Source organism: Sinohyriopsis cumingii, chromosome 5 (genome assembly GCF_028554795.1).
Source record: "Sinohyriopsis cumingii isolate HCF-2022 chromosome 5, ASM2855479v2, whole genome shotgun sequence".
NCBI lineage: Eukaryota > Metazoa > Mollusca > Bivalvia > Unionida > Unionidae > Sinohyriopsis > Sinohyriopsis cumingii.
In genome coordinates this window covers 23,634,803-23,778,981 of record NC_142965.1, presented here as the reverse complement: position 1 = coordinate 23,778,981, position 144,179 = coordinate 23,634,803, and the positions used below count along the sequence as shown (strand labels likewise).

The window sequence follows — 144,179 nt, the reverse complement described above, 5'->3', positions numbered from 1 at the left end:
CACTTGCTGAGCGGTTATTTGGATATCAATATGCAAAGGAATTTATTCAGGATACGAGATCTCGCGAATGGGTTGCAAGATTACCAAGCGTGATAACTGCATTAAATAACGAGATCACTCGAACGACCAACATGAAACCCATTAATGCAATTACAAAAAAAATATACCAATACAACGACGTGATTTAACACAGCCAGTGCTAGGTAATATCATTGTCAGGTATTTATACGAGCCTGGTGAACTCGAAGGTGGTAAAGCGAGAGCAACTGATCCTATTTGGAGTGTTACCACACACAGAATATCCACCGTGACAAGATCCTCAGGTAGACCCGCAATCTACAGATTAGATTCGGCTGCTCTTCAACGTGGATTTGTGCGTGAACAATTACAAGTAATTCCCGAGGATACACAATTACCACCGCGATCACTTAACTAGCACCGCGACGCCGATTACACTTGAGACAGGTCAGCATCACGTTTTCTCGTGTATGACCGCGAGTATTATCTTTTCTGTCTACGTTAAATTGTCTTAAATCATTATTCGAGTACCTCCACAGCATTATACAATTACAACTTGCGCAATGATTATTCTGCTGATGTTTTAACTCAGTAATAAATTCAACATTAAGATCAAAATCGCGTTTATTTTTTTTATCAGATTGCTTGTATCCTGTTAATTTTTTTCTTATTATATCACCGTCGACGATGATGCTGGTTTTATTAACGATTTCAGAAATTATAATTCTACGTAACTGAGACATTTTTCTAACCCTTGATACCGCTGAATAAACTAAATTTGACCACTCGATACGATCGTCTACTATCCAAACTTGTGTATCAGAAATAGTTAATCCCTGAGACGAGTGGATCGTCATAGCGTATCCCAACATGGAGATTTGTCAGCGCGTAATGCATCTTCGACAACACTGATATCAACAGCGACAATATCATTTAATATGAGATTTTGTTTCTCAGTCTGCCCTGCAATATCAACATTAATATTCTGTTTTCGTGTATCTGATGGTCTATAACATAACGGTACGGGCAATTCTGAGTATTTTTCTTTAAGCAGCTGAAATAAATGTTGTTGTAAAGCGTCTCTGATTATTTTCCTTCTTGCTACTAATAAATCTTTGGGTCTCCATAAATTCAAAAAATCATTCATTGAGGTCTCTGAGATATTCCGCGTATTATTTCACACTGAATTTTGTTTGATTGTAATCTGATTAATTTTTTAAATTCCTTTAAATTTTCATCAAGATCTCTATGATCATCATCTATTTCTTAGTAATAATCAACGAAATTTTTTAACCAATCATGTGAAGATGGTCCAACAAAAGGCGGCGGGTGACCATGATCGCCACACATTATTATAGCGGTATTTTTGTCAACAACCAATCAAGAAACATTTTTAATGTATCCAATGACACCGTACATATCTCGTCCCAAATAATTATTTTAGGTATATATTTTTCTCCCATTCGTTCAGGAGTCTATGTATCCCCGCGCCACCGAAACAAACTATGATACGTGCACGATTGTACTTGCCGTTCTTTCATCTCTCGTGCAAGTCTATGTGTGGGTGTCAGCACGATCATATCTGAATTTCTAAAAACATTAATTGCTCGAGTCGTCTTGCCGCATCCACCAGGTCCATTAAGATATACTTTCTTATATCTAGTTATTGGATCACTCACTGACGGCGCTTTCGACATTTCTGATATTTTATTACATTTACGATCAAAAACTCTCATCGGAACATCTGCTGATTCTGTATAATTGTGTAAGATTTCCTTTTTTATTCTCCACGAACTCCATCGTTCATCATTACTTGTAAATTTCATAACAGACTCCAAATATTTACTCGAAATATAAAACGAATCTGTTGCGACTCTGACTGCGGTCTCAGGAAATCTATTAATCATCGATAATAAATTTATTGAAACATAAGCCAACATAGAAGATCTTAGATGAGTATACTGTGGGGAGACATCATTTATGTAACTAACGATCGTACCCAATTTTGTTCCGTCGGATAAATAAACACTTTCTCGATTTACAAATATATCTCTCGCTCTTGTATCAGCAATTATAAAATCGTACTAGGCATCATCTACAATTAATCGTGCGTGATGTCTTTTATGATCATATGCACCACCCTGAGTAAATTTGCCTATAATTCTTCTACCGAGATCTTTTGCGGTTTTTTCGTTATTTTTAAGTTTAATCTCGAGAATTTTAGGAGCTTCTTTGATAATATCATCTTCGGAAACATCAGGACATTTTTCCTTAAATTCCTTAATAACTTCATCGAGACTGATAGAATCTGGCATGGGCAACCAAACTTCGGTCTGCGCGTAATATGATATAATTGCCTCACTGACAACCAACGATGTCAGTACCGCACAATCTAGCATATATCGTAATAAAACTATAGGCACCCAACGTTTTTCACAAAAATGTCTGCCAAACCAAACATAACAAATCTTGTGAAGATTTTCGTTAAACTCGAATGATTCAACACAAGCGAATCCAGTCAGATCAAAATCAGGTGATGGTCCATTAATTGCCACTCGCGTCATCTCGTTTGTAGGGTGACCGAATCTTTTAAAGTACACAGAACAATCTCCGTATCCTAGAAAACTTCCCGGATAACATGCAACCATATCAACTGAAATAACATCAATGTAATTATATTTGGTATTCCATAATCCACCGTGTCCGTATTCTACACAACTTGCGCGTACGTCCTCGAGTAAATCAAATCGTGTTGGTTTCCATAATTTTTTTTCTCTAGCAAAATGAGCCGCAACAGATGGAACGGTAAAACAATTAGTTAGTAATTTGTCAGTATTTTCCGTGAAAAACTTCTCCGCGAGATTTTTCATCTCGTCGTGGAGAGATTCTGTTCGATATATTTCACCGTTCGGTTTAACAAACTGATCAAATTCACCTTCCTCATCACTTTTAAATAACCATACCGATACAGGATCGTTTTTACTTATTTCGTTAATAAAATCAAGCATGCCTCTTCCAGGATTATCTGAGGGGTAAAATTTAACAGTTCGATCACGTGGAAATATTGTTACTGCGCTAGTCCATGCATGCGCGTTATGATCAATAATATTTATTGGAGCTCCTTTCGATTTATATTTTGATTCATATAATATTTCTCCGGTTATCGTTACTGTTATTGGAAATTTTAATATTTTTCCTAGTTCAGCAACATCTTTTATTGCAGCACAGGTATCCTTAACTGAATCAGCCCACGAGTTTATTTTTTCACGTCTTAAATCAGTGAATCCGTTTCCACGCATCGCGTTGTTCTATTACTCCTTCGGCTACACAATTTAACCTTGAAAATTTCATTGGTGCCAGTTTATCAACGCTGGTTTTTTTATTTATCTCATAGATTCCATAAATAACTGCTGTTACAGGGTACGCTCACTCATAATACGGTTTATCAATACCAGTCAACAGACCCGGTTTGGAATTTTTACTTAATATGACAGTTTTATTATTACCAAGGACAGGATCATATTTATCACGGATAATCCAACTACCTGTTTCTGTTAGTACAATAAATTTTACTCTGAAGAAATATTTTTGATCACCCTCGTACTCAGTGATGTAGTTAATAATAGTTGCCGCTCGTTTGTCATTCATTGTAGCGTCCTTGACAGCATTGCGAATAATCTTGAACGTTGACCATACATGAGATGCACCATCTGTATAAAATTCTTTCTTGGCGTCATCAATTTTCGAGATCAAACTTTTATTTTTCGGATCAACCAGATCTCGTACTGGTAAGTCAGGAGATAATCTGTCGAGATTAAATTTATATTTAGAAGGACTAGTTTGGGATAATCTTTTAAACTCGTTCATATAATTAAAACAAGAATTTAAATAAAAATATTATATATACAATGTTTCAATGCAAATGGTTGATGATCGGCTCAGTAAATCGCTGCAACAAATCCTGCAGAGGTGAATTATGTTGGATGCACTTACAAAGTATACGGCGCGGAAGTCTAGGACCAATACCGTGTCTGCGATGTGGTATTGGAGTGCGAGGGAAAACAGGGTTATGTGCAAAAAGCGGTGCAAAATGGTTCAGAGAACTTAAGAGATATTATGACCAAAAAAAATAACAGTGAAAACGCCATAAAATCCGTGGAGGATTATATATCAAGATTTCAGACAAACAATGATTTAAACAAATAATATTATTATATAATGGAGCAAAATAAATTTGTCCTACATCCTGTCATAACAAACTATGAATCAGATCGTAATGGTGTCATTAGACACTGTAGGTTGAAGAGACCAGTTGGTAATGTTAGTAATTCTGGTTATCTAAGGTTCAACGCTGGAAGAAATAAAATGTATCATTGTCATCGTTTCATCTACGAATGTTTCTTCGGAGTGATCAAAGATGGTCTAGTGATCGATCATATTGACGGGGATCCTCAGAACAACTCCTTATCTAATTTACAAGCTATCTCACAGAGTGAGAATAATACACGTGGTAATACTGGAAGATGTAAAACAATCGGAAAGAGGGCGGTAAAGTCTACAAACATAGAAACCGGTGAAGAAATTACATTTCAGTCAATGTATTCAGCTGCGAAATACTTTAATATTAATCCACGTTCGGTACAAAAAGTTGCAGAAAATATATAAAAAACTGCTTTTTCCAGTAAATATAAACAGAGAATCACCTTTCAGTATTGTTAACTATCATCACTAGCAAGTATTATATTTATTAATTTATGTCACAGTATTTCCCCCATATAATACTTATTTTTTGACCCATACGAATGGGAGATTACTTCTGTATTCGTAGATTTCTGATTTTTTATGGTCGTAATTAGTCAGTTTTAACCATTTATGTCGTAATTAATTACTCGTAGAAGTATATTTATGGTTTCTTAAATCTTTAAACGTATTTCCCATCACACAACATAGCGGAGTTATTTCTAGATCTGTTACGAGAAATCAAGGTAATTTACAATCTGTTTGGAACCGCTGTTATTGATCCGCAAGGTAGTTGTATATAGGCAGAACACGCTGCATTTACAATCTGCTTAGAAACCGTTGTTATGGTACAAATCGATCTGTAGTTTTGTATTTGCAGTCTGTTACGAAAAACACGCTGTTATAATACAGATATATTCAGAAACCGCTGTTATAATACAGATATATTCAGAAACCGTTGTTTTAATGTAGAAACAGTTATTTAAATGTAGAAATCATTGTTTTAGCACAGAAACCGTTGTTTTAGTGCAAATATATGTACCGTAACTATATATTAATTTCCGAAACATATGTTTGTAAGAAGGTTCGATAGCTCAATCGGTAACGTATTGGACTGTGACGCTCGCGGTCCAGGATCGAATCCCCATGGCTGACAACTGTCGGTGGTGCGCATAATTGCGATTTTATAATAATTGGGGGGCACCGCTAACCCCCCCCGGCTCAGCAGAACCCTCCCAACCACATATCACTGGTGGTTGATTCATGTTTTTGTATCACCCACCGGCTGATTATGGGGGGGGGGGTGTTCTGCTGAGTGTGTATGTTTGTATCGTCCTTCATTCATTGTATGTTTGTACTGTCCTTCATTCATTGTATGTTTGTGCCGTCCTTCAATCATTGCATATATAATCTGAGCTCGCTAAAACACTCGATTAGGGACTTGTCATTCATAATATATGTTGTGCCGTCCTATGTTCTATGTATCCTCTAAACTTAGTAGAATGCGGTGGCAAGCTACAAGTTTAATGGGGTTGTGAATACGTGTTGTGTTCCATGTTGTGTATCCTCTAAACTTAGTAGAATGCGGTGGCAGGCTATAAATTTAATGGGGATTGTCCTCACCAAACATACCCTGTTGGGCCTCTGGACCGTTGTTTAACGGGTTAGGGGCTCTCATAGGGGGTAGTGTTTCATGTATCCTCTAAACTTAGTAGAATGTGGTGGCAAGCTACAAGTTTAATGGGGTTGTAAATATTTAAATACTATATGTTGTGCCGTCCTTGAAACATCCCGCCGAACTCGCTAAACACTCGATAGGGGTTCTATAGGGATAAAAAAAACATTTTAGAGATTTATATATTATATAATGAACCATGAAAATATCAAAGACATTATTTCTGCTATTAAAAAATTAGAAGAAAACGGAATTAATATATCTGATGAACTAAATCCTGAAAAAATAATATCTGATTTTGAAACGTTAGAAGAACTTAAAAATGAAAATAAGTATGTTCTATCATCTCAATATAAGTTCATAAAGCGGATTCAGGCAGCTATGTTCCAGTTGCTAGCTATGGTGAACGATGATCAAGTAAATGAATTGATTCCTCTTTCTGTTGCAGTAGAAAAGGTCAGATCGGGATTACAACGAGTACGAAAGGAAAAAAACAACCAGTACCCGCATAAGATACTTAAGAAAAATTATGTCAGCAGGTAACGACCAAAGCAACCCTGTCTGAAATATTTTATTTCTGAAATATAAAATCTGATTGATTGGCATAATTTCGACCACATATGGGTAAAGTGTCATAAATATATAATATTATTAAGAAAATGACACTTCACCTATCACCCATTGTCATGGGTGTTATATTTAATATCACATCAATAATTAATAAGTTGATTGATTTATACAAATAATAAAATATTTCAGAATAATAATAAAATATTTTTTTTGAAGTATTTTATGGAAAACTGATTAATTTACATAATTTTAAGTATCAACCACCTCATCAAAATTAGCAAACTGATTGATTTATACAAATTTAAGTACTAATCACCCCATCAAAATTAGCAAACTGATTGATTTATACAAATTTAAGTACTAATCACCCCATCAAAATTAGCAAACTGATTGATTTGTATAATTTAAGTACTAATCACCCCATCAGAATTAATAAATTAATTAATTTACATAAATAATAAAATGTTTCAGAATAATAATAAAATATTTCAGAATAACAATAAAATATTTTTTTGTAGTATTTTTTGGAAAACTGATTAATTTGCATAATTTTTAGTACAAATTACCCCATCAGAATTAATGAACTGATTGATTTGTATAATTTTCAGTATCAATTACCCCATCAGAATTACAAATCTGAATGATTTGCATAATTTTCAGTACCAACTACCCCATCAGATTGATTTGCATAAATAATAAAATATTTTCAGAATGATAATAAAATATTTCTGAATAATAATAAAATATTTCAGAATAATAATAAAATATTTTTTTGTAGTATTTTTGGGAAAACTGATTGATTTGTATAATTTTCAGTACCAATATTACCCCATCAGAATTAATAAACTGATTGATTTGTATGCTTTTGAGTAGCAATTACCCCATCAGAATTAATAAAATGATTGATTTGTATGCTTTTGAGTAGCAATTACCCCATCAGAATTAATAAATTAATTGATTTGTATAATTTTAAGTACCAATAACCCCATCAGAATTAATAAATTAATTGATTTACATAAATAATAAAAATATTTCAGAATAATAATAAAATATTTTTGGTAGTATTTTTTTGAAAACTGATTGATTTGTATACTTTTGAGTAGCAATCACCCCATCAGAATTACAAATCTGATTGATTTGTATACTTTTGAGTAGCAATCACCCCATCAGAATTACAAATCTGATTGATTTGTATAATTTTAAATACCAACCACCCCATCAGATTGATTTGTATAAAAAAATAAAATATTTCAGAATAATAATAAAATATTTTTTGGTAGTATTTTTTGAAAAAACTGATTAATTTACATAATTTTAAGCATCAATTACCCTATCAGAAATAGCAAACTGATTGATTTGTATAATTTTCAGTACCAATTACCCCATCAGAATGAACAAATTGATTGATTTGCATAATTTTGAGTACCAATCACCCCATCAAAATTACAAATCTGATTGATTTATATAATTTTAAGTACCAACCACCCCATCAGATTGATTCATAAAAAATAAAATATTTCAGAATAATAATAAATTGTTTCAGATTATACAAAACTGATTAATTTGTGTAATTTACCCCGTCAGTGATTAATTAACCCTTACATTTATTTATTTATTCTGAAATATTATTTTTTTAAGTTGATCGAGTTTAATACAGGAGTGTGCATAATTTAGAATCTGATCTCTGTTACAAATGATCGCGATAATATGTTCTCGACGGAGCTCATCTAACTGTTCTTGTGTTAATAAGAAATCCTCGTTTCCGTATTCATCAATAACTAAATTAACGTTAAATTGCTCTGTGTTTGGAGGTTGTGAAAAAGCTGTTCTGATGGCGTTTTCAAGTACTTCTTTGTCATGTATAAAAACCTTCACGTGCTGGTACATTATATAATATTTGCCTGATTAATTAAGATTTCACATACAGATTTATTACAAACTCTTCCCCACGTAGGTCAATTAAGCGATTAAGGTGGTCTGTGAGCTTAAAATTTATTCGTGTTAACACATTATTGGGACACCGCAAATACACAGGATTAATTGGTTCTTGCACGATTAAACTTCCAGGGGATACCTGTGGTGTGAATGTATATAAAATATATTCCTGCTGAGCCTGATTTGATCTTCCGAGATCTATTTGATAGCTACCATCAATTACGTCACAAACCAGATTGACCACGATCGTGCTGGTTATATCAACGATTCCCGGAGATACGTGTCTGCCGCCGCCGTGTGGACCATTATTATATCTGAGAACAGTTGGAGGTGGTTCTAGTTTTTTCCACGCATCGAGTATTTTAGGAAAACACTCATTAATGATGTCAATGACAGATTTTCTCCGAGCGTCCGGGTTATAATCGGGAAATTTGAACGTCGGTATATCAGATTCCTTGATTTTATATTTATCAATTAAAAACTTTTTTGAAGCAGGAGATGATTTTAAAATTAGATCTATAATTTTGTTGTGACTGCGTTCCATAGCTTCTGCGATATAATTCAAAATTTCTATTTGTTTGATAATTTTCCCTCATGTCTCGTGGGATGTTATATCGAAAAGATACTCAGTGAGGCGTTCACGTAGTTTATTTAGTTGATCTTTATGATCAAGATTGGAAGTGTCGATAGTTTTTTTAATTTCTTCTTCATTAATATGATCATGGAGTTTACCTCCTGGTAAAGATATGGTACCACCATAACCAATTAAATCATCCAAACTAATAACCCAAGTTTGAAATCCACGCCACCACCACCAAATATCTGTCGTTGTAACTTCGTGACGAGAGCTATTTGTTGACGTAAAATCAGCTCGTTTTGGTTCAGGTAGTCCTTCATGCACTGGGGGAACATGCGGCCAACCTAGTACTGATCTTATCGTGGATTGATAAATATCAACGACGTAATCAGGAGAATGTATCTCAACCGCAGAAGATAGCGTCGGTTCATGAACGTTAATTGATATTTTCGCTTCTTTTCCGGTTATTGATTTTATTCTACGTTGAAATTCCTCATTAATTTGTTCAATCTCATAACTACCAGTGGGTATTCCAACATCTATCCAGTCAGGAGTACCATCTGGTTTGTTCTTGTTAGCAAATACAAGCAAATTATTTGCTGGTGTACCATTAAATGATTTTGATCTGATATTTGGCCAGCTGTAATATACCCGTAATTGAGCTAGTGCTATTTCCTTTACTGGAATTGTAGTAGGAAAGTTAATACTAAATTCAGGATTAGTTGAACTTACCGAGATTATCGTTCTCTTTGGTGGAGTTGTATTAGTCACGATCTGCTGGAGTAATTCTGTCATTATTAGCACTTGTATCTTTAATACCGATACCTTCGTCATATATTTTAGTCATCATTGAAAACTCGAAATCAGATATAATTCCATCACTGAGACTTGCTGATAACAACGAGGACAATTTCGAGCATGCTACCGTCGTTGTGTGTTATTTTATTATGTAATCGGATAATTTTTCATTCATGCAGGTGCATATTTTTTGTGATGATATTAAGCACACCTGCAATAGTTGTTGCTGCTGAAATACAAATAGTTACGGCTACTGGTGCCATCATTGTCACCGCTGATAATATAACACCTGTTCCAGCAACAACAGCGGATACTGAGTAAACAATCACATCAACGATAACTAATCATCTTCGATGTTTCTTTACTTTTACTGTATACTGTTCGACCCGATCTTTTAATGCTGCCTGCCATTCACGCGCTTGATTATACCTGTATTGAGAAGCATCGCTGATTGAGGTACTCATTATATTTTTATGCAGTAACCAATTGAGGTGTTTCAGCTACAAATTCCAAACACCACCAGTAAGATGTTGCGGTTAATTTCTTATCAGCTGCTTCCAGAATAAAAATTTCTTCGATTCCGCTATTTAATATAACAGATACAACCCCGGAAAACTTATCAGTTGAATGACGCCATGGATACGTTGTAAATATTTCAAATTTTGCAGCATTAAACACAGACAGCCTGTACATGCCAGTGACTGTTGCGGTATATTTGATAGTTTTATTTTGCTGCGACCATGTTGCGAATCCCGATGATACAGTGTATACGATGTTTGTAATATGCCCAGGAGTTATTCCGGCTGGAATTTTAATCAAATTGGTTTTATTAACGATCTCAGGAATCCCCGCTACGATGTTTTGCTGTGTTTGTTTGATCGTGTCGATGTTCGTCTTGATATCAACGAGTTTTATGTCAATGGCGTGCGGAGTGCCGAAGAATTTATCTATGGATTCATCGGTTTTTTGAAAATTTCTTCGAAATCTTCCAAAAGCGCCCACGTGAATGTCATACTCGGCCCGCAACGTGGATAATTTACCGTCTACGGTGTTGTAGTTGACGTCGACGTATTTTTTTGTTGCTGCGTCTTCGTCGGATGTTGGATCTCTTAAAACTACTATCTTATTTCCGTTCATGCTAAGTTCACCTGTCATTGTGTCGCCAGTATTTTTCACGCGATTAGCAACACTTTTGCAATTTCATCTCTGATGGTTTTAAGCGACATACTTGAATCCCTGATTTTGCCGCTGTCAGTAAACACAGGGATATTATCCGTGACCTCACCAAGTACTCGTCGAACTATATCATTCCATCTGATGTTGCTCGTTTTTAGTTTTCCGTATCGATCCTGAAAAATAACAACCTCATCTGGATCAACTCCAGCCAGGTTCATAATATCAGCAAGTTCATCCTTAGTCGCGTACTTTGACAGATCAGCGTCGCCGGACTTCTTCTCAACGCGTGAAGAAGATCTTCCGTAAATATCAACCATTATATTTTAAGATCTGTTTAAAACGAATCGGTTGCTTGTATAATCATGCACGACTTTATGTGGCGGTTTGGATGATTTTGATATAGCGTTAAGTACATTAATTACTTCACGGCCGCATATTGGCGGATCTGTCATTGTTTGTGTGGGTAGCGTTGAATACCAAACTTGCGCGTGAAGTGGCGCAACATACTTGATAAATTCATCAGGTGGAGCTAACCCGTATGAATCAAAATAAACGATTCCACGTGGATCAACCGCGTATGATACCCAATGAGTACCAGGTCCTGAAGTCGAGTCTAGATTAATAATACCTGTTTCGAGTTTGTTCGATTGTTTCGGTAATTGATGTCGCATAAAAACACCTCTAAAGTTTTTTATTTTTAATTTGTTAGCAGCATCAAGTAAATCAAAATTTGATGCTGGAACATCTAACGTGGAAGCCTCAGACCTCTTCCCAAACGAGATCCCGGTAATCTTAGACCGCGTCCCTTTTTTTGTATCCATTTCCAGTTGCTTTCTTTAAAGCCATTCCAGTAGCTGTTCCAATAGCACCTAATGCGGCTGCTTTTGCTACGGCTGGAGCAGCAGCAGAAAATTAACCCTGGAATAGCCGCAAGAAGTGGAAATATACCACCTATTTTAACCATGTCCTTGATGGCACTCGGAGAAAGATGAAATTGAACTCCGGTTTTTGATTCTAGAGCTTTATTGAAATGTTTAATCTGATTATTTGTCAACGATAATTTGTTTGGACCACCACCAATCTGATCTCGTTTTAGTGATATTTTAGTTCCACATTTGCTGGCGGTTTTTGATTGAAGCTTTTTGACCTGACCAGGAGTCAGAGTAACATTAACATGACTATACGACATTTTTATATAAATATATTTTTTCTAAATAACATGATTAAAGGTTTTCCACTGGTGCATCAACGACTCTCATTCGACCACTACCACCTTCAAGTAACATCGCTTTATCACTAAGTATAACCGCGACTGCTCTGTAGAAGACACCACCACCTGGCGGGTCATTAACACGAGCTCGAAAGTGTATATCAACGACAGATTGTTTGGACAAATCAAGATGTTCCAGTGAAAAATAATAAATCGGATATAGATTTGTAAAATCTAACTGTGATATTTGCAAACCGGTATCCACATTTTGATCACGTCCCATGAATGACATTAAACGATGATATGCACGCACTACGTGATTTTGATCAATATTTAACATTATATCTTCAGCTGGTTCTTGATGTCCATTTATCCGCAAGGAAACCTCATTAACTCCAAGTTTATCAAATAACATATGTGAACGTTCTTGACTATTCGTCCGGTTATTATTTTGCAGCGCAATAAAAATATGTCGCGGCGCAGAAACACCTTGTTGTGCTGCTATATGCCATGTAAATAAACCATTAACATTACTTTGAGTAGCATCTGTGGTTACTGTTAACCATGATAGCAATGATTTACCGCCTTGATCCATAAAAGATATTAATTTTTGTTCTTCAGTAATAGATGGAGTCACTACTGGCATCCACAATGAAAGCTTTGATATATTTACTTTACCATCAGCAACACCATCACCTCGCCAGATTGCATCATTATCATCACCTTTTCTTATGAGCACAACTGTATGTTTAGCTCCAAAGATGACCTTTCTAACATTTCTGCAAAATCCAAAGATGTGAGATAATGGAATTGCACACGAAAAATTTCTATCATCTCCTGACAACACCGCTTGACGTGTTGCAAACCCTAAGTTGTAAGTCGCGCTATCACCTCGTACAATATCAAAAGCAGCACCTGGTCTGGCTTCGTGTTCAAAATCAACTGGTTGTGGATCAACTGCAGTATCTCGTTCTACCCGTATTTTAGCATACCTGATATGATCAGCGTTGTCAGTAATATCCTTGGCAAACATCATTCTTGGGCCGGCTGATCTTGTGTAATCATCAGAATATCTCGCTAGACCAAGTATTGCTGTAGCAACATCAACATCCTTCTGAATTGATTCAATATTTTTTCCATCAATCATGTATGTGGCGCTATCAAACAACGCCATAATTCCGTTGTTGACAAAACCAACACGCAAATTGGCACCATATGGCGTATTAGCTACAACATTCGTTACAAGTCTACCTTCTACTTCAATAAACGCCTCAGCGGGTAAGAAATATCTACTTGTATCATGAACCTGTAATTCGATTCTCCCCCGCTGATTTAGTTGTCTTGCGTCATAGGAATAAAATTGATAATCACGTATCGATTCATACTTAAGGCCAGGTGCCTCCATATCAAATGCTACGTCGGATTCGCGCTTGAACATTTTTATTATAATTACCATTTTTCCAAATGGTGATCTAAATCATCATCGACGAAGACCGCTTCCTGCTATTAAATTTGATGTTATATTTCTTTCTGCTTCTTCAGATAATTCCGCTAGTTTTTGATTTGCAGCCTGATTTATTATTTTACTTACGTCAGCGGGCATAATTTCAGTACTTGCCAGTTTCACTGGTGGTTGTCGTTTTCGTCGCATTAATCGTGCTAGTCTATCTTTGATCGCCGAGAACGCCTTACCAGCAACATTGACAATTGCTCCAGGAGCTTTATCACGAACAATATCAATAGCTTTCATCGATAATTGTTTTGCAACAGGTGCTACTTTTGGAGCTATCCTTGTGAATAATCCCTGTACAACATCACCAAGTCCATCTCCGTAAGTAGCTCTGTAGATTGGTAATCGTGAGTTTACCGCTCTGACCTGCACGGGTTTACGATGATTATTATGTATGATCATCTTATTTTATTTGCTATTTATCTAACAATTAGTCACTATAATCATCAACAAGTTCATCGATAAGTTCTCGGTAAACGCTGATATCCATGATACCACCTTGAAATAATCGCCGACAAATATCAGCTGCTTCATTAATTATTTCTGGTGAATTACTTCCAGCTCGTTTTCCCCCTATGAGAACTTCTAACCGTGACACATCATTAATGATATTATCAGGACAAACAAAATTATTTCCCAGACCACTGCCAGTAGCTCCTTCTTCTGTTGTCTCTGTGTCTTTCTTAGATAAGGATCTTCTTACTCTTTTAAGATACTTCTCTTTAAGTTTCGGCGAAGAAGACTGTTGTTGTTTTATTTGTTGCAGAGGTGGAGAAGACTGTTGTTGTTCTATCAGTTGTAAAGGTGGAGGAAGTTGATACTGGGAGAGTTGTTGTTGCTCTATTTGTTTTACTTGCTCTCTATAAAGTCTTTTTACTTCTTCATCAAGATTTCTATATTCTAAATCATCATCTCAAGCTTGTCTTTTGTTTGTATATACTCGAAATATCCATTTAATAAGATTATCATCATTTACTTTTTCATGACGGGGTTTTAAAATATCAGATTTTTTAAATATACTAATTAATATTTTTTCAGGTAATTCTTCTCTTTTAGTATTTCTAATATCTTCGACAAACCCTTCCTTAAATCTTGCAATTAATTCTACGTTTTCTTTTATTGGTCTGGGTTTAGGTGCAAGTTCTTTTTTTACGTCGGTGACTTCAGTACGAAGTTTTCCAATACTTTCAAGTATTTCCTCACCAACAGGTGGAGGTTGAGCCGCAGCTATATCAATTGGAAGATCTCGTAATATCTTCTTTGTCTGTTTAGTTCTTCTTGCTATTTTTTCAGTTTGTTCTGCTGTTTGTTTTGATACCGGAAGAAGATCTTCTTTGATGAGAGTTGTAACTTTTTCAGTAGCTGCAGTGACGGGTTTAAACAGTTTTTTAGTATCTTCTTCTTACTCAACTTGTGCTTCTTGCTGCGCTTGTAGATTTTTTCTGAATGAATCTCGCACGGGAAGAAATTTTTTAATTGCTTCTAGTCTCTCTCGTTCTATTCTTGCAGTATGAGATTCTGGATGTACCATTATTTTGATATAACAATTTTTTAATTAATAGCAGCAAAGAGGGCACGACCTCAATAAAGTGTCCACGTGGTAAAATAAACCATTCTATGAATAATAAAAAAGACAGCGACGGTAAAGTAACACCAATTTGAGAAATCTTTGGAAGATTTATTTTTGCTTCAATTTGTGTCGATGTTTTTGGTTTAATTCGTGTCGACGCTTTTTTTTTCTTTGTTCGTAGGAAGGGTTATTTTTAGTTTTTCGACGCGTTTTCGATCTTGGTCTGTTCGCCCTCTGTGCTGCTGATGTAGAAGAAATTGATGAAGGCATATACTTGCAAATCAAAGCCAAATTTGGAACTCTTCATAGAAGTGCCTTCAAAGAAAACATGAAATCAACGCTTAATGTCAAAGGTCTCAAAGATACTAGGCAAGCTCTCTTTGATCTAGCAAAAAGGAAGAAATATGATTGTCCTGATGGTCGATTAGTAGAAATATTACCTCGAACAAACAGTACTCTTGTGGAGGATAAGTTACCGGAGTATATTTATATTATATTCCATCTCACTGGAGCAGAGAATAATTACAGTGACATGAAAGCATGCATATCTAAATAGGAACTGAACTATAATTATGAAACAAGATCATTCCAGCGTATGAACACTGTTATTTTATATAACAAAGTCCGAAAGCTTCGGTCAATGATTACGCATTACAAAGAACAGGTGAAAATGCCGATATAATGAGCACAACATCTGCGCAGCTAGCGACAATGAATGATAAGTTTGAAGAAAAAATGTCCAGATTGGAAAATCAGCTAGGTGATATTGCCACACAGAAAGAAAATGAGATTAGAAAATTAAAGTTAGATTTAATGGAAAACACGAAGATATTTGAAGAAGCGAACACTCAGAACAACTCAAATTAAAAGAGGAAAAACTAATGAATGATACTAGAGGAAAACGATAAAAGGAGTCACTTCTCATGTACATGAACATCTAGATGTGATCATGAAAATGATCAGCTGTATTGACGGAAAATTAGACACAATTTGTACAAGACATATACCTTTATACAATCAGTCTAACAAAGGAAGTGAAAGAAACGTCGACTTGCAAGTGAAAAAGAATTCATGAAAATCATGAACTATCATCATACAAGCAGAGTAGATATGGTACCTCTACATCTGTTGACCAAGAAAATGTATTATATTGACAGAAAGAGATACACAAAGAGCCTGCTAAGAGCCCTTGCAGCAAATTCGTCTGGAAATGGTCCCGCTACGTTTACATTGAAGGATTTTCCGCTACTTTCACGCAATGACCGGATTAACATAACGGGAAATATGAGTCATTATCAGCAAACAGAAGTAACATTTAAAACTGCAAAAGATAGTAAATCAACTGAAAATCACCAAAAGAAGTTAAAATATGTAAAAGAACTAACATAAAAATAAATGAAAACAACATAAATAAAGAACAAAAATGGCACATCAAATCACAAAAAGATTAAAGAATGCTTCCGAATGACGAGGAGAGACAAAAAATAGATACATGGTAGAGGCATACTGAGACTACCATTACGAGACCCAGTCAAGTGGATATAGAATCAGATGTGTTTCAACCAGTCATAAGAAACAAAATAAGACGCATTATGCTGTCAAACGTCAAATCGAGAAAGAATACATATGTTCTAATGACAGCTATTACAATCCTTTGCAAGGAGGAACATGTGATAGTAACATTCGTCCGCCTCATAAAGAAACGACCCCAATGGGATGGATCAAATACATATATATTTAGATTAAAGGTGCTGGACAAAGATTTTTAACTGATGATGAACAATGAATCATTTTGGAGTTCTGAATAAAATGTAGGGAATGGATATCAAACAGAAAATGGAGAGAAGGCTACCCACCTGATGAAACGCATGATAAATATAGCATGTTTTCCTACTGAACGTAGTCATATGACTGGTAAGTGCTTTCTAATTGTAAATATGATCATCATTTCAACATGGAATGTACGTGGTATACTGTCTAGCACGCAGAAACTAATTGAGCTATTACCAGAAAAGATATATTTGTTATCACTGAACATTGGCTTTGTACAGAGAATCTAACGTATTTAGATAAATTACACGACGATTTCAAAGTAGTAGCGCTTCCTACTGAAGAGATACCACAATGCTTTAGAGGTAGTGGCGGGGTTGCCGTATTTTATAGATCATCAATATGCAAAGTAAGCACCCTACAAACTGATTTGCCAAATATTATGGCAGTGAAAATCTTAATGGGAGAGTTGGAACCTATAATTTTGATTGCAACTTACTTTCCGTTGACAGCTAGAACTGATGATGTATATGACATATTTTGTGAAAATGTTTTTGATGTGTATGATAGATATTCTGCTGAAAATATATGCATAATTATAGGCGACATGAATGCAGATTTTGTGTGTAAAAATCCATCCAGAAGAGACATTTCTCTCAGAAAAGAATAGAACAGAGAAACATAGTTGCTACGTCGGTGATTAAACCTCATGAACATTACATCACGTATAGATCAAAATACGTCACGAACGTCCACACTTGATTATATACTAATGCATGAAATAATCAGAGGTGGTGTAAAAAGAAACAAAGTAAACGACAAAATTATTTCTCAGTATCGAATCTGACCTGTTACAGCTGCACTTGCAAAAAAAGATATGTTGAAAGAAAATATGAAGACACGTGTAATTCCAAGAATTAAATGGAATATGGCGAACCTATTAGAAATGAGCAAGTATGGATCTGACGTTAGTGCATTCATGAATTTCACCTATGAGTGTAAAAAGGTCAAAGATATAGAGAAGTATAAAGAATTGATAGCTAAGAGTGTAATAACTGCATCAGACATATATTCCAAAACCCGAATTCAGATCGCACTTGAAACCATATTGGTAAGAAAAGTGGCCTTGAAAAATTACATCAGGATATGAGAACAGCGTGCGAAGAATAGATAAAAGCAGGAAAAGCTAGAAGCACAGAGAGCAACATCAAAAGCAAATACAAGGACGCAAAAATAGAGTTCAGAAAGAAACATAGGCTAGAGAAAAAGGTATATAAAGAATGCATATTTGAAGAGATAGGAAAGAGTGCCTAAATGAGAATAAACGAATTATGTGCAATCATACGGGAAAATAGGAAAGATAAATCAAATAATGGTCATATTGTATTTCGAGGAGTAGAATCAAATAATTTCGATGAATGTGTCAATCTTTGGAAACTATATTTTTCTGAATTAAGTGGTACAACAGATGAGGAACATAATGATTGTGTCCAGATGAAGAATATGTAAGAAGAAAGCAAACTAGAGACTGATAACATAAAATGTAATAATATTACAAAGGAAGAAGTGTTGCAGCATATCAAGTCTCTAAAAACAAAAAAAATCACCAGGCATTGATTGCGTATCGAATGAGCACTTAAAGTATGGTGGAAAATATTTAATCAGACATTTAACTGCCCTTTTTAATTACATGATCCAGTATAAGTATTTACCTAATGTATATAGATGTGGGATGATTATACCGATATACAAACAAAATAGTAAAGATTAAAAGGATCCGGTGCATTATCGTGGTCTAACATTGATATTTTGTCTGGGAAAGTTGTTTGAAAAAATAATGATGACCAGTATTCAAAAGTATGTAGACGAAATAAGCTTTCCACATCCTTATCAATTTGGATTTCGTAAGGAGGCTGGAACTATCTCTGCAGCATTTACTCTTCAAGAATGTTTCATATACTATACTAGTCATAATTCAAAGGTATATGCTGTTTTTCTGGATAATGAAAAGGCATTCGATATACTGTGGCATTATGGACTACTAATTTTTTTTTAAACGTTAGGAATTAATGCAAAAATATGGAGAATTATCGCCCATTCCTTCACACAGTCAAGTGCCCGTGAATTTGTAAAGGATGCATTCGAACAAATTTCAGTTACGGAAAAGCGTGTAATGTCCGCTTTTCTTTTTCCCGTGTTCATAAATGACCTATTGAATGAACTAGTAATGACTAGTTGCGGGATAACAATGAATCAGTTGAACAAAATACAACAATATTTCGTCCTGAGGGTACAAGGTTTCCCTTAAAGATCGCCTATTGGATCTACGACAGCTTGCTTTTTTGGTGATTTCAGTAAAAGCTCGCATAGATAAGCAAAAACTCGTATTCCTTGATCGCATGTGTAGAACATAGGCAAACTTAACTGCTGAAAGGTTTTTCTCTGGGCTGTTGGAAATTTGATCTTTGACCACCAACATAGCTACAATTCTTTTATATATGATATAAATACCGTACTCAAAATGCATGACTTAGACGACAATCTCACCGACTTTGTGTTCACTGGAATAACATGGAAAAACTTAATTGGGACAAGACTACAAGTATCTAAGGAGAGAAGACATGAAATGAGTATCAGAAATCCATCAGAAGGATTCGGTAGATTTGTAAAAATTAATCCAGGACTAAAATTGCAACATCTATTGAAAGTCGCTTACACTGACTCAAGTAGAGAAATGGACTAATGGGCATAAATTCGCATCAGAGGAATGCAAGCAAGACATGGACTGTGTCCCCTATGTGGCAAAATTAGTCATGGCCGTATTTTGCACATTACAATGTATTGTCCCTTAACCTCAGACGAAAGAAAACACTTGATGGAAAGTCTACTTTCGTATATACCTCCAGTGATTTACCGTGATGTATGTGATCAAATCAGATCGATGATGATATACTGATCAAATCAGATCGATGATTATATACTGATGTCTATTTCGTATATGCCTCCAGTGATTTACCGTGATTTCTGTGATCAGATCGATGAAGATAAACTGATTATACTACTTGGTGGTTTAAATGACATCTCAGAACGATTAGAATTTGAGACATGGATTAATGTGATCAGACTATCTTCCAAGTATTTCATTAAGATCAAGGATATTATATATTCATTTCAATAGAGAACTCACACAGAATATAAGGAAAGAAATACTTTTCCAGAATGCAAAGCGATTAGGATACTAACTATTTTTGTTGTGTAGTTTTCCTTTCAAATGTTAAAACATTTTAAAAAATATATTTATTATATTTTATTTTTAAATTTTTCTCTCTGTAGTTATATTTGTAAAAGCAGAAACATGTTGTAATCTATCTAGTTTAGTAATGATATTAATTTATTTATTAGTTTGCTATTAGAAGTAATTCAGAGGACTTCATAAGATACGAATCCACTATTTTTTTTATTCTATGTATTACATTGCATTTCTTTAGTTTGTCTTAAAATCTTCAGAAAATAGAGGAATAAAATAATATAAATCAATCAATCAATCTTTGCATTTGCATTTCCTCTCCTGTTCATCTTTCTGAATTTGAGTTCTTTCTAAAACTGAAGGTTTGTTAATTTAACTCCATCCGGGGTTTAAACTGTATTTTCAAATATTTCCTATCAAAACCAAAGATAGACTAATCCAACCCAAAGCACTATCTCAAACCCAAAGCATTATCTCAAACCCAAAGCACTATCTCAAACCCAAAGCACTATCATTCAAAATTTCATTTGCCATAATATACTTAATGAAAATATTCTTAATATTTTGCTTTGGCAAAGATGTTTTCGGTTCAGAAAGATCATACTATCTAGCAAGCTTAAGCAACGCGTCCTTTCATAGACCCTAACCCTCCCTGTGTTGGACATGCTTGCTGGTTTTACTTAAGATTTCTCAGATGTGTAACATTAAGATATTTACAAAGGACAATGGACATTCCAAAACAAGGTCAATTAAATATATTGTTGTGGTTGTTGTGATCTGGATTTGTAACGTAGCTTTAACAATGGGTTCAGTCACATCGGTTATAGTGATGTCTTGCACTGGGGCAGCATGCCGCAGACATGTAACATGATGTCCCACCCAGTCACATTATCCTGACACCAGGCCGACCAGTCCTAACACTAACCTCTTAATGCTGAACGTCAAGCGAGGCATCTGTTAGTATCATTTGTATAAGTCTTTTGATATGACTCGGCTGGGGATCAAACCCACGACCTCCCTCATCCGAGGCGGATGCTCTAACCACTTAGCCACCAGAGCGTTATCAATGTTGAAGACAATTATTAATATATCTGAAATGTGTTAACGAAATTCAGATCCTACACAAACTTCTATTCCTGTTACGACTCGATGGTCTTACACTATGTAGCAGACAGAGATGAAACCAACAATTTCACTAAACTGCAAGAAAAGATTTATTTATCTAAGTTACAAAGTAAATATTTAAGATGATTTTACAGTGTTGTAAACTAAATTCCCAATAGTATCAGATGTTCTATCACAAGTCCAAACGTTTAGAATGTCCCGAATGAATTTCCAATAATCATGAGTGTCTTAAAGTATCACAATGACGTATACCAAAATGTCTTTGAATGAGTCCTCAATAATTGCAATGTAGTATTTTAGTAGAAAAACGTATTTGAACACGTTGTAATTTCAATGAAAATTTAAATAAATAATTGCTCTCAAATTATTTCTGAACACAGTTATAAGCGAGATCACAGACTGGTCATAAAACAGGAAACAATAATTGTTGACCAAAGTCTCCATATAGACATATGTCATTTTGATGTGCGATGCAATATTTTCTACGGAAAACCTAGCTTAACCCGTAAACAAATCAGGCCTTGAACTCACACTTCTTATAATTATGACAGAAATCAGGCGAGCATTAAATCTACAACCCTCGATCAAGCACAAAGATTAAGCACACACTATACATAGCACTGGAAAGAATGCATAGGCTAATTAATCAAAGACAATTACTAAAAAATGGCATCTAACCGAGTGATTTCAAACTGTACTAGGGTAATGAAAAGCATGTGAGCTATCTCAAATCCATTTGAGTTTGTATTTATTAATTTTTTAATTTTATTTATTTGTTTTAAATGTTATGAAGGGTCTCGTGTCTTTTAAGTCAAAAATGCGATTTTGCGACGTTTTCTAGTAATAAATCGTTTAAACATTTAAGACTTATTAAAAGTAAAACACAGTGATCAGTGGCAGTGTTATAATGTCATAAAATGGCTTTATCCTGCATACCTTGTGTGTGACATGACTTTTCTATATCGTGTAACGTCTTGTCAGGATTCTTTCCTTTTGTTTGTTTGTTTGTTTGTTTGTTTATTTTGTTTTCATTTAATCGCAATGCATATGCATAACATCACGATTATAATTTTTCATAAGGCTTCACAGATGAGCGCTCACCGACTTGACGATCTTATTCATAAACACTGTAATGAAGGAATAATGATAGGTACCGTACTAACTTTCTTGTAAACACGCTTACCTGCGTCGAGCATAAACCCAGGTCTGCCGTCCCATACTGAGCTTACAGATTACAATCTGCTCCTTTCATTTGAAATATGACATTGAAAAAAGCGTTGACTTCTATTCGACAATGAACCGTGCGACGGCAGAGCTTGCTCCACTCTGTTCGCATTTGGACAGGCGTTAGTGTCTGATCAGTAATGTATACATTTTATACATTTGCATCGTTTTTGTAAAGACAGGCCTAACAGTACTTTCCCTGTTTTGTGCGTTGGACGTCAGTTCATTATTACTACTCGTCGGACAGGTAACAACTCCCTTAAACGAGCACTGGTAGGTATAAATGTTTTGTTGGTTTTAACGGCACTTGTAAAAGATTATTCGATACTGGTATGCAGGAAACGGGAGCTATGTGCCTTTCCTAAGGACACAAAGAGGCTGTCGATTTTGATTGTCCTGGGCTGGTACGGTAAGTCAAATACATATTCCAGATAACTATGGTATTTTTACTTTGAAACATGATATGCATATTTTGAGATATTGCACTTTGCACGTCAGTTATTGGAATAAATTGTATTGATGGTTGCAGGTGTTTTTACGCATGAAATATTACTATACATAAATGCTTACCTACCTGCAGGGTAGCTGCAGTTGGGTTTCGTGCGTTTCTTAATCTGTCAATGAATTAAATTTCACGACCCTGAGTGGTAATTGTCAGTGATTTTACGAGTATGCCTTCTATATTTTTGGTATAATAAATTCGATGCTTATTTCTTCTTTTGAACATCCGTCCTTAAATAATAAACAAATCTAGCGTACATTTCATTAGATTTTGAGCAAATCACTATTTGACACCAATCAAATACAATTCTCCTCCTTTCCAAATTGTATATGGATGTATGTTGCGTCAAATGTAGCGGATATCCACTACTATCAGAGATAGGATTGAGGTTTTTGTGTAGTTACAAACCAAATCCGTTATTTTCATCCCGGTTTTTGCAGTCAAGGCCATATGAAAGAAATGATATTTCAGCCAAACATCATTGTCCAATACGCCAGGACTGTTAAGTGACCTGGTCAAACGCAAGGCGTGGGATGGGGTGGTGGTTATGAAGGGGTTTAACATGACTAACGCTTAGCCTTTTTATATTTAAATTTTCTTTCTTTTTCCATTTTTTGGGGGGTGGAGGGAGTGAAGGTTAAAACAAATTAACTGACCGTTCGTACTGTAACTGCTACACTGTATTTGTTAAATGTTTTTTGATGTAATATTTGATTAGAACTTGAATGAATGATGGATATATTGATCGGTGGACGTGTTTCCGAAGCATGTTTTTGTTTCTTCTTCAACGAATCAACACCCAATCGCCTGTTCTCCCTGCTTGTACATCACATATTTGAATCCACATGATTCATACATTCTTCATAAATAATTGCATATACATTTTCAAATAGATATATTAGTTTACAATGCAATAAAATGCAAGAGATTATCTTCAATATTGGTTATAATTTTAACCTAGGTCAGCACGGACGACATCTCTGTTTAAGTAGGTCAAAGCAGTCAGTCCATTAAAACGGCCACAAATCCGTCCCTGCTGGTTTACAACGATGTCAGATCTAGGTTTGATAACTGAAAGGCATCCTTCACTCCCTGCTTACGTTCGAGTATTCACCTTCTGGACACGATACTTTTGAGATCTGTCATTCGATGGATGAAATTAATGCGCCAGTGGGTTTTATGAGAATGTGACATTAAGGCAAATTTGGGCCGGTAACGAGGTTAAGGGAAATTAACGTTTTTGATGGTATGCAGGTCCATTTAACATTAGGGCTTTATGAGGTGCTACGGGAAATTAACAGTAACTCTGTATGGGGTCCTACGGGAATTAGACATGTATGTGACGGTATTATGATCTATGGGAAATTAGCATTATTGCAACTCGGGGATGGTATGGCCAATTATACTGACAGCGTGGTTAATGGTCAAAGCGTATACGGTTTTTGTAGTGGATAAAAATATAAAGAAGAATGGGTAAGCGAAAGTCTAATCCGGGAAATTGAAATGTGAAATACCTCATTTCTTTCAGTAGCTAATGTGTGAGACTTCTGGGTGAGTACTTAATTTAAAATATGAGAATTTAACATTGATGCTATACTTATTCTTGTGGTTACTATGTTTTCATTCGTAGCATTTATTATTAAAAATGTCCACAGGCTTAACATAAATGGTCTATATGTCTTCTATACAAACATCGTAGCGATTTGACGAAAATAATTAAAGCTTCGTTAAAAAATATAAATTACAATTAATTCCCAAATAGTCCCAAAAGTTCTATTACAAATTCAAATATATGAAGTTCCAACTGAATTTCAGTGGTATTCCAAAAATATCTCAATATTGAATGTGTTGATGTGCCTATAATCTCGAATGTCCTAATATGCAAGTGACCTCGATTGTGGTGATGTGCTAGCAATCTTTTTCTGTATCAAAATAATATAATCGCAAAATGTTCTTGTGTGAATGCTCTGTGATTTCTAAATAATGTACCAGTGCAAGAATATCTTTGTTGAGCATTTTGTATTTACATTGAATAATAAATTAAAAACATAATTCAACCCAAATCAAATACTGAACACAACAATAAGAATGATTCTGCTAAAGATGTTAAAGTAAGAATTTGTGATTTATCATGTAAACAAGATTATATAAAAAGCAAAGACAGAAAAATAGAACCAGGATGAGTGTTATTTCTAGAACCGTTTAAGTTCCCAACAAGATAATGTCTATTACTAAAATTATAATAAAGAGGATGGCAGACATCAAATAGGCCAGGGATATTTATGGTTGAATTTCAATGTCACTCAGATTAATTATACATGTTTACATTAATAACGATCTGAATGTTTTTATTCCACGATCGCTTAAAGTCTTCCATAATGAACTCCGAGAAACGACATTTTATGTCTCGTTAAGGAAAACAAGTTGGGTATACATGAAATAAATATTCCTGAAATTCATTGACGATCTGTGGGTCTTCTATATCGCAACCACATACTGAAATAATTTCAAATTTCCTTGTTATGCCGTTCCTAGCATACTGTATCACTTGTTTTCAGTTTTACATAAGTGATGGAACCAGCACAAAACTTTGGTAGAGTATCGATGATTAACATAGAAAAGGGATTGAGGTGGTACGGTGGTTAGTTTGTTCTCGGTCATGGACTTCTTTTGATAAACTGCCACACGACTTGTCAGTGGTAAAAGCTTTTATCAAGGATCGATACCTCCATGATCCAGAAATAAGTGTCGAAATCTCCACAACACTGCCATAAAGTCTACATCGGATCGACAATATATCAAGATTTCATCTTAAAAGTCAAAAGAGTCTGATTAGTGGAGTTATTACTAAGCGCCGAAAGTTCTTATTGTACTAGGAAAATCCGTCGGGATCGTAGTAGGAAGCTTCAGGTACATGCGGAAGCATAAGGTGTTGAATATCGTTGGGATCCAAAATGTCTGGAAAATACTTTTAGCCATTTTCTGTTATTGCAAACGTTGAGGCATTCATTTTAAAGGCAATACCACTTAGGTCATGAAATATTGAAACTACGTTGTGCACATTCATTTTAATGATTTTAGTTTCTTTCATGGTCACTGTTGCAAATTAGGTGCGTTTGAATAATATTTAAAAGAAACTGTCCCTCCTACTCTGAGAAATCGTGAGCCAAGACTGTAGTGTATCGATCACAGTTACCGTAACTCTGAATTTCATATTCGCACCAAGCATCGTCGGTGGGATCTAAAATCTAAAATCCATTCTAATGATGTTTCCGCGTCCTCCTGGAACCTTGTTACAGTCTTGACAGTGAAAAATATAGCCTCTTGTACATATTTACCATAAGTACAATGAGTAAAATAAAATTAGGCCTGTCAATTCCAGTCTCTTGTGAGTTGAAAAACATACAATTCAAATGATTTTATTTTTATTCGATCACTCAATACTTCATCAAATAGATAATCACTTTAAACATTTAAACAGGCCCGGCCCTAGGATGTGCCCAAGGCAGCAACCGATGAGCGCGGGGCCCCAAGCAAAAAAATTGCACTGCGAGTTAGCGTGGGGCCCAAGGCGGTTGCCTCGTTTGCCTTGCCCTAGGGCCGGGCCTGTATTTAAATAACTTCTCACATACCGATGGACACATGTTTGTCCAATGAACAAGGTAAACCATCATTAATGGGCAAACAACTCTTGCATTTGGTCAGTAGGTTAATGTCAGGTAGTTGATAAGGCACACATATGATTTTTTATTTTTAGTTTTTACATCAAGTGAAGGGTTTCAGTTGTCATCATTTTTTAGACTTATTAAGCACAAAATACAAAATTCATCAGTCAAATAGACTCATCAAAGTGTCCTAAAATACTTTCATTTTACATCCTAGCGTGTGACCGGACTTTTCTACATCGTGTAACACCAGTTCAATTTTATTTAATTTTGTTTTGTTTGTTTTTATTTAAGGCCTAACCTCTAATTCCTTTGCATGTACACAACCGCATAATTGTAATTTTAAGGATCAAGTAAAGGTCAGCCTGAGTTTGATTACTTATAATATTCATGGATGGCTGTGGGATACAATGTAATGTTGAGTTCGATAATTCTGTTGATATAAGTATAACTTACCGATTCATCATCCGTGTTAGAACGAATTTTATTTAAAGGAAGACTCAGTAACGTGTTAATGACCTTAAATGTATTACGAGCTGAGGATATGGTTTAATGTCATTTAAATCCCGGGCCTTATTATTAATAGTGTAAACTGCATACGTGTAAGATTTTGCAGATGAGTGATTACCGAATTGACGATATTCAGTCTTTCATATTCATATGTACCATAATGACCGAATAATGTCAGGAGCTGTATTAGCTCTTTATAATGCATACTCACCTGTAAAATCCATTGACCCACGTCTGCCGTCACGTAATGCTTTTACAAAATACCATATGCTACTTTAGCCTGAAATATTAAGCGCAACAAAAATAGTAAACTTTCATTCGGCAGCTCATCCGGACACGCGTTATTGGCGAGGTGTTATTAGCTGATAGTTACTGTCTATAGAAATGGATAATTACTGAGAATACGTTTATGTATTGTGTGCAGGAACATTCGTTCATCGTTAGTGCTGGCAGGACACGTAACATTTCTTTTACACGAACGGGGACGAGCATTGGTACGTATAATTGTTTAACTGGTTTTAAGGACACTTTTAACATATTAGTCCTATTGGGGCTGTCCATCCTTTTCGCGTGAGGGACCACATTGCAATTTGTTTCTTACTCATGAGGCCGGTTGTAAACTTGGCCTACGTTTTCCACTGCCAGTTGGCACAAATTGTGAAAAGATGGTGGGCCGGATTCTGGTCCGCAAATCGGATGTTGGACAAGCCTGAACTATATCATGATCAGGAAATGGGAGCTAAGTGCCTTTCTCAAAGACATATAGAGTCAGCCAATCATTGCTGTGATAGGCTGGTATGGTAAATATAAATAGTATATTTCTCATATACAAGATTACTAAAAAAATTTATCTGGACATATGATATGCATAATTTGAGATAATATATGTTACATGTCAGTACCGGGGAACTTTTTGAATTGATCGTAGCACGTTTGTTCCACATCAAATATAAACATGCAAAAACACTAACCGACCTAGAGGGTAGGTGAACTTGTATTTCATGTGTTTCTTAAACTTTCAATGTGTTTCAATTTCGAGACCCTGATTGGTTTTTATCAGCGATGTTACGATTATTTTTTCTATATTTGCCATACAATAAATTCGATCTTCATCTCTTCTTTTATTTTTCGCCCTTAAATAATACATGTGTCTAGAGTTAATTTCTATAAAACTGGAGCAAAGCACTGTTAGAAATGAACTGATACAAGATCTCCGTCTTTTAAAGTTTAAGATAAATACATCTTGCGTCATGTATAGTGGATATCTGCTTTGTTAAAGATACGAAACATGCTTGCAAAAGAAATCCGTTTATTTCATTCCGTCTTTTCAAACAAGGCATCTATATCAAAGAAATTATTTGTCAGTGGGTCATAGTTATCTTTAATACACAATAATGTGGACGACTTTCGATTCTCTTGGCAAACAAATCCATTATTTTAATCCCGGTTTGCAAACAAGGCTATATCAGAGAAATGACGTTGTACTGAAACATAGCTATATCGTACGGACAGTACAGTCAAGAGACATGGTCAAACACCGTGAACACTCTAGGGTAAGGGCGGACAGAAAAAAGGAGTGAATATCAGGAACAAAACGAGTAATTAGATTTCTGGTAGGGGGCACATTGTAACGTGAAGTCTCAACGCTGAGCTGTGACTTTTATGGGGGAAAATTAGTAATTAAACAGGTTGGGGGGGTAGGGGATGGTAAAACAATTTACTGGCTCTTGGCGTTACAGATCTGTAACTGCAACGCTCTGTTTTCAAATATTTTTCATGTAATTTAGTACGACAACATTTATGAATGATGGATGGAATTATGGGTGGACGGGTTTCAGAAAGTATGTTTTCGTTTGTTTTTTCAACGATTCAAACAACACTATGCCTGTTCTCCCAGGTTGCCCATTATATATTTTAATCCACTTATATCGTACGTTCTTTTTAAATAGTTGCCGAGACACTTTTAAATATTTAAGTAACATTATTTTTAAGGATAAGTTTGGCATATAACCAGCTACGAGTGTCAAATAAGGACATGTTTGACAGATCTCCGGATACGAGTTTTGAATTTATAAGGATATCTTTGAGAGATGGCCATCCATGAGTGCCGAATTTATAAGAATATGTTAATCCAAAGGAAAACATTCTGTCAAAGGCGATATTTTAAACATGTGTTGTGTTGGTGGTGAAGGGATGTGGTACGGGGTTGGGGTTGGGGTCAGTGGCGATGAACAAATTGATGGAAAGGGATAGGCCGGATAACAGTAACCCTTCTTTAGAGAAATAATCCAGTGTTTGGAATGAACAAGAAGCCTGCTTGGATTCCTGATTTACCCTCTGTTATTGTATTTGCTCTTTACACCGCGTTCATGTCTGTAATGATGCTAAGTGAAATATTTAGCATTTGACGTTGTCATATACAAACAAGCAACACATATTTTTCTTTACTAAAGTTGACTTACAATTGGAGCAGATTGCGATTGTAGACGAAAGAGATTGACTTACATTATAATTGCTGTGGCGACCTTGGAGACTGTCATCATAGGGTCCTTTCAATAAACTTCATGCCAGTGATAGCTATAGCTTGGTGCCGACACATTTCAATTTTAAAATTGTATAATGACAGTTTTGTGTGTACAAGTTAGTTAAGTCCAGGTAACTACGGGTACATTTAACCACATGCTTTTGTTGTCAGAAGCACACCAAGGAAGTACTAATCTCTGTAAAGTGCTTTCATTTGTTTGCACAATCACTTCACGCTCAGATCGTGGAAGAAAAACTTGCCGATACAATTGCTTTTCTATATCAACGCAACGTGTGTCAGACTTGGACCTTACATTAATCTCTCAGTGGATCTAATACGAAAACAGGGTCATATCAGACTTATATGGGTTATATATAAAGGTTATATATAAGGGTTATATATATGGGTTATATATAAGGGTTATATATATGGGTTATATATATGGGTTATATATAAGGGTTATATATATATATGGGTTATATATATGGGTTATATAAGTTTTAGATTATATGAATCTTTAACACTTTATATGTCGTCCATATTGATAACACTAAATATGCTATAATGCCACACGTGTGTGTGATTTGGATTTTTAACGTAGATTTAACAATTTTTCAGTCATATCGCTAGGTCTGCAGTGTAGCAGTTAATAGTGATGTCTAGCACTGAGGCATTATGCCGCAGACATGTGACATCATGGACCACCCAGTCACATTATCTTGATACTAGGCAGACCAGTCCTAACACTAACCTTTTAATGGTGAGCGCCTAGCAATGCAGATGCTAGGACCATTTTTATTAGTCCTTGTTACGACTTGGCCAGGGTTCGAACCAGCGACCTCCCTCATCAAAGGCAGACGCTTTACTTTAATGACATATACATATGTGGATAAGAAATCTTTGGGATATTTTAGCCTGTCCGCCGTAGTGGCGGTGCTTCTGTTTGAACTTTTGCGTGCATGAATTTGTGTGAGTGTGTGAACAAAAAAAAAAAACCCTTAAAAAATGAGTGAATGATGATACGATTAAGAGACACACTTAGTAGAAGAAATGGTTAAATTCTAGTGCTTGTTTGCCAACAGCTGATCTAATGCCATCAGGAGGTTTATTACTAATAATATACGTAGTAAGGGCGATATTGGTTGTACCATTTTAGTGCACTAAAACCCATTCCCAGATGCGAGTTGTTTCTCCAAAGACAGTATCTTGCCACTGTAGTTTAATACATTTCAGTATCCAAAGACTTTTAGAGAGTGATTGCCAGGAAGGGTCTGACCATGCGTCTAGAATGCTAAACACAATGCTAAAATGCTGAAAAAACCCCACAACGTTAGTGGTTTCCACCAGTTTTAGATACGGAAAATGACTCTTAATCAATGTCATGGAAAAACCAATCGTTTTGGTTTCCGTTATTTTTAGATTACGTAACTAAACCAAGACTACTGCTCTGCCATTCAAAAGAAAATTATCAAGACAAACACGAGACGATTTTTTTTCTTCAATTTCTTGAAACGAGATGGCATTTCAAATAACTTAAAACTTTAAATCATCTTCTTGATTTATAAGTTTTATTTAAATTTTTTAATTCTAAGATACTGATGTAGGTCCATATGATAAAGTTGAGAGTAGTTGGGCTGACTCGAGAAATTATTATTCGTGACGAAAGGCTCATTGATAACGTCAGAATTTCTTTTCTGTTGGATATTTGTATCTCCGCATATGCGTTCCGTGATACGAAAACTATTTGCAAAAGACAAATTTTATAAAGAAGTAACTGTTAGCCAATTTGGGATGGATGACATTCATAGAATTTCATTGTTAGCATATAGGTGATGGATGTCATTTATAAAAATAGTGTCAGCCAATTTGGGATGGACGGCATTCATGAAGATTCAGTGGCAAGCAATAAGAGATGGATGGCATTTATATAAATTTAGTGTCGGTCAAAGCGGAGTTGATGGCATTTATAGAAATAGGGGCAGTCAAGATAGAGTGGATGCCATTACATAAATTCAGTGTCAGTCAAGGTGGGGTGGATGGCATTTATAGAAATAGGGGCAGTCAAGATAGAGTGGATGCCATTACATAAATTCAGTGTCAGTCAAGGTGGGGTAGATGGCATTTATAGAAATAGGGTGTCAGCCAAGTTAGTGTGGATGGCATTTATATAATTACAGTGTAAGTCAATGAGAGATGGGTGAGATTTATAGAAATTCAGTGTAAGTTAATGTGGGATGGATGGCATTTATAGAAATTCAGTGTAAGTTAATGTGGGATGGATGACATTTATAGAAATTTAGTGTAAGTCAATGTGAGATGGATGACATTTATAGAAATTCAGTGTAAGTCAATGTGGGATGGATGACATTTATGGAAATTCAGCGTACGTCAATGTGAGATGGATGACATTTATATAAACTCAGTTTAAGTTAATGTGGGATGGATGACATTTATAGAAATTCAGTGTACGTCAATGTGAGATGGATGACATTTATAGAAATTCAGTGTAAGTTAATTTGAAATGGATTACATTTATAGAAATTTAGTGTAAGTCACTGTGAGATGGATAACATTTATAGAAGTTCAGTGTACGTCAATGTGGGATGGATGACATTTATAGAATTTCAGTGCAAGTCAGTGTGAGATGGATGACATTTATAGAAATTCAGTGTAAGTTAATTTTAGATGGATGACATTTATAGAAATTCAGTGTAAGTTAATTTTAGATGGATGACATTTATAGAAATTCAGTGTACGTCAATGTTGGATGGATGACCTTTATAAAATTTCAGTGTAAATCAGTGTGAGATGGATAACATTTATAGAAATTCAGTGTAAGTTAATTTTAGATGGATGACATTTATAGAAATTAGTATAAGTCAAAGTGGGATGGATGACATTTTTATAAACTGAGTGTAAGTCAATGTGAGATGGATGACAGTTATAGACTTTCAATGTAAGTCAGTGTAGGACGGATGACGTTTATAGAAATTCAGTGTAAGTCGATGTGGGATGGATTACATTTATAGAAATTTAGCATACATAAACTCAAAAGTTATTTAAATCTGACGAGTCTTCATTGATGGAAATGCTATCAAAATATATTTATTGTATACTCCATCTGAGTACACCTGTTTACTGTTTACCGAAGTAACTACTTGCAGTGTTGCATTACACTGGACAACAAATTTTTACAAAAGTCATGTTACTGAAATAAAATTAGTCAATTCTTATCAATTTTTATGTGCTGAACACGAATATGACAGTCAAATTGCAAAATTGCTCTAGTTTTTTTGTAATCTGCAAGAAATTAATGTTTACATAACGAAATGCATTCCAATAGTAAAAGGTCAACTGTAATAGCCTACCTATAAAAAATCAAGTCATTGACTACATCTTAGATTTCTTCGCCTGTCTCTTGTACAGCTGTTCGGGAGCATCTCTGAGGAGTGTCCAGCAGTAGTCAGCCAGCATTGTAGTGGACCATTTTCCCTGGTATCTTTGTTCCATTGTTGCGATATCTTGATGAAAACGTTCGCCGTGTTCATCACTAACAATACCACAGTTGCTAGGAAAGAAATCCAAATGGGAATGAAGGAAGTGAATCTTTAGAGACATATTGCAGCCAAGTTTCTTATACTTCATCAACATGTCTTCTACTAGTTCCTTATAGTTTTCTGCCCTAACATTTCCGAGGAAGTTTGTAGAAACTAGGCGAAAAGCATTCCATGCTTGTTTCGCGTCACCTTCCAGCAAGTTGTTGAACCGGTCATCTTTGAAAAGCTCTCGAATCTGAGGACCCACAAAAACTCCCTCTTTAATCTTTGCTTCGCTGAGTCGAGGGAATTTTTCATGCAGGTATCGGAATGCTGGCAAAGTCCGGTCAATGGCTTTCACGAAGTTCTTCATCAAACCTAGTTTGATGTGAAGGGGTGGTAGCAAGATTTTCTGAGCCTCAACCAGAGCTGGGTGTTGGATATTCTTCTCTCCAATGGCTACATTCTGCCTGTGAGTCCATTCCTTCCTCATGTAGTGCATTTCCCTTGCTCGGCTATCCCACTCGCATAAGAAACACATGTATTTTGTATATCCTTGCTGCAGTCCCATTAAAAGGGCAACTACCTTCAAATCACCACAGAGGTGCCAGCTGTACTTGTTATACTCAATGGAATTCAGTAGCTGCCTTAAGTTATCGTATGTCTCTTTCATGTGGACAGCATACGCTACTGGAATAGATGGAAGAATGTTTCCATTGTGCAAAAGCACAGCCTTGAGACTCAGTTTCGAAGAGTCCACAAATAGTCTCCATTCTTGTGGGTCATGAGTGATTTTTAAAGCATTCATGAGGCCCTCAATATCGGAACAGAATATCAGATTACTTTCCTTTCTGAAGAAAGGCTCCAATTGCTGGTGGCGCTTTCGATATGCAGTAATTGTGACATCTTCTTCTAGAAGATTCCATTGTTGGAGTCTTGATCCTAGCAATTCTGCCTTGTTCTTTGATAAGTCCAAATCACGAATCAGGTCATTTAGTTCTTCCTGTGTTATTCTGTGTGGGGTTGATGATGCACCACAGTGAAAATCTGGATCACTGCATGCTGATGGACCAGGAGAAGAACAGGTCGACTCACCTTTGTCTCCGTCAGATGAATCAAGAGAATATTCTGCTGGAGGTTCTGGAATAGGAAGTCCCTCACCATGTGGAACTGGTCTCAATGCAGACGGAATGTTTGGGTAGACTATTCTCGACTTCTTTCGCTTCGTTATTCCGCCGGAAAGAGGAGGAACCAAGCAGAAGTAACAGTCATTTAGGTGGTTGCTTGGCTCTCTCCACACCATTGGGACTGCAAACGGCATTGATGACCTTTTGCAATTCAACCACTGTGAAAGCTGTGTTGTACATGTAGCACAGCATATATGCGGAGCCCAAGGCTTGTCTTGGTCACCAACCTTGCATCCGAAGTAAAGATGATATGCCTTCTTCACTTGAGAATTGATACTTTTCTTCTGGTTGGCAAATGTCACTTCCCCACAAATATAGCAAAAATTGTCCGCGGTATTAACACACTTTCGAGGCATTACTGTTCTTTATTGTACGTAAATGGATAAAATAATAAGTTTTATGTAACAGTAGCTTGAACTGTCTCGCACAACGTCTAAAATATTTTAAATGCTGAACCTATCTGATTGGGCTTTATATAGTACACTGCTTACGTCAGCTTCAGCAGCCGCCTGGCATTAGTATAATAGGCCTACACATGTATAGTACACTGCTGACGTCAACTTACTTCAGCAGCCGCATGGCATTAGTATTGCATTGCATCAGAAAATGATGCAATCAACTGTGGATGATGTGAGCATGATGGTATTATGCAATGTTACATCATTATTCCGGATGTTGCTGCAGTCCTACTGGAGAAATTTACACAGTGAAACATAGAAAATGAGGTATATGAATATCTTCAAAACGAGAGCCAATACAAATTTTTCACGGTTATATTCGTGTTCGGCACACCAAAATACTACAGATTAGGGCCTTTTCAAGTCAGTAATGATTTCACTGTTGACCAGTGTTATTGTTACTGACGATATACACCTTTATCAGTTTGTTTATTCCTGTGATTGCTGACACTATTCACGTGACAGTCATGATGGATAATGTCTAAGGCATATTAGACTTGGATGTATTGGGGCACGGCCCTTACAAACCGGAAAAGCATGGAGGCATGTAAATAAAATGAGCAATTTGTCATCAACAAAATATGCAGCCCTGTGCGTCATTTACAGCGATAATCGTTCCGAATGCATTGTTATGTGGCTCTTTTATGTACTTCACAAAAGACGTCTGGGTAAGGAATTTTTTTTGTTTTATTGTTCACTTTCGAGACAATATTGCAGCTGGAACTTTACTGGGGCATGATCATCACACAACAGTCTATAACGTCAAGAAAGGTTTTGAAGCTGTAGCAACTGCGATTTCTGGTATTAGGTAACTAAATTTATTATTTATCAAGTTGTATATTATAACAAGTGTCTGCACTCTAATATATTTGGGAAAGAGTTTGAAAGTGTAAAGCCAGCTGACGATTCTTGACTGCGTTGTTGTACTGTTTGATTGATAACTTGATTTTCATATCTGTGATAAGTTGCAAAACAACTCGTGATATTTCAATCCTTTGTTGAAATGCATTGGAAGTGAGAACTTTTGTAACGTATTGCACGAATCATTAGTCTATTATAAACAGAGAGAGAGAGAGAGAGAGAGAGAGAGAGAGAGAGAGAGAGAGAGAAGTGCTTTGGTGGGGCCAAATGGTCAATAGTCAAGGTTAGGGTGGCTGAATAAAGGAACATGATTTGTACCTAAAACTATTTCTAGACATCGCCTGCTGTTTGTGGACGTGTTACAAATAGGGTATAGAAGAGGTTTCTTGATTTGGGGATCATAAGGTTTAAAGTCAAGGTCACTGTGTCTCAAAGAAAAGTGGGTTGGCGTTATAACCTTAATTTAAAAGTTCATAGACCGAATTTGTGCATGGTTTGCACTTAGAGTATTAAAGCAACCTATATATTCTGGGGTCTTTATTAGAGGTCACTGTAAGTTTAAAAGAGAATGATAATGTATGCGCTACAGTGTTAGTTCAAAGCCGCATACTTTGACCTTGACCAAAGGAACACGCTACGAGAGTAATTGGTTAGAACTCTCTGGAGTCATCAATGCCCTGTAAGTTACTACAAGGTGTGGCGGGTGTAAAATGTGCCGTTCTTTTTATGTACTTTTATCATGTCTATAAAAAAAATGTGAAGGAATATCATTGTCTTTAATTCCGACGTTTTCCGGGGGAAGATGACCATTGATTGGTATCTACTGTTGTGCGGCACTGTCACATTCTTCGTCTCCATTGAATCCGTTGTCATAGATATTTCTAGCAGACGACTCATATATTTTGCTTAAACGAACATCTAGAACTAACTAGGGTTAAGCCGTGGTCAAATCTTGGTAAAATAACATGGCTTTGAAGACTGAACACATACCACTTTCTTTGTCGTACATGTATGAATATTATTTCCAGGAGGAGATGGGTACGGTCCTTGACTGTGTCTCATTTTCAGTTATACGTAAATACCACAGCCTCCCTCCACACAACCCCTTCCAGGAAACAAAATTAGCCTGGCCTAACACGAGTCCTCACAGACAGTGAGTCTACAGCAAGATAGGCTGTTTAGAGAGAGAGTATTTTACAAAACAGACAAAATTGCGAAGGCTTGTAACTGTTATGGATCCAGCGGAAGCAAAATTATCTTCAACCAATGTATTCATCAACATTTACAGAAGAACATGGCAACTGCGCAGTTTGATTTATCAATACTAACATGGTTTAATGTGCATTTTTAATACAGCTATATATCTTTTTAAACAGTTGGGTTTTAATTTCTAACAATGCAAGGTACCTAAGTTTGCGATTTGCGCATACCTTCTGAAATCTTTTTATAGTTAAGAGGGTATGCGATTTCTAGTCATTTTTGGTAATTCGTCTTCATTTTGTTTCAGATGGTACACTTCTTGTGCTGAATGTGAAGTCCCGAAATGAAATTGTCTGTAGCAAGAATAATCAAACGCCTAGTAGGCGTCGGCGTCATCATCTGTGCTATCTTCATGATAGTGCAGATTTTAACATTCGCCAATAATCAGGAATTCAGACCAACTTTAGAGCTGGATTCAGTGATATGGAAACCAGAAGGAAAAAGGATCTATGCGCATGCACTGATTGATAAGGAAACAGCGCTTTCCGGTTATGAGAACTATAACCCGGATGATCCCAGGCTTATCAAGTTTGTTAAGAGCTTTATATTACCACCCTCAAGCGAGCCGTACAATTTAAAGAGAAATAACAGTATAGATTTCTCTAGAGGTCAAAGTTTTATGATCGATGCTATATTTAGCAAAAAGGTTAGTATTCTTTTCATTTTCATGCATTCAATATATTTTTATATTTTATAACAAAGACTACCATCAATTTGTCTCTCTTTCTCTCTCTCTTACTTATATATATATATATATATATATATATATATATATATATATATATATATATATATATATATATATATAATAGGTTTTTTTATTTTGTACTGTTACACTTTGTAATTTTCCTTTTATATTCCTATTAGGTGAGGGATTTAAAGTGCGTAACTCCGTCAAATCAAAATCACTATAACAATTCAATGGGATGTATTGTTTGATTTTGTCTTCTCTCATGAAATCCCAGTCTGTGACACAATTCGGGACGTCTCGGCTTCAGGACAATGTTTTCTTTTCTCTATGACCACTGCGGGGCCTGGGATGAACTGATCCGATGTGCTCTTCTATGTCGCTAGAGGTGACTGAAGGAGGCAACCATTTTTCTGTGTGATGGGTCGCGTGATGACCTTGCCTTAGAGAAGTCACGAACTTTTTAAATGTGCAGTTTATATAGACAAGTTTCGAATTTGTTTGAAGGATTGCACCAAAGCCGTTTTGGTAATTTTCTAACATGTTTTCATTTTGTCTTGTTCATGGTACAGGTTAACCTTTGGTCAGATTTGGCAAGATTAATGCCTTTATCATTTTTTTCGATAACTAGTTTTTACTCGGCACTATGTAGCCACGATTGTGTACATACATACATGAATGCATGCATGCATCATGCACACACACACACACACACACACACACACACACACACACACACACTCACACACACACACACACACACACACACACACACACACACAACTAAGAAGCGAAAGTATGAAAAATCAACAGGCCTTAAATATAACCCTTTAGCTTTTGCTTCGACTCAGATACATCCAATCCATCTTCGTGTGCTCTCGCTAATTCGTGCTTGTTTCCTGTTTATAACAACGTTAATAATAATAATAATTATTATTATAATAATAATAATAATAATAATAATAATAATAATAATAAAAATGAGAGGAGAAGGAGGATGCTGATGATAATTTCGCAAAAAAACCTCGGCACTTCTGTTTTACTATTTGTAAGGAAATGACTTAAAATATAAATTCGGTAGCTTTGGTGTCATGCAGTTCCAGACGTCAATCTTTAAGTAGTAATTTGAGACCAACAGTGATACAAAATCATAAACATTACATTGTCCTCGACAAGTTCGCACTGTGGTCTAAGGAATATTATTCGCAATCTCTTTGGATTCTTAATAAAAACTTCAGACGACATTATTTATAACCATACAAGTAACACAAGACAACCTCATAGGTTTCCTTTTCTGACTTAAATTCATTATTGCATTTTATAAATTTCATTATTTCCAGAAAGGTGGTTATTTTATAGAAATAGGTGCCGGGGATGGCGAGAAGGAATCTATTTCCCTTTTTTTTGAAAAGGAAAGAGATTGGAGAGGTCTTCTGGTGGAACCTAACACGGAGCATTACGAGAATCTCGTTTCCAAACACAGGAAGTCTCAAACACTCAATGCGTGTGTTAAGGTAATATATCGATGTATTGCTTGAAACAATGTTCAAAATGTCTAGAACGGACAGCATCAAAATACAGGATATCAAACAAAGAACAAAAGTCTTCATCGGAAAGTTTGTGAAAGGGAATTGGAAATCTGCCGAAGGGATGAAGCATACATTTATATTATTCGGAACGTTCTCAAAAGACCCAGAGATGTACGATACTTTCAGAAAAAAATGTATGGACACGAAACTGATCATAAATGTTTCGAAACTTTGGTTGAGAATATCAAGGCAAAAATCAATAAAAAGGCAATCACTCAGTCAGAGTGAAACTTTGAAAATTTTCAAAGTATTTCAAGAATTACTGAAACGGAAACAAAATTTTATGATGCAAGCTCTGCTGTTATACATTTGAGAGGATTGGACCTAATTAAAATGTAAAACATACAATTTCGTTGTTGTTGTTGCTTAAACAAATAAATTCATCTAGAAATTTCAATCCCAGCTCTCTCGACAATTTCGATATTTCACAGCGCCGTATGCAAGAGTATTACAAGTAAATGATATTCCTTTGGTCTAATGAGATGCTCAGATATATCGGGGGAGAAAAATAATATCGTCACAGTGGCGACATCTGTTATCGCCACTGTGGTGATATAATTTGGAACTACCTTCTTTTTCCAATTTGGAAGAATATATGCCCTTACGTACGTTATTTATACCTGTGTTTCCATATTTATGCCTATTTCATTTTACTTATTAATTATTCTCTCTCTCTCTCTCTCTCTCTCTCTCTCTCTCTCTCTCTCTCTCTTTTTTATGATGAACGTATCTTAAAATATGTCAAGATTATTGACCCTGTAGTAAATATTTCTACATAAATAATGCCAAAGTTGCTATTTGATTTTCTGTATTTTCATCTAGTATCGTATGCCGGTAACACAATGACAAGCGGTTCATGCATTGTAGAAAAAACTCTTCATCACATGTAGTAATATAATTGTTTAAGTAGCGATTTTTAACTGTCATCGCAGTCGCGTCTGTAAACGATATTGAAACCAGTCGTTCATTAGTGTCGATTGCAAATAGAAATTAAGTCGACATCGAAATTTGGGTACAGCGTCTGTTACTGAAATCGGCTGCAATCTTGACAACACGCAAATATTTACGCTTCAGTTCAGAGACAAACATAGAATCCAAAATCTTTCCAAGTGAGAACAGAATCATTGCAAATAATCTGTTTAATGATGCTACGCTCTGAAGTATGTTGGACCGTTATGTATGGTTTATACATTACCCCCACCCCAGCAATGTTCACTGCATCAATCCATGCAAGAAATGTATTAACAAAGATAACAGTCTCTTTTCTTCGTATGAATACAGTCATCGACTTGACAAAATACACAAACTGAAGCATTGTAAAATATAAATTTGTATAAAGTCGCTGTCCGAAAATAATTTTAAAATTTCGGAACTACTTTTCGTCTATGTAGTAACCTTTAATCGCATTGACACAGAATGGAGAAACTAACCGATGCAAATCGATGGTTTTTGCCTTTGAAAGCTTTACATTTACAATAAGAAAACTAATTTATTGAGTAGATATATATTTCACTCTCGAAGCGGAGACATTGTATTGTTAGACATATTCCAGGCTTTGTCAATGTCGCACGTATGGGTTAGACATATTCCAGGCTTTGCCAATGTCGCAGGCATTGCGTTAGACATATTCCAGGCGTTGTCAATGTCACACGTATGGGTTAGACGTATTCCAGGCTTTGCCAATGTCGCACGTATGGGTTAGACATATTCCAGGCTTTGCCAATGTCGCACGCATTGCGTCAGACATATTCCAGGCTTTGCCAATATCGCACGCATTGCGTTAGACATATTCCAGGCTTTACCTGTGTCGCATGAATTGGGTTAGAGATATTCCAGGCTTCGCCCATGCCACACGCATTGGTTAGACATATTCCAGGCTTTGCCAATGTCGCAGAGCGACAAGGCTTGTCCCACAGTGATCACGCAGTTATACTTTGACAAAGTGTTGCCATGTTTTTTTTATTATTTTCCTGTCTATAATATTGTGTTTTGTACAGATTGTTCCGTTTCACTAGGTTTAGAACATAAAGTAGTTTTTATACCAAATGAAAAAGGTAGGCACGAATGACCGAGTGTCACGTGACTCTCGACTTTACAGACCACTAATCTCACCTCTGTTCGCATGTGCTCGGACCTCGGCTCGGCCAACGTCGATATGTTGAGAAAGCTTGCCAGTAGCTTCCGGTGGTTCTTTCCGGCGTTTTCGAGTGTTCTTCCTCCACCAAATATAGTGACCACCATGTAAGACCTATGGTGATAAATGGCGTTTTACCCACAAAATCAAACCAAATCAACAAGATGCCTTCAAGAGTTTCGCCACCATCTATTAAATAATAGGTCTTGTTGTTTGCATTTGCATGGTTTATTTACCGTAGAGCGATTGCAAAATCGTGTACCATTGTAGACGTTTTAGAGGTTCCTTTCTCGTCTTTAAAAGTTCAGATTTGAATTGTTAAACATTCTTGCGAACGTTTTCCAAGTTACCTAACAGATGCCGCTCTAAAGAGATACTTCGTTATTTTTTTTCTTTAATATTCACCATGTAATTGGAATGAAACTCGGAACGTTCTATGAATATAACTTTGAAAAGGAACAAAATGCCTTTATGGCTGATACAGAAGGTTATACTGGGTAGTTGACAATAATTTGAAACAAAACTGCTTAAATAAAACTAGCGGACACAGAGCTATATATCAAATGTGAGGAAGTAAAATACATGCGAGTTTAAAAAATTAAAAATTACTACTGCAAGTTTTTGAAAAGGAATACGCTAAAAAGCGAAGGAAATGGTGCAACCCAAACAGAGAGTACGACAGAGTGACAAAAGAAAGAGATGAAAACGGCAATTTGAGACAAAGATATCGAAGTGACCACACTTTTCCTGTTTATTGCACAACAAATAAAAATAAATTATAAACGGATAAAATAAAAAATTAAAATCAGATAAAAGTTAAAAATGTCATTGGTTCACGTATTTGAATTTTAATGTACGTATTTTATCTTTACAAAGGCGTCGATTCAGATATGGCTCTTTTTTTGTATGTTATTCTTATGATCTATGAAAGCCAAGGAAAGCAGATCAAGCAACGATAAAATGCCTTCAAAGAAAGGTTATGAAGAGCAGAACGGAAACTCGCAATAGTTCAAGTCAGCTAACTTTATCACTTTAGAAATTTTGAACAATACTATTTAATCATTTTCCTAGTTTCTACGGATTTTTTAAAATAAGGTTGGTATTATTGTGGATTTAACACCATTTTGATTACACAATAGGCCATACATGGTGGCCAGGATAACTTGTGGAAGAAGATCCCAGGAAATTACCGGAAAGAGCCACCAACCTACGGAAAGCTACTGTCAAATATTCTCGCATACCCATTTTTGCCAGCCTAAGACTCGAACCTACATCGGCAGAGATGATAAAGCAGTGAGCTGTAAAGGCGAGCGCTTTAGATCACTTGATTGCCCGGCTTCGCAACTTTTGAAACAGCAACAGGCAGTGTCAATTCCTGTTACGATTTCACTAAATTACTGAATTTTTATTGTATAGATTGGTTAATATATTTGCCTTCATCGATTTAAAACATGCTTCCCTTCACTTTTCCAGACCAACAGCACTAACTCCAAAAAGACATTTCTTCAGTTCAATCCAGAGAGGAAAGGTTTTTTTGTTCCATGTTTTTCCATCGAGTCGATTCTATTGGCAACAGGGAAAGATTATATCGACCTTCTGACTTTTGATATAGAAGGTCAGGAGATGTCTGTTCTACAAAAACTGCCTCATCGCAAGATATACATCCGGGTTATCAACACAGAGCTTCACGGGATATCACAAATTCCGAGAGAACTGTTATCCATGATGGCTGAGAATGGGTATAAAGCCGAACATCAATTTGTAAACCACGTGTTGCAGAAAACGGACCTTATTTTTGTCAGACAGGAAGTGTTCAAGTCGTAGAATTCTATTCCGTTTAGCATCTGACACAGTGTTAGTATTATAATTTCAACAGGAACTACGTTAAAGTTTTTCTCTGGTTTGCGATAAAAGAGGGTTAATCGTGGTCGGGAACAATAATTTGTCAGGAGTTACAGGACTTGTGCCAGACAGAGATGTGTTCATATTCCAATTGTCTCTGATTATATGTAGACATTCCAGTGTAGGTAATAACCTGTCAGTGTAGGTAATAACCTGTCAGTGTAGGTAATAACCTGGAGTATTACTAAAAAAGAATTGCTATTGGTCATGTAATGTCCGAATTAATGACGTAATGAGCATCCCATTATCTTCTGACACGTAATAAATGGTCAACCTCAAAATTAACACGGTCCTCGCTAAGAAATTCGTCTTCCAAAAGGAGGTCAATTTTTTAAGCTATCTTCAGCGAGGGTGACGAGACAACGAACTATGATGTCAATAATATCAGACATTTTATAAAAGTTAGCGAGCTTCGTAAATGCATATGGTTCCTAATAAACCCCTAGTTTTCCACAAGCTCCTAGTTAAACTGATGGTGGGAACATAACTTTATCAGATGGATATACATTTTTCAAAGGACTTCCAGCAATCTAGTTCTCGTTGCTTCTTTAGTTATGTCTCCATTGCAAATTAGCTCTTTATTCTACAACCTCCTCATGAGCCATATCGGGTCAACAGATGGAAGAAAAGGCGCTCGAATTGTTAGTTCTATGCTTAAAATGTCCATGCATTTAACATTGTCTATAAATTCTGCCCCATCAAGGAATCCCTGGTTTTGGACCATCAGCATAACTAGGAACACCTCTTTTTGGACCATCATTATTAACTAGGAACCCCTCGTTTTGGACAAATCTTTGTCATTCAACTACGTGCAGTAATGTCCGTATTAGTATATCTGTAATGTTGCCTTGGGTTGCAATGTGGCAAATCGCTGTGCAATGAAATCTTTTGAGAAAAGTAATGAAACATTTCAAACGTTCCATGAGTCTCATGTGACAAGTTTCTTATCAGTCAAAGAGAGAGAGAGAGAGAGAGAGAGAGAGAGAGAGAATTCACAATATAAAAATGCTCATTTATTTACATTGAAGGCTTCCATCTCAAAATGTTCTTTTGCTGAAGGTAGCGGTTGGTTCAATGATGGGCCTGTGGGCAAGCAATTTGTATGTGTAATGTTTACATCATTTCAGAATATGTGTAATCCTTGGTTCTACCTCTAGTTAGCATAAAATAAAAATTCCATTTTTTTGTCATTGACCAAAATTTGACAACCAGTTCAGTAAGAAAAGTCTTGACTTATAGTCATGACACAAGTTCTTCTTTTGATGTGCAATGTATGTATGTATGTATGTATGTATGTATGTATGTATGTATGTATGTGTGTGTGTATGTATGTATGTATGTATGTATGTATGTATGTGAGTATCTATCAGAGAAGAAAAAAATCTAGAATTTGACAAATCTAATTCTAAAATTGAAAGACTAGTCCATTGTCGACATTTCAAAACATTTCTATACGCTTGGTTTTATTTCGCATTAAATTCGACCCAATGTGTCGAAATCTTCGTTTTTCAGCGTTTTGGAATTCTGTATGATGTTACATTTTTCGGCTTCTGAAATTAAATAAAAACAAAACAACAAAAATTTGTTATCTTCAATATTAAATGCGACACTAAACATCTGCTTTAGGAGCGCGTTCATAGAAGAACAATCAATTTATTCACAGTTACATTATTCCCCTCCCTCCTTCTCCCCCCCCCCCCTCTCTCTCTCTCTCTCTCTCTCTCTCTCTCTCTCTCAGTACACACATAGGAAAGATGGGAAAGATACAACAATTTAGCAAAGGATCCCGTGTCATCAAGAACAGTCATCACAGCCCACATAAAAAGTTTGCAATTTGCAAAAAAATACTACAGTTATCTCTGCAAGAAGATTGTTCCCTGGCCCTACTGTGTCCGTCAACTGGTCTTACTGTGTCGGTCCACAGAGGATTGTTCCCTGACCCTACTGTGTCCGTCCACAGAGAATCGTTCCCTAGTCCAGCTGTGTCAACTGACCGTACTGTGTCCGTCCACAGAGAATTGTTCCCTGGCCCTTCTGTGTCCGTCAACTGTTGCACATCAAACAGCCGTCCGTCACAGAGTGTGGCAGCCTATCCTGTGTCCCCAGAGATGCACAAAACCTTGTGGGATGGGAGTTACACATGTCCGCACAATCATTTACTCCAAACAAGTGAACCATCATAAAATTATGAATAAGGTGTTCTTAATAGTTAAATATATTATTTGGTTTTATGTTAACATCACACGTTTGTTAAAATTACCATATTTGCATGCGCAGTCATCATATATTATGCATGTATCTCATATTAGGTACGTATTTAAGATTTGTCGATTTCAGACTGAGATTCATTGATAGGCATGTCTCAGGAGCTTTAAATCCTGTATAGACATCCATGTCTCGCATGTTTAAATATATGTATAAAATTATGTCTCACGAGTTTTTATACATGCAGATACATTCATATGTCTCACGAGCTTTAATATATTTAGAAACTCTTATATGTCTCACGAGTTTTGATGCATACAGAAACTAACACGTCTCACGAGTTTTAACACACTTTCACAACTGTCATTATGTCTCACGAGTTTTAACACACGTAGAAACTGTCATGAAGTCTCACGAGTTTTAACACACGTAGAAAAAACTCATTATGTCTCAGGACTTTTAACACACGTAGAAAAAACTCATTATGTCTCACACCTTTTAACACACGTAGAAACAAATCATATATTAAGGATTTACTTTTACCGGTCTCAATATGCACACTGATGGTTTATTAATAAAAACAATATATTTTATTCCCAGTCTATGCAATACTAAATACGTGGTTGTTTCCTTACCTTTTTGTCTTTGACTGGTATATCTTCCAGCATGGATTTCATAGCGTTTACAATGTGCTTCTCTTCACTGGTCATCTTTTGCAGTCATGCAAATATTAAAGGATATTTTAGTAATAAATATGAGTAGCAATGTAACTAATATGTATTATTTTAAACGGTTTTTATTTTGTCTTTGAGTCTTAAATTCAAATAAAGTACATATAAAGTTCTAACATACCTTATTACTCGGGAAAGAAATATTTTCCCGAACTGAATAAAAAACAATGAAATAAAAATACTAATACTAATAATAATGTAATAGAGGAATAATAATAATAATAATAATAATAATAATAATAATAATAATAACAATAATAATAATAATAAATAATAATAATAATAATAATAAAATACAAAAGAGGACTATATTATTATTATTATTATTATTATTATTAATAATATTATTATTATTATTATTATTGGATAATTAGATTTACTCACACGGCTTTGTTATATCTGATCTGCTATTCATTCCATATGGTAGTTAGGGCGTACATTGACGCTATACATGATCATTCGTGATTTATTTTACGAAAGAGTCGTTTTGAATGCCGTCCGGAGCCATAAACGAGAGACATATTCTGAAATGTTATTGGTTTTCTACGGCGCCTTATGATATCCTCTAATAATGTTGTAAGAGTGTTTTGACATGAAGAATATGTAGTCCTAAAATATTTTCGTAAGAGTCTTTTAACATACGAGGCGGTCTGTGTTCTAAGTTTAACATACGAGGCGGTCTGTGTTCTAAGTTTAACATACGAGGCGGTCTGTGTTCTAAGTTCAGGTCTGGGTGCTTCTACTGCCACGAAGTCTGATGTTTTTTTTTATACCTCCGCCAAATAAAAGGAAACTTATCTAAACAAAATCAAAGATGTTAGGCTCTTCTTTTATTATGTAACGACCAACAATAAGAACGGGCCAGTCGCCTCGTACAATATTGAGACTAGCAGTAGCGCGATGGCACTATATAGGTCGACTGGGTAAATATTGAGGACAAGTAGTGGCACGATGATACTGTATAGGTCGACTGAAAAAATATTGGTGACTAATGGTAGCGCGATGTACTATATAAGTCGACTAAGAAAATATTGCGGACAAGCAGTGGCACGATGGTAGTTATAGGTCGACTGAAAAAAACATATTAGGGACTAGTAGTGGCGCGGTGTGCCATACAGGTGGAATGAGATAAATCAGCAATATATTTATGTAAATATTATCGTATACACAAAATGGTAAAATCTACCTTCAGGGAACGAAGGTAACAGAAAAGAAGACAGAAATTAAGAATTATAACAGATGTAGAACTTTATGCACCTTACGGATCTTTTCCTCTTTAATGCGATGATAAATTCCCTATAATTGTATTGAATTAATTCTAACAGTTTGTTACTAATGTTATGTAATTTTGATTTAATTTATATCTGATTTAATTGTTTGTACGTTTGAAAATCTATTTATTTTTTAATTTTATTATATGTCAAAATAATTTAGTTCTGTTTACTAGGAACTCGGTACTTTTCCTGAAAATAGTTTGACCTTGACTGTTCATTTTGTAAACACATTAGGCTGACCTGGTTCCCGACTGTAATTCAAAGTTAGTAACAGTCACGTGAACAAGTTTTCTTTTTACATTTATTTTTATTGCGGGAATAATATGAGTGAGATCGAGGCTGTATTGAATACGTAACACTAGGTTTTTAAATAGTTTTATTGAAGTAAACAACGTTTTACAATTTTATTCTTAAGAGTAAAATGATTGGTTTTCGTCAGGGTCATGTTTTGAGTACGTGATGTAAACATTATCATGTGACCCTCTCATACGGGCACTCATTCTACGCCTAAAAAAATACTGTATAACTTTTGATTTAGAGAAATAATCTCAGTCGGGCTTCTAAACACTGGGACGTAAAGGTGTTTCTTTTGTTGTGTCATTTGTGGAATTACATTTTAATGTCTATTGAATTATTTGGATTCAAAAGGATTCCTTTTTACTTCCTGGAAATGTTTTGAGTGCTCATAACAAAATTCTTGAACAAAGACATTTCTTAAAAATGTTATTCGGATTTCCAAAACCGGAGTGATATTTCTTGTGTTTCTACAAGGAACTGTAGACAACCACACTATACAGAATACAGCATATGTCATCACCTTGCAAGCCCATCAAAATATTTTGGTCAGAAATCATGAGATTTTAATTTTAGTATCAGGCTTTAACCGGAGATTTGGTAGTTCTCCTGTACATAATGTTTCCAAGATGGAAATGCAGATGAATCAATTATAACTATTTGTTGTTTTGATGGTTAGTAATTAAAGAATGGTCTATTGTGTTTAAATGAAAACCAATATCGCCCCCAAACACATGCTTGGGATGCTGATTGGTTGATGAAAATACGTCAGTCCAATCAAATCTGTTATTACAAACCCACACTTTGTTTTGATTTCCTGCTTTCAGTTAGGGATCATAAACTCATAACCAGTCTAATGTGTAATACACGCCCTAACAATTCACAATTTGGGAACCTAAAGACCGAAGATATTTTATTCAGATCCGATGAACGTGAGACGGTGCTAAAACGCCAGAGAATCCTACTTTTATCCAGAGATTTGATAGGCGTGACATTGCAATACAATAGACGGCTAGAATGTAAACCTGTCACCTGTAGCGATGGATGCGCTGGGCTCAGTTCAGGCAGAGACACGGCGTGAATGGCAACTGTTCTGATGTTAAGTACAAGGTCCTGCATTTGCATCAGCAGAATCTCTAGACACACGTTCGTGAGAAATCATGTGTGCATTTGGGGCTGGGGTGCACAAACATGTTTTGCTCGGATCATGTTTAGATTCGAGGGGAAAACAAATGAATCATATTTATATATGTTTATTTATTATAGTTATCCCAACACTATGAATATTTTGAGCTATCTGAAATGTCTTTGGTTTCCTTGTTTGTTTGTTTCTCATGTTGGGGAGGTTGAGGCATTTGTTTTTCTTCTATTAATTGTTAATGTCTGTGTTAGGCATGCTGATGTGGCATCGTGCGTGTACATTACAACGGTCTTTGTGTATTAAATACTTGCTAACCTTTTACTAGATTCGTCTTTGTATTACATACTCGTAAATAACAAAGCAAACAGTATGCAGGAGGATGAATAAAGCATGGAAAAATATTTAATATAATTTGCAAGGAAGACGAATGGAAGCATCAGGTTACGTCTACATCATGTAGAGTACATTATTGCAATCATGAGAGGCTCAATCAGCAGATCGTAGTATTTTAAATGCTAAAATATCGACATCATTTTATAGAAACTCACCAATTCCCGACGGTTTCGAATTTCCTTTAATCTCGTTGTAAGGTGGTCTAGGCATTCACAGGCTCGTAAAGACCGACAAAGGTACGACGTTTCGGGCGAAACACTTCCTGTAGAAATGAGTGGTTATTAAGAGTGATCGCAGACCCTTTTTTGGGGTGAGAAGAGAAAATAAAATAGAAGTATCCCACTCTTCATTGTTCGAAAGCCCTTACAGTAACAATTGTCTACAACAATTATAAAATAGCTTAAGAGTTGTAACAAAACAGAAACGTAATGACATATCAAACAGGTGCACATGTATAGGTGATGCGTGTATGAATTTCAAAAGATATACGTCGATGTAATTTACGTCTTAATACACCCTTTATATAGCTTGGTGGCTATTGACACGTATATGTGATGTACGTTTAATTGCAACCCCTACCTGGCTTTGTGGCTATCGGTACGTAGGGGTGACGAATGTCTTGGTACACACTATATACCAGTGCTGTCCAACCTTTTTGACGCCATGGGCCACTGAAAAATGTTTTTCTTGAAGCCGAGGGCTGCAGCAGAAAACTGAAAAGCAGCGACTATATAACTGCTCGAGCTCTGGCGGGCCATTTAAAATCAGCCCGCGGACCGCGGGTGGGACAACACTGCTGTATACCTTAGTTGCTATTGGCACGTAGATGTGACTATGTTTTACATTTATATGGTTAGATGGCTATTGACACTTGGAAATGACGTATTTATTATTACACCCTATTGAAATGGTAGAAACTATATATACACGACTATTACAACTCAGAAGTGATGTACGTCTGAAGACACACGTTATGTATCATCAGTTCCATTCGCAATTGTATTTCAGGTGAGGCCACTAAACTACTTGTGCGTTCCTTAGTACTTTCAAGACTTGAATATTGTAATTCACTTCTATCTGGTTCGTCTCAATATCTACTACAGAAACGTCAAAAAGTTCAAACACACGGCTGCTTGGTTCATTCTCAGAGTATGAAACCAGAACACATTCCCCTTTCTATATAACCTCCACTGGGTAATGTATACTTGGAACTTAAGACTTGATACATGTCTGACGATCCCCTTTATATAATTATCCGACTGTTGACACTTAGGTGTGATATATGTCAGAAAACACCCTTTACAAAGCCACATGACTGTAGGCACTTAGACCTGACGTATGTCTTAAGAACGCCCTTTGTGTAGCCACATAACTGTAGGCACTTAGACCTGACGTATGTCTGAATACATGCTTTGCGTAGCCACATGACTGTAGGCACTTAGACCTGAGGTATGCCTCAAGACAACCTTTGCGTAGCTACATGACTGTAGGCACTTAGACCTGACCTATGTCTGAAGACACCCTTTACGTAGCCACATGACTGTAGGCACTTAGACCTGACCTATGTCTGAAGACGCCCTTTGTGTAGCCACATGACTGTAGGCACTTAGACCTGACCTATGTCTGAAGACACCCTTTGCGTAGCCACATGACTGTAGGCACTTAGGTCTGACGTATGTCTGAAGACACCCTTTGCGTAGCCATATGACTGTAGGCACTTAGACCTGACGTATGTCTGAAGACACCCTTTACGTAGCCACATGACTGTAGGCACTTAGACCTGACGTATGTCTCAAGACACCCTTTACGTAGCCACATGACTACTGTCATTTTCTAGACTATGACTTGGAACCTCTGAAACATAAAAATATAAATAGTTCTAAACGTATTGAAATTTTCATCATTTCCTATTTCCTACACAGTTTGAAATTATAATCCGTGTGCTTCATTTTTAAAGATGCGCGTGTATCTTTCTAAAAGAATACTTTACAACATAAAATTAATCAATTATTGTACCCTGTAAAATTAAAGGCATGTTGGGAACCATCGTGGTCTTTAAGCCATCATTAAAATCCATAATCTAATTTAAATTAATTTCGCTTCGTGTACCACACAACTACTGGGCTCGTAAATGTGTGTACCATAAGACACTTTAGATACAAAGTCATATAACAACAAGTTTTTCACATTCATTCGTTTTACTGAAAGATATTTTTGTATCAACTAACTTAAGGAAACAAGTTTGTCTACAAAATGCTCGTCTTCTATACTAAATTTACAAAGATGACAAATATATTGCTACAACGAGATCTTGTGTCCTCTATTCTAAATTTACATGGCTGATAAATCTCTTGCTACAACGAGATTTTATATCTTCTCTACTAAATTTACATGGCTGACAAATCTCTTGCTACAACGAGATCTTGTGTCTTCTATACTAAATTTATATGGCTGACAAATCTCTTGCTACAATGAGATCTTGTGTCTTCTATACTAAATTTATATGGCTGACAAATCTCTTGCTACAACGAGATCTTGTGTCTTCTATACTAAATTTATATGGCTGACAAATCTCTTGCTACAACGAGATCTTATGTCTTCTATACTAAATTTTCATGGCTGACAAATTTCTTGCTACAACAAGATCTTGTGTCCTCTATACTAAATTTACATGGCTGACAAATTTCTTGCTACAACGAGATCTTGTGTCCTCTATGCTAAATTTACATGGCTGACAAATCTCTTGCTAAAACGAGATCTTGTGTCCTCTATACTAAATTTACATGGCTGACAAATCTCATGCTACAACGAGATCTTGTGCTTTTATACTACATTTACATGGCTGACAAATCTCTTGCTACAACGATATTTTATGCCTTCTAAGGTAATAAGGGCTAGTCAAGAAAACTGAAAAATTCTGGTCAAAGAATTTAATTAGCCAAAATAATTTGTTGCTTCTATTGATTGTGAATTTTAAATTTTCTGCAAGTTGGAAGTCTGTTATAGTTTCAAGATGCTTTACTGTCATCCAACATTGTTTGCTAGAATTCTACATATGAATACTTCAGTTTTTGATCAATATTTATATTAGTTTATGTATTCGCATTGTACATTGGTTTTCAATCATGTTGCCAAAGTCAATTTAACACAGACATATTAAAGGAATATACTTTATTTTAATGTTGTTGTTGTTGTTGTTGTTGTGGGGTTTAAAGCCATTTTTCAGCACACGAAAGGCTATATATGGCGGCCAGTATTAATGGTGGAGGAAGAACCCGAGAAAACCCCGGAAAGAACCACCGACCCACGAGAAGCTACTGGCAAGCTTTTCTCACATACCCACATTGACTGAATCTTAGACTCGAACCGCCGCAGACAGAGGTGACATGGCAGTGATCCGTAACGAACAGCGCTTTAGACCACTCGGCCACTCGGGGCCCCTTTAAATGCTGTCCAAGCCACCATATTCTGTTTAGAATGTATTACATGATGCCAAACGTTGACACTCGATGTTTGATTAGAGTACATACAGATAAACGATGCATGTTAATATAGGTTGTAAATGTGCAGGTTCCTATCCTTCCATATCCGTAATTTTTGCTAGGACTAACTTCATTATACTTGCAGTTTCCTATGTAGCATATCCTTGATTGTTTCATGAGAGGCACTTACCTTTATATTCATATGACTCTTTGGTATTTTGAGAAAAGCGTCGAACATTTGGCCTTGGGAAATTCTTCTGTACACGTTGCCTTTGGCTTTTGGGTCTCATTTTCAGTTCAGAAGGAGTTGCTGAAAGATTTGCGGCTACGCCTACGATGGACTTGCGGTCTCGAGGGATACATTCGCATCGAGACTTACGAGAAGCACGTGCAGCAAGTTCAGTTACTGATGGACGTCGAGCAGTTGGTCTTGGATGTCTGGAAGGCTCCCGAATTCTCAAAGGTGATAGCAAATCTGATAAAGGCGAGGGCGCCCCAGATAAACTCCTTTTGCGGACCTTTGTGGATATAATACGTTTTCGGAATGATGATGTAGATGGGCCTCTCGTCCTGGCGAAGGCGATATTCTTTTTCTCGTACGCATTTTTCTGAAATCCATGTCAAAATACAGAGTGAATGAACGGTTTTCTAATCCAAATTTATTAATCGACGTTTCATTCATTTTCTCATCAAATATATATCCTAAACATTACATTGTGAAACACGTCATATCATTTGCATGTCATGAATATGCATATCCTTCCTGTATACAGTTTTTGTGATCGCGTCAGCCATAGTTTTATGTCGAATGGTACATGCGTGACTGCTATTATTCTTTTGGAAAATGTATACATTTTATCTCTGTGTGGTACTCTTCAAAGGTCTCCGGTAAGTTCTTCACCTATGTAGACTATTATGTGACAACCTTCGTAAGATAGCTTTTACCCAATTTCCTCAAAATATAATTTATCGCAAATATTGAAGAAAGAGCGTATTCTTAGCGAATTTACTACCAAATGGAGTATCCACGGAAACGGTCTGGAAAAAATAAAATAAAAGACCGATCTTTGAATGTGATACTTCAATAATGAAAACATCATTGCACGTAATTCTTGACTGCTTAAAAAGGAATTTTAAATATTCATTGTATTTTACTGTGTATAATTAATTCTGAACAATATTAAATACCCGTATGTGGTTCTGGTTGTCATTTACGTAATACCCCCTACTTCTCCGTTATTAACATTGGTATGTATGTATGTATGTATATATATATATATATATATATATATATATATATATATATATATATATATATGTATGTTTATATCTCTAAACTAATTGCAAATTTTAAACAGAAAATTGCAAGCATCAGGAAAAGAATAAATATATATATATATATGAATTATATTTGTCTGTTTGTATCTCTAAACTAATTGCAAATTTTAAACAGAAAATTGCAAGCATAAGGAAAAGAATAAATTGGATTTGTGCTGAATGAGTTAAATGTTTACTATTATAACGGTCTGTTTGTTGCTTGCCACTGCCATAAAATAATTATTTTGGAAGTTATTTCTTTTCCTTCAGAAGCCTCACGGAGATGCATCTGCTGGAAAACCAAACAAATAATTCACATTTGGATAGCACAAGCAAACATCAAACATCATATGTACAATGAACAGGAGGAAAACACAAAATGTACATTGAAAATGAAGAAATCGATGACTAAAATCTATTTCTCAAGTTAGTCTTATGAACGGAATCATGCCCTGCTGTTCGTACACTCAAGTACTACAGACTATTAGTAAAAGTCAGATTTTAGTATAGTTCAACTGTACAATCTGACCTATCTCATTATTATTATTAGTAGTAGTAGTAATAGTAGTATTAGTAGTAGTAGTAGTAGTAGTAGTAGTAGTAGTATTACTGATGTTGATCATGTTGTTGTTGTTGTTGTTGTTAATTAGCTAGGACAGAACAGAGTGGTACTTGGAATAGTCTTGTGATTCATTACAAGGCTGGGTGGAAGGACGACCACAATATATTTAAGAGAATAACACTGACAGTTGAGTCTGAATAAGGATAAATTAATTATAAATAATGCAGTGTGCTGACAAAACAATATCATGTATTCTGCATCAGTAGAAACGGGACATTAGTGATCGCAACGGTCTATATGTGTTTAGGAAAATCAAACAAAAAACATACCTTTGCCTTTGGGACCGTCTTGTCCTCGTATGAATCACCTCCTCCTAACTTTGACGTAAACACGTTCTTTGGCATGGATTCTTGTCTGGAACACAAACTAAACATGGATTAACTCTGAACACAGTTAACTCAAATATTAAAATCACTTCTCATTAATGGGAATACAAACATGTACAGGGAAAATGTACAGGGAAACTGGTAAATCATATAGAGCTTGCAGAGGCGGCGTTAGGAATACGTGGGCCTAGGGCCGACCATGACCGAGCGGGGCCAGAGTATCGGTATCTCGATTGGTATGCTACTGCAAACATTGATCATGTCTAGACTAGATCAACTGTCGCGATTTGCGTGCATTACGTGCGGCCTGTATCAGCGTTTCCAATGTACCGGAGAATATAGCTTGACAAACTCAAAAGGACGACCTTAGGCCTGAAGCGCAGGGCCCCCTCAAGAGCGAGGCTGGGGTGGTCGCCCCACTTGCCACCCCAAAACGCCGTTCATGAGAGCTGGCACAAATTGTATACTTCGGATGCAACTTTCCTACATCCATTTAAATTTATGCAACCAGCAATGTTCTTTTGCCGTCGTAATAATTGATTCTGAAAGAAAAGCATGAATCTCCTATAGAGAATAATTTTCCTCATCTTGGGATGTATATATGTCAATAGCAAAAAGCGAGCTGATGCATAATTTGGAAGACAATGGAGGGAAAGTTCAAAATAATAACTAAATGTATCGAGATTTGTTTATGCAATCCAAACCGAATGTTTGCGGGGAAGAAGTTATTTTTTCCATGTTAGGCAGTTATCATTTACAGACGGTATAATTTTATATGTAGTTTGTAATTGGAAATTTTTGCAAATGCTGTTATGAGCATGTGTTTTAGCTTATGAAAGCATTTTAAGGCGGGTTGTATCATAAATTAAACAGTAGTTAAACTCTCTGGTTTGAAAATAAAATGAAAAGTTCATCACATTTGCTTGATCTTTCCATGTTAAAAAAATATTTGTACTTGTTACATAGATAAATGATCAAGACGGTTCAAGACGTGATTATTCAATACTTTGGTTCAAGACGTGATTATTCAATACTTTGGTTCAAGACGTGATTATTCAATACTTTGGTTCAAGACGTGATTATTCAATACTTTGGTTCAAGACGTGATTATTCAATACTTTGGTTCAAGAGGTGATTATTCAATACTTTGGTTCAAGACGTGATTATTCAATACTTTGGTTCAAGACGTGATTATTCAAAACTTTGGTTCAAGACGTGATTATTCAATACTTTGGTTCAAGACGTGATTATTCAATACTTTGGTTCAAGACGTGATTATTCAATACTTTGGTTCAAGACGTGATTATTCAATAATTTGGTTCAAGACGTGATTATTCAATACTTTGGTTCAAGACGTGATTATTCAATACTTTGGTTCAAGAGGTGATTATTCAATACTTTGGTTCAAGACGTGATTATTCAATACTTTGGTTCAAGACGTGATTATTCAATACTTTGGTTCAAGACGTGATTATTCAATACTTTGGTTTAAGACGTGATTAATCAATACTTTGGTTCAAGAGGTGATTATTTAATGTTTTGTGTGGAGTTTCACTCGTCATTAACGTTGTATAAAAGGACACCGTACACATAGTTTAACTTGTTTTCGGTTGCATGGCCGATAGTTTAATAGTTCTGTTCTAAAACGAAATCGACCAATGCAACGTGATTGAAGCCAAACGAAATGATACTTAGTCTGAATGACGAGGGACTCGTTCATTGTTTATGTTAAAAATTAAGCTTATGCAATCAAACAAACATATCGTAAGAATCAAAGACATTATTTTATTTAAGTGGAAAATTGGATGTTTGAGTGATGAAGTCACTTGCGTTAGTCTAAGTGATTATGGGCTAGGATCCGATGATTGTACGTGCAAGAATCAGTTGGATTCAATTGTTGCCCACCAGATGTCGTATGTTTTGTTCTATGATTTTCTCTATCTCACAGATCGCCGTATAATCAGAACACGGTCAGGCTTTTCCGCCAATGGTTATAACAACACCCGGGGAATACCACAGTAGCCACTATGGCACATGCATGTACTTTGTTTATCTAATGACGTTATGTGTCTATAACATAACACCGTAGAGTTCATTATTGGGACTCGAATGAGATGACGTATGCTTGGCCAAATTGTTCCCAATTTTTTTTTTCATTTTCAAGCATAAACTTGCAAGAGAAAGTAATAAATTTGAGCAAAATATTACTACAAGAGGTATTATGTTTTTGTCGTTATTTGTTTTTGGTTGTTTTTGCCTTGCGTTCTTTAGTGTATGACTGACTTCTCCATCATTTTCCGGCGAGTTCTCCTTTTCATGTTGTATCATTTTCTTTAAGTATTACTGAGATGGATTATTGTTCAAAAAGTTATGAGGTGTTCCGATTGATCGCTATACACTCATGGACCACCTTATGGCAACATATGGACGTTCGAGAATGCCTAGAACAGTTGAGAGAACTCATTCGATTGTCGTGATTTCATCACACTTGTTTTTTTTTGAAGAAAAAGAAACCAAATAAAACGTTCGCAATTCTTATGTCAAAGTATCTACTATGAAAACGGAGAAATTTGTCTACCCTTGATCGAGGTCCTTGAGGTCTTCCAGTTTAAGTTCTTCGTCCTGTTTATGATCTAAAAGTACAAAAATAAACAAAGCTTAAAAGCAGACACATGAGCTTGGTCAAGTCTGGATACACAAGACGCTTTTGTGCTAAGACAGCTGGAGAAAAGCGCATTGGTACAATTGTAGGATTGGAGCCGGCATCCTTTCAGGAGTACGGTAAGCTAACCACTGGACCAAACGGCTTCATTAGATATAAGAAAATGTATACTTTTCTTTGTTCTTTTCGAAATCATTGCACTTATTAGATAAATGATGCAAACACTATTATGCATCGCAATCCTTAAGTCCTTTTTTCACCCTGACCATATCTCAATCCTTGAGTCAACTAAGTAATTTTTCTGACCATACCTCAGTCCTCAAGATATATAAATAACTTTTCTCCCTGACAACACTGTAATCCTTTTGTCGTTTAATTACCCTTTTCCCCCTGACTCTATTTCAGTCATAAATCAGTTAATTACCTTTCCCCCCGACTCTATCTTAGTCCTAAAACATTTAATTACCTTTTTCTCCTGACTCTGTCTCAGTACTAAGTCATTTAACTACCCATTTCCCCTATCTCTATCTCAGTCCCAAGTCATTTAAGTACATTTTCCCCTGACTGTATCTCAGTCCTAAATCACTTAATTGCCCTTTTCTTATGACTCTATCTCAGTCCTAAGTCATTTAATAACATTTTCCCCTGACTCTATCTCAGTCATAAGTGATTTAAGTAGATTTTCCCCTCACTATCTCAGTCCAAGTCATTTAATCACCGTTTTCTCCTGTCTATCTCAGTCCTAACTCATTTAATTATGTTTTCCTCCTGGCTCTATGTTAGTCCGAAGTCATTTACTTACCGTTTTCCACTCTCTTAGTCCTAAGTCATTTAATTACCTTTTTCCCTGACTTTATCTCATTCCTAAATCATTTAATTACCTTTTCTCCTGCCTCTATCTCAGTCCCAAGTCATTTAAGCAGATTTTCCCCTGATTCTATCCCAGTCCTAAATCATTTAATTAACCTTTTCTCCTGAATCTATCTCAGTCCGAAGTCATTTAATTACCATTTTCTGCTAACTCTACATTAGTCCCAAGTCATTTAATTACCATTTTCCCCTGACTCTATCTCAGTCCTAAGTCATTTAAGTGATTTTCCCCTGACTCTTATCTTACTCCCAAGTCATTTAATTACCATTTCCCCTGACCATATCCTAGTCCCAAGTCATTTAATTACCTTTCTCCTTGCCTCTATCTCCGTCCTAAGTCATTTAAGTAGATTTTCCCCTGACTATCTCAGTCCCTGGTCATTTTCCCCTGACTCCATCTCAGCCTTAAGTCATTTAATTACATTTTCCTCCTGGCTCTATCTTAGTCGTAAGTCATTTAATTACCCTTTTCCGTTTACTATCTCAGTCCCAAGTCATTTAATTACCCTTTACGTTGACTCTATCTCAGTCCTAAGTCATTTAATTACCACTTCCCCTGACTATCTCCGTTCTAAGTCATTTAATTACCATTTTCTCATGACTATCTCAGCCGTAACTCAGTGCATAACCTTTCTTCCCCGACTCAGTCTTAGTCCCAAGTCATTTAATTACCGTTTTTCCCTGACTATCTCAGTACCCCGTCATTTAATTACCTTATTCCCTGACTCTGTCTCAGTCCTCAGTCATTTAAGTAGATATTTTCTTGACTCGATCTCAGTACCAAGTCATTAAATTACCCTTTTCCCTGACTCTATCTTAGTCCTAAGTCATTTACTAACCCCTTTTCCTCCGACTACTTCAGTCCAAAGTCATTTACTTACCGTTTTCACATGACTCTATCTCAGTCCCTAGTCATTTAATTACCATTTCCCCTGACTCAGTCTCAGTCCTAATTCATTTAAGTAGATTTTTCTCTGACTTGATCTCAGTACCAAGTCATTTAATTACCCTTTTGTCTGACTCTATCTTAGTCCTAAGTCATTTAATTACCCCTTTTCCGCTGACTATATCAGTCCCAAGTCATTTGATTACAGTTTTCCCCTGACTCTATCTTAGTCCTTAGTCATTTAATTACATTTTCCCCTGGTTCTATCTTAGTCCTAAGTCATTTAATTACCCTTTTACGCTATTTCAGTCCCAAGTCATTTAAATACCGTTTTCCCCCACTATGTCTCAATCACCAGTCATTTAATTACCTTTTCAATGACTCTGTCTCCGTCTTAAGTCATTTAAGTAGATTTTTCCCTGACTCTGTCTCAGTCCCAAGTCATTTAATTACCCTTTTCCCCTGACTCTCAGTCCTAAGACATTTAATTACCCTTTTCCCCTGGCTATCTCAGTCCTAAGTCATTTAATTACCTTTCCCCCGATTCTATCTCAGTCCTTATACATTCAATTATGCTTTTCCACTGACTCTATCTCATTCCTAAGTCATTTAAGTACATTTTCCCCTGACTCCATCTCAGTCTTAAGTCATTTAATTACCCTTTTCTGCTGACTCAATCTCAGTCCCAAGTCATTTAATTATATTGTACCCTGACTATATCTCAATCCTAAGTCATTTAAGTATATTTTCGCCTGGTTTTATCTCACTCCTGAGTCATTTAATTACCCTTTTCCGCTGACTCTATCTCAGTCCAAGTCATTTAAGTACAATTTCCCCTGACTGTATCTCAGTCCTATGTCATTTAATTACCCTTTTCCGCTGACTCTATTTCAGTCCTAAGTCATTTAAGTACATTTTCGCCTGGTTTTATCTCAGTCCTAAGTCATTTAATTACCCTTTTCCGCTGACTCTATTTGAGTCCCAAGTCATTTAAGTACATTTTTCCCTGACTGTATCTCAGTCCTATGTAATTTAGTTATTCTTTCCCCCTGACTATTTCTCAGTCCTATGTCATTTAATTACCCTTTTCCCCTGACTCTATCTCAGCCCTAAGTCATTTAAGTACATTTTGCCCATACAATATATCAAACCTTATGTTTTTATGGACGATTTTCCATTACCATATCTCAATTCTTATAACATTTAGGTACTGTTTCCGGCGACCATACCTTTTCTCTCTGACGATAGCTTGGTCCTTAAGTCATTTAATTAGCTTTTCCAATGACCATATCTTAATCCATAAGTCATTTATGTACCGTATTCCCTGACCATATCCTGAAAAATCCTGGCAGTTCTCATTATGGAAAATATAGTCTGTAGAGATAGTGCATACTTTTGTCTCCTATGATATGTCTCTTTAATTGCAAGCAGCTGCTCATTCATCTTGAGACAAAACCAACAAGTTTCGTCTGTTCTCGAGAAAGTTGGATTGTAGAACCGACATAATCCACGGATGGCATCAAATACACGTATATATAACTAAATAAACATTAGCTTCTGATGAAGACTAAGAAATGGTCAGGTTTAATCATTACGCATCGTGCCTTAAAGAGATCAGTCCGTATTCGTATTTGAAAGTAATATACACGTAATGGCATCTTGCTGTACTTTACACGACTAGTTATAGTCAAAATAATCATTCTAGTCTTTTTATTAACCAATAAATACGGATTGGGTGTAGGATTGAATATCATGTCCATTTATTTATGTTTCTCTTTTGGCTTACGAAATTTTGTGAAAGCAAATATTTAAGAAACTTATGTTTCTCCGAGAATACGGTTCCTCAGTCACATTAACGTTAGGGGATATAGGCCTACTACCTTCCGAATCCAGCCCTTCTAAAGGACGAACATCGTGTTTTTACCGTCTAATTTCATAGAGACAAAAGGTTATAACACTCGCCCAGTACCTACTGCTATATATATTTGATTTGCATTATTTATCAGTTAGGTTTCTAAATATTTTTATTTCATTCTATGCTATTGTAATGTAGCATTCATGTTAGAATTAACCTTTTCCAAAATCAAGTTTATTTCCTGCATGACCTGAATTATTGTTTTTTTAAAAATAAAATCCTGCAAACTACTAATAAATAGCTAAAATATTCTCTGTGTGTTTGAATTTAATATCAGGAACATAATTAATAGAAGTAAATAGGTTTATTTGAGTCTGGGTCTAGGTTATTGGAATTCCTCTACAATTTACCTGGTGTATCTGACATTGTCCAGGTTATATATCATAGCTGTAGTAACAGACTGTCTAATAATAACTAACATTTTATTTTGTAAACATTAAGAACTTTCTAGAAGGCTATCTCATTAAAAAAAATATACCTGGACAAAAACATTTACTGGGATTTATGTGAATTCAAACCTGGAATTATATTACTGTGTTTCAACAAAAGACTGTTGGTACAACATAACAATATAGTCCATCACAGGCACATCAACAACTTCAGCGTTGGATTTAATTCGGATTTCTACTAGAGTTTTTACAGAACTCTGAATTAGTAGGACTTGTGTCTGTAATTCTAAGGCTATTTTTGGATTTAAATCACAATTACCGTCAGTTTTTTTCTTCTCCATTTTCAAATTGTGTTCTAATACTATTTTTGGATTGAAATCGCAATACCGTAAGTTCTTTTTTTCCATTTTCACATTGTATTCTAAGGAAATAAATAATTTGTATTCTAGAGAAATAAATAATTTGTATTCTAGGGTAATTTGTATTCTAGGGAAATACATAATTTTCTATTTCTTATTTTGAGATCATTAACTCGTAACAACTGATATGCGTAAAAAAAGATACATTTATTTTACATTCAGCAAAAAGAAACTTTAAAATCATATTTCTCAAAATCAGACTATTGTTCTGAAGATCTTTCAGTGGGGTAGGACAGAAGACATTTACTAAATTACCCGACTGCAATGCAGTTCAATATTCCTTATGCATTGTACGTGCATATTTTATCAACTTATTTGTTTTGTTTAATGTAAGGTTCTTCTTTTAAGTTATCTATTATGTAATAAAAAGCTTGAATAGCGACATCAAATGTTATCACGGTCTGTATCGTAAGCCCGATGAAGGCAAGAATACAGTCTACTGCTATGCACCATAGCTGCATTATTCTGCCTCGCCTCTGGAAGGGATTTATACATATTTGATCCAGTTCACTTACCTGACTGGACTGGTTGCGGACCATTCGGGAAAACGTGATGAATAATTTCAATGAAGATATCCAGTATGTGAATCAGACTGGTTTTGTTTCCCGCCACGAGATTTTCCCCGGTAATATGCGAGATAGGTTCATGAAGACAGTCTTCCAAAGTATTTATAATTCTCTGTAGTGTTCCAGCCTTTTCTCTTTCTGTGCTGAATTTCGACTGATCAGCTGAAACAATGAGATGAAGTTATTTTTTTCTCTCATTGATTATATTGTATTTTTCTTTTGCAACACCATTTTTAAAAAAGAAAATAATGTGATGAAAAACAGTACAATCAATTAAGATATTACAATATACATATATAGACGAATAATTAAAAATTTCGACAATGTTATATTTCCAGTTCTACCAGAGATACATCTTAAAGGCGTTATGAACAAATTCCAGCCAAAGTACCTGCTGTTAAAAAGTGACAATCAGTAGGTTATTTCCACAGTACTGTTATTCCTGTTACGTTTGACGTCAACATTAAAACTTAATATCTTTCCAAAAAAGGACAAACAAAATGGATGAATGCGAGTTATTCTTTGGCAGGCAGCAAGCTGACGGCGTACTCTTTTGCAAGTGAGACAAAGTCTGCTATCATAAATGCTTCTACCATGACTCATATCATATAGGAAGATACAAAGATAGAATCATTAAGTTTCGAAATACATATATATGTCTATTTTAAGGATAAAATCTATTTCGTTGTTTTGCAAAAAATTCAAAGTAAAATATGCACATACAGAATAGCTAAGAAAGCACTGTGACTTCTTGCCTATATTTTATTTAAGAACTTTCAGTAAAGTTAAGAAAAATATATTTATAAACAAAATCTCACCAAAACCTACAAATTATCCAGTGCGTTACAAGACACGAGTATTTCTACACCTCATAGCGAGACAGGAGGGAAAACCGAGTGGCTCAGAAATATTCGTGCTCAGTGGTTTGCAGTTTTGAAATTATCAAAAACAAAACCGGCCTGCGACCGCGGTTTATCTCTATACATGGCGTTTCAATGCAATTGTCTTCCAAATAAAAAGTCTTCCATGTGTTGATGTGCATATAAACAACAATCAAATGAACATTCCGTGCCCATTTTCGGTGTGTGTAAGGGTGGGTTGTTGTCTATTATTCGTTGTTGTCCATTTTTTGTGGTTGTCCATCCTTTGTGGTTGTCCATCCTTCGTTGTTGTCCATCTTCGTGGTTGACTATCCTTCGTTGCCGGTTTCCTGTAGGTTATTATGTTTCATTTAACTCCACGCAGGTTAATCATAACGCACAGGCAAACAATGCAAAGTTCACAACGCAAAGACAACTAAAACAGTATCGGGCAAACAATGCAAAGCTCACAACGCAAAGACAACTAAAACAGTATCAGGCAAACAATGCAAAGATGACAACGCAAAGACAACTAAAACAGTATCAAACAAACAATGCAAAGCTCACAACGCACAGACAACTAAAACAGTATCAGGCAAACAATGCAAAGGTCACAACGAAAAGACAGCTAACACAGTATCAGAAATATGAGCACTGTAATGATACAAACGTTTTCCCTAGAACTTTAGGAACGGCATGATGACCCCTTGAAATAATTAGCCAACAAGTTACAAGTTACTTCACCTAGATCTGAAAGCAAGCGATCACACGACGTTATTTGAGAAGTTTTAATGTTACCATTGTGTAATATATTCAAAACTTTGAAATGCTCTTTTAAATAAAGGCTTCTTGGTTTCGCTTGTTTCTGTTAATTAATTTAAGAATATAGAGTCGTAACAGTAAGGAATATATTTGTATGTATATATAGTGGGAGCTTCGTTCACCGTTGTATTTGCACTGAGCAGCAGGGAAGTTTAACAGACCAGTCCGTCCAGCCAAAATAAACCTTCCTACGCGAACTTTCTCCGTAGAAGCCTCAGAATTAAAAAATAAAGCCTTCTACGGAAGCTAATTTTCATGCATTTCAGACCGGATGCATCGGTTGGTCGCGCCGTGTGTGTTAGTAAATATAGCGTTCGAGACAGGAAAAATAAAATTCAGGGAATAATTTTTGTTTTTTGTTGCATGGTGGGGCTGCTTTTTCATGAATAAATTTGATCGAGACCAATTCGATACCGACTTCGTGGATCGTGAAGATTTATCGTAATAAAACCATGCGGCGTTGCCTGAGCGCGGCTGAACAAATTTTTAAACTTATTTATATCCATGTCGCCGTTACACCAGGTCTGATGGATATTTCTCAGCGTGTGCGTGTCTACGCCATTGAACACAGATAAAATATTGCAATTGTCTCTAATCACCTTTGGAATCTGCGTATATCTCTGTGTCACGTAAATAACATCGGTGTTTTTGTGTCTGCCACGCGAGAATATCCTAGCCGGGTTGGTCTGCTTGTCCAGCATAACGTCATCGAATACAACAAGATTATTAACATCGCCGTCCAAATTCTCCACGGATGGAGCTTCATTGATGTCTGTGATAAATTCGATTGTGCCTTCGTCGGTGTTGTCACTGAATTCTTTTAACACTTGATAACAACGTTGATCGTCAACGGATGGTGCAACCAAATACAATTTGTCCCATTTTAGCCATCGCATGATCAAATTTAGTAACAATTGCGTCTTACCAGATCCAGATGGGCCAATGATTATCATTCTAATCGAATTCGGTAATGCCGCATGATGTTTTATCTGCTCGCGTCGCTTCGTGGCTGAAAAATCAATTACATTCATGTTAATAAAATACATGGATCTATATTGTGTTAAGTGCCGCACGCACACGGCTACGATAAATCCAACCGAAATCGTTACACGCAATAACAGAAACGCAATTGCAGGAGGATGCGAAGTTTGCAAGACACGCAAGTTTAGATTTGTAAAAAAAAAACTAGAACCGGAGGAGACATTGCCGCCTCCTTGACAAATCTACCTGGGCTGCCCTGGGCGAAATATCCCGGAGAGAAGCATCTACCTGGATATAATTATTGTGGACCCGGAACGAGGCTCGATATCAGACTCGACGATAATAACCAACCATTTCAGGGTGAAGATCCGGTAAACGCAATCGATAGAGCTTGTTACTACCACGACCTCGCATATCGCAGCGGAGATTTACAACAAAGACATCTCGCTGATATCAAGCTAATTCACGCACTAGACGCGATTCCCGATAAAAGTTTCAAAGAGAAATTGGCATCCTGGTTGATAAAAGGCGCGATGAAAGGTAAATTAGTATTCGGTGCTGGTAAATAATATGGAACAAATATATTATTCTCCACGAGGATTCTGGCGAGGAAAATCAGCGATTGCCAAACTCGCTAAAGCCGCTAAAGTAAAACAATCCGCCGCTGAATCGTGGCTATCAAAACAGGCAATTTGGCAAATATATCTTCCTCCGCCTAAAAAAATACCGTACGCGAGTTTCACCGTCAGCGTCCCCAATGAGGTCCATCAAGCGGATCTGATGTTTCTTCCTCACGATACCGTCGACGGAGTCACATATAAATACGTTTTGACCATCGTTGATATCGCTAGCAGGTATAAAGAAGCAGAGCCATTATCGAATAAAACAGCAACGGAGATCGCTAAGGCGTTTAGCGAAATTTATTCCCGATCCCCGTTAACATGGCCGAATCTTCTCCAGGTTGATCCAGGTCGAGAATTTCTTGGCGCGGTTACTTCATTGATGAAAAAAAATAATGTGAAAATCCGTCGCGGTATTGTAGGTGTTCATCACAATCAAGCTATCGTCGAAAGATTCAACAAAACGCTCGCAGAACGATTATTCGGATACCAATACGCGCGTGAATTTATTCAGGATAATCGGTCTCACGATTGGGTATCAAGATTGCCTCATGTGATTAACGCGTTAAATAACGAGACAACTCGAACAATAGCAATGAAACCCGCAATTGCAATTACAAAATCGAATATACCCCTGAAGCGAGATTCCACAATTCAGCCTGTACTAGGTAGCGTCACAGTCAGATATTTATATAAGTTATATAAGGAAGGCGAGGCTGAAGGAGGCAGAAAAAGAGCAACCGACCCAACCTGGAGCGTTACAACACATAAAATATCTGCCGTAACAAGATCGTCAGGAAGACCAGCGATTTATATCCTAGATTCGTTAGCGCCACAACGCGGATTTACCAAAGAAGAATTACAAATATTACCAGAAGATACTCAACTACCGCCAGCGTCACTGATGTGATTTACTCGAATTCGTCCTAGTTGAGATAATTTTCTTACTCTCGATACGGCCAAATATACCAAATTTGACCAAGAAATTCTGTCATCGACGATCCAAACTTGGCCATCTACGGTCAATCCCTGCGACGAGTGTATCGTTGTTGCGTAGCCTAATTTCCACGGTGATTTTTCTGCATTTATCGCGTCATTAACAAGATTAATATCAACGAAGATAATATCATTCAGAACCAAAATCTTTTCCTCTCCACATGGTAAAACAATATTAATATTTTGTCGTCGAGTATCAGTGGGCCTGTAGCATAACGGTACCTGCAACGTGGGAAATTTCTCGCAATGCAGCTTGAATAACATTTCCTGAATAATATCACGAACAATTTTCCTACTAGCGACGATCAAATGATCGGGACGCCACAAATTTAGAAAATCGCTCATCGGAGTCTCGTCGATTATTTTCCTCATGACGTCACATTGAATCTTATTCGGCTGTAATCGAATCAATTTTTTGAATTCTGTCAGTAAAGTATCCGTCGATCTATAATCAGCGTCAATTTCCTCGTAATAATCAACGAAGTTTCTGAGCCACTCGTGAGGTGATTCGCCATCAATAGGATTAGGTTGGCCATGATCTCCGCACATTATCACAGCGATATTTTTCCCTTCCAGCCAAGCTAATATCGATTTTAATATATCTAAATTCACCGTGCAAATTTCATCAAATATAATGATCTTGCTGACATATTTATCGCCCATACGCACCGAATCCCATGATCCACCGCTGTACTTGAAATAACTGTGATACGTGCAAGAATTAACGCCACGCTGCTTTATTTCTCGCGCTAAACTATGCGTCGGAGTCAACACAATCATATCGGAGTTCGCAAATAAGTTTATTACTCGCGTTGTTTTACCACTACCGCCAGGCCCATTTAGGTAAACGAATTTGCTGCGTGAAATTGGATCGAACGCAGATGCGGCCGCCGAAGATTCTCCAAATCTACCTTGATGGAATTCATCGTGATCTTCAACATCGGCGTCCTCGCAATAATCTAGAATATCCTCGTTTTTTATCCTCCAAGTTCCCCACAAACTTCCATCGGTGATTAAATTTTCTAGCCTGTATTGATATTTTTTATCGATATAAAACGAATCCGTCGCGACCCTTACTGCGATATCAGAAAATTTATTTATCATCGACAGTAAATTTATGCTAACATAAGCGAGCATCGATGATCGTAGATGTGTATATTGCGCTGATTCTCCATCAAGGTAGCTAATCACGGTACCTAACTTTGCTCCATCAATGATAATATTTTCTCTGTTACAAAATATTCCTCGCGATACCGTATCGGCGATTATAAAATCCATCTCCGCATCGTTGATAAACAACCTAGCGTGTCGATGTTTGTGGTCAACAGATCCGCCCTGAGTAAATTTACCAATTATTTTTCTTCCGATATCTTTCGCGTTATCACAGTCCGTCGGTAGCCACACATTGGTCTGTTTTCTGTAGGATATAATCGCCTCACTCACCGTCAACGACACTAACATCGACGAATCTAGCATATATCTCAATAACACTGTAGGGACCCAACGGCGCTGAGATAAATGTCTTCCGAACCAAATATAACAAATTTTATGTAAATTTTCAGTAAATTCAAACGACGTGACGCAAGCGAATCCGGTCATGACAAAATCAGGCAACGGTCCGTTAATTGCTACTCTTGTCATTTCACTGGTAGGATGACCAAATTTAGCAAAATAACCTGCACAATCGCCATATCCAAGGAAACTTCCAGGATAACACGCGCTCATGTCAACGGAAATCATATCTTCGAAATCGTACCTGGTATTCCATAATCCTCTATGGCCGTATTCGATACAGCTACGTTGAATATCAGCGAGATATTCGTTTCTTGTAGGCTTCCATGAGTTTTTCTCTCTAGCGGCGTGAGCGGCCACAGACGGAATTGTGAAGCAATTCGTTAATAATTGATCGGGATTCGACGAATATTTCACCGCGAGTTTTTTCATCGACTCGTGCAATATTTCGTCTCTGTAAATATCACCGCATGGCAGAATAAACTGATCGTATCTTTCTTCACTCGAGAATAACCATATCGATATTGGATCAGATGCGCTTAATTTTTTGATAAATCTGAACATGGAATCGGAATTATTATTCTCAACATCTACAGGATAAAATTTGACAATACGATCTCGTGGAAATATCATCACCGACTGCGACCACGCATGGGAATTGTGATCGACAATCTCGATTGGTGCTCCTCGGGATCTATACGGCGACGAGTATAATATTTCTCCCGATAACGTTTTCACGGTAATTGGAAATTTAAGTTTTTTACTCAACGCAGCTACATCGTCCACAGATGCACCATCAGCAACGGTCCTTGCCCACGCGTTAATTTTATCCAGCCTCAATTGGGTCAAACCAGATCCACGTCGGGCGTTTTTCATATGTTCGATAACGCGTTCAGCCACGCAATTTATCATCGGCGATTCTTTCATCGCAGGTAGATTTTTCACATCCGGGTTGTTATTTAGCCGATAAATTCCATAAACAACTGCACTAGATGGATATGCCCTAGCATAATAAGGGCCATCGATTCCCAGTAACAATCCGGGTTTAGAATTTTTATCAAAAACAACGTTTTTCTTACCACCACGCACTGGATCTCGTTTATCGCGAATAATCCAAGTATCGTCAGGCATTTGTGCGATAAATTTTATTCCAAAGATAAATCGCTCTTCTTTGTGTTCGATTTTTATATGTTCGATTATTTTCTTAGCTCGCTCCAGGTTCATCGTGGCATCGATCGAATTTGTTTTCCATGTCGACCAAGTGTGAATCGCTCCATCATCGAAGAACTCTTTCTTGGCCCGATCAACTTCAGGTATAATATATTCTGCCTCATCAAGATCAAATGCGTCCATGATTATATTTTAGACATATGTTTAAATTATAATGCATTGCAAATGGATACTAATCGGTTCAACAAATAATTGTGACAAATCCTGCAGAGGCGATTATTGCGGCGCTCACATACATGCGATTCGGCGTGGTAGCAAAGGACCACAGCGATGTTTAGTTTGTCAAGTTGGCACGCGAGGGAAAACTCGGTTGTGTTTGGCTTGTGGAGGAAAGAATTATCGAGAATTGCGTCGGTATTACGAAAAAAAATCCTCGTCCGTGATAACATGCGAAGAAGATTATATTAATCGATTCAAAGCAAATAACGATTTAGACATATAGATTATCATATATGAGCCTGAAATCAGAGATTCCTGAATCAACAATGACACACGAGTTTAAATCTCACCCAACGATCACTGGATACGAGGCGTCGTCCGATGGTATCGTTAGGAATATTAAGACGAAGAATCGGGTCGGTAGGGTTTGTAATTCAGGTTATCTTGTTTTTACCATCAACAAAAACAAAAAACGAAGATGCGCAAGTTATTTTTGTCATAAGTTTGTATTCGAATGTTTCAACGGACCAATAAAAGTCGGTCTTGTTATCGACCACATCGACGGAGATAAGCTTAACAACAAGATATTCAATCTTCGCGCGGTAACTCCGAGTGAAAATTCCAAATTTGGTAATACCGGTGGCGTACGGCGACCATCTAAGGCGGTTAAATCAGTAAATCGAGAAACAAGCGAGGAAATTGTATTCACGTCGATGAGTGCCGCTGCAAGATATTTTAGTATTAATCCAGCATCGGTGCAACGTGCGACAGAAAAAATAATCAACGCGACGTTTTCCTACAAATTCGGCGAATGGTTCGAATTTTACTATATTCCGATAATATCCGATTAAAAATCTCAGGATTTTCTAAAATTAAATTGAAGATTACAAATATAAATATAAATGAACGAGGAGAATATAAATAACATCATCGAAGCCATCGAGGATTTAAAAAATAAAAATGTAAATTTATCTTCTGATTTGGACGCAGGTAAAATCCGGTCCGAATTTGAGACAATCGTCCAAGGAAAACTCGAATACAGGTACACGCTACCATCTGAATATAAGTTTATAAAGAAAATCCAGATTGCCATGTACCAATCGCTTGCGTCTGTCAGCGATGATCAAATCGAGGATTTCGTTAAATTATCGACGCTGGTAGAAAAAGTAAGGTCGAGTTTATCAGACGAGTACGAGTCGAGAAAAATTACAAGTTCGCGCGTCAGGCAGCTAAAAAAGCTGGTCGATGAGAGTAAAATTAAAATCGAAGATTCCTGATTCTTGCCACAAAAAAAACAAAATTTTAAGAATCTTCGATTCTAATTTTTATTATTTTTTTAATTTATTTTACTGAAATTGTGCAATTTTCTTATTTCTGACTACCATTTACCCCATCAAATTTACTAAATTATATAATTTACTCAATTTGACGGGTATTTACCCCAGCAGATTCACGAAATTATATAAATTACACAATTTGTTGGGTATTTATCCCATCAAAAACATAAAATTACACAAATTTCTTAATTTCCCTGATTTTTATTATTTTTTTTTATTATTTACTAAATTAATTTATTTACTGAAATTGTACAATTTTCTTAATTTTGACGGGTATTTACCCCATCAAAAACATAAAATTATATAAATTACTCAATTTGACGGGTATTTACCCCAACAGATTTACGAAATTATATAAATTACTCAATTTGACGGGTATTTACCCCATCAAAATTGAGTAATTTACTAATTTTGAAAAATTTCCTGGTTTTTATTTATTGTTTTGGTTATTTTTCTCTGGCGGGCAGATTTAAGAATCTTCGATTCTACGATCTCACCAGCAAGTTGATACTCAGTGTTTCCCCGCGTATATCAAGCAAATTTCCATTCTGGTCCGTCAGTTTGAAATTTATCTTCGACAATAATCGATTGTGACATCGCAGGTAAAACGGATTTACTGGCTCTTTTATTATCAAAAAACCCGGAGAGGCGCTAGGTGAAAACGAATATAAGATAAATCCCTGCTGTGCCTGCTCTGACACAGACGAATCCACGTTGTAGCTACCTTCAACGACGTCCGCGTGAAGATAAATCGCGATAACCTCCGTTATATTGACGATACCCGGCGAGATATGCCGTCCCCCTTCCGTTTGATCATTATTGTGTTTGAGAATTGATTCTGATTGTATTTTTTTAGTCCACGCGGCATGTAATTTCGGATATAACTCATCGATGGTATCAGTGACGGATTTTCTCATTTTATCAACATCATAATCGGGAAATTTGAAATTTGGTAGCGTTTCCTCGGTTAATCCAAATACTCTCATGAATTTTTGTTTTTCTCCTGAATTTCTGATCAACGTGAAGCTGCTAATAGGAAGAACATAATCGGCAATTGATATATCATCGGTTATCGCCCGAATGAACATACCATGATAATATTCAACATCATTCGCGAGTTGATTTAAAATCTTCACGCGTTCGATAATTTCGCTACATGAACCTGATTTATTTAAGATGCATTCATGAAAGGATTCTCGTAGTAAATTTAATTGTAATTTATGTTCTTGATTAAATTCGTCGATGGTTTTTCTTACCAAGATACCATCTATGGGAAATATTATCCCGCTAATGTTGGTAGCGTCGAAGACTTCGACATTTGGAGGAATTTTGGGAAGAGGCAACCACGAGAGAATTCTTTCGTCCCTAAAAGTAAAAGCGAACATCAACAAGTTAAATTTGTGGCTATTCATGAGATTGATGGCATTGTGGATCAGAGGCTTGTGTTTGATATTTCCGTACCATCCTTCGTCGGTGATAAAATCTGATTTTTTTGGCTCCGGTAGCTCTGGAGGAGCTTCCTCGTGCCAACCTGGAATAAAAACATCTGGTTTTTCTGGTTTTTCCAGAGGTGGGATTTCAGGCCAACCTAGCACTGTCCTAATCGATGATTGGTAAATATGGACGATATATGGCGATTTTACCTCGATTATCGATGACAGCGTTGGTTCGTGTGCTAATATTTTTATTCCTGGATTAGCATCGCCGGTTATATTTGATATCCTACTGGTAAATTCCTTATCTAGTTGCTCAATTTCGTAACTGCCTGTTGGTATGCCAACGACGATCCAATCGGAGTTCCATCAGGTTTGTTTTTATTGGCAAAAACAAGCGAATTGTTTGACAATAATTTACCGAATGGTTTTGATCTAACATTGGGCCAGCTATTATAGACGCGTAACTGTGACAGCGCAATTTCCTTGACGCTAATTGGTATTGGAAAATCGATACTAAATTCTGGCCTGGTTGAGCTTGCCGATATCAGCGTTGTTATCGGTGGTGTCGTGTTTGTCACGATTTGAGTTAGTTCCGACATTATTGATATTCATTTGTTCAATCTCAGAATAGATATTTACCATCACGGAAAATTCGAGATCGGATATAACTCCGTCGTTGAGACTTTCAGAAAGCAGCGATGATAATTTCGAATACGCTTCGTTGACCTGGGATAGTTTACTCGTGTATAGAGACAATTTTTCGTTTGTGCATGAGGATATTTTTTTTGCGATAATATTGAGAACACCGGCGATTGTCGTTGTCGATGAGATTATTATCGTTACTACGATTGGCGCGATTGTTGCTACCGCGGATAAGATTATTCCCGCACCGGCGACTACTGCACTTACCGCGTACACGGCAACATCGATAGTAACTAATCTACGCTGGTATTTCTTTATTTTTACCTGATACTCGTCGAGGAGCTTTTTTAGTGAATCTTGCCATGAACGCGCCTGATTGTATCGGTAGTCCGATGCAGTCATTTTATTAGTTAGCTTATCTAACCAATTGGATTTAATCCGGATAAATATTCGAAAATTACTTGACAATCGACCAACATCATTGTTCTAATTAGTGGTTCTAGCTTAAAGGTTTTCGTTGTATTTTTAAATATTGTCATAACAAAAAAACCCAGGATCATATTCATGAAAATCATAACTATCTATTATCACACTGAATTTTATCCCGGAGATAATATATACTCGATATACGCCAGTAATTGGCGAGGTAAAGCTAAATGTGTTATTCTCAGGTGTCCATCTAATATCTTGCATTTTTACCACAAATGGTACATGGCAGGGAAGATTTTCTGTTTCTACCTCCGCTGGTATCGAAATACGCGCTAATCTTCCAAGATTCATTGACGATATTTTTGTGTTAATATCGCTAATTTTTGTAGTTGTGTCGAGAAGTTTCGCGTTAAAATCTCGAATTTCTCCGTCGTACACCAATGTATCTACTTTTTGACGCGCCAATTCACGTACCACGTTAATTTCCTCGTTGATTTTGATAATATCATCGTTGATTTTTTTTGTTTTCTCGCTGAGATCGTCGTGTAATGTTTTATCGCTTTTCTGACTCATTACGGTTTTTATCTCGGTAATATCGACGAGAACGTTAGTGATGTCGCTGTTGATTTTTCCTACCTTTTCGCTAAGATCATCGTGCGATGCTTGATCGACTTTTTTCTTTGCTAATTCGTGTGCTGCGGAGAAATTATCGCCGGATGTTTTTATATCTTCCTCGATTTTTTTACTAAATTTAGTTAAGGTATCGTCGAGTTTTTTAAGATCGTTATTTAGCCTGTTAAGTCTTTTTGTCACTCTGTCCTGAAGATCGTCGTATAATGTTTTATCGGCCTTCAGAAGCAACGTTGCTGATAACTCGTTGTCCTTTTTTTCCACATCCGCGATATTAGCCTTCAGGGGTAACTTCGCTATAATATCGGCGATATCAGCGATGGATTTTGATACCGAATCTGACAGGCTAGTAAATTGATTAATGCGATCGTTATATTCGTCTCGCTTGATTATATCAGTTATTTTGACGTTGCTTGTTTGTAATCTCCCTTCGCGGCTCTGAAAAATAGCAACTTCGCCAGGATCTACTTCTGACAGCGACAGAAGATTATTAATATCATCTCTGGTGGCGAATTTTGATGTATCAACGTCGTCTACCTCCTTCTTCCTGTAGAGGAATCTTCCGTAAATATCAACCATGATATTTATCTACGGCGTATTTAAATACGATCCTATGATACGGGTCGGATGATTTTGAAATTGCGTCGAGGACATCAATTGATTCTGGGCCGCATATAGGTGGATCCATTAACGTCTGCGTCGGAAGTGTCGAATACCAAATCGGAATATTTAACTTTGACACGTAATTGACGAATTCTTTTGGTGGAGCTAGTCCATACGAGTCAAAATAAACAACTTCACGAGGATTAATCGCGTAGGCGACCCAGTGTGTGCCAGGGCCGGTATTTGAATCGAGATTTATTATTCCTGTCTCGGTAGAATTTGGTTTTTCTGGTAGTTGATCCCGCATAATTACGTCTCTGAAAAATTTTTTTTTTTTTCTTTGCTTCGTTGAATAAATCTAAATTTGAATAGGCCGTGCTAATCTTAGGCCGGATCCGTATGGGGGGCGTCTTAGATAAAGGCCGCTTCCCTTTTTTTTACCATATCGCCCTCCCATTACTTTGTGTACTAGTTTGTCGCCTACAGCTCCGGCCGCACCTAATCCTATCGCTTTTGCAATTGCCGGAAGAGCCCCGGATAATAATCCAGGAATAGCGGCTAGGAAAGGGAAAATTCCGCCCGTTTTGACCATGTCTCTGATGGCACCTATACTAAGATTCACATGAACGCCGGAATTCGCTGATTTGGCTTTGGTGAAACGTTCACGTTGATTTTTAGTTAGCGACAGTTTGTTAGGACCGCCCTGAATTTGATCGTTTTTCAGGGTTAATTTCACACCGCATCGCTTTGCTGTTGCTGTTTGGAGTTTTTTCATCTGACCCGGGGTCAGAGTTACGCTGACGTGTTCGTATGGCATATTAATAATCATTCAATCTAAATTTAGAAATCTTCGATTTTAAAGTTACATTTTCTCAACAGGAGCGTCGATGATTCTCATTCTGCCACTAATTCCTTTCAAGATCATTGTTCTATCGCTGAGAATAACCGCGATCGCTTTGTGATTACGTCCACCTGTGTTAATTCTGGCTTTGAAATGGATATCAACGACAGATTGCTTTACCAGATCGAGATGCTCCAGGGAAAAGTAATAGATAGGATAAAGTTTATTAAAATCTAGCTGCGATATTTGCAATCCGGTATCGATATTTTGATCACGACCCATGAAACTTAGCAAGCGATGATACGCGCGGGCCGTAGAATAATTTTCAAAATCAATCGATATTTCCTAGGATGGTTCTTGTTGGCCATTTACTCTCAGAGACACATTTGTTGCTCCAATGTGATCAAATATCATGTGACTGTATAATTGATTATATCTTTCGGTACTCAAAAAAGCGATAAAGATATGCCTAGGCGCAGAGGTACCCTGCTGCGATGCAATACGCCAGGTAAAATCGCCATTAATATTGATAGTTGTGGAATCTGTTGTTGTTGTCAGCCAAGACATAACAGATTTACCGCCTTGGTTCATGAATGATAATAATTTTTCTTCCTCGATTATTGATGGAGTTATCGCTGGCATCCACAAAGTAAATTTAAGTAATTTTACTATGCCGTTATTTTGCGCGACGTCATTGGGACCTATCACGCCAGTAGCGTAATCGACAGCACCTTCTCGCCAGATAGCATCGTTGCTATTTTCCTTTCTGACAAACGTAACGGTGTGTTTTGCTCCGTAGATAATTTTCCTGAAATGCCTACAAAATCCGAAGATATGGGATAACGGAATAGCACAAGAGAATCTTCTGCTACCTCCTACTAGCGCGAGTTTTCGCGTGGCAAATCCGAGATTATAATCAGGATAAGATTTAATGATCATATCTTCGATACCTGCAACGGGAGCGGCAGGAGCGGCGCGATCGTTGGGTTGTCTGACAAGGAACGGCCTACTTTCGGGACGATCAGAATTATCCTTGGCGAACATCATGCTAGGGCCAGCTGATCTGGTAAAATCATCCGAGTATCTAGCTAGGCCTATTATAGTTGTTGCTAAGTCAACATCATTAGTAATTGACTCAATCTCTCTTCCGTCGATCATGTAAGTGGCGTTTTTGAATAATGCCATAATGCCGTTGTTAACAAATCCGACCCTAAAATCTGCTGCATAATCGGTATTATCTGTTTTAACAACTTCCCCGATAACTTCGATATATGCCTCAGATGGAAGAAAATATCTTGTTGTATCGTGAACTTGAATTTCCAAGCGATTATGTGTATTTGGTTCAACTGCAACGTACGAGAAATACTGAAAATCACGCACGGATGTGTCTCTACCTACAGGCTCGTCCATGTCGAACACTTCGTTTGACACTTGTGCGAACATTTATTATTAAGAATTATCGTCTAAAACGAAGACCACTACCCGAAATAAAACTTGTATTTGCAACTTCCTGTACTAGATCATTTATTTTTTTATTTGCTGCGTCGTTTATAACTTTACTGACATCAGCGGGCATTTCGCTGGTGCTAGGTAATTTGATAGGCTGCTTTTTTTTGCGCATTAAATTCGATATTTTATCTTTGAGAACATCGAAGCCTTTACTGGCCAAATTACCAACGCCAGAAATAACAGTCTCGCCGATCTTTCCTATTGCTTTTGATGCGATTTGCTTAGCTACAGGTCCGATTTTAGGGACTATCCTTGTAACAAAACTTTTAACGATATCACCTAATCCGTTGCCGTGAATATATTTGTACACGGGCAATCGAGAGTTAACTATACGGACCTGTCTAGGTCTGCGTTGATGTTTGTGAACAATCATGTTATTTCAATTGTGTTGTTTTAATCGATGAGTTCGTCAACGAGCTCTTTGTAAATGTGAGAATCAATGACGCCACCGCGAAATAATCGCCGACAAATATCTGAGGCCTCGTTGATTATTTCATGAGAATTATTTCCGGCTCGTTTCCTCCGATTAATATTTCGAGGCGAGATACGTCGTTGACGACGCTGTCAGGGCAAATGGTATATCCGCTTCCTATTTTAGTATCTTGTGGTGGTGGCGTACCTGGGCTAGGATCTCCCCCTGGTGTCGCGGTTTTTCCAGGATATTGTGGTGATGACAATGATGATCTTTTTCCAAGTATTTCTTGATATTCATCGAGCTCCTTTTTAAAATTTGAATATCCGATATCGAATAAATTCATCTGCTTTCTTAAGCTACCAAAATAAATTAACTGCGGCCATGTTCCTGGTCCAAACGAATCAATATACTCTTTTTTCAAGTAGTATCTTTTATTCTCCGAACTATAATTCGCAGCGGCATCTAATCGTTCAGCATCATCTTTGAGCCCATCGATATGGTCTTCTCTCAAATAAATATCAGCAGGTTTACTATAATCAACTTTTCCTCTTAAATGAGATGCAATTTCCTCATCAGTTAATACTCGATCTTCCTTGTCCGCAGGTTTTTTGTAGTCGCTTGGTTGAACTATTGGTTCCTGAGGTTGACTTCTTACTTTTGGTCTGGCCCCTAATTCCTGTGGTTGAATATCTTCTTCTTGTGGTTGAATATCTTCTTCTTGTGGTTGAACTTTTTCTTTTGGTTCTGTTTTCCTTCTTCGTGAAGTTTTAGGCTTTTCTTCTTTCTCCTGTCGTCTTTTTTCTCTCGTTTGTTGAATTTCTTCTTTCTTTTGTCGCCTTTCTTCTTCCGCTTGTTGCTTATTATAATTTCTTCTTTCCTTCGCGGCCACCAAAAATCTCCTAAAACGAGGATCGTCTTCTCTTGTCTGTGGTTTTTCCGAATAGGCTCTATATAACATTTTATACCAATCATCGCGGGTTCTCATTTTGCCTAGCCCTTCTTCTTATAGATATCTTTCTTTTTCATTAAAATAATCTTCCGCCTTCCTACCAAAATCATCTATTTTATAAATCGAGAGCGGCTGTGATATCATATCCCAGCCCTCCTCGGTAAAATTTCTGGATGTATTCTCGAAAAGAGGCATCTTTCCTGGTCCAGGTTTTCCTACTCCAGGTTTTCTTCCTCCAGGTTTTCCTTTACTTATTTTAAAACCAATTGCAGGGGTTCCTCCTCCTGGTTGTTGCCCGTGTTGTTGTGCTAGTATTGCTAGTCGTTCCGGTAATACTCATGAGTGTTCCTCGATACCTTTCAACATGGGAACAATTCCGCGTTTCCTGATATCCGGACCTTTTTCGTCACCGTATGCGATTCGCTCGGTTGTTTCGGTAACTGGCTTTAACCATTTTGACGATATCTCGGTAATTCCATATTGCGTATCTTCGTAATCACGAACATTTTTCTTGAATAATTTTTTTTACTGGAATAAGTTTCTTTAGTGCCGCTAATTGTTCTCGCGCTAATCTAGCAGAATGAGGCTCTCCAACTGTACTAGTTTTCGAACTCATATTATTTTCAAGTATATCATTTTAATGTGACGTAAAATGGACCAAAGCAGCCCCACCATGCAACAAAAAACAAAAATTATTCCCTGAATTTTATTTTTCCTGTCTCGAACGCTATATTTACTAACACACACGGCGCGACCAACCGATGCATCCGGTCTGAAATGCATGAAAATTAGCTTCCGTAGAAGGCTTTATTTTTGAATTCTGAGGCTTCTACGGAGAAAGTTCGCGTAGGAAGGTTTATTTTGGCTGGACGCACTGGTCTGTTAAACTTCCCTGCTGCTTGCACTGTAATAAATGCTTTGCAATGATGCCATGAATTATAACGATCGAACAATACATATATATCCAACATTTCCCACAAACTAATTAAGGTTTTAGTTAAGGTTGTGTTCAACAAAAGTATTTCGTTCCACCTTTAAAATCCTTCTGTGGATTTGTTTACTGTTGTGTTCAGATATAATTCGAGTCCTGTGTTATCTTGAGGTAAGCATGGAAATAGACCACGTATCCTGAATTAATGCCTCGAAAGAGAATATCTTTTAGCTAAACCCATAGTTCATTATTACTGACAATAATGTGTGAGTGATTTGCATTTTTAATGTAGCTTTATAAACATTTCAGTCATGTCGCTACGACGTCTCCAGTGTGCGATTTATAGTGATGTCTAGCACTGGGGCATCGTGCCGCAGACATGTAGCATTATTTCCCACCTGGTCACATGATCCTGACACCAGGCCGAACAGTTCTAACACTAGCCTCTTAATGCTGAGCAACATGCAAGGCAGATGTTAGTACCATTTTTCTTGTCTTTGGTATGACTCGGTCGGGGTTTGACCCAGCGAACTTTTGCATTTAAAGCAGACGCTCTAACCACATAGGTAACCGGAGAAGTAATTATGGACAATAATGTGAAAAGACAAAATGTGAAAAGACAAAATCTATCAGACTTTGAGTGTAAATATTACCACCCCCAGCATTATTGTCGTTATGTGATAAGAGCCGATAAATGAATGATCAACCCTTTAGTGGCCCCCTTTTCCCCAAGTGTTGTCGTTGCTAATGCTTACCGATAATATTGCCTTTGGGCTGTCACCGTTGCTACTGCCTGCTTGAACACCTACCTAGGCAGAGATCAAAGATATAGAAGGCACACATAGGTACACAAAACAAGATAACATTTGTTTGATTGTCCCTAACCTTTTCCTGAGGCATGAGTGGGGGGAAAAATCTTACATACTAGGCAGATCTTGCCCGATGATTCTCTCGAACGTCGCCAAAATAAGATGGAGTATCAAATCAATATCCAGCCGTGTCACGTGTGCACGTCTCCATATAAATGGCGCCAGTGTGTTAGTCCTCGCCAGGATGTCTGAAATACAGAAGTTTATGGAATGAAGATTGATTACCTTTCTTAACGTACGTGACAGTATTCTATGTTGATTCTAAGATAGTCGAAGACAAGATATAGCCGTTAAAACTATAGTCGATTTATCATCCTGGTTTAATGTCTTCACAAAAGTTTGGATGGTTCGGTTTTATATTTTTAGATGAATGTGGTAAAATAAATGCTTACTCAGAATTCACGCGGTCATATTTTTTTGAAAGCCAGACCAAGTCAATTTGCCATATCTCTCTTCTTGTTGTTGTTGTTGTTGTTCTAGGGTTTAACGCCATTTTTCAGCACAAGATAGGCTATACATGGCGGCCAGTATAACTGGTGGAGGAAGAGCCCTGGAAAACCCAGGGAAGAACCACCGACCCACGGGAAGCTACTGGCAGGCTTTCCCACTTACCCACGCTAGCCGAGCCTTGGACTCGAACCCACGCAGACAGAGGTGAGATGGCAGTGATCCGTAACGATGAGCGCTTTAGACCATTCGGCCACTCGGGGCCCCGCCATATCTCTGGGTTTGTTTCCAAGCCCGGAAAAATATTAGCAGATTCAACCTGTTTGGCTGAGCAGGTGGGTTGTAGAGTGGAGTAATGTATGGAGGATGTATTACGGATATTTACTTGTACTGACTTACTAATGAATATATTTTATTGAGGTGCGAAAATGATTAGTTTTGCACATATTAGAAGAAATATGTTCGCTATTCTCTCTTGACAATTTTTTTTCTTTAATTTACGCTCAGACATGTGGGATAGCTAAAGTGTAGAACTGTGAGAGGAGTTCAGAGGCGTTGCACACATGCATGTGGACGGACACACTGCATCACATTATTCTCCATTATCTGGAAGCGAGGGAATACAAATCAGCATTCAGTACCGAAATATTGAAAATATTGTCCTTCACTGCACAGTTATTGTCCTCATTGCACACCTATTGTCCCCACTGCACGCTTATTATCCTCATTGCACACTTATTATCCTCATTGCACACTTATTGTCCTCATTGCACTTATTATCCTCATTGCACACTTATTGTCCTCATTACACACTTATTGTCCTCATTGCACGCTTATTATCCTCATTACACACTTATTGTCCTCATTGCACACTTATTATCCTCACTGCACACTTATTATCCTCACTGCACACTTATTATCCACACTGCACACCTATTATCCTCACTGCACACTTATTATCCTCATTGCACGCTTATTATCCTCACTGCACACCTATTGTCCTCACTGCAGACTTATTGTCCTCATTGCACACTTATTGTCCTCATTGCACGCTTATTATCCTCATTGCACACCTATTATCCTCAATGCACACTTATTGTCCTCATTGCACACTTATTATCCTCATTGCACACTTATTGTCCTCATTACACACTTATTGTCCTCATTACACACTTATTATCCTCAATGCACACTTATTGTCCTCATTACACACTTATTATCCTCAATGCACACCTATTGTCCTCACTGCACGCTTATTATCCTCATTGCACACCTATTACACTGGACAACAAATTTTTACAAAAGTCATGTTACTGAAATAAAATTAGTCAATTCTTATCAATTTTTATGTGCTGAACACGAATATGACAGTCAAATTGCAAAATTGGCTCTAGTTTTTTTGTAATCTGCAAGAAATTAATGTTTACATAACGAAATGCATTCCAATAGTAAAAGGTCAACTGTAATAGCCTACCTATAAAAAATCAAGTCATTGACTACATCTTAGATTTCTTCGCCTGTCTCTTGTACAGCTGTTCGGGAGCATCTCTGAGAGTGTCCAGCTGTAGTCAGCCAGCATTGTAGTGGACCATTTTCCCTGGTATCTTTGTTCCATTGTTGCGATATCTTGATGAAAACGTTCGCCGTGTTCATCACTAACAATACCACAGTTGCTAGGAAAGAAATCCAAATGGGAATGAAGGAAGTGAATCTTTAGAGACATATTGCAGCCAAGTTTCTTATACTTCATCAACATGTCTTCTACTAGTTCCTTATAGTTTTCTGCCCTAACATTTCCGAGGAAGTTTGTAGAAACTAGGCGAAAAGCATTCCATGCTTGTTTCGCGTCACCTTCCAGCAAGTTGTTGAACCGGTCATCTTTGAAAAGCTCTCGAATCTGAGGACCCACAAAAACTCCCTCTTTAATCTTTGCTTCGCTGAGTCGAGGGAATTTTTCATGCAGGTATCGGAATGCTGGCAAAGTCCGGTCAATGGCTTTCACGAAGTTCTTCATCAAACCTAGTTTGATGTGAAGGGGTGGTAGCAAGATTTTCTGAGCCTCAACCAGAGCTGGGTGTTGGATATTCTTCTCTCCAATGGCTACATTCTGCCTGTGAGTCCATTCCTTCCTCATGTAGTGCATTTCCCTTGCTCGGCTATCCCACTCGCATAAGAAACACATGTATTTTGTATATCCTTGCTGCAGTCCCATTAAAAGGGCAACTACCTTCAAATCACCACAGAGGTGCCAGCTGTACTTGTTATACTCAATGGAATTCAGTAGCTGCCTTAAGTTATCGTATGTCTCTTTCATGTGGACAGCATACGCTACTGGAATAGATGGAAGAATGTTTCCATTGTGCAAAAGCACAGCCTTGAGACTCAGTTTCGAAGAGTCCACAAATAGTCTCCATTCTTGTGGGTCATGAGTGATTTTTAAAGCATTCATGAGGCCCTCAATATCGGAACAGAATATCAGATTACTTTCCTTTCTGAAGAAAGGCTCCAATTGCTGGTGGCGCTTTCGATATGCAGTAATTGTGACATCTTCTAGAAGATTCCATTGTTGGAGTCTTGATCCTAGCAATTCTGCCTTGTTCTTTGATAAGTCCAAATCACGAATCAGGTCATTTAGTTCTTCCTGTGTTATTCTGTGTGGGGTTGATGATGCACCACAGTGAAAATCTGGATCACTGCATGCTGATGGACCAGGAGAAGAACAGGTCGACTCACCTTTGTCTTCGTCAGATGAATCAAGAGAATATTCTGCTGGAGGTTCTGGAATAGGAAGTCCCTCAGCATGTGGAACTGGTCTCAATGCAGACGGAATGTTTGGGTAGACTATTCTCGACTTCTTTCGCTTCGTTATTCCGCCGGAAAGAGGAGGAACCAAGCAGAAGTAACAGTCATTTAGGTGGTTGCTTGGCTCTCTCCACACCATTGGGACTGCAAACGGCATTGATGACCTTTTGCAATTCAACCACTGTGAAAGCTGTGTTGTACATGTAGCACAGCATATATGCGGAGCCCAAGGCTTGTCTTGGTCACCAACCTTGCATCCGAAGTAAAGATGATATGCCTTCTTCACTTGAGAATTGATACTTTTCTTCTGGTTGGCAAATGTCACTTCCCCACAAATATAGCAAAAATTGTCCGCGGTATTAACACACTTTCGAGGCATTACTGTTCTTTATTGTACGTAAATGGATAAAATAATAAGTTTTATGTAACAGTAGCTTGAACTGTCTCGCACAACGTCTAAAATATTTTAAATGCTGAACCTATCTGATTGGGCTTTATATAGTACACTGCTTACGTCAGCTTCAGCAGCCGCCTGGCATTAGTATAATAGGCCTACACATGTATAGTACACTGCTGACGTCAACTTACTTCAGCAGCCGCATGGCATTAGTATTGCATTGCATCAGAAAATGATGCAATCAACTGTGGATGATGTGAGCATGATGGTATTATGCAATGTTACATCATTATTCCGGATGTTGCTGCAGTCCTACTGGAGAAATTTACACAGTGAAACATAGAAAATGAGGTATATGAATATCTTCAAAACGAGAGCCAATACAAATTTTTCACGGTTATATTCGTGTTCGGCACACCAAAATACTACAGATTAGGGCCTTTTCAAGTCAGTAATGATTTCACTGTTGACCAGTGTTATCATCATTACACACCTATTGTCCTCACTACACAGTTATTGTCCTCATTGCACACCTATTGTCCTCATTACACGCTTATTATCCTCATTGCACACTTATTGTCCTCATTGCACGCTTATTATCCTCATTGCACACTTATTATACTCATTGCACACCTATTGTCCTCATTGCACGCTTATTATCCTCATTGCACACCTATTGTCCTCATTGCACACTTATTATCCTCACTGCACACCTATTATCCTCATTGCACACTTATTGTCCTCATTGCACACTTATTATCCTCATTACGCACTTATTATCCTCAATGCACACCTATTGTCCTCAGTGCACGCTTATTGTCCTCATTGCACACCTGTTGTCCTCATTGTACGCTTATTATCCTCATTACACACTTATTATCCTGAATGCACACTTATTGTCCTCATTGCACACTTATTATCCTCATTACACACTTATTATCCTCAATGCACACTTATTGTCCTCATTGCACACTTATTATCCTCAATGCACACTTATTGTCCTCATTGCACACTTATTATCCTCATTACACACTTATTATCCTCAATGCACACTTATTGTCCTCATTGCACACTTATTATCCTCAATGCACACTTATTGTCCTCATTGCAGGCTTATTATCCTCATTACACACTTATGGTCCTCATTCCACACCTATTGTCCTCATTGCATACCTATTGTCCTCATTGCATACCTATTGTCCTCATTACATACTTATTGTCCTCATTGCACATCTGTTGTCCTCAGTGCACACTTATTATCCTCATTACACACTTATAGTCCTCATGCGTATTTGCTTGCCAGTTTGTGTGCCTTGGTGGGACACTACTTTGCAGAGTTCACCAATGTCATCCCTGTTGAAGATCTCTAAACTTCATTCATTCCGTCATTGTATAAATCTATCCTCGACACAGGCACACACGAATTAAAATTTAGATATCTGAGATAACTGGGATATTTTTTCTTCAATTATTTTACAGACTGGTCTTTGGAAACAAATGTATTTTACTATACTGTTTATGGCCAACTGTATTATACTGTTTTATTGCATTTTGTGTTATGGGCCAGAGGTCTAAAGGTTTTCTCTTTAAAAGAATGAAGAAAAACACGTTTAGGTACGTTTCTACCTATTTCTTTCATACTTAAAGTGGATATGAAATGCTCTTTTTATTTTCCATGTCTCTCGATTTCTATTCCACCATATCTATAAACGGAACCATACAGTGTGACCCATGTCCTTATATGTATCTTTTGGGTGGGACGGGGGTGGGGGGACTTGCTACGCCACTGGTAATAGGACTTCCTATTAAAACCTACCCTAATTTTGATCTTGACGTTTCTACTTTCCTTTTGTGTGGGGATTTTTTCCCCGTACAGTTGAACAGGCTTATTACACTTGTTCTAGAATTGCCAACAAATATGAAATTCAGATTTTGTTCTGCACCTTTATATAAATTATGTGACGTCAAGCCAGTTTTATGTCATAATATGGCCTAAGACGGGTTCAGCTTTCTTTTTTCCTTGCATTTTGAATTGAGGTTTCTTCAGTGATGTCTCAATAATTGCAACGCCAGTAGCTGGTAAAGGAAAGTAACATTTCCATTGGTCAGAATGTTACCACGTGATCAAAATGAATTGCGTTTATTTCTGTATGAACTGTAAGGAGAACTACTTTTCTGAGAATACCCAATTCTATAGAGTCAAGTGTACAGCATAAGAGAAACACTGCCAGTGAAGGCAGACACGAAATAAGCATTAAAGGAAAAGAACATTCTAACAATTTTTGTAAAAAATAATTGAATAAATTTGGCTTCCATTGGTTGAAGGACTGGTATTATGATGACTTTACGATTAAGCAGGACAATCCCAAGTGTTATAAATGCTACGTAATAGAAAACCCTAAACATGTATTACTACGCTCAATTAAGATTTATGTTTTTTTAAACAAAATATCATAATGAATGATTGAAATTTCAATTATAAGAGTTTAACGTTGTTTTTTTTTTTTTTTTTTTTTTTTGTTTATCGTGGTATAAACTCTCAGTTGCCGACTCACACAGCTTACATAACGCCCATCGGGCGTTATTTGCCATGCGAGTTGGCAACTGACAGTTTATACCACGATCAACTCAGAAAAAAAACAACGTTAAACTCTTAATTGGCGTAGGTGAGGTCCCTATCCTCTTTTCCTCCTTTCGTTCTTAGTTTCTTAAACTTCATCAAGAAATGACTGTCTACAACATTAACATTTATCTTTGAAGTGACTCCTTAAACACGTGATGTTGAGGCTCCTGAACCCGTATCTTCAGCTGCCACTATGATTTGAATATATGACTACTACGTGCGAAGAAAAATTTATAATAATAATAATAATAATAATAATAATAAGAATGATAATAATAATTATCATGATGATAATACTAATAACAAACATTTTTATCAAGGCTACCCTAATTAGCTACTAGTTTAAATTTCAACTTTGCAATTCAAACACAAATGTACAAATATACATTTAATTAGTAAACGTCTACAAGGTTAACATCTCCTGCATAGACGAAGACTAAATACAAAACAGAACACAAATTACACAATATTACAATGATGTTATCACAAAGATATATCACAGCAACCTTTTACAAATGTGCGTTCGTAAAATCAGGATTGATTATTTTACTTATCTACAGGGACCGCTCCGGTGGCCTAAATAGTTAGAGCGTCTGCCTAGGATCCGGGTGGTCGCGGGTTCGAACCCCGGCCGAGTCATACCAAAGACTTATAAAAATGGTACTAGCAGCTGCCTCGCATGGCGTTCGGCATTAAGAGGTCAGTGTTAGGACTGGTCGGCCTGGTGTCAGGATAATGTGACTGGGTGGGACATGATGCTACATGTCTGCGGCATGATGTCCCACTGCTAAACATAACCATAAACTGCCATTCTGCAGACATCGAAGCGAAATGACTTAACAATTGTTAAAGCTGAGTTAAAATCCAAATCACCTCCCATGCACGCACGCATACACACACACACACACACACACACACTGATCTGCTGAAATACAATTTCTTAAGAGCTGAAACATGAGGTTCTTGTTTAATAACATGCCACAAACTAATGCCATTCGAACTTCGTAAGCAAAAAGATATCTTACAATACTGTTAGAAATTTTGCTTGGCTATGTATCATCGATAGTGCTATACTATATATCGTTGTTTGCACTCGATGGTGCACTCCTTCTGCCATGCTAAAATATCGTTGTTTGCACTCGATGGTGCACTCCTTCTGCCATACTAAAATATCGTTGTTTGCACTCGATGGTATTCTCTCTGTGCTATACTATATATCGTTGTTTGCTCTCGATTGTGTACTCCTCGTACCGTACTATATATATTGTTGTTTGTACTCGATTGTGTACTCCATGTGCTATATCGCTGATTGCACTCGATCGTGAACTCTTCATACCATGACTAGTATGGCACGAGGAGTACACGATACATAGTATACCCCTTGTGCTATGATATATATCGTTGTTTGCACTCGATCGTGAACTCCTCGTACCGTACTATATATCGTTGTTTGCATTCGATCGTGCACTCCTCGTAAAGTACTATATCGTTGTTTGCAATCAGTGGTGCACTCCTTCTGGCATACTAAAATATCGTTGTTTGCACTCGATGGTATGCTCTCTGTGCTATACTATATATCGTTATCTGCTCTCGATCTTGTACTCCTCGTACCGTACTATATATATATCTCTGTTTGCACTGGATTATGTACTCCTTGACACTTAATATCATCATGGATGATTTTTATTTTTCTCTAATGTGTAAAATTTCTTTTTTTAAGACGAATTTTGAGGTTCTCTACAACCCGTATAGCAGAAGACAAAATGTGGACAAACATATGTATATATTTTGAAGTTATTGCTCGAACATAAAACATTGAACTCCTTTTTATTGTCGTTGTTGTAGGATTTAACGCCATTTTTCAGCACAAGATAGGCTATACATGGCGGCCAGTATTAATGGTGGAGGAAGAACCCGGAAAACCCCCGGAAAGAACCACCGACCCACGAGAAGCTACTGGCAAGCTTTCTCACATAACCACAATAGCCGAATCTGAGACTCGAACCGACGCAGACAGAGGTGAGATGGCAGTGATCCGTAACGGTGAGCGCTTTAGACCACTCGGCCACTCGGGGCCCCGAACTCCTTTTTAAATTCATATTTTCTTTGATATTTTTGTAAATTTGTTGGACCAGGAAAAATACTATTGACAAGATCGCCTAAACGTTTGGCGCATTTAACAGTTTGAATGTTTGTACGATTTACTGTTTTTTTTTTTTTTTTGTTTTTTTTTTGTTTTTGTTTGGCTGCATTATTTGGGCTTTCTGTAACTTTAAGCTACCTTTATGGTCATACATCCATTCTATACTAAACTGCAAATGTCCGTAATAAGAAGGTCTCCATCCATTTGTTGGAGTGTTGTTTTTGTCAGCTTTTGTCAAGTCCAACAGTATGGCCTGATATGCATATTTTTTTTGTGATTGATCCATGTTATAAGCAAGCAAATCAAGGATGTGTACTGACTTTCACATTTGTGTTAACCTGTCTCTAAACCCTATCATAGCATCCTTTGCTGTCTCTGAACCCTATCATAGCATCCTTTGCTGTCTCTGAACCCTATCATAGCATCCTTTGTCAATAGGTAGTTTAGGTAGTAATGAATGTACCTTTTATGTGGCCTATTTGTCGCTGACACATCGCAATTGCTAATACATATACCGGAAGGTTAAAGGACGACAGTTCGAATCCCGTCGCAGACACATTTAACAGTGAATTCAGTTTGTTTTATTTATTATTGTATACGTTGGAAAGGTTTATGACTTATTTAGTAATGTTCTGAATACTGTGCTCTCCAAAGACATGTATATTATCATTTTGCACTGCTCCACAGATACGACTGATGGTTAATATAATTCTAAACTCTTGTGCGACAAGTACCAGTGTATGTTAAACTCTGTATATCATACAATGTTTTGTCGCGACCAAATGAAAAATGTCCAAACTAAAATCCAAATCTAATTTTGATTAAAAGGAGATAACTCTCCTCGTCTTCTACGTGGTTCTAAAACGTAAACACTGTTCATGATCACTAGTTCGTTAGACAGGTGTCCGAGGTAGGAAATTCCCCCAAAACTTGTGCAATTAGTTCGGCTTTAATTTGTTGTCTATAAATAATAAAGTTCCATAAATGCTTTCTGTGGCAAGATCACATTCAATATCCAAGAATTCTCAGACCTTTATTTAGCAATTACAGTGTATTAGCCTCTCTGTTCTTGTTTACATTTATTGAATCTCGTCTCTGTATACGTAAGTTTCCTTTAGCATCCCCAAAACAATTTCAAAGATTATTTATGCATATGCCTGTAAAATTTGCGTATGTTGAAAAAGGAGAAAAGCAGCCTTGGGGTCAGGGTACGAAATAGGGTCCGGCTTTTTCATTTGGTTAGGGTGGGTGGAATGGAGTTGGATGCGAAAGGAACTCTCCCTTTTGTATTTACCCACGATGGGCGCCAATATCGATAAGCATTTTGCAAATACTATTGTTACCAGTTCGCATGCAATTCACATCAAATGTGTGTGAACAACTATTGCTATCGAAAAATAAAAGTGCATATTGACGATTCGTACAGTGTAAATTAGACAGCATGTGTAATTTGCCCTTACCTGACACTGAATTCAGCTGGTCAGACTTGTTTGACTTAGGATATTGCGCCATGTACTCCACTGGCCATATTGGTCTAATCTTGCAAGCTGGTAAACATCATTTGTGCTTCGGTTCGAGAATATTTTCAACGCTAAAGCACGTGCATCTCGTTATTCTGTTTATGTACTCCAGATTGACATACGTAGATAATTGATTCGAGTGCTGACACCAATAAATTTGAAATAATTTCAATCAGGGGTTGTTTAGAAAAGAGGATTCTTAAACATTGGATAATAGAAATTGTCATCTAATGCAAGTGACTGCGTACTGGACACTTTTAATTCAATTCGAAAAGTGGGTGGTTATAGCAGAGGTTTCTTGAGCGCGTGAAAACACCATGATTTTTTTGCTCTCCGCGACCAGTGCTCTGCATGGATTGTGTTATATTTTGTCTACTCATCGTGATCTAACTGAAAGTCAGTGTGGACGGTCATGCGAAACAAGAGCACGAGCACCGGGCTTTGACTTTTATCCGCACTAATGATTGAAAACAAATTACATGGTAGAGTACTCTATAAAGAGGTTTCTTAAACATTGTGGGGTCCAGTGTAAAATCCACTCTATTTTAACGCACTTCCGTACTACTGCGTTAAACCAAATATTACTCACTTATATACTACTGCACGAAACAAATAACATGAAAATGTATGAGGTATTGTAAACAGGACAAAATGGTAGAAGATCAAACGAAATACTATGCCGATGTCAACCAAACGAAAAAAAAACATAGAAGCCAGGTGCCGTGATTAAATGTGTTATCCTAATCCTATCTGATCTGATTAATTAAGCTATTAATGACTTGACCAATTTCGCGCTATCAAATAAAGTGACCAAATCAGTGCTGTTAAAATTTGATGACTACAGTTGTTGGGAGAATGTTGCTTAGCAACTCTCTTGCACCGTTGCGCCTCTATTGCACCTTGTCGGTAGAGTCAACAGCAGAAGTGTAACGACAGCGTTTCTGGACCACTCAAACAAAAACCAAACAAAATACCCCAAGATTCATGGGTCGAATATTACGATGAATCGTTTGATACCCATGAACCAGTAATAGCAACATTTCTCCTCGTTCTCCTTTGAAAACAAGAGTTGTTGCACCGTCTGAACTACGAGGCGATGAAAAAACAATACACAAATAAAGTACTAAGTGGCATGAACGCATGCGAGTTTGAAAGATAATGAGCTTCTATTGTGTAACAGATGTGGAAAAAGTTTAGTTTATTAGAACACGAAAGAGTTAACTTACACAAGCATGATGATTTTGAATTGATCGTCAGAGGTTCATAAGAGTGCATACAAAGAGGCCGGGGGTAAACAAAACGGTACGCGTAAGAAAGCGAGAAGAGGACTAAAATACAGGCAGTCACCAAGATGGGTACGTTATAAAATCACAAAGAAATGAAAAGAAACAACTTCGACATTTTTAAAGTAGATTTTAACTACATTTAGAAAAACTGAAAACAAAAAACGATATCATCGACTACAACTTGGTTTGTTGTGCAAAAAAACAAAATACAGTATCATCGACTACAAGTTGGTTTGTAATGTATAAAACAAAATAAACTGTAACAAGAATCACACAGAGGTTGACCTAATCGCAATCATGTCAACATTTAGACTTCTTTCAAAACTTTTGTTCAGAGAATTATAGCAGATTTGCACACAAATACTCCATCAACTATACATATTTCCTGCGTAAAATATTTACCATGTTCATTTTTAAAGCATGCATGAACTCTTCAATCACAAAGAATTACAACAAAAGGAACCAAAATTAAGCGATAAGAGAATGTATTTATACCACCCTGATAAAGAAAATACCATTGTAAGTTTGTACTATGTGGATACAATTAATTTGAAGATTATGTTTGCACCTCGTCAGCTACGCCAATTACGAAGGAACAAATGTTCTAAGATGTAACCGATCGAAAATGATAGAGGAAATATCAAAACGAAATGCAGATACCAGTTATGCAACGACTATGTACATGAAATTATGTTTATTTCGTATTATATTAGGGGAAATGAAACAAATTAAACATGCAATCACTAGATACTCGCATGTGAATATGAACAGCACTAAATAATTGTACGTGAATGTAAAAAAAACCAACGAAAAGCAAAATATAAACAATAAAATAACAAAAGTGAATAGAAGATTACGTTTGTGCATAAGAAAAAACCATTATCACACTAATCTTTGAATTTAAATGAACACGATTGATTGAGCAGGACTTTCTATAACCCATGTCCTGCAACACATTTAAATGTATTGAATTAGTTAATTCGCCTTAGAAAAGTTAACATTCCAAATGTATTAAATTAGTTAAGTCACCATAACAAAGTTAATATTCAAAATGCTTCAAATCAGCTATCTCATCTTAACAAAGTTAATATTCCAAATGCATTGATTCGGTAAATTCACCTCAGCAAAGTCAGCATACCATTGTATTAGTTAACTCACCGTAACAAAATTAACATTCCAAATGCATTTAATGAGGTAAAAAGGTAAATAACTGTTGACTGAAAGTCATTTTCTGCACACAAACCATCAAACATATTTGATGACTAGATTCTAAACTCTGATTGCTAAACAATGCATATCACAGTTTGACTGTACAGGGCAGCCTGAATTTTTCGTAAGAGTTTTCGAAATATATTTAACAGACAACGAGCTAGTACAATCAACGTTTTTGTTGCCTGCTGTCTTAATATAAAATACCTTTTCCAGATGATGATACTTTTACATCAATTAACAATAGTATAGATAGTATAAATACGGAATAATTAAATTTAATCTCCAAAATTTTTAGAATTCCACTACATCATGACTGGAGATCCAGAATGTAGGGGTACTTCATCAATAATAGACCTAAAGAACACAAAGCTGCAAAAACAAAGGTTTAGGTAGCCTGCACCAGATGCTGTGTTGGCTATCGAGCAGGTACTAGTGAACATTGCCAGACGAAGAAATACATTATTTGGCAGACAGTGAAGAGCCATTAGGTCATATCTCTGCAAGACAGTCATGATATGAAAGATAAAGATATATGGGGGTAAATCAAAGCATTGGATGATATGTGGTTTGTAGCATTGGTTCACATTTTCAAAAACATAACAACTATTATACATAATTGTTGGACAGTTCACACACTGGTAAAAGGTTGATGCAATTGTTCATTTTAGATGAACAAGGTCACGATGCGGACTGAAACAACATCAAACAAATCCGACAATATATAATATATTTTTACAAGTGGTATTGGACTATGCTGTAACGGTTAGTGTTTCCTACCGATTAATCTGATAGTGAAAATGAGTAGCGTCGTTGGATAGAACAATACTTTACAGAGATCCAGTAACCAGTTTAAATTCATTTACATCCTAACACCAATATTATATAAAGGTTGTAAAGGCGATATTCTACTGACTGATGAACACTGTGTTACAAAATAAGAGTAAATTACAGAGCATAGAAAGACGACAACGTACGTAAAGATTCTGTAGAGAAGAAGGGCTATTGGAAAAGCTACCCCAAGGCTGCGTAGTTCCGTATCTCAAAATCTATATAGTCGGCGACGATATTCATCTGTTTTGGAAGAGTTTTAGGTTCAACTTGTCATTTTTTGAATACTAACTTTTAATTTATTCATAACACTTTCTCATCTGCGTTTTGTCTGTATTGAAGTAAAAAGTAATTACTCTCTACGGTGATGAGTAGAGAAAGAAATAACTGGTAAATATATGACTGAAATCGGGTTAGAAAGGAAATAGAAAATAAGCAAATTTAAATGAAAAAGATTGAATCTTTGTACCTGTTAGAGCTGCCATAATTCCCATATTGTTGTAAGATACTATAATTTATTGTGTGACATAAATGATTAGCAAAGATCTTGAGATCGAGAACTCGAGCAGCTTTCATGTTGAACTGAAATATGACTACATGGCATCAATAATAATTTGATGCTTCACCGGATTTGTGTCATTTACCTGGGTTGGCCTCTATCTGCATTTAATGCAAATATGTTGTTGTGTTATGCCGTTTGTCCTGAAAGGACACCGACTAATAGGAAATCTTGAAAACAGTGACTGACAAATAAAATACATAACATTTATGTCGCGCCTTTGGAGAATGTGTACTTGTAGCTTTGTAAAATACACTATGTACAAATGTATCAGACAGTCACACACATGCCAAATGAAACTTTTATGTAAAATACTGATTTGACTGAACATGACTAATTTTATGTATATCTATATTATGTGTCTTCATTCTATGAATGTAGAGAGTCATTTATCAGAAAGAAAACATATCAAACAGCTAATTTTGTCAACTTTGGGTTAATACTATAAGACAAGGTAATTTAGTAGTAAACATGTTGATGTGGCCTTTTGACCTTGAAAGGCGTATAAGTGACATTGATGACAAATTTAATGGGATTTGACTTCAATCCATTGGTTTCCCCCCTAGAAAATTCCGGCCAGCTGATTACTGATTGGTTGTTTGCTAAAGGACATGACCTTGTTGAAAAGATGGACTGATTTGGAAATGAATATTTGACCCTTATCCATTTTCTTAACCTGTGTCGTAGTTTATTATATAAGGTAGTAAAAACATTAATTATTCCAATCTTAAGTACCAGCCTTAGTAGAATCTGTTTTGGCTGTGTTCAGTTTTCATTTGAGATGATTTATTTATTTCTTTTATTCGTTGGAATTACTAGGTGCCCATAAACTTTGGGACTAAGTAACTATATTGGAGTTACTTTAATTCATTTAAAGATATTTTGGATTATATCATTCTGATACATTAAGATTATTAGCAAATCAAATTATTCCAGAATATTGGCACATCAGCACAATTGATTGAACATCATTCGGAACACCACTGGAAATCATTTGGAATACTCGATAATTTTGGACTTGTGATATGACTTGTAAGACTATTGAAGATTTCATACACTATACTGCAAGTTGTTTTAAGTTTTCTCTTTGAATTCATGGGGAATAAATATTTACTGAATATTACAAAACTTCTTGGTTTATATTTTTTATTTACTTCATTTAAGTCCAAAGAGTGGTAACAAATATATGCTTGCCATCCAGCGAAACTGGATTAGACAACACTGTTCATGATATTTGAATACTGACTTTAGCAATCCTCGCTGATTGAAGGTTTCCATAACGATGAACAGTGTCTTTCCTTTAATGCATTTAAGCATGGCTTGACCAATTTGCGGTTGCTGTTATGCGTATAACATTTGTCCTCTGTACGAATGTTCTTTGTTGATTATAAAGGAAATCAAATGAGCACGTGGAAGAATATAAACTTTGTATTGTTCATAATCACTCATACCTTCCGCTGCGGTATACATCATTGAGGGAACATCTAGTATTATCAATGTCATATCTCATTTTATGTGCTTCTTCAGTTATGTTCAAATTCTAGCTAATCGTGGTTTTCATCATTGTGGTTCCTTTGCCTAAAATGCTATGTTTTCATATTTCACATTTTCTCGTGTACTTCAGCAAATGTACTTTGTTTCTTCTCTCCACTTTGTGCTGTATTTTTGACCGAGCTTCTGTTTGCAACTCTCCACACTTTGCTGTGTATTTTTAATATGTCCTGTAATATATTATCATTTCCGTTAAACTCATTTGTATCGTCATCTTTTTCACGCTCTGAACATTAAAAAAAAATTAAAACCCGTCTATTATATTTCCATAATCACTTTTCAAATGATGTTTTACTACTATCAAGGTAAAATAAGGAGGGATGCCGAGCCAAAGCTTCGGCACTTTGTCACCCTCTGACCTTAGCGACTGGCGAATCCATTTTTTTGTGCTGTTGCCTGAGTTCAGCAAGCGAAACGGGCTCAGCGGGAATGGGCTGATTTAGCATTGGTATCGCCAGCTGAATGAAAACACTATTCTTGCAGCACTATTTTCAGCAGCTGTGAAATACATTTTATTTATGCAAAAGATGTTGCAAGGAATATGTCGTACACACAACATGAATAAATGAACGAGTTCGCGGTGAACGTGTGGGACAAGTACATGAAATGGCATCATACGTATTGTCTGATGAAGCATTAAAGCGAAACCGGTCACACATTTTACGTATTGGTGTTGTTTATTTTATAATTTATCTTACATATTGTCCTGAGGCATAATATATGGGAGGCCGTATCTCCTTTCCTTAAATAGGATGGGAGACGGATGTGTCTAAGAATGGATGGCCAACCGTTAATAGCTTCGTAATTTTGCACAAGCTATGCTTCGCATGCTGACGAACTAGATGAGAAAGAAGATGAAACCTCTTAGTTGGGAAAATGCCCAGAATGCAGAGCCTGACAGATTATATACGTGCGGTGTGGAACCATAGCACGTTTTGACTTTAGCCAAGCTCTGCATAGAATGTTGTTTATCTTTTTCTGTCGTCTTGGCGGTTCTAGCACGCGGCAACCTAATAAAATCTAAGATTTTGTGACTTGGCGATGGTTATGGAAAGGCAAGACCATAGTGTACACGCTAGTGACCCGATACGTACATTAAGAAAGAGATAGATCGGGATACATTGGGCTGCCTTGCAAGCATACCACAACTTTCGTCCACCTAAATAGCACTACATACCACATAACAAAAGCATGATGATCCTTGCCGAAAAGGTAATCGTCAACCACCTGCGTTCAGAGGACTAACACGATAGCTTTTTCAGATGTTACTGATGTCGCCTATATATAACGCAACCAGGGTACAAAAGAGTGATTTATAACTTCGAGGTAGGCGATGTTCAGCAACTCTTTTTTTTTTGGGGGGGGGGGGGAATTCAGCAGACAAATTTTACAGCCCCAACGAACAACGTCGCCAAAACTTTCTTCATTCGGACGTGCAAACAAGGGGTGCACCTGAATAAAGTTGTATATGTACTTACTTGTCTCACCAGCTTGGAACATTCAGCAGACATCACCGGAGATGCTGTCTAATACATCATATACCTGGTTTATCCCATGGAAGAAGAACTCGTCGTGGCAGAACTCCCATACAGTCAATAAGCAAATCTAGGCAAGAGCTATACTGGTGGTTTGTTATGGCAGATAGATCTTTGTCACGTGGTACGCACACACCTCCACCGGAAGAGTAGCAGGCTTTCAAATCAGGCTAACAAAGTCGCACATACAAATCGAGAACACTGGGAAAAAGCACATTAGTTGGTAGTCGCAAACTTCGTGTTCTTTCCCTGCTCTATGTTCCGTGTCGACATCCTAGAAACAATATCCTTTCCGGGACAGCTAAGATAAAGTCTGATCCTCAAACTTCCACAATTTTCACGCAACAGCGCGACTGACGCCTGCAGTAATAGCCGATAGGAAGAATAGTACCACACTGTATCAGAAGAACAGGCCATAGTATTACCAAAATGTAGCAGCGAGCTGGCTTACGTATAATTTATCGTTTCAGCATAAGCCTATAAGATACATTCCCAGATTCGCAGTGCGTTCGACAACACGCTCTTCAGTCCATAACAGAAAAATTCAAACAGCTCTGAGCGATGGCCAACGGATCGGCATAAGAAGTAGTCTCAATAAAAATGCTGAGCTACAGGCGACCGGCCCACACGACAGCAAATAGATCTGGCAACATAATAAGTGTAGTGGTTTGAAGGATGCTATGCCATGACTAGGTTGATTAGACGCGTTGTTAATAGCTGAAAAAGCGTGACGGCCGTGAATGAGGCCCAAGATGTAGTTTCGACTACACGGTAGGTTGGAGATGATTGCTTGCGAGTGCAACTACAGGTTATGAAAAGAACCTTACAATGTGTTCACGCTTCGTTCTGTTTGATTTTCTTTGAGTCACAGTCATTGAGGTATGACAATTATTTCGTGGTCTCATTTGACAAAACAGATTATAGAACTGTCTTTGCGTGCTCGACGCTTCATGTTCTGCGCGCCTCGCTAAGTTGCAGATGCTGCTAGGCAGTGCTAGAGCAAACACATAAAACTAGAAGATGTAATTTTACAAAAACCAAGAACCCTTCGTCCGAGGGTTGCTCACTTATGCATATGTCACAGACGCAAACATGTTCAAATAATCCATATACATCTGGAGAGTACATGTGTCACCGGGTCGCGCAAATCACATTTCGAGAGATCGTCCGAACAGTTATATTCCTCAAGTAATGCAAAGAACATGCGGAGCCCACAACCGACATGCAGACCCCAGTCTGTGGTCACTTTTCCAGGCCAAGGTCAAATGCTTTGGAGGTATGGAGAACTGTTTCTCTGCTCCATAGCATCAGATGAGTCAGAGCTTAACATGCAAACAACAAAAGAAGATAGGATAAGGGCTATCGTTGCGTGCTCTTCTGTAACTATTGTGGCTGTTGCAGCACTCCCATTGTCATAGAACCGGCTGTGCAGAACTAACATGGGTGCAGGTCTCCTTTGGTTCTAGAACCAAAGTATTTTCCATGCCAATCTGCCCAGTATTCCACATTTCCGCAGAAATGTGCAACAAACCTTTTGTCACAATTCGTCTGGTACCAGCGGTCATCCTGACGTCCAGCTTCCATGACTTTTCAGGACCAGGATGATCCTCGTTTCCTAACTCGCAGAAACTTTTCATATATTTCGCCAGTTTGGCGTCCCAGTCTCGCTGGTGAAAATAATGGATTGTACATACGAATGGCCGAAGCATCTCCACTTGTCCTATACCATAGCGGTGAAATATTATATAACCAAATTTCCTGTCATGATGGCCTTTCCAGGAATCCTATCCTGGCTGTTACACCTAAACAGCAAGAATACTGGGCAATTACAAGCAATACCAAATATACTGGCGGAGTGCAAGGAAATAGTGAGTTACTTTTAGAAATACTGGCTGGTACCATGAATGACGGGCGTCCTCTAGGAATATTGCTGGATTGCTAGCAAATACTGTTATTGGTTTCCTTGTTGTTTTTAAACATTTATTCTTAAATGTTGGCTACAATGCATGCTCTTTCAGAAAATCAAGCCGCACGTAAATATTATGAACTCTAAGGACGATGGGCGGAGCAGCCAGGGCTGCGTGGAATGTGCAAGTTAGTTTGTGTGTATGTCTGTGTGTTTGTATGTATAGGAACTATTCTAGTTTCAGCGTAATTAATAGTAAGGGTTGCTACGTACTGTACAGATATAACTCCAAAGACGCAGAAGATGTGAAAGGATTTAAATACATCAATCCAACGCATAATTGTGTTACACGCACAGGGCAGCGTTAAATAGTACAAATGTTTGTATATCAAAACTAAACCAAAGAATCATGATTGTTCTTGGTAGTTCTTTCATCTGGATCGATATGCAGGCGAAAGGAGATACTAACATTGTAGCGGTAAACAATCTGGGTAAAATGAATGTGAAACACAAATAGAATCTATACTGCGATTTGCACCGAGACAAGGAAATCCCAGTCAAGGGTTACATTATTTGTCTCCCCACGAGGCTTGCCTAATGTGAAGACACATAATGTAATCCCGCGGCTGGGATTTCCTTTTGTCGGTGCAAACCATAAAGTTGATTGTTTTCCTCACAGAATAATTTCCTAGAATGTGAAAAGAATTCTTCACTTATGCAATATAGTTCACGCGCAAATGTGTACATGCGGAGCATTATTACAAATATGTTAGTGAGGGCTGTTGCGCGACCGTTCCATCCGAAGTATACAATTTTTACGCGTGACCCACCCAGAAAACAAAACCTACATAAAACGTTTGATAGTACTGAGGAAGTACCACATTTAATATATGGATGTTATATGTAAATAACTATTAATAATTTAATATTTATAAAAAGAAAATGTTTCATTTCCATCGGTTCTAATTTTGAGAGGTTAAATTGTTAATAATGAAACCATACTGGGTACATAGCTCTATGTAGGCCACAACGAAGAGTCACTTGTAGCATGGGTGACCGTGATTGGATTATTCATGGGTAATTAGAAATATGTGTCACTACAGTATATAACTGTCCTTTTCGTTGGAGGAGGTGAAACTACTTGTGACATACTGGTGTTGTAATTAATATTGATTGCAAAATTACCCCTATGTAACAACATCCAAAATACAGACCCTATCATATAACCATATGCGGATCTGGTGGACAATTTATATTTTCTGTATTGGAAATGCGGCAAGTTTTCCTATTAGTAGTGGAAGGATATGCTAAAGGTGAACAATGGTGAAAACATTGACGATTTGTGCTCTCCGACATATTCCCTAGATTGTATCCCATTTTCTTTTTGTTTTATCTTTATCGGATTTAGTAAATCTTATTTTGTAAGTTATTTGTTTCTCTCTTCCAAAAATGTCCTAAGTGTCCGCGTTTGTTTGATCGGAAAACAACTCCATCGGACCAAGCAGAAGACAAGAGTGCTTGCGTCCCTTGATAAAAGTAGTCCCTAGCGCGTGGACACCATGACTGAGACTACTGGTCTGAGATAACCAGACTGTGATAGGAAAAGTAAGGTTAGCATAACACGTAGATTTCTCTGTCGCATGGGTGAGAAAATACAATATCCTATAATATTAAAATAACATTAAAATTTGTGTGGGTTAGAACAAGCGGGACTAAACAGGAAATCACGAGTGAAAACTTTAGTACTTACATCAGTACCTGCAAATGCCCAAAATACCGTTGCATAATCTATTTTTGGTTGTTGGCTGGACACTGGACATCCATATACACATCAATCATTTTCTCCTGTGTCCACATACATCTCCGTTCATATTTAACATTACATTCTTCCAAAGTAGCTGAAGTGGTAAAAGGTAGCAAAGTTTAATTACTAATTGTAAATTGCTTTTCTTCGGTACTTAAGATTACCTCTTAATCGATTGCTTAATCGACAAAAGACAAATATTAACATGGGGGCGCTTTTCTTTCATGAGAGAAAGAGAGAATCAGCGATATAGCATCAAATACGACACTTGAGAAATGTATGCTTGATTCTCACATAATCAGTGATGAGTGATGTGGTAATACTGTACAGAAATAACTTACAAAGGGATCCTTAAATGTTGCTTAAACTCGACAGTAGAAAACTTTGTTTTAATGACTATATGAAGTCTGCAGAACATGTTTTATCCCCAGGGTTCTCTATGGATACAACAGTTTACAGAATTAAAAAATACCACCACCACCACCACCAATAATAATAATAATAATAATAATAGTAATAATAATAATATAAATAATGATGATGATGATGATGATGATGATGATGATGATGAAAACACTCTTTAATAACTTGGATGCTAACAATGTATTTGCTAACGTTCATTGTATCTGGATTGATTTGAGAAGTACAACGTGATAACTCATTGCAGGGTACAGTAATACATTATCTAACGTGCAACAGTGTATTTATTTTCAAATCAGTAGAATAGGCAATGTTGATCCTCACAACATGTTTTACATATTTTGTATGATGGTCAGGTTAACACTCAAAATAAACAGTAAAATCAGTTCTTAGTTTGCTATGTATAAATATATTTGAATGAACGGCATTTACAAAAAAAAATGAGTGAAGCCGTAACATGATAACGTGCGGAATGACTAATTGCACAAAGACCATGTTTGCATCAAAGTCTGATAGAGGCTGAATAAAAAACAAGCTATGTTTACACCAAAGTCGGATAGAGCCTGAGTTTTTTAAAAAAAACTAAAACTATGTTTCCACCAAAGCCTGATAACATCCTAATACAAAGACATTTTCTGTTAAATCGCTAGTATCTGTCCAATGGTTCTATACAAGAATGCTTATGATGGAAAGTAATCATTCAAAGATGAAATTGTGATAGTACTAAATCCAGACAAAATCATTAAGTTTATATAGATATCTTCCAATGTAACATATTTTGTTTATCACTAATTAGTGTGACAACGTTGATCATGTATATAATAAGCCAAATTATTTTTAGTGGTAGATATTTTGCAATATCTGTGAAGGTGAATGTTGACAATGACAACATTGCGAGGATTGTCTTCTATAAGAAGCAAACAAACTGGCAATGGAAACTATTTTCATTCAAAATGATTGCATAGTAGTCGATGTAGAAATAGTAAATACTTTGACAGGGAATACAAAAATGATTTCATGAATCACGTTTCTATTCAAATATAAAGTCCTTACATCTCCTGAAGATAATGCATTTTCGTTGGTTCAGAAAGGATTGTCACCATACACATACAATGCTACGATGCTCATGTTGCTGCTATACATTGAGTGATTTCATTATCTACGTAAAAGCCTTTCCTGGTAATGTTACCATTGATATACAAATTTTGGATACGTTTGAAATCATAAGTTCATTTTGATCATGCAGCGCTTTATACCTTTGGCAGACTTTCAAATGGTCGTCTGTACATATGTTTATTGCTGCTTTTATATACGGAGCTGTTTATTAACTTGAATTCCTGTTTAAAACCATTATAGAATATTACGTCAACGTACCGCTCCGGTGGCCTAGTGGTTAGAGCGTCCGCCTCGGATGCGGTAGGTCTAGGGTAGAACCCTGGCCGAGTCATACCAAAAACCTATAAAAATGGTACTAACAGCTGCCTCGCTTGGCGCTCAGCATTAAGAGGTTAGTGTTAGGACTGGTCGGCCTGGTGGCAGGATAATGTGACGTGGTGGAACATGATGCTACATGTCTGTGGCATGATTCGCCCAGTGCTAGACATCACTATAAACTGTCACACTGCAGATATTTTAGCGATATGACTGAACATTTAGTAAAGTTACGTTAAAAATCCAAATCACACACACACACACACACACACACACACACACACACACACCTCAGCCTAGTCCTCATGTATGTTTATGATTTCAGCCAGGTTGCCTCAAACTTTCATTCAGGTATGTGAATGACTTGTCATTTCAGAAAGAGAACTGTGTGTACCTTCCTCGGTTTCAAACCCAACTGTACGTATAGTTTAATATTTTTTTTTTTTTTTTTTTTTTTTTTTTTGCATTATCGTACACACGAATTCGTGTTTAACGGAGATAAATAATTTCAATTTGGTGTAAGTATTTTAAGAGTTAATTGTTAGTCCTTGGATCTGTAGTGCAAATGTGTTGCCATCTTCAAATCCATTTCACTAATTATCTGATCGTGACGAGGTTTGTGTTGTTTTTTTTCTTCGGTGGAGCTGCTAACGAGTTGCGCGGGATATACAACTCAGCAACGTAATAATGTAAATCCTGCAAATCTTCGCCTAGAATCCGAACTGCGTAAAGCTGTGTTTGTCAGTCTAATGTGTTACGTAATCACCAACACAAGCCACTGACATGTCTTGAATGCTTGCCCAAGGATAGCGGTTAGGATTGTATTGTTACATAATGAAGGACATAAATACTGGAACTCCCAGTCCAGTTTGATATTTCTACCCATGTCTATAATTCATTATTTGCTTTTACATATCTGTGTTGTGTTATATATGAATTCCACACTCGATCATGAAATAAATGTCATAATCTGCCACAATATCAAACGCTGGATATCTATATTTAAACTCGCTTTAGTCCAGATGCGCTGTAATAATGTGCTTGGTCACGTTTGTAGTGTTTCATGCATGCGTTTGTAAACTTGTCAGTGATGGCATACAACAGAAATGTTTGACAATTTATTATGCACTTACTGGTTGTTTTCATAGAATATGAGTGCTAACCTTAATATACTTTCTTTTGGACGTTATAGCTATTGCATTAAATTTTTAAAACTATATCATCTAATGGGTAGATGTCTTATGTATCATTCCTATCAAATATTTAGTTCTCGTCATGTTGGGAATTCTAGCGAACTGCTCTTGGGATTGGCGTATGAACAGAAAGTTGTTTACTTATGTAATTGTCCTTTTCTCTAGTATTTTCCTAAGCAGCTTTGCTGATTGCACTTTCTACGTTTTCATCTATCATGAGCCTATCATCCACGAATTCATTACTGAATAAAATATATATGTTAGTGTTATTTGGTGTATATTTCATCATTTTGTGTCATTTTCTAAAAGCGTCTTCCAGAACAGATGACCCTCCATGTCTGACAAGGTATGAGTAAATATTCGAATATATTCCTGTTGCATGAAATTCATGTTACGCATACGTATGTTATTTATATGTCATGTATACGCATTCCATAATATGCATTCCATAATATAACCTTGTCTTTCGAGACGGTGTTAAACGTATATCAATCACAAACAGGGATTGTGTACGTCGAGTTACAATTTTTCTCACGTTCGTCTGTGAATACAGCTGTTCTACAAAAACACTTGTCAAACACCTAAATGTAATCAGCAAATCTGTAATGGTTGGTTTGTAACGTTTATGAACTGACTTAAAGATTATACCAACCCAGGACGGAATGTGTTTATCTGCTTGCTTCCTCCATAACGGTACACGGTGACTAAGGCACAACAATACTTCCAAAGTCATTACAACATACGGAACAATTTATTGATCTTGATAGTTTTTAAATATGACAACTAGTCTCTGTTCAGTCATCAGATCAATTGTGGTGTCTTAACTGTATCAGTCTGCTGTGTTCTGATGATACAAGTCTGGACAGATGTGGTGTCTTAACTGTATCAGTCTGCTGTGTTCTGATGATACAAGTCTGGACAGATGTGGTGTCTTAACTTTGTCAGTCTGCTGTGTTCTGATGATACAAGTCTGGACAGATGTGGTGTCTTACCTGTGTCCGTCTGCTGTATTCTTATGATACAAATCTGGACAGATGTGGTGTCTTAACTGTGTCAGTTTGCTGTGTTCTGATGATACAAGTCTGGACAGATATGGTGTCTTAACTGTGTCAGTCTGCTGTGTTCTAATAATACAAGTCTGGACAGATTTTTAATTCCTGAGTAATGGTACCTTTCATATTATGGTCATTAAATCTAATATGATCAACTTGTCAATGCGTCAGTCTTTCACTATTTCAGTTACTACAACCAGTTTCATGTAGTCTTCATCGTCTTTGAAGAGAGATCTTTGGAAGAGAGACATACGTTGAATTTTAGTACTAGCCCCTGCAATTGCGTCAATTGACGTGCATAGGATTGTAGTTCTAGCCCTTGCCGTTGCATCAATTGACATACGTTGAATTTTAGTACTAGCCCTTGCAATTGCGTCAATTGACGTGCATAGGATTGTAGTTCTAGCCCTTGCCGTTGCATCAACTGACATACGTTAAATTTTAATACTAGCCCTTGCAATTGCATCAATTGACGAACGTAGGATTGTAGTGAGAGCTCTTATCATTGCATCAAATCACGTTCATAGGATTATAGTTCTAGCCCATGCCATTGCATCAAATCGCGTTCATAGGATTATAGTTCTAGCCCTTGCCATTGCATGAAATCACGTGGATAGGATTATAGTTCTAGCCCTTGCCATTGCATGAAATCACGTGCATATGATTATACTTCTAGCCCTTGCCATTGCATGAAATCATGTGCATAGGATTATAGTTCTAGCCCTTGCCATTACATGAAATCACGTTTATAGGATTATGGTTCTAGCCCTTGCCATTGCATGGACTGCTGTTGTTACGACTGTATGATCTTAAACTCGGTAACAGAAAAGAGCACAAGCATGCAATTTTTTGTACAATCGAACAAATAAATTATTTCCCCGAGTATAAGGTCAAAATTTAAAAAGAACCTACATTATTGTGAATTAAATTTCAAATAGTTCTGTCACAAATCCAAACAAGTAGAGTAATCCAACAGAATTACAGAATGATTTCCAATGTTGAATGTACTGATGCAACAATAGCCTGAAATGTGACGATGTGCTAACAGTTTTGTATTACAAAGATATAATCCAAAATGACCTTGAATGAACTCACAATAGTTGCAAGAGAGTAATTTAGTCATAGAGTCAAGGAACACTTTTTAACTCCAATGAATAATTGGAATAAGTAAATTAAATTACCACAAATGAAAAGCATATCAACCTGAGACTTTTGAAGACTGATGTTAAGATAGGAATGTAATTACTGATATAAACAACTTTGTATACCTCTCCAGGTCACCTGTGTCGCAATTACCATTTTCATATAATACTGTCATCTTAACGAAAAATTACTTCAGATTGTAAACAAAACTTTGTATACCTCTCCAGGTCACCTGTGTCGCAATTACCATTTTCATATAATACTGTCATCTTAACGAAAAATTACTTCAGATTGTAAACAAAATTCTTTTCTTGAACATTCTAAGTTCAGATTCAAGGCTATATCTGTAATTCAAAATTAAGTAAACGTGCCTACAATTGATAATTATCTTAATACAAAACCTACACTTATCGACAAATATTAGCTATGTAATAGGTTGTTTACAAAATAAATATCACTAGGCAGGTGGGCCCATATAATATATAAGCATGAACAAAAACTTAAATACACAATGCAAATTAAATGCACATAACAAGGAGCATAGTATTGTATTGATGGGCCTTGCTATTATGTCAACTGACGTATTTGAGAAGCTAGGATATTTATTTCATTAAATCCTTTATAAACACCACGGTGATTGACACAGAACTGTTAAGTTCTATGCAGTGAAAATTTTATCAAAACTAGACTAGAGATGCCGAATTAATAAATGTTTGAAAGTGTATGTGCCGTAACCTATAACACACTGTATTCCTGAGTTCATGGACCCACATTTGGGGGGACAAGAAAATGCTAGATAAATACACCGCTCGGTGATTAGATAAGTCAGCGGGCCATTGTAATTTCTGTACAGCGCTAATATCGAGGTGGGTGACGAGACACATAGTTATAATTAAACATTGTAATTTATATTACTGTTTGTTTTTCCATATAGTTACCCCGGATGTTCGACTTATGTCACAATAATGATGATTAGGAACCTTTCTACATGTGAAGTCGTGAAGTACACAATGCACTTGCCCGAGGGTTAGACTTAAAAGTAAATGCGTTATACATGTCGCAGATACTTACAATTCAACGTAAGTGAATTCGTCCTGTACCGTGCACTTTCAAATGTTTCGGCAATCAATTTACAGATTTAAACTACCGCCCACGTCCGCTTATTAGTCCATTCAATTGTAAACATCACAGACCATGATCTGCCCTCACATAATGAAACGGCAGACCCAGATATGGCGGTCTTCATATACCTCGATCTGTCGGCATATTATGCGACAGCAGATCTGGATCTTTGCAGTTTGCTGTTAGACTTGACTTGCACTCAGCTATATACGTGATATGCAAAGATTGATGTATGACCTAGTCAAACTGATAAAAACGGATTTTGAATGCTGATGGATTACTCCATACTCTGCCTTGTTGTCTACAACACACACACACAGACACACACACGCACACATACACACACAGACACACACACACACACACACACACACACACACACACACAAAAACACACACAGTTTTCCATTTTCATTGCTGGAATAAATCACATCACATGACTATTTTCGACAATCTACTACAAGGTAACGCATCAATTATTCAACGGCAAAGGGAATACAAATTTGTTAATTTTGGATGAGAACAATTGTTTTATGCAACATATATTGGCAAATAACGTCATGCATACTGCATAATACATCCGTGCCATTGAAAATATTAGCAAACGTGGCAAGTATCTCACGCCTGAACTGCCTTATTCAAGTGGATATTGAATTCCAGGATGTCAACACATTACGATGTGTGTTTATGAGTAATAACGGATGTGAAACAATGTAATATGAAAATCGGGCTGGCAGGATTTTAACAAACTATAAATACTAATAAATATATTAATACGATTTTAATAATAAAAATAATCATCCTTTTTCAGTTTTGATACTATATAAAATGATCACCTTAGTTTAATTGCAAATGACAGCGTTTTGATATTTAAAGTTCGAAATGCATAGAGATTGCAAGGCCTCTTTGACTCTTTATAGATTTCTAGACCTCTCTGACTCTTTATAGACTTCCTTCTTAGACCTCTTTGACTATTTAAAAACTTCTGGACCTCTTGGACTCTTTATATACTTCTAGACCTCTTTATAGATTTCTAGACCTCTTTGACTTTTTATTGATTTCTAGACCTCTTTGACTTTTTATTGATTTCTAGACCTCTTTGACTTTTTATTGATTTCTAGACCTCTTTGACTCTTTATATACTTCTAGACCTCTTTAACTTTTTATTGATTTCTAGACCTCTTTGACTCTTTATATATTTCTAGACCTCTTTGACTTTTTATTGATTTCTAGACCTCTTTGACTCTTTATATACTTCTAGACCTCTTTGACTTTTTATTGATTTCTAGACCTCTTTGACTCTTTATATACTTCTAGACCTCTTTGACTTTTTATTGATTTCTAGACCTCTTTGACTTTTTATTGATTTCTAGACCTCTTTGACTCTTTATATACTTCTAGACCTCTTTGACTTTTTATTGATTTCTAGACCTCTTTGACTCTTTATATATTTCTAGACCTCTTTGACGTTTTATTGATTTCTAGACCTCTTTGACTCTTTATATATTTCTAGACCTCTTTGACGTTTTATTGATTTCTAGACCTCTTTGACTCTTTATTTATTTCTAGACCTCTTTGACGTTTTATTGATTTCTAGACCTCTTTGACTCTTTATATATTTCTAGACCTCTTTGACTCTTTATATATTTCTAGACCTCTTTGACGTTTTATTGATTTCTACACCTCTTTGACTCTTTATATACTTCTAGACCTCTTTGACTTTTTATTGATTTCTAGACCTCTTTGACTTTTTATTGATTTCTAGACCTCTTTGACTCTTTATATACTTCTAGACCTCTTTGACTTTTTATTGATTTCTAGACCTCTTTGACTCTTTATATATTTCTAGACCTCTTTGACGTTTTATTGATTTCTAGACCTCTTTGACTCTTTATATATTTCTAGACCTCTTTGACGTTTTATTGATTTCTAGACCTCTTTGACTCTTTATTTATTTCTAGACCTCTTTGACGTTTTATTGATTTCTAGACCTCTTTGACTCTTTATATATTTCTAGACCTCTTTGACTCTTTATATATTTCTAGACCTCTTTGACGTTTTATTGATTTCTACACCTCTTTGACTCTTTATATACTTCTAGACCTCTTTGACTTTTTATTGATTTCTAGACCTCTTTGACTCTTTATATACTTCTAGACCTCTTTGACTTTTTATTGATTTCTAGACCTCTTTGACTCTTTATATACTTCTAGACCTCTTTGACTTTTTATTGATTTCTAGACCTCTTTGACTCTTTATATACTTCTAGACCTCTTTGACTTTTTATTGATTTCTAGACCTCTTTGACTCTTTATATACTTCTAGACCTCTTTGACTTTTTATTGATTTCTAGACCTCTTTGACTCTTTATATATTTCTAGACCTCTTTGACGTTTTATTGATTTCTAGACCTCTTTGACTCTTTATATATTTCTAGACCTCTTTGACGTTTTATTGATTTCTACACCTCTTTGACTCTTTATATACTTCTAGACCTCTTTGACTTTTTATTGATTTCTAGACCTCTTTGACTTTTTATTGATTTCTAGACCTCTTTGACTCTTTATATACTTCTAGACCTCTTTGACTTTTTATTGATTTCTAGACCTCTTTGACTCTTTATATATTTCTAGACCTCTTTGACGTTTTATTGATTTCTAGACCTCTTTGACTCTTTATATATTTCTAGACCTCTTTGACGTTTTATTGATTTCTAGACCTCTTTGACTCTTTATATATTTCTAGACCTCTTTGACGTTTTATTGATTTCTAGACCTCTTTGACTCTTGATAGACTTCTAGACCTCTTTGACTCTTGATAGATTTCAAGACATCTGTGACTCTTTATAGATTTCAAGATCTCCTTGACTCTTTATAGATTCAAGACCTCTTTGACTCTTTATAGATTTCAAGACCTCTTTGACTCTTTATAGATTTCGAGACCTCTTTGAAGCTATATAGATTTCAAGACCTCTTTGACTCTTTATAGACTTCTAGACCACTTTGACTCTTTATAGATTTCTAGACCTCTTTGACTTTTTATAGATTTCTATATGTGTTTAAGATCAAGGTGGAGATTTTCTTTTTCTGTTGCGTTTTTTTTTTCTTTTTCACTTTTTAATATGTTGTCTATATGTGATCCTCTGGAACAGATCGGGTCCAGAACTTAAATCCGGATTTTCCTTGTCTTTTTCGGAAATAAATCTTGTGCCTTTTTATATTTGTTTTTTTTTTCATTATATTTTTGCAACATATTATTAGGTATATTTTCTTATTTCATTTAGTTGTAATACACTTTCTCTACCTAAATTTGACTCGTTTGGTCTGCTTTAATGTACTTCCTGTTACGTGTTCTTCGTTTGAAGTATTCGGTTCATTTTTTCTAGTGGTAATATCTTAATTTATATCGTGAAAGACACAGTAAACTTCCATCTGTTTACATTTTCTGCTCGAATACTGCAGATTAACCATTATTAAAAAATATGTGTACTTTAATTTCATAATGTACAGTTTGATATAGAAATCAATATGAGAGTGTATATCTTCTTTTCCGTATGTCTGTCTGTATGTATGTATATATGTATGTTGTATGTATGTATGTATGCATGCATGTATGTATGTATGTATGTATGTATGTATGTATGTATGTATGTATGTATGTATGTATGTTCGTATGTATGTATGTACGTACCCACGCACGCACGCACCTACGCACGCACGCATGTACGTACCTACGTACGTATGTATGTATGTATGTATGTATGCGTGCGTGCGTGCGTGTGTATGCATGTATGTATGTATGTATGTATGTATGTATGTATTGTATGATATTCTATATATATGTTGTTATGTTACATTGGTAAATCTTTTGGTTTATACAGATAAGGATAAAAGTGAATTACCAATTAAACGGGCTAAAGAGTTAGTGCAAACCGAAAGAAAACGCACTTAAGTGATGGACAAAAAAGAAACATTTGGAAAATGCTATGATATTTTTGTACTCCACGGGAAGAAAAAAAATTTCTTATACTTTCGTTTTTAAACATATATTGTCATTATGTTTAAACAAAACTGGAATCAAAAACTCAGCAAGCAATCTTAAGATTTGAATAAATATCAAAAAGGACTATATCAACAAGCAGTAAAAAGAAAGTAGCCCAGTTTGTGGAACAAGTAGTTGTGACAATGGTAGAGACAACCATTTAAGGAAATAAGTGCATTAGCATCTCGTGTAAAGATTAATGAAACACCCCATGACAATCGTAAATTTCTGAGTCACTACTATCTCGTATTAGGGGCTAGAGAACACCTGACACCATTTCATTTTAACAAATACATATAATTATATTCGGCCAATTGAATGGTGTAATTTTATAATAATTTATAAATAATACAGTCAGCTTTGCTAGGTTAATTGTAATGATTCAAAGAAAAGTTGATTCTTTATGAAAATAAGCTGTTTTTGAGTCGGTCATAAGAACGGCAACATTTTAGATAAAACAGAAATCATTCGTACGTTTAAGGGATGTACAGAAAATGTGCATACAGCTGAAAACAATAGGTCCCGTTGTTGATCGATCTCACGTTGATAACGCATAAAGACGGTATGTCGTTGATTGGTGTCATGTTTGCTTCTATCTTGTTGGTCTGTTGAATACCCATAATCACAGTGTGTCCTTGTTGACAGATGTCTTGTGGACCTGATGTTAACGCATAAATTCAATGTATCAGTGACAAAGTATTCTCTTGAGATTTATATTATTGACAATGGACTACCTCATAGGGAATAAACTTTGACCTATCAATTGTTACATGAGCGAATTAAACACAAAAATCGGCGTGACTAGCTTTGCATTTGTTCTAAAGAACTGGAACGTTCAAAGTCGATAAAGCCAAACTAATTCCTGGTTGTATATTGATTTCTGATCTTTCATTGCAGCGGAGCATGAATATAGAATAAACGTTGGAGAGAAAATACATATTTATAGAGATTATAGTCATCGGTTTTGTTAATTCATTTTATGCCATTATCAAGACGCATATAGTATTGCTATACATTCACCTGAAGCTACACCTCAAACAGTACTTGAAACTTGTTGATTTATCATTCAAATGAATCAATGTTTTTGGCATATGTAATGACCCCAAAGATAATCTTCATAAAGAATTCCATATAAAAAATATACATTGTAGATGCTTAACGTATCTCCAAATAGAATCTGGTGTGTACATAAGAAAAGAAAAGGGGATCAATATAGCATTGATTTAAGTGAAGCATAACCCCAAAGTGCCATGTCGTAATATTAAAGATTCAGATTTTTTTCAAAGCAAGATAAAATTTGGCAGCAGAATCACAAATAGAGAATAGCACTATTAACATTTGTAGAAGCAATAGCTAACGTCATAGCATTTACAGAAACCAATTTTCGGTTCAACTTATTCGATGCTTTAAATGGAGCTACGGAAGGAATTAGACGAGATGAATCACTATAGAAAAGAACAGCACCAATGAAAAACATATGAGTTTATTAAAACTAGATCAAAGACACTTTAATTTTTGAATATTGAGATAAAATGTTTTGGAGATAGCAAACCTGGATGATTTGTTTTGGAGACATTGTACTTTAAAAACCTGGACGATTCGTTTTGGAGACATTGTACTTTAAAAACCTGGATGATTTGTTTTCTCAGTATGTAATTACACAAGATGCTGATGACAGAAATGACTTAATAGATTATGACGGTAAGCAAAACTAAGACACCAAGGCCGGGACATGTTATTAATTTGCATAACCCTTCTCACAACCAAGCAAAACACGAATATGCATTCACTGTAATTGGGATGAGTGTTAATATACACATCTGCACATCGACGTCTCTGGGATTTACTTGCTAACAAAGACCGTTGTCATGGTTGTATTTGTGTTAAGATCTCGGACTAAGATAAATGCAGGACACCTTATAAGCAGGACCCCTCATCAGCTTGTCTTTGTGTTAATATGTCGGAGTAAGATAAATGCAGGACTCCTCATCAGCAGGACTCCTCATCATCTTGTCTTTGTGTTAATATGTCGGAGCAAGAAAAATGCAGGACCCCCTCATCAGGTTGTCTTTGTGTTAATATGTCAGAGTAAGATAAATGCAGGACCCCTCATCAGCTTGTCTTTGTGTTAATATGTGAGAGTAAGATAAATGCAGGACCCCTCATCAGCTTGTCTTTGTGTTAATATGTGACAGTAAGATAAATGCAGGACTCCTCATCAGTTTGTCTTTGTGTTAATATGTCGGAGTAAGAAAAATGCAGGACCCCCTCTTCAGCTTGTCATTATGTTAATATGTCAGAGTAAGATAAATGCAGGACTCCTCATCAACAAGAAACGATACAATAAGGATTTAATACCTCAGTCCAACACATCACTCACACAAATAGCCCAAACATATAACACGAACAAGTTGCACAGATAACAATACCATAGTTAATACACTGATTGTACAGGCTAGTTCCACCGTGTTATAAGAATGCGAAAGTAAATGTTAGCAATGCAATAGTAACCACATTCCGTAGAATGCTTGTGATACAAATTACCACATCATAGTAACTATCTTTTCCAAACGAATGAATACATCATTATCATGTCTTTCAATGATTGCAGTTTCCTGCTAGATGAAACACGATTGACCAAGAGGTAGGGAAAACGGATGACAAAGTTGCGATCAAGGGCAAGCGATGCACAGGCTGTACACTTGTGACGTATGGAGAAAAACGTTTTGGGAGATCACTTCACTTCCAGCCATTGTCAACTGTATATATATCTATCTATCTATATATATATATATATATATATATATATATATATATATATATATATATATATATATATATATATATATATATATATATATATATATATATATATATGTCATGTTTACCCCGACCCAGAGTAGTCCAGTTTGAAACATGTATAATCAAGGTAATTCTGACGGGTCATTGTTTGATGTCGAACATTGCCGAAGGCTAGCACTAATCCGTTACGTAAGACTGTTGTGGCTAGAATCGAAAAACCGGACATCAGAATTGCGAGGCGCCCGATAGCCAGTTATCACCTAGGTGTCGAAATGTTTCTAAGATCAAAAGAAATTGCCTGAAGAAGTGGGAGTGTCCTAACTTCTTTCCCCTGCAAACAGACAGACAGGTTGAACTGGCCGCTAAGACGATTGGACAGGGGCACAGCGCCACCCAATCAGAATCGAGATAGGGGGGAGACCTTGATTTGGGTAGAATGATATCCCTGCGTTTTCCGGCAAAAGTTAGTTCGCTGAGAGAATTTACCCAGAGAAGAGGTTAGCGTAACTCCGAATAGCCATTCGTTATTGGCGGGAAAATCTTAGAGCGAGAAGGTCTAAGTACAGAAAGCTTCAAAAGGAAGCTTTGAGGGACAGACCAGTTTCAGTTTGGTCCCGTAGTCTCAGATAGAGAGACGGAGGAAAAGAGAAGAAAGGAGAGAACTCAGGACAAGTTGAAGTCTAGGAGCGAAATTGGAGGAGGAGATAATAGAGAGGGAAACAGAGACAAAGAAAGAGTTAGAGGAACGGAAAGAAGGAAGGAATCAGCGGGAAGAAATAGATGAGTAGATGCAAGGACAGGGGGAAAATCGAACTCACACTGTAAATCACGGGATGAATTAGGCTGTCACTTGGTCGAGGGAAAGACGAGTGATTGGAAGTTATCGTTCTAAATTATCACATTTATTAAATTGTTATTGATTGAATTTCATCTTCGTGTTCTCTATAATTTAACCGTCGGCATCGCTGACTGGGGGCTCAGAGCTGTAAATCTACATCATCACTAATTTAACTTTCTAACCTAACGAGCCAGGGTGGAACTTTCAATTTAATGTAATTAAGTTATATTGGGAGAACCCCACCCCAATACGACAGAACGTCACAATATATATATATATATATGCTCTTCTCTGGATTTAAGATTCAACACGAATCTTGCTAGGACAACTAAAGTTGGAGAGAAAGGACACCAAAGTTAAGAACTTGAAATGTTTTGCCCAACAGAAGAATAATATAAAATTGCTTCTGAATAATAATCGGTTGACAATAAGGAGAAAAATGAAATTGCTGTTTTTTCCAACAATAGAAATATGGATTTAAGATTACAGCAAATAAAGATTTAATGCACATAACACTTAGTTCTCCCAGGATGATTTCAGAAATTGTTTTGATATTGCGCAAAAAGGGAGGAAAAGATTATCCGGAAAGGTGTTAATCTCAGTAACAGAGACGTATTTGCAAAGGTTTGCCACATATTGTTCGTTAACAAGATTTCATACTAAGGTATTAGTTTACAGAAGACATGAAGTATTTTTATGGTGAACATGCACAGCGCAAAAAATAGGAACATAATTACAGTAAAACCTGTCATGAGCGACCTCTGCTATGAGCGACCACCTGTCATTTCTGACCACAATCGTAATGCACGGATCGATTTTACTATATAAACGCTCTGTTATGAACGACCACCTGCTGAACGCGACCAGCGACCGCGATTTCTTGGCAAAATATGCATTTTGACACTGCTATGAACGACCGCATCGCCAAAAAATCAAAACAGATTGACACCAGCAGCAGAGAGGGTGAACAGACCATAGAATTCCGACAAAACAAATAAAACAAACAAATAAAACATCTCGTAGAAAGGTCAAGATTTTACAAATGAACTTTTCCTTGAGATGTTTTATTTCTGTAATGGACAAATGTACTAATAAAACCTCAGTTCGAAATAGTAGCTGAAAAAATAAAGTACTCTACGTGTTTATTTATTTCTTGTTTATTTTTTTGACGACCAACGTTGGTAGGTACCCTCTCTGCTGCTCCTCTTCTGCTGATATTAATTAAATTATTATGTTATAATAAAATGATACATCCAGAATCTCATACTGCAAGAACAGCACGAGAACGATTAGAATCAATTAAAAAATTTCTTCCTGTCAGAGACTCATTTAGAAAAAATCTGCAAGCGCAGCAAGAAGCAAAAGTTGAGTATGAAGAGGACACTAAAAAACTGTTTAAGCCCGTCACTGCAGCTACTGAGAAAGTTGCAACTGTCATCAAAGAAGATCTTCTTCCGGTATCAGAAAAAATAGCAAGAAGAACTAAACAGGCAAAGAAGATTTTACGAGACCTTCCAACTGACATAGCTGCAGCTCAGCCTCCACCTGTTGGTGAGGAAATACTTGAAGGTATTGGAGAACTTCGTACTGAAGTCGCCGATGTGAGAAAAAAACTTGCATCTAAATCCAAATCAGCAGGAGAGAGCTTAAAATTAATTGCAAGATTTAAAGAAGGAGTTGTTGAGGAAATTAGAAATATTGAAGGAGAGAAATTACCTGAGATGATATCAAAAAATATATCTAATAAATCTAATTTTTTAAACCCCCTTTATGGAAAAACAAATGATGATGATTTCATTAAATGGATATATCGCGTATATTACAATAAAAAACAAGCTAGAGGTCAAGAATTTAAAAGATTTAATGAAGAAGTAAATAGACTTAGAGGGAGACGGGAACAACCAAAACAAGGAGAGTCCTCCCAGTATCAGCTTCCTCCACCTCTGCAACAAATAGAACAACAGCAATCTTCTTCGCCGCAGCAAAGGTTGAAGTCGGAAATTAAAAAGGCTAAAGAGTCACTTAAATCATACTCCTCGAAGAAAATTCCTTCACCTTTACGTAAAATTTCTGCACCGAAAATGACATTTACACCGACAGATTCACCACCTGGATCACCCCCGGCCACCACTGAAGTACTTACTCCGGTAATGCAACCACCAGTATTTAAAACACCTCAAGATGAACCTAAAACAGGACATGGTTTATGTCCTGATAATATCATCAATGACGTATCACGGTTAGAAGTTCTCATAGGAGGAAAACGTGCCGGAAATAATTCACCAGAAATAACCAATGAAGCAGCTGATATTTGTCGGCGACTATTTCAAGGTGGTATCATGGATATTGGCGTTTACCGAGAACTTATCGATGAGCTCGTTGATGACTAGTTGTTAGATAAATGGTAAATAAAATAAGATGATTGTGCATGATAATCATCGTAAACCCACACAGGTTAGAGCGGTAAACTCACGATTACCAATCTATAGTGTTATTTACGGAAATGGACTTGGTGATGTCATTCGGGGATTATTCACGAGGATAGCTCCAAAAGTAGCACCTGTTGCAAAACAATTATCGATGAAGGCTATTGATATTGTTCGTGATAAAGCTCCTGGTGCAATTGTCAATGTTGCTGGTAAGGCGTTCTCGGCGATCAAAGAAAGATTAGCACGATTATTGCGACGAAAACAACAACCACCGGTGAAACTGGCAAGTACTGAGGTGATGCCCGCAGACGTAAGTAAAATAATAAATCAAGCTGCAAATCAAAAACTAGCAGCGTTAGCAGATCAAGGACTCGGTGAATCTGGAAATAATATCTCAAGTTTGATATCCGGAAGTGGAACTTCCCGAAGTGGAACTTCCCGAGGTGGAATTTCCCGAACGCGGTGATCAACGTGTTAGACGAAAAATAATTATAATAAAATGTTCAAGCGCGTATCCGACACAGCATTTGACATGGAAGCACCCGTCCTTAAGGATGAATCTGTACGTGATTATCAATTTTATTCCTATGACGCAAAACAACCAGATCAACGTGGAAGAATTGAACTACAAGTTCATGACACAAGTAGATACTTTTTACCCGCTGATGCCTTTCTTGAGGTAGAAGGTACAATTATAAAAACGGATGATACTAATTACGCAAATCCAGTAAAAATTGGTTTTGTCAACAACGGGATCATGACATTATTTAGTGGCGCCACATATATGATTGATGGAAAAAATATTGAATCAATTCAGAATGATGTCGACGTTGCTACAACAATAATAGGATTAGCAAGATATTCTGATGATTATACAAGATCAGCAGGTCCCACAATGATGTTTGTGAAAGATAACTCCAATAACCCTGAAAGTGATCCGTATAATATAAGACGACCAAGAAATTTTGCCGAAACGGGTGATGCTGATGTGTGGCCAGTGGTTCATGGTTCTAGCGAAAATTTCAACTTGGGATTTGCAGCACGTAGAAATATGTTGCTAGAAGGCAATAGAGGTTTTTCATGTACAATTCCACTATCGCATATTTTTGGATTTTGCAGGAATGTTAAAAAGGTTATTTTTGGAGCTAGACACACTGTTGTTCTTGTAAGAAAGAACGATGATAATGATGCTCTGTGGAGACCCGTTGGTGACGCTGGTAAAGTAATATTATCGAAACTTTCACTGTGGATGCCGGTAATGACTCCAACGATCGCAGAAGAACAAAAACTGATTTCTTTCATGGATGCAGGTGGTAAATCCTTGTTGTCATGGTTAACAACAAGCACGGATAGCATGCAAACTAACGTTAACGGTCAGTTTACATGGCATATAGCATCACAACAGGGTGTTTCTGCACCACGACATATTTTTATTGCTTTTCAGAGAACTGATCGTTTAAACTCACAAACTCACTCTCATATGATATTTGACCAACTAGGTCTCACAGATATTTCTTTACGGATAAACGGACAACAAGAACCAACGGAGAATATACAACTAAATTATGCACTAAATCACATAGGACGTGCATATCATCGTTTGATGTCATTTATGGGACGTGATCAAAATGTTGATACTGGGTTGCAAATATCACAACTAGATTTTAAAAAATTGTATCCGATTTATTATTTTTCATTAGAACATCTTGATCTATCAAAACAATCTGTCGTTGATATACATCTCAAATCAACATTAAATACTGCTGGTGTTGATTACAGAGCGATCGCGGTCATACTTAGCGACAAAGCCATGTTACTTGAAGGTGGTAGTGGTCGAATGAGGGTCGTTGATGCACCGGTGGAAAATATTTAATCGTGTTATTTAGAAAAATATTATTTATATAAAAATGTCGTATAGTCATGTTAATGTTACTCTGACCCCCGGTCAGGTAAAAAAGCTTCAATCAAAAACCGCCAACAAATGCGGAACTAAAATATCACTAAAACGAGATCATATTAGTGGTGGTCCAAACAAATTATCGTTGACAAATAATCAGACTAAACATTTCAATAAAGCTCTGGAATCAAAAACTGGAGTTCAATTCCATCTCTCCCCGAGCGCCATCAAAGACATGGTTAAAACGGGTGGTATATTTCCACTACTTGCGGCCATTCCGGCATTAATAGCTGCAGCTGCTCCAGCCGTAGCAAAAGCGGCCGCGTTAGGTGCTGTTGGAACAGCCGCTGGAATGGCACTAAAGAAAGCAACAGGGCAAGGATACAAAAAAAGGGGCGCGGCTTAAGATTGCCAGGATCTCGTTGGGGGCGAGGCCTAAGGCTTCCAGGATCATTTCGTTAGATGTTCCAGCATCAAATTTTGATTTACTTAATGCCGCTAAAAAATTAAAAATATCTGCCTTTAGAGGTGTTTTTATGCGAGATCAATTACCGAAACAACCAAACAAACTAGAAACAGGTATTATTAATCTTGACAAACGTTCTGGACCCGGTACTCATTGGGTATCATACGCGGTTGACCCGCGTGGAATTGTTTATTTTGATTCGTACGGGTTAGCTCCACCTGTTGAATTTATCAAGTATGTCGCACCACTCCACGCAACAACCAGAGGTTCCAAAGTTTGGTATTCAACGCTACCCACACAAACAATGACAGATCCGCCAATATGTGGCCGTGAAGTAATTAATGTACTCGACGCTATATCAAAATCATCCAAGCCGCCACATAAAGTCGTGCACGATTAAACAAGCAACCGATATGTTGCGCGTAAGGCGTTTTAAACAGATCTTAGATCCGAAGGATCTTATATAATGGTTGACATTTACGGAAGATCTTCTTCACGCGTTAAGAAAAAGTCCGGCGACGTTGATCTGTCGAAGTATGTGACTAAGGATGACCTCGCTGATATCATGAACCTGGCTGGAGTTGACCCAGATGAAGTTGTTATTTTTCAAGATCGATATGGTAAACTAAAAACCAGCAATATCAAATGGAATGATATAGTCCGGCGAGTACTTGGTGCAGTTACAGATAATATTCCCGTGTTTACTGACGGTGGTAGAATCAGAGATTCAAGTATGTCACTTAAAACCATCAGAGATGAAATTGCAAAAAGTGTTGCTAATCGCGTGAGAAACACCGGTGACACAATGATGGGTGAACTCAGCATGAACGGGAACAAAATAGTAGTTTTAAGAGATCCAACATCTGACGAAGACGCAGCAACAAAAAAATACGTCGATGTCAACTATGGCACCGTAGACGGTAAATTATCCACGTTACGTGCCGAGTATGACGTTCACGCAGGAGCTTTTGGAAGATTTCGAAGAAATTTTCAAAAAAATCGATGATGCCATAGATAAATTCTTCGGTACTCCACGCGCCATTGACATGAAACTCGTTGATATCAAAACTGACCTAGACACGATCAAACAAAAACAGCAAGACGTCGTAGCGGGAATTCCTGAGATTGTCAGCAAAACCAATTTGATTAAAATTCCAGCTGGAATAACTCCCGGGCATATCACAAACATCGTATGCACGGTATCATCGGGATTTGCAACATGGTCGCAGCAAAATAATACTATCAAATATACCGCAACAGTCACTGGCGTGTACAGGTTGTCTGTGTTTAGTGCTGTAAAATTTGAAATATTTACAACGTTTCCATGGCGTCATTCCACCGACATGTTTTCCGGGGTTGTATCTGTTGTATTAAATAGCGGAACCGAAGAAATATTTATTCTGGAAGCAGATGATAAGAAATTAACTGCAACATCCTTCTGGTGGTGTTTGGAATTTGTAGCTGAAACACCTCAATTGGTTACTGCATAAAAATATATATGGACGGTGCACAATACAGATACAATCAAGCACGTGAATGGCAGGCGGCGCTGAAAGATCAAGTCGATCAATATACAGTAAAAGTAAAAAAATATCGACGACGATTGGTTATCGTTGATGTGATTGTTTATTCAGTATCCGCTGTTGTTGCTGGAACCGGTGTAATATTATCAGCGTTGACAACGATGGCACCAGTAGCTGTAACTATTTGTATTTCAGCAGCAACAACTATTGCAGGTGTGCTTAATATCATCACAAAAAAAATATGTACTTGTACGAACGAAAAATTATCCGATTACAAAATAAAATTACATACAGCGACGGTAGCATACTCGAAATTATCCTCGTTGTTATCAGCGAGTCTCAGTGATGGAATTATATCTGATTTCGAATTTTCAATGATAACCAAAATATACGACGAAGGTATTAAAGATACAAGTATCAATAATGACAGAATTACTCCAGCAGATCGTGACCAACACAACTCCGCCAAAGATAACGATGATCTCGGTAAGTTCAATTAATCCTGAATTTAGTGTTAATTTTCCTACTGCAATTCCAGTAAAAGAAATAGCACTAGCACAATTACGAGTATATTACAGCTGGCCAAATATCAGATCAAAATCATTTAACGGTACACCAGCAAATAATTCGCTCGTATTTGCTAACAACAACAAACCCGATGGAACACCTGACTGGGTTGTTGTTGGAATACCAACTGGCAGTTACGAGATTGAAGAGATCAGTGAGGAATTTGCGCGTAGAATAAAATCAATAACGGGAAAAGAATCAAAAATATCAATTAATGTTCATGAACCCACCCTGTCCTCGACGATTGAAATAAACTCGCCTGATTATGCCGTTGATATTTATCAATCCACGATAAGATCCGTGCTTGGATGGCCTGAAATATCACCACCGATAACACCGATACCACCAGAGCCGAAAAAGTCTGATTATGTCACGGATAGACAATCATATCATGAAATTAATCCATCATACGGGGAAAAACTACGTATTTTAAAAGGTAAATCGATGCTCAGCAGGTTTTTCGTTCTCAGTTATGATGAGTTATGGGCTTTTAACAATTCCGGGGAAGAAGCAAATAGTTTTAGTCTTCGTCGAAGTAGTATTGTTGAATATTTTCAGGAAATCAATCAAGAATGTAAAAAACAACTAGATCAACTAAATCAATATTTTAACGAACATATTTTTGACATATCAGCGTCATCGCGTGAAAAAATCATCACGCGTGTGGAAATATTAAATCAGCTTATATCAGATATGGAATATTTTAATAACCGAATAGTTCAAGCGATGGTTAGTCTAGAATCATTTGAAGGATATGATGCAAAAAGATGGTTAGAAAAATATAAATTAACAGAAGCCGATGTACCAAATTATAAATTTCCCGGGTATAGTGTAACCGAGTTAAGAAAATCTATCAATGATGTCATTGATGAGTTTTTTCCTAAAATACTCCATGCATGGAGAAAATTAATTCCACCAGCAGCTGTTCTTAGACATGATAATGATCCACACGGCGGTGGAAGACACGTATCTCCGGGGATCGTTAATATAACACCGACGGTCTCGGTCATTCTGGTTTGTGACGTAATCGATGGCAGCTATCAAATAGATCTCGGAAGATCAAATCAAGCTCAACAAGGATACATCCTGTACACGTTCACACCACAAGTTCCCCCTGGAAGTTTAATCGTGCAAGAACCAACTAATCCTGTGTATTTACGGTGTCACAATAATATGTTAACACGAATCAATTTTAAACTCACAGACCACCTTAATCGCTTAATTGACATACGTGAAGAAGAGCTTGTAATAAATCTGTATGTAAAGTCGTAAGACTTTTGTCGTAAGACTTTTGTCGTAAGACTTTATCGTAGATCTTTATGTAATGGAGGGTTTACCAACTCACCCATCAGAGTTATAAATAAATAAATAATAATTCAGAAATAAAATAATAATTCAGAAATAAATAATTTGTAAAATTAAGAAATTTGTACAATTTTATGTTTTTGATGGGGTAAATGGTAGTCAAAATTAAGAAATTTGTACAATTTTGTAAATTTGATGGGGTAAATGGTAGTCAAATTAAGAAATTTGTACAATTTTATGCTTTTGATGGGGTAAATGGTAGTCAAAATTAAGAAATTTGTACAATTTTGTTAAATTTCAGTAAAAAAAACAAATTAATTCAGTAAATAAATAAATTAATTCAGAAATAAATAAATTAATTCGGTGAATAAATAATTTGTAAAATTAAGAAATTTGTACAATTTTATGCTTTTGATGGGGTAAATGGTAGTCAAAATTAAGAAATTTGTACAATTTTATGTTTTTGATGGGGTAAATGGTAGTCAAATTAAGAAATTTGTACAATTTTGTAAATTTGATGGGGTAAATGGTAGTCAAAATTAAGAAATTTGTACAATTTTGTTAAATTTCAGTAAAAAAAAAAACAAATTACTAACCCATCAAATTCAGAAATAATATTTCTGATCAAAGATCTCAGTCATCTTCATCAGAATTACTACTCTGGATCGTTTCACCAGTAACGAGGTTACTCTGGACCGTTTCACCAGTAACGAAGTTACTTTGGATCGTTTCACCAGTAACGAAGTTACTTTGGATCGTTTCACGATCTAACATAATTTTTCTTAATAGTCTTATACGGGTACTAATCGTTTTCTTTGCCTCATACTCTTGGGATAATAACGATTTAATTCTTTCTACGGCGGCAGAGAGGGGAACGAACTCCTTCACATGATCCTCTTCTACGGTAGCTAGCGACTGAAACATTGCCGCCTGAATCCGTTTCATGAGCCTGTATTCAGATGATAGTGTGTGTGTCCCCTGGGTTTTACGTTCTTGTAAAATCTCAAAGTCAGAAACTATTTTTTCAGGATTAAGTTCATCAGATATATTAGTTCCATCTTTTTTCAATTTTTTAATAGCAACAATTACATCATTGATATTTTCATGGTTCATTTTATAATATATGAATCTTTAAAATAAAAAAAAAATATCCCTAGAACACCTATCGAGTGTTTAGCGAGTTCGTCGGGATGTTTCAGGGACAGCACAAACATATAACTTAACTAAGGACAGTACAAACATGTACGCTCAGCAAAATCCCACCCACAATAATTAATCCAGTGGGTGATACGAAAATATGTATCAACCACAAGTCAATATTGTGGTTGGGAATTTTGCTGAGCGGGGGGGTTTTTGCGGTTCCCCCCACTATTATAAAAATCGCAATTATGCGTACACCACCGACAAATTGTCAGCCATGGGGGTTTGATCCTGGACCGCGAGCGTCACAGTCCAATACCATACTGATTGAGCTATCAAACCTTGTTACGAACATATGTTTTGGAAGTTAATATATAGTTAGCTATATAGCTAAGGAACCAATATTTACACTAAACAGCGGTTTCTGAATAATAACAGTTTCTGTATTTATAACAGTTTCTGAATAATAACAGTTTCTGAATAATAACAGTTTCTGAATAACAACAGTTTCTGAATAACAACAGTTTCTGTATTTATAACAGTTTCTGTATTTATAACAGTTTCTGAATAATAACAGTTTCTGAATAATAACAGTTTCTGAATAATAACAGTTTCTGTATTTATAACAGCGGTTTCTGAATAATAACAGTTTCTGTATTTATAACAGCGGTTTCTGAATAATAACAGTTTCTGTATAATAACAGTTTCTGAATAATAACAGTTTCTGTATTTATAACAGCGTTTTTCCTAAGCAGACTGAGAATCAATAACAACAGTTTCTGTATTTATAACAGCGGTTTTCCTAAGCAGACTGAGAATCAATAATAACAATGGCATGAACACACCCGCAGGTCGATTACCATGACAACGGTTTCTGTTCTACACACAGCTTCCTACGGATCAATAACATTGTCATGATCTCTCGTAATGTTGTATGATGGGGAAATATTTAAAAAACATAAATAATACTTCTACGAGTAATTAATTACGATGTAATTAATTACGATGTAATTAGTTAAACTGACTAATTACGATCATAAAAAACCAAAAATCTACGAAGAAAACTATATATTACAAAGTAATCTCCCTTTTATATAATCAAAAATTCAGTAGTGTATGGAGGACCTACTGTGACATAAATTAAAAAAATTAATTCAATGTGGTGATGATAGTTAATAATGTGGTGATGATAGTTATTGATACTGAAATGTAATTTTCTGCTTATATTTTTTCGAGAAAGTAGATCTGGTTATATTTTCTGCGACGTATTTTACCACACGCGAGTTAATATCAAAATATGTCGCAGCCGCGTTCATAGACTGAAACATAATTTCTTTGCCGGTTTCTATGTTTGTGGAAATTACCGCCCTCTTTCCGATTGTCTTATATCTTCCTGTATTTCCACGTGTATTATTCTCGCTGTGAGAGATAGCTTGTAAATTGGATAAATTATTGTTTTGAGTATCCCCGTCAATATGATCAATAACAAGACCGTCTTTGATCAAACCCTTGTGACACTCGTATGTAAATCTATGACATAGATAATGTTTCTTTCCCCCCTCGCATGTGAACCTTAGATAACCATGATTATTAATACAACCAACTTGTCTCTTCAACTTGCAGTGTCTGATGATACCATTAATATTTGATTCATAGTTTGTTATGACAGGATGTGGGACAAATATATTTTGCTCCATTATAATAATATTATGCGTTTAAATCATTGTTTGTCTGAAATCTTGATATATAATCCCTCACGGATTTTATAGCGTTTTCAGCGCTATTATTTTTTTTGTCATAATATCTTTTAAGTTCTCTGAACCGTTTCCCGCCGCACTTTCCACATAATTCTGTTTTTCCTCGCACTCCAATACCACACCGTAGACATGGTATTGGTCCTAGACTTCCTCGTCGTATGTTTTGTGAGTGCATCCAACAAAATTCCTTTCTACAGGATTTGTTGCATCGATTTACTGAGCCGATCATCAACCATCTGCATTGGGACATTGTATATATATATATATAATTTTCTTTATTTAAATATTTGTTTTAATTATATGAACGAGTTTGAGAGATTATCCCAAACTAGGCCTGTTAAATATAAATTCAACCTTGACAGATTATCTTCTGACTTGCCAGTACGAGATCTGGTTGATCCGAAAAATAAAAGTTTGATCTCGAAAATTCACGACGCCAAGAAAGAATTTTACACGGATGGTGCATCTCATACATGGTCAACGTTCAAGATTATACGCACTGACGGAGTCAAGGACGATGTCACGGACGCCACAATGAACGACAAGCGAGCGGCAACTATCATTAACTACATCGCTGAATACGAGGGCAATCAAAAATATTTCTTCAGAGTAAAATTTATTGTATTAACAGAAACAGATAGTTGGATTATCCTTGACAAATATGATCCTGTCCTTGGTAATACTAAAACTATCATATTAAGTAAAAATTCCAGACCGGGTCTACTGACGGGTATTGACAAACCGTATTATGAACGAGCGTATCCTGTAACGGCGGTTATTTATGGAATTTATGAGATAAATAAAAAACCCAACGTTGATAAACTAGCGCCGATGAAATTTTCAAGGTTAAATTGTGTGGCTGAACGAGTAATAGAACACTTTACAAACGCGATGCGTGGAAATGGATTAACTGATTTAAGGCGTGAAAAAATAAACTCGTGGGCTGATTCAGTTAAGGATACCGGTGCTACAATAAAAGATGTTGCTGAGTTAGGAAAAATATTAAAATTTCCAATAACTGTGGCGACAATAACGGGAGAAGTACTGTACCAGTCGAAATATAAATCGAAGGGAGCTCCAATAAATATTATCGATCATAACGCGCACGCATGGACTAACGCAGTAACAATATTTCCACGTGATCGAACTGTTAGATTTTACCCCACAGATAGTATGTTTGATTTTATTAAAGAAATAAGTAAAACCGATCCTGTATCGGTATGGTTATTTAAAAGTAATGAGGAGGGTGAATTTGATCAGTTTGTCAAACCGAACGGTGAAATATATCGCACAGAATCCCTCCATGACGAGATGAAAAATCTTGCGACGTTTTTACAGTGCAAGCACGCGGAAAATACTGACAAATTACTAACTAATTGTTTTACCGTTCCATCTGTTGCGGCTCATTTCGCCAGAGAACGAAATTCATGGAAACCAACACGATTTGATTTACTCGAGGACGTACGCGCATGTTGCGTCGAATATGGACATGGCGGATTATGGAATACCAAATACAATTACAATGATGTTATTTCGGTTGATATGGTTGCATGTTATCCAGGAAGTTTTCTGGGATACGGAGATTGTTCTGTGTACTTTGAAAGATTTGGTCACCCTACAAACGAGATGACGCGAGTGGCAATTAATGGACCATTACCTGATTTTGATCTGACTGGATTCGCCTGTATTGAATCGTTCGAGTTTAACGAAAATCTTCACAAGATTTGTTATGTTTGGTTTGGTAGACATTTTTGTGAAAAACGTTGGGCACCTATAGTTTTGTTGCGATATATGCTAGATTGTATGATACTGACATCGTTGGTGGTCAGTGAGGCAATTATATCATATCATGCACAGACCACAGTTTGGTTGCCCATGTCAGATTCTGAAGTTATTAGCGAGTTTAAGGATGATATTCCTAATAAACTCAAAACCGCAAAAGATCTCGGTAGAAAAATTATAGGAAAATTTACTCAAGGTGGTGCATATGATTATAAAAGACATCACGCACGATTAATTCTAGATGATGCCGAGTACGATTTTATAATCGCTGATACAACGGCGAAAACTACATTTGTAAATCGAGAGAGTGTTTATTTATCCGACGGAACAAAATTAGGTACGATCGTTAGTTACATAAATGACGTATCCCCGCAATATACTCATCTAAGATCTTCCATGTTGGCTTATGTTTCTATAAATTTATTATCGATGATTAATAGATTTCCTGAGACCGCAGTCAGAGTCGCAACAGATTCGTTTTATATTTCAAGTAAATATTTAGAACCTGTTATGAAATTTACAAGTAATGATGAACGATGGGGTTCGTGGAGAATAAAAAAGGAACTATTACACAATTATGTAGAATCAGCAGATGTTCCAGTGAGAGATTTTTATCGTGAGGGTAATAAAATATCAGAAATGTCGAAGGCACCATCGTTGAGTGATCCAATAACCAGATATAAGACAGTATATCTCAATGGACCTGGTGGATGCGGCAAAACAACTCGAACGATTAATGTTTTTAGAAATTCAGATATAATCGTGCTGACACCCACACATAGACTTGCACGTGAGATGAAACAGCGGCAAGTACAATCGTGCACGTATCATAGTTTCTTTCGGTGGCGCGGAGATACATGGACTCCTGAACGAATGGGAGAAAAATATATACCTAAAATAATTATTTGGGATGAGATATGCACGGTGTCATTGGATACATTAAAAATGTTTCTTGATTGGTTGTTGACAAAAAATACCGCCATAATAATGTGTGGCGATCATGGTCAACCGCCGCCCTTTGTTGGACCATCTCCACATGATTGGTTAAAAAATTTCGTTGATTATTACGAAGAAATAGATGATGATCATAGAGCTCTTGATGCAAATTTGAAGGAGTTTAAAAAATTAATCAGATTACAATCAAACAAAATTCAGTGTGAAATAATACGTGGAGTGATCTCAGAGACATCAATGAGTGATTTTTTGAAATTATGGAGACCCACCGATTTGATCGTAGCAAGTAGAAAAATAATCAGAGACGCTTTACAACAACAGTTATTTCAACTACATAAAGAAAAATATTCAGAACTACCCGTACCGTTGTGTTATAGACCATCAGATACACGAAAACAGAATATTAATGTTGATATTCCAGGACCCTTGACAGAGTCAAGGAAACAGAATCTCGTATTAAATAATATTGTCGCCGTTGATATCAGTGTGGTTGAAGATGCAATACACGCTGACAAATCTCCATGGGTGTTGGGATACGCCATGACAATCCACTCGTCACAGGGATTAACTATTTCTGATACACGAGTTTGGATTGTAGACGATCGCATCGAGTGGTCAAATTTAGTTTATTTAGCGGTATCGAGGGTCAGAAAAATATCTCAATTACGTAGAATTATAATTCCTGAAATCGTTGATAAATTTAACATCATCGATGATGATATAATAAGAAAAAAATTAATCGGATACAAACAATCTGATAAAAAAAATAAACGTGACTTTGATCTTGATGTTGAATTTATTATTGAGTTAAAACAGCAGCAGAACAATCATTGCACCAGTTGTAATTGTATAATGTTATGGCGGTATTCGAGTAATGATTCAAGACAATTTACCGTAGATAGAAAAGATAATAGTCGCGGTCATACACGAGAAAATACCATGTTAACCTGTCTTGAGTGTAATCGACGTAGAGGCGCTGGCACTAGTGCTAGTTAAGTGATCGAAATCACCGGAGTGATTTTGGTGGTAGTTGTGTATCCGCGGGAATTATTTGTAGTTGTTCACGTGTAAATCCACGTTGAGGAGCGGCCGAATCTAATCTGTAGATTGCAGGTCTGGAAACGCCTACATTTCTTCCAGTGGATCTTGTCACGGTAGATATTTTGTGTGTGGTAACACTCCAAATAGGATCAGTTGCTCTCGCTTTACCACCTTCAAGTTCACCAGGCTCATATAAATATCTGACTGTGACATCACCCAATATTTTTTGTTTTCCAACATCTTTTCGTTGTGTTGGTATATTTTTTTTGGTGACCGCGCTAATGGGTTTCATGTTGGTTGTTCGTGTGATCTCATTATTTAATGCAGCTATCACGCCTGGTAATCTTGCAACCCATTCGCGAGATCTTTTATCCTGAATAAATTCCCTCGCGTATTGATATCCAAATAACCGCTCAGCAAGTGTTCGATTAAATCGCTCAACAATTGCTTGATCACGGTGAATTGCAGTATGACCTCGTCGTATTTTGGCATTATGTTGTTTCATCAGCGATGATACTGGACCAAGAAATTCCTTACCAGGATCAACCTGTAGTAGCTGTGGCCATCGCAGACCACCTTGTGGTCCGAGTCCTCGTTGATAAATTCGTTCAAACGCATCGGCTACTTCAGATGATGTTTTCGCTGATAGCGGCTCTGCTTCTTTATATCTACTTGCAACATCAACTACAGTTAACGCGTACTTGTACGTTTTTCCACGCACAGTATCATGCGGTAAAAACAGAATATCAGCTTGATGAACTTCATTAGGAACACTGACATCGAAATACGCGTACTGAATTTGTTTAGGACGTGGTAGATAAATTTGCCATATTGCCTGCCTGGACAACCACGTTTTAGCAGTAGAATGTTTAACCGCCGCTGCATCAGCGAGTTTACCAATTGCTGCTTTGCCTCTCCAGTATCCAACTGGTGAATAATAAATTGATTCCATTATTAATTACCAGCCCCAATCGCTAATTTACCTTTCATCGAGGATCTTACTAACCAATTAGCTAATGATTCTCTAATATTTTTATTTTTTATAGAATTTAATGAATGAATTAATTTTACATCTGCAATATGCCTATCTTGTAGATTTTGACTTTTATAAGCTACATCATGAGCATGACAAGCTCGATCAATAGCGTTTATTGGTTCCTCGCCTGGTTTTGGTTGATCTTGATCATCGAGCCTGATATCAAGTCTGGTACCAGGACCGCAATAATTATGTCCTGGTAGATGTTTTTCTCCACTGTATTTAGCCCATGGAGCACCTGGAAACTTTGACATCAAATTAGCAATATCACCACCGCGCTTATTAGGCAAAAACGAAAATTTCTTTCTACCGCATATAGAACATTTTCCACCGTACGCTATTTTTTTATTTTTTGTTATAACCGTGGCTAAATCAGTAGTTGGAGTTTTAACTCTACAGCGTAAACAATATAAATTCATGTTATAATATATACGGATATAATTGATTTCTCAGCAACTCGGCAGCGAGAGCCAGTTAAGCATCATCCTGCGCTACCGAACTCCATCAGAATGATTATCATAGGACCATCTGGATCGGGTAAGACGCAATTATTACTTAATCTGATAATGAGATGGTTGAAATGGGATAAATTATATTTAGTAGCACCATCCGTTGATGATCAACGATGTTATGATGTACTTAAAGATTTCAATGAAAACGCACGATTACTGGATGAGGATAATGATGTTATAGAGTTTATAACCGATATTGATGAAGCACCATCCGTAGATTCCATAGACGGATTTATTAATAATTTAGTTGTATACGACGATGTGATGCTAGATAAACAATCAAATCCAGCCAGAATATTTTCCCGAGGTAGACACAAAAATACAGACGTGATCTATGTTACTCAACGATATACACAAATTCCGAAGGTGATCAGAGACAACTGCAACATTTTAGTTGTGTTTAATGGCGTAGACACACACACGTTGCGAAATATTCATCAAACCTGGTGTGGTGGTGACATGGATATAATTAAATTCAAAAATTTCTTCTCACGAGCGCAAGCTACTCCGCATGGATTTATAACAATAAATTTACATGATCCAAGAACAAGATATCGTGTGGGTATTGATAAAATATTTGGGTAACAGGGGTGATGATAAAATTAAATTTAATTAAACAGATAATGAACAAGTGTGCGTGGCTGCGTCAAGGAACAACAGATAAATGTAATAAAAAATGCCGTGGAGAATATTGCAAGAAACATAATTATCTTATAAAGAAAAACCTTCATGCTGGTCCACGAAGTTGTGTTGGTTGTAACAACGGTGTTAGAGGATTATATCAGATTTGCAAAAATTGCGGTGGAGATCGATATCGAAGTTTGATGAACTATTACAGAAAAAGAAAGAACATAAATCCAAAAATAGAAAAACCACCATCAGAACTTGAATATTACTTGAAACATAGAACAAATTCCGAAGATTCAGATGAAGATGAAACAGATGAGGAAAAACGACAGCGAGAACGCGTTGAAAAATATTCATCAAACTTGGTATGGTGGTAAATTAATAGCAGCAGAGAGGGTACCTACCAACGTTGGTCGTCAAAAAAATAAACAAGAAATAAATAAACACGTAGAGTACTTTATTTTTTCAGCTACTATTTCGAACTGAGGTTTTATTAGTACATTCGTCCATTACAGAAATAAAACATCTCAAGGAAAAGTTCATTTGTAAAATCTTGACCTTTCTACGAGATGTTTTATTTGTTTGTTTTATTTGTTTTGTCGGAATTCTATGGTCTGTTCACCCTCTCTGCTGCTACACCACTGACCTTAACTTAATCCTTTGTAAACACTAGAGCTCGGGATAAATGTAGTATGCAAACAAAGTACACATTAAATAACACTATAGTTGAACAAGCGTATATCGGGATAAACACCTCTAACCATCATTTAATCCTCTGTAACAAAGACTGCATAAATAGCAAAGATTGCTCTAATAAAGTATTTAAAAATAATTTGTCTTGCTACAGTACCAGTTTTGTGAAATTTACAACTCCAGCGTACGGTGTCATTTGTAAACTGCAGTAAACCAGACTGAAGTACATGTCACTAACCGCCATTGTAGTGCCGAAGTCATGTGAATAGCCAGTAAGAGTAACATCAAAGGGAGTAATGATGGATATACGCAGTCAATTTAGAGGTTTGTATTTTTTCTTTATCTGTATGAAAACTCACAAAACGCCGGTAGTCCTTATGTCCAAGTGAGAAATCGTTTGAAAGGGCTTCAGTGTTGGTTTGAGTACGTCGTTTGCTTTCCAGTTAATCCATAATGCCTGGAGGGTGAATGAGCTCATTGTCTTTAATACTAGTAAGTGAGAATCATTTCCGGATTTTTTTTAAAATTATTTTTTATTTCTTTTGTTAGTGTTTCACCAAGCCACAATCTGTTTACGTGGGTGCAGATGTTCGGAACATTTGTTTATCGAGCTATAACGCTGTTGATTTAAACTTCGTCTCAGAATAAATGTACAGTATTGTTTCCTGATGAGTTAATTATGTCTTTTGGTTTCATTCATTGGTACATAATATATATTTATTCCACAATTCCCCAAAACCTGATCAAAACCGATAGTCTTTATAACGTCAACACTAATAACAACGGCAGAATCTCCGCTGAAAAAAAGAAAAATTTTAACACTGGAAGAAAGGATTAATGTCATTGAAAGAAATGAAAAAGGCGAGACCACTCGCAAAATAGCAGTCAGCTTAAGCGTCGGTAAAACGCAAGTTCAGAAATGTAATCAAAGACAAGAAGTCCATTAGAAACGAATGGCAGAAAGGTGCACAAGCACAGAGGAAATATGCCACGGCACGACGGACAGTTTACGGAGATCTGAACGAGCGAGTATGGGAGTGGTTTTGTGTCGCAAGGAGTAAAAACATACCAGTAAGTGGGAAGTTGATTCATGAAAGGGCAATAATTGAGATACATGTTCAGACCAAATAGCTGAGTAAAACATGTCAACAAAGCAGTATAATGGATTTCTTTTAAAAAAAAACAAGTGAATAAGTGTATAAAATAAGATATATACATCATATCTAACTGTTAATTTTTTGTATATATTAATGTGATGTTGAAATATAAATTTTATTCTCGTTTGATAGATGTATATCTTTATTATATAAAGATATTTTGAGAGGAATGCATGCATTATTTAACAAGATTCATGAATAAAGGATATGATACATGTACAGTGAGTATGGGTATTATTTATTTTTCAACAATGCTAACTATTGACCCTGAAAACCAGTCCATTTTCACACACCTCTTATGAGAGACCACCTGTCTTGAGAGACCGCTTTTGGTTGGCAGAAGGGGCGGTCTCTCATAACAGGTTTTACTGTATTTGCAATGTTTACGCTGTCAATTATTGCATCTGTCTTGGTTTTAGAATTACATGCAAAAACAAATTGCATATATACTGTCCTGGTTTTAGAATTACACGTAATAACAAATTGTAATACGCAATAATACATTGAATAACAGTTGTTTAAATTTTTTCTACGTACAACAGGCTATACGCTTTCAAATCAAAAGGACAGTAAACGTTGATGCTTACAAAATATAAATCTATTTTGTGACCAAAAACAAAACTTTTTTCTATTACATCATCTGTCCAATATTTTTTGTTCAATAAGATCTACGGTATGAAATTGTTAGTCACGTGAAAATTACTCAATGTGCAAACGGTTAAATATAACATCTAGTAATCGTCATCAGACACTTTTTGAAACGATAAGTAATGAGTAACTTTTTTCTCTAGAAGGTATAGTTGATTATTTGAATATGCTGAAACTTTCGAAGGATGCATGTGGATACATGTCCATTTTAAGTAAATTGTTTCATTTTAACTACCCCGCATGCCTCGTCGTATATTTTGTGCATCCGATGTCAAACAATTGTATACCTGATTCAAACCTTTTTGACTGTTTTAAATTCTTAGCTAACTAAGCTAGTGATTGCTCCATGTAGAAAAGCTGTCTACAAATCTAACTGGTCCATGAAGCAAAGCTGTCTACAAATTTGATTGGTCCATGTAGTAAAGCTGTCCACAAATCTGACTGGTCCATGTAGTGAAGCTGTCTACAAATTTGATTGGTCCATGTAGTAAAGCTGTCTACAAATTTGATTGGTCCAAGTAGTGAAACTGTCTACAAATCTAATTGGTCCATGTAGCAAAGCTGTCTTCAAATCTGATTGGTCCATGTAGTAAAACTGTCTACAAATCTGATTGATCCATGTAGCAAAGCTGTCTACAAATTTGACTGGTCCATGTAGTGAAGCTGTCTACAAATATGATTGGTCCATATAGTGAAACTGTCTACAAATCTGATTGGTCCATATAGTAAAGCTGTCTACAAATCTGATTGGTCCATGTAGCAAAGCTGTCTTCAAATCTGATTGGTCGATGTAGCAAAGCCGTCTACAAATCTGATTGGTCCATGTAGCAAAGCTGTCTACAAAACTGATTTGTCCATGTAGCAAAGCTGTCTACACATCTAATATTTCTTTCTTTGTGAACATTTTCTTACCATCTTTTCTATCCAATCAACCACAGAGTCCTTGGTGAATAAAATATATTTCTCATCTTTATTCGGCACGATCTTTACTTTATGTCTTGGATCTACTTTTCAAGCTTCTTGAATGAGAGTCAGAGCCAGACAAATTATAAATGAAAACTGGGATCAGTTGTGGATATTTAATATTTTAATTGCACTTGCTTATTGTAGATACTCTTTATAGCCCTGTCCAGCGGCCACAATGTAATTTTATTTAAAAAATGCAGACAATGTCAAATATGTAGACGATGTTAAAGTGCTATTGTTTTATCATATGCAATGAAGACCGTTAGCTTCATATTTTGTGATCTCCAGTTTGCGTAAGACTGAATGTTTCTAAACGACTATGCAAACACCTAAATGCAATCCATCCGCAGTAAACGGATGGTCTGCAACAGTTTTGAATTGAATTTAGGTGTAGAAAGAACTTTGGTGAAATTTGGTTAGATGTTTATGTTGTCCAGGGTAGATCTGGTTGATGTGTGAAAATTTGATACCTTTCTGGTACGATCATAATAAATAAAACACAAAATATTTAATTTATGCTAATACATTTTAGATCCAACAAATGAGCCTTATTCAGGCGTTATATATTGAATGATTTAAACATTGTCTTTTGAATTCTTATAACTTTTCGGTCCTGCAGAAAAATAAAACATTTTACAGAAGTATTTAGTCAGATAATGTTTATTATTTTGTCATGATACCATATATATGTAATGCCTAAGCAATGGTACCTTCCATCACGTTAATACAAAGACAATCAACGAATCATTCTTTGTATATGGCAGCAGTCTAAAAGCTTTAATCTAATTGCGATCGGTTGTGTTGCCTTCCCGTCCCAATATTTCATACACCACTACAGACACATCGAATTAATTCTCCATATTTGGAAGCTTGTCGCTATTAACCGTAAATTTATTGAACCAATGATGGTATATATACAGATTCTGATATTCTGTCTACATGATTAATTGGTGCATTTCACATAGATTCCACAGATTAATCATATTCATCTCCTTACAATGACAACAGCTTGTTTGTTCTAAACTCATTAATAAGATATACAAATTTCCTCTGAGCGAATATGATTATATTATTTATCTATATTCATTGTCAAAAATTCGATCCATTTTATACTTGGGCGTATGCTCTGTTCAAATTTAGTAATATAATGTAAAAAAGCAAGTTCTAAGACATTGTCAGTTGTACATACATACATACATACATACATACATACATTCGATTTGGTCTCCTAATACATCTCATTTCCCACTCAGTCACATTATCCTGACAGTCATGGCACTAACTTCTTAATGCTGAGCGCCTAGAGAGGCAGCTGTTAGTATCCTTTTTATAAGTCTGTGGAATGACTCGGCTGGGGATCTAACCCCGCGACCTAACGCATTCGAGGCGGAACTCCCCTACTACACGACCGGAGCGGTCTTGAGCAATGTCGAACAATGAAATGAGGAGGCGGGTACGTAGGCACCTCTTAATGCTAAACTGAATATCTGAACGTCGTTTAAACCAAAACTCTTGATCATTCCATGGAACGGTTTATGTCAGATAGCTTTTTCAAGAAATCATTTCATTCCTTCCAAACCGTCGTTAAATTGGAAGAATGGGAAAATTATTGAAAAACGGCGGCATTGGGACGTTAAGGTCGGAATTAATTTTCCCTAGAGAAACCCCTATTTTCATTCATTCTATTTGTCTGTCCAGTCAGCCACTTAGCTGTTCTCTTTACCGTCTATAAGATTCATTGTTTTAAGACAATGACAGATGCGAGAATAGGGTGTATAGTCAACAAGATGCATCCATCGGGAAAGAAAACAATTTTACATATTGTTTATAACAAACTTGATAAATAAAGAAAAAACACTTTCAATTTCCCCTTAAATATGAAGAAAGAAAAGATAAAACGCCATATACTTTGAAAACGTATGTGGTCACCTTTTCAAGTTATTTTCAGCGAATCATCCCCTATAACATCATTTAGATCTCTACAGTTTTCAATCGATGCAAGCAATTGTGACCAAAATAGTTGTTTTCCATTCTCTTCTTCACTCCAAGTTATCACATTTCTTTGCTTGAATAGCACATGCAGTGATTTGGTCACGTGACGTATCTTTAGGTCGCCAAGAACGACAGGTATCAACCAATCAAAACCTATTTGGACCGAGCGGTTTTGAGCCACCTGCAATTGATACTGACACCATGGACACGACATGAAGTTGCGGGATATGACCAAAATAACCTTTCTACTGTCATACATATTATCGACTATAGAGTCACACTTTGCCACACCCGGATCCTCGGATTTATCACTGATGTAGAGTTTGAACCCCTTTTCGTTTTCGAGTTTTCTCCAAAGTTCGTCTCGGATCCATGGCCTATCTTTGTCGGAGTATGCGACGTATATGTCATACTTAAAATCTGCCTCCTTCAGTGGGGTGTACTTCTTCCTTCGCTTCAACATTGCATGCAAGATATATCGGATATTCCATCTTTGAATATAAAGTACCGCCACACATGAAAAGACGAACACAACAGCGCCTGATGTTATTATAATATCCATAAGCACATGACCCCAAGGTCTGCAATCTTTATCCGTTGGGTTGTAGATCTTTAACAACGTTCCTTCCAGAGAAGAAGGCGTCGCGCACTGGTAAGACGTAGGATAGTTATTGGAGAAAATATTTGGCTTTTGACGCAGAATGTTATTCATCCATTTTCTAAGCCAAAGATTTTCACAGCTGCAGTCAAATGGGTTGCCTGACAGATCTAATGTGGTCAAATTGTCCGTAAGAGAGGCAGGTAAATATCCTTCTTGAATAACTTTTATTTTATTGTTTGCCATTATCAGTTTCAGTAGCTTGCTGACATTACTGAATAATGTGCGAGGCCACTCAGCTATGAGATTCGAACTGAGATCTAAGTGTCTTAGGGATACGAGTGGTTTGAAAAAGTCTGCTGGAATATACTTGCAGTTCGTCCCTTGGAGCTTGAGATCTGTCAACTTATTCAGTGGAGACAGCATGGACATTAAGGAAGTAGCATTCACGTGACGTAGATTGTTCGAATCCAGTGCAAGTGTCTGAAGATTTGGACACCATCGAAAAAGGTTTGCATAGTCTAAGTTATCGTTCGTAAACTTGCAGCATCCATGAAGAAACAACGATTTTAGATTGGAGTTGTTGAAAGCAAAGCGTGAAATGCTCTCTAGCTTCACTGATTGTAAATACAAACTATTAAGCATTTTTAATTGTGAAAATACATTGTCATTCAAAAATTTAATTCTGTTCCCATCTAAGTGCAGCTCCTTTAAGGACGTCAAGCAAGACCAGGATGCCTCATTCAGAGTGTCGATGAAGTTGTTATCTACCTTAAATATACCAAGATTTGGAAATTTGCTGGATCCGTTCACACAAAAATTTGGCACTTTAGCCAGCATGTTAAAACTGAGCTTCAGAGTTTCCAAACGACCTAGACCTGACAATTCCACAAAATTAATGCTGTTGTTTGACAAATCCAGCTGTTTGAGATGTTTGAAAACTTGGAATGCCATATCACTTATCCTGTGAAAATTGTTGTTTTGAAGATGGATTGCTCCCAGTTCCGAACCGTTCATACCATTGAAAAAATTCGAGTCAAGATGATTTCCCATATTAATCTGATTCAGGTAGAGCACTTTTATTCTCCTTAATTGTTTCAGTGAAGATGACAGCTGTTGCTTGTTTATGCCGGTATTTCCTGTCAGATCTAATATCTCCAATGTCGAATTAAAGTTGTAGAGTGCATCAGAGGTGATGTTTTGTATCTCGCACTTTGAAAGCAGAAGTGTCTTAAGCTTTAAATTTGTTATGTTTGAAAATGTGTTTCTATTTATCCAAGGTAAATAATTGTTGTTAAAAACAAGACCTGTCGTGTTACTTGGTAGTGGAGGAATATATGACATTCGTCCTTTGCATGTTACAGTCCTGTTCTGGCATATACATTGCGGATTGAGACATGGAACGTCAGCTCCGGAAAAGGTAACAATGGCATGGACTAATATGAAAATAGACACCCGATTCTTGAGACCGACCTTTACATCGTGCCCCGGAATAATCATATTGGATATCTGAAAGAAGAAAAAAAATCCCATCAATGGAACATTTAAAACAATGTCTGGGATTCCCAATTTTGTGTGTTTCATCTTCTTGCCTACTAGGTTGAAAATATATAGTTATGAGAGTACGAAATCCGGAAACCAATTTCGAATACTTTTTATTTCTTTTTATTTGCTTGTTAGTTAGTTCATTGTGATATTGCTTAGTTTCCAAGGTTGTCATCACTCATGTAAATTTCTCAGTTTTGAAGTAGACATGAAGGAATCTTGAAGCACCGAGCAATATTTTACACGTTCCAGATGAACATAGTAACCTTATAAACAAGTGTACATAAAACCCCACATCTACTGTTCTAAAAGAATGATCTATAATTGACATCATGTGTTTCGGCTACGCCGGTTAAAATGAAATATCCTAAGATTATTGCTCACTAAATCAAGTTTGATGCTTGTTACTGAAAGCTTCAAAGGTACTTGTTCCACTGGGGCAATTTCTCATCGTAGATGTAAACTTAATCTTTGTTTCGAAACATTTTAATTTCTGCTGTAATTGTCAAGAAATATTTGGCACAAAATCAATATAACAGATAAATGTTAAATGTTGATTCCGTGAATGAAAGAAAACATGGCTTATGTCATGTTAGTCAATTGTACTCTTCTTTCCACTATCACAGGTACATAAAAAGTCGTCGTTGTTGTCTTGGATTTAGCGCCATTTTGCAGCGCACGATTAGCTATACATGGCGGCCAGTATAACTGGTGGAAGAAGAATCTGGGAAAACCCCGGAAAGAACCACCAACCCACGGGAAGCTAATGGGAGACTTTCTAACATACCCAGGTTGGCCAAGCATGAGCTCGAATCCATGCGTACAGAGGAGAAATAGCAATGATCGGTAAAAGTGAGCACTAAGTCATCCGGGGCTTCCATAAAAAATGGCACTAAGCCAACGATTAATAACTTGGTAAATGGTCTGATTGCTGTTACGTCACCTTTATAAAATTCTTGTGTGTATCATGCCTAGGAAATGCGAGTCAAGAGGTCATATCAAGGACACACAGAGGTAGTCGACCCAAGCTAGTATCGGCATGTGTTAAGAGTCAGGTGCTCGCACAATGGATATACCACAGCTCTCTCAGGCAGCTACAAACCGAGAAGAATACTTACGTCGTCATGCGCATGATTTAAGCGACACATCGGAGATGTGATACTTTACAATCTCTCTCTCTCTCTCTCTCTCTCTCTCTCTCTCCGTTTGGTCTTCTCCTGTCTTTAACTAAAATATTCCAGTTTTAGAAGATTTTGAAATAAATTTTTAGGGACAGTTTTCGGTGTTAAATTTTCTACTTCTCAGTGTCGGATTTTAACCCATACAAGTACATCTACGACATATTTGCAAAGCGTTGGAACGAAGCTACCAATATCCACATGACAACCAACTTGACACTGATCAGTTTTGTTTTAGATCTAACATTAAGTACCAATTTAAATGGTTGTTCAGAATACATGTATAAGGGTGCGGGCTGGGGTGGGGGTTGTTGAACCTGATGGAATGTAAAATAATGTCGTTCACCCGATGACAGCTTCTAAATTTTGACCATTTCGAATTAAAGTAAAAACTAAATTTTTAAACAATGCACAGTGAATATACATCCTTGCTGAAAGAAAAAAAACTGAATTAATAGCATGCTTTGTCATGTTGATTAAAAAAAGAATATATCAGAATTATCATGAACATTTATGTGCATAAGATATTCAGTGTTTAGTAAGAACAAATAAAGAAGCAAGCAAGCAGACAAAAGGAAACAAACCAAAATTGTGTAATTTGAATCATAGAAAGCTTATATTACGTGGCAAAATTCTATTTCATTTTCTATATGTAATATATCTAGATTATCTTCTACATCTTATCATCAGCTAACATGGTCCAAGCATGAATCATTATGGTCCAAGCATGAATCATTAACATGGTCCAAGCATGAATCATTATGGTCCAAGCATGAATCATTAACATGGTCCAAGCATGAATCATTATGGTCCAAGCATGAATCATTAACATGGTCCAAGCATGAATCATTATGGTCCAAGCATGAATCATTATGGTCCAAGCATGAATCATTATGGTCCAAGCATGAATCATTAACATGGTCCAAGCATGAATCATTAACATGGTCCAAGCATGAATCATTAACATGGTCCAAGCATGAATCATTTAGAGACAAATAAATAAGTCTTCTATCTACATCTCGAAGTGTTTTGAGGAAATATTACACTACATAGAGATCTAAAATTATTTACCGCTTGTTCCTTTTATTAATACTGGCAGACATAAATCTGCATTCTCTAGAAATGAATAATCTACAAGTGAGATGTCATGACATGATTTCGTGGCTGTCTCAATTAATAGCAATGACAAAATAGTTTGAATAAATGCAGAATCCAAAAAGAAAGCAACATTTGGAGTGGAGACCTATTCGGTCAGACACACAATCTAGTGATTAATAATATATTTTCCCCAGTGGATTGTTCATCATACACTCGTCATACACTCGTCATACACTCTGCACTCATCATGCAATCGTAGTAAGACAATCAACTCAGTATAGCAATGTGATTACAATCAGACCTTCGTTGTTCTACGTGAAGATCAGACAACGACCTCTTAGGAGTCATGTTCTGGTGACCTTTGAATTAGCCAATGGAAATGCGGCTTTAAAATAATCTGAGAGTGAATCAAATGGTTTGGTACACATTGATGCTCTTCATCCACACTGTTTATTCTCTAAACGCGAAGAAATAAGACTTCATCCGATAAAATCAGCGATTACAGTAATAACATAGGTTACCAGAACATGACCGTAAGTGGTAGCTGTCAGATCTTCATGTATAATAGTGGAGATCTGATTTTAATCAGATTGCCAAGTGAAGCACATGTTGACACTTCGGGCTACATTGTAGACAAAGCGAATCTCGGTATCAAACTCCTACGTCACTAAGCATAAACAAGACTACTTTAAATCCACTCTATAAAGTTTGCAATAAAAATACACGAGCAAAATCGATATGGGTGGATTCTGACGGTAAGATAATTTTACATTGTTAGGCGCTGTAAAGAATACGCTCGTAATGCAGTTAAACATCGAGTTTAGCATTGAATGTGGCTTTAAGACGAGACATTTATTCCAGCTGTCATATAGGTATGATTAGATTGGTATTATAGTTATCATAGTCGAGTATCACCTGTACATTAAATGGAAACTTTACGTAAAATTCACTTTTTGTATCTTGCAAACAACTGGGTGGGTTCACTTTATACCTAACACATGGAAAATATGAGCATAAACTAACTTAATACAACCAATGCATTTGTGCCTGTATGTATGTATGTATGTATGTATCTATATATATATATATATATATATATATATATATATATATATATATATATATATATATATATATATATATAGAAACATCTGCTTACAATATTACGTAATATCCTACTGTTCATACTAACCTGTGGAGAGATAAAACATAATTCCTGTAATCATTAATATATTATTCACATATGAATATCCACTAAATCTGCGATCAATATGCATAGAAAACCCTGCTTTCTACCGTGGTTTTCAATATTACATCTAGGGCAGACTCGGGGCAAAATTGTGGTCTGTGCTAAGTTTGTATTCGGCGTCTCCCCACCCACCATTTTATCGAACGGTACATGAGGGAAAACTATCTGTGAAGGTTAAATTTTAAATATTTTAGTTTATTGTAGAATATGAAAACAGAAATCACTTTAAAGTACGATTTCATGCCTTGTATGGTCGATTTTGGAGCGACCTTGTTAGACGCACACTTGTCTTGTTATTATTACATCCATCAATTTTAGTTGATTGATACAACACCCGAAAATCTCAATTGTCCAAACTAAAGCAGTTTCCTACTTTTAAAATGTCTTGTGATATTCCTAAATCGTTGTTATGTTTGGCATAAAGAAAGGTGATTCTTAGATATCACCAAAAAAGGAATATAGCTCACAGTCCTCCTAGGCAATGATGTGTCTAATTCCGCAATGTAGTGTCGAATTCCGCTTCACACATCTACGACCTAGTAACCTGTGACGTCACGGCTATGTTCGCAACATCAAGAATAAGGCATTTTTTACTGTCTGAACCAGTGCGCATATCATGCTGGTATGTGCCTATTCCAGTAC

The 144,179-nt window shown here is 36.6% G+C and overlaps 3 protein-coding genes across 11 annotated transcripts in view; 1 reads left to right on the top strand and 2 right to left on the bottom strand.

The window, feature by feature from the left end:
• The first annotated feature begins 22,799 nt into the window (after nucleotides 1-22,799).
• LOC149798789 (protein Star-like) lies at nucleotides 22,800-43,985 on the top strand. Of its 7 annotated transcripts, none has more exons than XM_089957664.1 (4): nucleotides 22,800-22,917; nucleotides 37,395-37,793; nucleotides 39,176-39,349; nucleotides 43,032-43,985. In XM_089957664.1, the coding sequence occupies exons 2-4, from the start codon at nucleotides 37,431-37,433 to the stop codon at nucleotides 43,380-43,382; spliced, it is 888 nt and encodes a 295-aa protein (XP_089813790.1). In that variant the 5' UTR covers nucleotides 22,800-22,917; nucleotides 37,395-37,430; the 3' UTR covers nucleotides 43,383-43,985. The 7 variants fall into 7 exon arrangements, with proteins under 7 accessions (XP_089813790.1, XP_089813794.1, XP_089813791.1 ...); XM_089957668.1 differs by having other exon boundaries at nucleotides 22,804-22,891; XM_089957665.1 differs by lacking the exon at nucleotides 22,800-22,917 and adding an exon at nucleotides 22,926-23,053.
• Nucleotides 43,986-44,460: 475 nt separating this feature from the next.
• On the bottom strand, nucleotides 44,461-90,944 carry LOC149798788 (uncharacterized). The gene is made up of 9 exons (XM_089957662.1): nucleotides 90,596-90,944; nucleotides 80,780-80,911; nucleotides 62,902-63,114; nucleotides 57,824-57,878; nucleotides 55,189-55,273; nucleotides 53,171-53,588; nucleotides 49,654-49,760; nucleotides 46,301-46,375; nucleotides 44,461-45,010 (listed from the first exon to the last, which is right to left on the bottom strand). Exons 1-9 carry the CDS (start codon nucleotides 90,645-90,647, stop codon nucleotides 44,969-44,971), a joined length of 1,179 nt encoding a protein of 392 aa, XP_089813788.1. The 5' UTR covers nucleotides 90,648-90,944; the 3' UTR covers nucleotides 44,461-44,968.
• Nucleotides 90,945-134,480: 43,536 nt separating this feature from the next.
• LOC149798787 (toll-like receptor 6) overlaps nucleotides 134,481-144,179 on the bottom strand; it is an 18,123-nt gene continuing 8,424 nt past the window's right edge. For all 3 annotated transcript variants that reach the window (XM_089957658.1, XM_089957661.1, XM_089957660.1), the window contains exon 2: nucleotides 134,481-139,976. In XM_089957658.1, coding sequence (XP_089813784.1) covers nucleotides 137,811-139,976 — 2,166 coding nt within the window. In that variant the 3' untranslated portion in view covers nucleotides 134,481-137,810. The remainder of the gene's footprint in view (nucleotides 139,977-144,179) is intronic.

Coding starts and splice junctions, on each gene's coding strand:
- LOC149798789 (XM_089957664.1), top strand. CDS start 37,431: ATGAAATTGTCTGTAGCAAGAATAATCAAACGCCTAGTAGGCGTCGGC. Junction 37,794..39,175: donor ATGCTATATTTAGCAAAAAG/GTTAGTATTCTT, acceptor CATTATTTCCAG/AAAGGTGGTTATTTTATAGA. Junction 39,350..43,031: donor CACTCAATGCGTGTGTTAAG/GTAATATATCGA, acceptor TCACTTTTCCAG/ACCAACAGCACTAACTCCAA.
- LOC149798788 (XM_089957662.1), bottom strand. CDS start 90,647: ATGGCGCAATATCCTAAGTCAAACAAGTCTGACCAGCTGAATTCAGTG. Junction 63,115..80,779: donor CATCGGGCAAGATCTGCCTA/GTATGTAAGATT, acceptor TCATTGTTTCAG/CTGATCAGTCGAAATTCAGC. Junction 45,011..46,300: donor TACCAGTCAAAGACAAAAAG/GTAAGGAAACAA, acceptor ATTTAATTTCAG/AAGCCGAAAAATGTAACATC.